At 58.9% G+C, this 138,810-nt stretch overlaps 4 protein-coding genes across 5 annotated transcripts in view; 1 reads left to right on the top strand and 3 right to left on the bottom strand.

Moving 5' to 3' along the window:
- Positions 1-9,742: 9,742 nt before the first annotated feature.
- On the bottom strand, positions 9,743-18,644 carry DUSP7 (dual specificity phosphatase 7). The gene is made up of 3 exons (XM_066351443.1): positions 17,346-18,644; positions 15,425-15,859; positions 9,743-11,768 (listed from the first exon to the last, which is right to left on the bottom strand). The coding sequence occupies exons 1-3, from the start codon at positions 17,854-17,856 to the stop codon at positions 11,461-11,463; spliced, it is 1,254 nt and encodes a 417-aa protein (XP_066207540.1). The 5' UTR covers positions 17,857-18,644; the 3' UTR covers positions 9,743-11,460.
- Positions 18,645-30,500: 11,856 nt separating this feature from the next.
- Positions 30,501-94,036, bottom strand: POC1A (POC1 centriolar protein A). Its single transcript, XM_066351328.1, has 11 exons — positions 93,807-94,036; positions 90,009-90,093; positions 88,948-89,119; positions 88,395-88,574; positions 86,168-86,275; positions 84,708-84,823; positions 76,953-77,086; positions 67,443-67,511; positions 65,082-65,180; positions 48,829-48,972; positions 30,501-33,388 (listed from the first exon to the last, which is right to left on the bottom strand). Exons 1-11 carry the CDS (start codon positions 93,822-93,824, stop codon positions 33,290-33,292), a joined length of 1,224 nt encoding a protein of 407 aa, XP_066207425.1. The 5' UTR covers positions 93,825-94,036; the 3' UTR covers positions 30,501-33,289.
- An 18,189-nt stretch (positions 94,037-112,225) lies between these two features.
- ALAS1 (5'-aminolevulinate synthase 1) lies at positions 112,226-127,294 on the top strand. Its single transcript, XM_066350805.1, has 11 exons — positions 112,226-112,380; positions 113,236-113,454; positions 117,618-117,839; positions 118,793-118,939; positions 119,323-119,545; positions 120,404-120,588; positions 121,655-121,834; positions 122,385-122,549; positions 124,676-124,944; positions 125,612-125,774; positions 127,008-127,294. The coding sequence occupies exons 2-11, from the start codon at positions 113,256-113,258 to the stop codon at positions 127,166-127,168; spliced, it is 1,914 nt and encodes a 637-aa protein (XP_066206902.1). The 5' UTR covers positions 112,226-112,380; positions 113,236-113,255; the 3' UTR covers positions 127,169-127,294.
- A 6,973-nt stretch (positions 127,295-134,267) lies between these two features.
- The window catches only part of LOC136382194 (twinfilin-2), an 18,231-nt gene continuing 13,688 nt past the window's right edge, over positions 134,268-138,810 (bottom strand). The window contains exon 2 of one of the 2 annotated variants that reach the window (XM_066351218.1): positions 134,268-137,461. In XM_066351218.1, coding sequence (XP_066207315.1) covers positions 134,366-137,461 — 3,096 coding nt within the window. In that variant the 3' untranslated portion in view covers positions 134,268-134,365. The remainder of the gene's footprint in view (positions 137,462-138,810) is intronic. The other variant, XM_066351220.1, reaches the window with a different exon arrangement.

Below are 138,810 nucleotides of genomic sequence, written 5' to 3'. Positions count from 1 at the left end.
TTCGCACCCGGGCACCTGAGAGAGCCTCACCTCTCCGCTTCTGGCAGGGCCATGCTTCAGGGGCTGCCTCGGGCTGGAAGGAGGTGGGCACCATGCCCAGAGCTCAGGGCTCGGCTAGCTGCAGCTAGAGGTATAGCAGGGACTCAGCTCTGAACCCGTCCCGGGGGCGCTGGGCTTAAGCGGGCTGGGGGAGGCTTTAGGGACCAGGGATTTTGAGGCCAGGGGTCAGCAAGACAGGCAGCCAGGACAGAAGGGGCCTGTGGCCATGTTTGGGTGGGAGAGTGCCCACCTCTGCTCCTGGCTGCCGGATGTTGCTCAGGCTGAGCCCAGCACCCTTCAGTGGGACAGCAGACCCAACCTCAACCCTACCCCATGCTCCTGGGAGCCCAGACGGGGACGGGGTGCAGAGCAGGCAGGCTCCGGGGAGGGCTGGGCTGGGTATTTCCTGCTGACAGTGCCAGGCTCTTGTCCCCTGAAGGGGTGATTCTTTAGTCTTAGTCAGAGGAAGTGAGGCCAGGCGAACGGGCAATGCGTGTCCAGTGCTGCTGGGCCTGGCGCCCGGGGTCAGGAAGACGGCGGCTGCAGGAACCAGGGACAGGTCCCCTGAGCCATACATGACAGCCAGCCTGTGGCTCAGCACCAGGTGGGTCACCCTCAGACCAGGTCCCACTGGTGATCAGCCCTGCGTCTGGCTGAGTCTCTCCAGTCACTCATCGGCTGCGTGGCTTAGACCGGCCACCTGACCCCGTGAGCGTGACGCGGGAACACTGTGGAACCCGCATGTGCCTGGCCCCCCGTCCCCACCATCAGGAGCCTGGCTTCCCAGTTTGGCCACTCTTGGGGCCAGAGGAACGAGCCCACCAGGGTAGGGTTTATGCTCTTCTTGAGCAGAAGGGGTCACTCAGGCCCCGAGGGCAGGTCTCTAGAGCTGGCTCTGGGAACGGCTGATCCTGCAGATATCCCCAGTGGTCAATCCCAGCTCCTTGGCCTTGGCTGAGCTCCCTGGGGGACCCAGGAGACCGAGCTGCCCACCTGCCCTCCGCTGGGCAGTGATTTATCAACCCTATGGCGGCCTACAGGCCCCGGCTGTGGGGTACCCCCCTCCATGAGGCCCTACCCTGCCCCCTAGCCCCGGCCTCTTGGGTCCTGACATCCAGGTTCCCAGGCTTTTTCCCTGACCCAGCTCTGACCAAGCAGATAGGAGGTACAGTTTCTGTCTAGGCCCCCAGACTGGGACCTCTTCCCTAAGGTCCCACCCTCTCCCTCTTGGGAAACCCTAGCAAACCCTGGCTGAGTGGAGAAGTAGGGAAGCGCGAGGCTCAGGACCCCCGGCCCCTGACGAAAGGAGGCAGGCGGCAGGGCTGCGTGTAGGAAGAGCACCCCCCCGGGTCAGGTCCTGGCCCCCTGGACCTCGGCACAGTCAGACACTCAGGGAGGGCTGAGTCTGGCCCAAGGACAAGCGAAGGTGGCCCTGTGCTCGCTCACAGCATGGACAGCCGCTGGGAGCCGAGGCAAGGAGGGGCCTGGGGAGCACGGACCGAGAAGCCTCCTCGGCTTCCCCCGCCCCTGGGGCCCGATCCCTCTCTGCTCTGCTCCCAGGGGGCCAGCCCTGGCCAGGAGCAGGCACTGGAGCAGAAAGTCTGAGTCCTCAGGGTCGTGAACAGCAATGGAGCCTGGGAGGCCGTCTCACCTGGGCCCTCCCTACACAGACAGGGAGACGGAGGCTACGATGGGGAAGGACCAGGGGCGGAGCCCAGCATCCTCATCCTGGGCCACCTGACCCGGCCCCAGCTGAGCCCGGCGGGCAGGGTGAGGAAGGAGAGGGGGGTCGCGGGGATGCATGTGGCCGGGTCAGATGGGGAGAGGCTGCCGGGCTCCGGCCGGGCTGGGCAGGTGGCCTCTGTGCCCAGGCGGGGCTGGGTGGGGGCTGCTGGGCCCAGGCAGGCGGGCTGTTGATCCAGCCCAACAATGATGAAACGGCCCCTTTGTCCTGCGGCGCCAAAGTTGCTGTGACTGGAGGAGGCGTGACGTGAAAGGGTCATTGTTCCCACTTAGGCAGCCACTCGGGGAGTTGGAGGACCGGCCCAGGGTGGGCTTCGTGCCAGGGCTGCCCGCTGCCTGGGGTGGCCAGAGCGTCCTGGGTTCTTGGCTCCGACCCAGGGCCAATCCCACGCTTCCGGGGCCAGCCTGAGTGCAGGTCCCCACCGCCGGGGCGGCCCCTCCCTCCTGAGCGCTCCAGCCCGGCCCCCTGACATTGCAGAGCATGCACAGGGAGCCCCCAGTGCTGGGCCGGGCTCTGCTCTCGACACACAGGTAAACCACGGAGGCAGGGTGCCTACAAGCATCACAGAGAACCTGGGGGGTAAAGAAGGCGCTTTGTCCTGGGGCAAAGGAATCTGTGGAGGGTGACATGCCCATCCCGAGTCTCCCACCCCGGGAAACTTCCCCCCGCCTCGCAGACTAGGGGACAGAGGCCCAGGGAAGGGAACTGGGTGGCCCCCGGCCACAACCAGGGCCACTAGCCGGTCTGCTGGTACCCAAGCTAGACCTCCGTCCCACAAGTCCACACATCTGCTGGGCCTCCACTCCCTCTGGACACCCGAAGCCCACTCCTTGGCAGCGCCCTCTGCAGCCCCCCCCCCCCCGATCTATTCTCCACTGAGCAGCGCCCCCGAGACCTTTTCCAAACCCAAACCCGATTAGGTCCCCTCCTCGGCTTCCAGCCTGCCATGTCCTCCCATGTCTGGAGAAAGTCCAAGCCACTCAAGAGTCTCCCTCGGCCCTGTGTGGGGACACTGACCACGGAGAAGAGGGTTTTATCTTCCCGGGTCCAGCCTCCACTCCTCTGCTCCATCCAACACGTCCTGCCCGCCCCAGGCTCAGGGCAAGAGTCAGGGGATTGGGCGAAGGTCATCAGCAGTAGTCCATACAGGCCGGAGCTGGAGCCCCTGTCCCCACCCTGGTGGCCTGTATGGTCCCAGTGCTATGGCTGTTCCCCCCTCCCCCAGCCTCTCCACTGCCCCCCCCCCCCCCGGCACCTGGCATCGGGCTCCGCCTGACCCAGGCTAATTACACCCTCCTTCACCCAAAAGGAGGCTCTGGCTCCAGCTCAAGACCTTTTTCCCTGGAGGGATGGAGCTAATTAACCGAGAGGTTTAATTAATCAATTAGCCTGGCCTCCAGACCCCTCCACTTAGCTGTGGCAGTGCAGATATTTATAAACAAGAACTGCCAGACCCTTCTCTGGAACTAGAGGGAGAGGCAGGCGGTCATGGTGGGCACGCAGGCGGTGAGAACGGGCAGCAGAGGCATCAGACCCAGTCAGTGGGCAGCGATGGCAGCCCCCCTGGGCACCACCAAGGCCTGAGCAGGTGCAGAGACAGCAGCACCTGGACATGTGAGAGTATACACAGCGAGGCACGTGCTCCAGGACACACACAACACCTCCACGTGCACAGGGCACAGGTCTGACATCCAGAGCTGGGCAAGTGCCCAGAGGGGGCCTAGACAGAGGCCAGAGGGCGGATGATGCCCAGCTGGGCCCAGCAGCCTAGCCAGCAAGGTCTCCAGGGGATGGGTCTGTACAGAGAGCTACGTGAGTCAGAGAAGGCACCAGAGCCCCAGCTGGGGGAGGAGGATGGGAAGGCTTCTTGGAGGAAGAAGCATTTGTGCTAGACAGAGATAGCCACTTGAAGGAGATGGTAGATGATGCGGAGAATTCCAGGGGAAGGAAGTATCTTGTGCAAAGGCCTGGTGGCAGGAACAGCAGGAGGTTCTTCACTGAAAGATACCCCCTTTCTCTGCGAAGCCTCCCAGACCCCCTTACCTGTTAGAATGGGGGTCCCGGAGTCCCTGCCCCTCTAGCCTGCATACTCCAGGAGAGCGCTGACTCAACACTCCCTCCCAAATACCCCCGTCCCGCAAGCAAGCTGCTGCCAGACCTCTGCCTCCTTGTTCAGCCTAGAGACCGCTCAGGCACAGCCGTATCCCTTCAGAAAAGGGGCTGTAACTCCCCCCCTCAAGGAGCCCAGGTGGTGTCAGGATTGGGAGGAGTCAAAGGCTCGGAGTCCCCAAACCGTCCTCCGCCCCCAGGCGCCCAGGCTGCGGCAGTGAGCAGAGAGCATAGGCCTGCCGGCTGGCGGCAGTGAGCTGAGAATGCAGGCTGTCCGGCCGGTGGCAGCCAGACCCGAGCCAGGTCCCAGTCCTGCGCCTTCCTATCTTCCCTGCCCTCCCCGTCTGCTCATCAGGGATAACCCAGCACCTTCCTCCCAGGCTGCTGGGAGGGTTAAATGGGTTTCTCACTTCAAGCCAGCAGGACACGCTGGCCCGGAGCTAGAGCCCTGTTGATGTGTTATTATGGTTACTCTTACTGCAATTCGTGTTGCCAGAGGGCCAGATAGGTCAGCACAACTCCCAGGCAGGGCAGCCAGGAGGGGCGTCTCCGTATGGGCTCCAATAACAGCCACGTGTGAAGACCAAGGACCCTGCTTCTCTGACAGAAACCAAGGGGCAAGAGGGAGCCCTGGTGTTCGCCCTGGAAACACCACCTCTGGGCATGAGGCCCCTGGAAAGAGCCTGAAACACAAAAAGCACTACGCCCAGAGTCCCCGACCAGGGGCAGCAGTGGGTCGGTGAAGAACCCGGACAACCTGCCTGCCGGCGACCAGGGAGGGACCGTGCTGTCCAGGGGCCTGGCTCGAGGATCTGAGGAGTGTGACGGGGCCTCGGCTGCCACCGGCTCCCACCAGGAGCACCCTCCCCCGCCCCTGGGCAAGCCTCCGTTTGGGGCTCACCTCAGGGCACTCTGCAAGATGGGCAGGTCTCATGGCGGCTGAGGGGCCTGTGTGGAAGGCTGAGCAAAGGCACGGGGAGGGAGCCCACGGAGCCAGGCCCCCTCAGGCAGCCCCGGGAGGACACCTAGGATCCCCCCTCAGAGCACCTCCAGACAGCCAGCAGCAGGGAGGCGGGACCATGCCATTGTGACCAGGGCTCACCCGGGGGCCCCCTGGTTTGTCAGCATTCTGAATGTCTCAGGACCAAGGAACCTTGTAGGGGAGCTCCCTGGGCAGGGGGGAAGGGCAGGGGGATGCCAGGGTCCAGTGTTCTCAAGGGGCTGCAGCCAGGGGGTCTGCTGGGGCAGAGAGGGGCCGGGCCCACCCTCCCCAGCCAGGACTCTAGCTCCCTCCCTGCAAGCTGGCACTGCCTCCTGGGTGATTCCTGATGGCAGGCTGTCCGTCCAGCCCTTGGGACAGAATCAAACCCCGATTCTGGCCCTGGCCGGTTGGCTCAGTGGTAGAGCGTTGGCCTGGCGTGCAGAAGTCCCGGGTTCGATTCCCAGCCAGGGCACACAGGAGAAGCGCCCATCTGCTTCTCCACCCCTCCCCCTCTCCTTCCTCTCTGTCTCTCTCTTCCCCTCCCGCAGCGAGGTCCATTGGAGCAAAGATGGCCCGGGCGCTGGGGATGGCTCCTTGGCCTCTGCCCCAGGCGCTAGAGTGGCTCTGGTCGCCGCAGAGCGACACCCCGGAGGGGCAGAGCATCGCCTCCTGGTGGGCGTGCCGGGTGGATCCCGGTCGGGCGCATGCGGGAGTCTGTCTGACTGTCTCTCCCCGTTTCTAGCTTCAGAAAAATACAAAAAAATATAAAAAATAAAAAAATTTTAAAATCCCGATTCTGAGGGCCGAGTCCCTCAGGGTCATTTCTGTCATTTCTTGCCTGTGCAAATGCACCAGTGGTGCCCTCAGCAGGGGCAGATCACCAGGACTGACCTGCCTGAGGCCTCTCTCTGCTGGAAGGAAGGCACTTCGTCCTGCTCTCCCCTCTCGGAGCCAGGCGTCGTATCCCCACCGTACAGACGAGAAAACAGGCCCGGAGAGCACACGCCAGGGCTGGGCTGTCCTGGGAGTGAGTCTCCAGGACCAGGGAAGACCACGGTGGCCCCTGCTTCTCGGTGGGTGTCCGGCGTGTGGGTGCACAGTGCTGGGAAGGCAGAGGAGTGGGGACACCCTCTGCAGTGGCTGGGGCTCCACCGTGGACCCACGCATATCCTGGCTAAGACTCACCCTTCTACTCAACACGGTGGCTGGCACTCGCGCTGTGGAGATGGAGTCAGACAAGTTGGGCCCCTCTGCTCACACCAGCAGGCTCTGGTCCCGCTGGTCCTCCTCTCGCCCTTTCCTGCCGTGCCGCAGAGGCCCAGCGCCCATCGTCCAACCTGAACGACCACCGTCCCAGCCTCCTCACTGTCCCCTGTCCTGCACACAGACCCCTCAGGCTATTCTCCACGTAGCAGCAGGGGACCTTTCCTGGCAGGCCTGGGCTTAAAGCTCTGGCAGGGCCCTGCTGCCCCCTGGGCTACCGCCTGGTTCTCCCTGGTACGTCCAGCCCCAGAGCAGGGGCTGCAGCTGCTCCTCTGCCTGCCGCAGGGGTGGAAGGAGCCAGGTCAGAGGAGGAGGCGTGGGTGTAGAGGGGCCGGTGGAGAGTCTTCGGGAAGCTGCAGGGTGGGTACCGGCCCCTGCAGGTGTGCGGTGGGCAGCCCTGGGGAAGGGGCTGGCTGCCTAGGTAAAGGGGCTTCTGCCAGGGGCTGGAGCCCCTGTACCCATTGGGGCTCATCTCAGCCAGCCAGAGACAACGGGCGGCCGCGGAGGCCTTATCTTACCCCTGGAGAGTTGCTAATGATGGTCTTTAATGGCCATGCCCGGGAAGAGATGACCTCACTCAGGCCGCGCCCCAGTGACAGGAGGCCGGAGTCAGAGGCAGGCGGCTCTTCCATCACTGTGAGGCCTGCGCGGGCTTGTGCTGAGAAACGAGGGGCTGCGTGTGTGTGTGTGTGTGTGTGTGTGTGTCCGTGTGTGTGTGTGTCCGTGTGTGTGTGTGTGTGTCCGTGTGTGTGTGTGTGTCCGTGTGTGTGTGCGTGCGTGTCCGTGTGTGTGTGTGTGTCCGTGTGTGTGTGTGTGTGTGTCCGTGTGTGTGTGTGTGTCCGTGTGTGTGTGCGTGCGTGTCCGTGTGTGTGTGTGTGTGTGTGCATGTCCGTGTGTGTGTGTGTCCGTGTGTGCGTGTGTGTGTCTGTGTGTGTGTGTCCGTGTGTGTGTGCGTGTGTGTGTGTGTCCGTGTGTGTGTCTGTGTGTGTGTGTGTGTGTGTGTGTCCGTGTGTGTGTCGGGTCCGTCACAGGGAGAAGGCTCCCAGCCCGACGGAGGAGGCGGGATCTGGACGGAAGGGCCAGGCAGCACTGTGGGGAGGCCTCCCCTGCACCCCTGCTCTCTCTGTGACACCCCATCTGAGCCTCGTTCTCCCATTGGCTGGGGGCTGGGGGAACAGGAGGCTGCAGCAGCCTCCCCGGGCCCTCAGGTCTGCTGGGTACCAGGAGTCAGAGGGGACTAACCCCGAGAGGCCTCTGGGAGGAGGGGAGAGGGCTGTGTGCCCGGACGACGTCCAGAACAAGCAGGGGAAACGTGTCCAAGGTCCGACTAGACACCCTCCTGCCACCCAGGCTCCTGCGGTGCCCAGAAGTGGACATGTCAGCATCCTCCCTCCAGACATACCTGGTTCCTCATCTGGCTCTCTGGCTTCTGTTAAGGGTTTGGGTTGGGGGGGGGTGGGGGCTGGTGCTGCCAGCCACGTCCACACTGACACAGAGGGCAGCCCAGTGCCAACGGGGTTGGGGGCAGGCCGGGGTGTGCCAGACAGCGATGGCAGCAGGGGAGCGGCTGGTGGCGTCGTGGGCTTGCGGCCCCCCCCCCCCCCCGCCCCATTCATGAGAGATGACTATGTGTGCGCTCCGGGGAGGGGCCGCAGCGGGGTGGCTCTCCTGAGGACTGCCTCCCTCCACCAGGCTCCGAGCGGACCCACCCTGAGGAAACGTCCACATCTTTGTGGTTTCCCTGCCCGACCGCCGGCCAGGTGACTGACTGCTCCACAGGGCTACATACAAGTCCTTTCTTGTGTCTGGCCTTAGTCACGGCTGCTGGAGCACCTGATCCATTTATCAGAGGACAAGTGAGGGCCCTATTATCCCGCCACTCAGCCTGACATCACCGAACTTCCCTCGGGCATGTTCCCACTCCCGCCGCCGACCGCCCAGCCGGCACCGGAAACGGCTGCGGGAGGACCGTGAGAGCCGGAGAGCAGCTCAGTCCTCCTCCTGCGAGGGTGCTAAGAGGCGGCTGAGAAACGGACGACAAGGTGTCTGGGAACTGGGCTGAGATGGAGACAGAAACAAGGACCCAGACGGAGGCAAAGGGTCAGGAAGGCCAGGAGGAGAGAAACGGGACTCAAGCCCCCGGGACAGCCAGTTCCGCCCCAGGAAGCTGGTGTCCCCGGGAGCTCAGGGGGTGCAGGCACAGAGGGCCTCAGGCGAAGGAGGCCTGGCCCACGGGGACACAGCTGAACAGGGACAGGCAGAGTCACCAGCTCTGAGTGGACCGTGAGCCGGTCGGAGGGCCACGAATGAAGAACCTGGGACCCAGGGTGGAAACAGCAGTCCAGAGGAAGCACGGCCTAGCCCACGGTCACAGAGAGGACCTAAGGTCGCAGAAGGAGCCACCAGCCATGACCTGACCCCGTTTCCCCCCGAAGGGAATCCCAGCCAGGCCCAGGGCTAAGGTGCAAATTTCCACAGAGGAGGACACAGAGGGGCAGAGGCCATCCGGCCTGGAGAGGACCCGGTGGGGGTAGCCTCTCTCCTGAGGGCTGCCTCCCTCCGTCCTGTGCTCGGGCATGCTGGCACTGCCAGGCACTTACTCAGCCTGTCGAGGGCCCGGCCCCCAGCCAGGCACCCGCCCGCGGGCTTCCCCAGCCCCGGCGGAGGGCAGCAAGAGGGAACAAAAGCCCAGTCTCTGCCCGCTCGCGCTCCCGCCCGCTCGCCCGCCCTGGCACAGAAGGGCCAGGGCCCTGAGAAAGCCCAAGAGCCCAAGTAGCACCCACCCCTTTGCCAGGGCCTGTGTTCCCCCATTCTAAGCGGGAGCGGTGAGGAGCCGACAGCCGTTCAGCTGGGACTCTTTGCTTACAGAACCCGCCCTTGACCCCTCACATGCTTGAAGGTGTGACAGTTCTGGTCAGGGGTCACTCCAGGCAGACACGGAGCAGGGACAGAGAAGGGAGAGCCTGGGCAGCTCAAGTGGGAGAGTCCTTGGGAAGGGGCTGGGTTGCCCTCACTCTTCCGACTCTGCCTCCCTCCCTCCCTCCCCGCTTATCAGGGGCCGGTCCACTGCTGGCCACGGGGAAGGGGTCCAGTGAGACGAGAGGCAGAGCCGGGAAAACCGAGTCATCACCTGGACTCTGACGGGCCCCTCAGTCAGCTGGAGATGGAGACATAGCTCCTCTGAAACCTCCACCTCCACATCTGTGAAACGGGCTGTCACCCACTGGGGGCCTCACCCCCCCCCCCCCGGGCCATGGCCACCATCCTCCAGGGCCCTGCCCTGCTCCCTGCTCCCTGCCAGGGCCTGGCCTCAAGCCCTCAGAGGGCCCGGCACACACGGCCAATCCTCCCTGGGCCCAAGCCCAGACCAGGAACTGAACAAAAAGGGCCCTTGGGAGCTGGGTGTGACCGGCCCACTCGACAGGTGGAAACAGACTCATGGAGGCTTAGAGTGGCGGCTCCTCTCGGCTGTGGGCACCCCTGATCAGTCAAAGCCAGTGCTCAGGGGGCCCCAGCCACCACCTCACCCAGAACAGGTGCTGGGATGCCAGCTACAGCACCCCCGGGGCCCCCTGCCCTTCTCAGACACCACGACTTATTTTAAAGAAAAAATAATATTTATTTGCAATATAAACAAAGTCCCGTTGCTGGTTCGGGATATATATATGTATGTGTGTATATATACGCAGGGTCACAAATTTTCCTTCATAAGGTCATAAAGCAAAACTGGCCACCCTCTTGGCATACTCTCATTTACACAAATCTGATGCATCTTCCTGGGTTTTTCTTTTTAAAAGTAAAAAAGAGAGAGAAAGAGAACCATGTACAGCACGGAAGCTTTGTGTCAATTTCTCAACTGTGGCAAGATTTGAATCCGCTGCCTTGAAGAATCCCTGAAAACCACCCGTGAGGTAAGATGCGGCCGGGCGCGGGCCGTGGGCTTGCTGGCCGGCTGGCAGGTTTGCTCAGGGGCCCTCCCGGCCGCGGCCCCGCCGGCCCCCGCGCCATCCTGACGCCAGGTAGAGCGGAGGCTGGAGGAGGAACAGAAACGGAGGAGGCTAACGGAATCCGTGGCTTTGTTCTGTGGGTGCTGGGGGTTGGGTGCGGGGGACCGAGCCTGGCGCCCTTTCCGCTTGTCCATCCTCGTCTCCTCTGTACCTTCCCGGGACTGAGACGGGGCAGGGGCGAGGTTCCCGGTGGTTGAAGGCATGGGCAAGACGGGCGCTGGGCAGGCTCCCCCAGGACAAGGGGGCTGGGAGCAGCTGCGAAAGGAAAGCGACCCCCAGGGCGAGGGACAGGAACGTGGCCGGCAGGGCTGGGCCCCACCACAGAAGCTTCCCCCGGCCTCGGGGCCGCCACTCAGTTACAAACAGAGAGAGACACACACACACAAAGTAGTGGGTATGTATAACATAGGGCCCAGGGCCCAGGCCCTCCTCGGGGCTGAGCCCAGAGGGCTAATGCTACTGCTTGATAGTCCCCTGGCCCCTGCCAGCAGGACAGCCGCGGGGCCTCCAGTCTCCTGGCTCGGGGAGCCTGCAGGGGCTAATGGAGGGGTGGTCGAGAGGGCAGAGATGCACAAACGACCCACCCAGCCCGCCCACCACCACCCGCACCTGTCGTCACAGACCCTGGCAGGGCCGCGCCAGGCCGGGCCGGGCCGGGAGCTGTGGGCACGACTGGGGTCCAATGCCGACAGCAACACACCACCCTTTCGAGAAGGGCCTGCGGCAGAAACAGACGCTTCACGTATTTGCAAAATGCATTTGGTCAAGATCAACGTGGGGTTTGTCTCTTCCATTAAAAAATAAAAGAAGAAAATTAAAAAAACCCAATCATTGCTTTTTGAAATAGAGAAACAAAATGGAGAACACTTCTCTCTCTCTCTCGCAGGATGAAATACTGGTTTGTACAATCCACCGTGGTGTGTCGCCGGGAAGTAACACTTTTCCTTAAGAAAAGGGAAACTCGAGAAGACGGTGCACACTCTGCGCTCCGCTCCGCTCCGGGGAGCTTGGATTTACCTAGCGGAAGTAAAAAGTAAACGCGGGTCTGTGGATGTCTTTAAAAAAAATAATGCCAGGCCGGCTGGGCCATCAGCAGGAAGAGGTGTTCTGGGGGCAGGATGAGGCCTCGGTTGGCTCCCGAAGCCCCGGGTCCACGCGCCGGGGCCCCTGGGAAGCCGTGCCCAGGGAGGCCGTGCCGCAGGCTCCCCGCCCCAGGACGGTGGGGGAGCCCAGCGCGCGTCTGGCTGTGCCTCCAGGCGCAGGCACCGTCTGGATGCCTCAGGCTCCCGGCACCCTGCCCGCCTGTGCCCCCGGCCTCACGTGGACTCCAGCGTGTTGAGTGGGAACAGGTTGTGGTTGGTGGGGGTGGAGAAGTAGAGCTGCTCGCCGGGGGTGCGGTTGTCGCACGGGCTGCTCAGCCCCAGCGTCCGCTCGAAGTCCAGCAGCTGCCCCATGAAGTTGAAGTTGGGTGAGATGTTGGACTTTTTCCTCTTGACAAAGTCATAGGCATCGTTGAGTGACAGGTTCATCTTCTGCATCAGGTAGGCCACCGTGACCGTCACCGAGCGGCTGATGCCTGCCAGGCAGTGCACCAGGACCCCACACTTCTTGGAGCGGGCCTCGTCTGAAACACACGGGCATGGGTCAGGGCGGCGTCTCCTCCGAGAAGCCACAGGGAGGACTGGGACCGCGAGGGTGGCACGGTCGCTGGCTGGTGCTGCCTCACTCTTGAGACCGCATAAAATCCCACAGGGGTGGGCCAGCCACGTGGGGACGAGGTCAAGAGCATGACTACGGAGAGGGCTCTGCCACGCGTTAGTGCCGAGTCGCCGGACATCTCTGTGCCTCGACTTGCTCATCTATAGAATGGGGCCCCTTAGTAACAGTGCTAGCAGTTATAAGGATCTGAGCGACCGTGACGACTGTAAGCATGGCTAGTCCCACGGCTGCTCCAGGGGTGTGTACAGGTGAGCGAGGGCGTCACCTACACCCTCTCAGGCTGTCTGTACCATGGCTAGTAAGCTAGTCTTTTTTTTTTTTTTTTTTTTTTTTACAGAGACACAGAGAGAGAGAGAGAGAGAGAGAGAGAGAGAGAGAGAGAGAGAGAGAGACGAATAGACAGGGACAGACAGATAGGAAGAGAGAGATGAGAAGCATCAATCATTAGTTTTTTTGTTGCGACACCTTAGTTGTTCATTGATTGCTTTCTCATATGTGCCTTGACTGCGGGCCTTCAGCAGACCGAGTAACCCCTTGCTCGAGCCAGCGACCTTGGGTCAAGCTGGTAAGCTTTTGCTCAAACCAGATGAGCCCGCGCTCAAGCTGGTGACCTCGGGGTCTCGAACCTGGGACCTCTGCATCCCAGTCCTACGCTCTATCCACTGCGCCACCACCTGGTCAGGCTAAGCTAGTCTTTTCAAACATTTATTTAATGATTTTAGAGAGGGAGGAAGGGGGAGGGGGAGACACACACACACACACACACACACACACACACACAGAAACATCGATCTGCCCCTGTATGTGCCCTGACTGGGAATTGAACCGGCAACCTCTGCATTGGGAGGACGTTCCAACCAACCAAGTTATCTGGTCAGGGCTAGTCAACCAGTGGTCCCCAACCCCCGGCCGCGGACCAGTACCGGTCCGTGGGCCATTTGGTACCGGTCCGCAGAGAAAGAATAAATAACTTACATTATTTCCATTTTATTTATATTTAAGTCTGAACGATGTTTTATTTTTAAAAAATGACCAGATTCCCTCTGTTACATCCGTCTAAGACTCACTCTTGACGCTTGTCTTATAAGTTCGACAATTATATTTAAAAATACCACAGTTTTTACGCCGGTCTCATAATTTTATTTTGTGCATTTATCCATCCCACCCTAAAGGCCAGTCCGTGAAAATATTTTCTGAGATTAAACTGGTCCATGGGCCAAAAAAGGTTGAGGACCACTGTAGTAAATCAATTTTATAAATGAAGAGACAGACCCAGAGACAAAGTGACAAGCCCAAGGCCACACAGAGGATCTTCCTAAGTCATAGCAGCCGCCACGGCCTGCTCATGACCTGGGGCGGTGCTGAGCTTGTCCTGGTGCACCCCACCATGGGCGCCTCCCTCCGCAAGGGAATCGGGGCCCTGACCCCACGCTTGGCTCTGCCCGGCCCAGCCAGGTAGGGCTACCTAACAACCCCACTTACTAGACTCCCCGCAGCGGGCCCACAGGCCAGTGACACCTCCTTTCACAGCCAGCCAGGTTCTGTCACCCCTTCCCTGCCCCCATCATCCCTGTGCCACTCTCAGGCTCTCTGCCTCACACACAGTAGGAGCTCGATCAATGCTGGTCAGCTCGGTCCTACAATCTTTCCTCCCCTGGATCCGAGGGCAGCTGCCCCTCTCTGTGTCATAGCTGCATCAGGCACATAGATGAACAACAAGAGGCAGCCACGGGCCCTTAAGGTCCCCGCCTCTGCCTGTGAGCCACCGGGAACCAGGCACACAGTTGGCGCTCGATCAGTGCACTTCTACATGACGACCCACGGGTTCCCAGACTTGTTCCTCACCTGGTGCTCACTGCCTGCATCCTGCCAGGCTTCCCCACCCCACCCCCACTGGACAGGACCCAGGGCTAAGCACGCAGTAGGTGCCTAATCCAGACTCAGGGACGAACTGGGGGTGAGACTGGCAGGAAGAGAGACAGAGGCTGCGATGTGGGGCCTAAGGGGGTGGTGAAGATGAGCCTCCGAGGGGGACGCACTAGGATATGGGCGGCGCCCGGCCCCCAGGCCCCCTCCTCTGTGACCCTAAGTGAAACTGCTTCTGCTGGCTTTCCGTTCAGCCCTCTCAGGGGTGTGGCTGTGCTGGGGGGTGGGGAGTGGGGGGGAAAGGCCGGTGCTGGATCCTGTCCCACTGTGTCCTGTGATGCTTGGGCCTCAATTCCTACACTTGTCAAATGGGGGGAAAATGTCTCCCCCACCAACCCTTACACCCTGTTCTGCCCCTCTCCCCGGATGCAGATGTGCCTTCAAGAAGGATCAAGGTACCCACAAGCCAGGCTCAGCCCTGGGGAAGCCGTGGTGCGCCTCCAGCCCTGTCCCTCCCTGGGGGAGAGCGGAACGAGGAGCTGAGGCAGCGGCAGCCCAGTGGGCCGGGTCCTCCCTGCCAGAGCAGAGGAGCTCCCCTCCCGGCAGCCCCGGCCCCTCCCCCAGGCCTCTGCTTCCTTCCTTCCTCCCTCCCAGCCAGGCACCTAGTTTTGGTTCCCAGTAAGCGGATGAGGCGGGGAAGCCTCCCACTTCCTGTTATTAAAGTGAGCCCAGCCCAGCTGACACAGAACGCCCTCCACCGGACACAGCCGCGGGCAGGAGAAGCTGGTTCTGGCCACCTCCTCCCTTCCACAGGAGTGGGGCAGAGACACTGGGTCCCCAGGCTCAGGGAATGCAGGGTTTCCACTCATCCTGTGTCCCTTCCCCACACCCTTGGGGACAGGGGAGGCCAGGGAAGATGGCCTGTGGTCCAGCAGCCTCCAGCTGGCCAAGGAGGAAGCAGGATGGGGGGTCAGCGATCAGGTGACTCATGGAGCCCAAGTCAGCTGAGGCTGGAATATAGGGGCTCAGAGAGCTCTGGGCCTGACAGCAAGAACACACTGCTCTGGGGGAGGCCTCCCTTGGTCTCCCCCACATGCTCTCGACACCCTCTATGCTCCAAACGAGCACCACCAGCTATGGGGAGCACCTGGGCCCCACCAAGGAACTCTGGGTCCCCACGTTTTAACAGCTGCCTGTCCTGGAAACACCTCTGGCTCCAGACCACTCTTCAGCCCCCGTGGGTACAAAGTAAAACCCAAAGAGGCACCGCGACAGCCCCATCCTGGAGGGACACGCGTGCCGAGGCACCGCGACAGCCCCATCCTGGAGGGACACGCGTGCCGAGGCACCGCGACGGCCCCATCCTGGAGGGACACGCGTGCCGAGGCGTGACGCAGAGCCCGCGAGACCCGAGGGCGGCCCGAGAGCTGAGATGTTTCAGTCTGCTCAGCCTGAGACAGCAGACGCCATGAGGTGCCCAGGACTCAGGGGGCTGCTCAGACCTTGAGAGCCTCAGTGACTCACAGCAGGCATGGGTACACCCATGAGCACACGCTGGCACATGCAGGCCACACGCAGGCCTCAACAGGCCCAGAGGTACCCAGTCAGGCGCGGGCGACACCCAGAGTCCCTTACACACCTTGACGCGCCCGCCCGCCCGCCCACCCACCCTGCCCAGAACGTGGCCACACCTACCGATGAAGCTGATGGCCTCGGGGAAGAACTGGGAGAGGTTCTGGCTCCAGTGGTCGGAGATGGGGATCTGCTTGTAGGTGAACTCGCCGCCATGCTCGAAGGCGTTGGGCAGGTTGGGCGTGACGTTGAGGATGTACTTGATGCCGTACTTGCCAAGCACGTCCAGGTTGGTGGAGTCCTTGGCGCAGCCGAGGTAGAGGTAGGGCAGGATCTGGACGGGGAAGGCCGGCTGGCTAGATGGCACAGGGCTGCCCTCTGACTCGGTGGCACTGCTGGGCAGCTCTCGGTCTGACTCGCCGTCCGAGCAGTCAGAGCTGATGCGCAGGCCCCCCAGGCCCAGCACTGAGGTGGGCGGCGAGCTACTAGGTGAGGACGAACTGTCCACGTTGGTCTCGCAGTGCTCCGAGTACTCTGTCTGGAACTTGTTGAAACCACCTGTGACCGGGGCAAGACAGGGCCCGGGTGAGAGGCCGTGGATGCCCTGGCCAAGGCCCCCAGCCCCAGTGGGCTGCACAAGACCCACGGTGGCCACGGTTCCCCATGCCAGGCACCATGACAATAGCCAACACAGGCTGTGCAACTACATTACGTATGTACCTTCTCCTGTTTTCTCCACATCTATCCTACAACCCAGTTCACAGATGAGGAAACCGAGGCCCCAGAAGGTGAAGCAACAGGCCTGAGCACCATACCCTCACTTGTAAGGCTCCAGGGTCCCAGCCATACCGCCAGCTTTAGGGCACTTGAGGACAGGCCCTAGCTCAGCCCTCTCCTGCAGCTCCCATGCACACCTGGCACCCACAGGGGCCCAATACTGGCTAAGTGATAAAGGAAAGCAGACCCTGTCTCAGGCCAGCACCTGTGGATTTGCAACCCTCTCTTACAGAAGAGACTGCAGAAGCCATAGCTGTGTCTGGGTCAGAGGCAGCGAGGACCTGATCTCCCAGATTAGGAGCCCAGAGCTTGTCCCCCAACCCCAACCACAGCCAGGGAGGGCAGCGTGACAATATCCGCTGGTCCTTCCCCAAACAGGAGCTGGTTCAGAAAAGAGGTCCCAGCGCCACAGCTCCATGGCCTCCGCATTAGAAAACGAGACATCCCCCCAGCCTTGGACCCACAGAGAGGGAGGACCACTGGGGGCGTTACAGTGACAAGAAATGGGGAGTGCCTTGCAGCTAGACATGGGCCCTGCGCCCGAGGGTGCCGCAGGCCTCCCCTCCCCATCCCGCCTGCCCGCCCCGCTGCCAGCGAGAGGCCATTTTGGAATGTTAATTGGAAACACCGGCTGCAGCCACTAGCGCCCCCCCCCCCCACCCGGCTACTTCCCCCTTCTGCAAACTCCGGGGCAGCAGGCTGGGGACCCTGGAAAACTGGGCCAGGACAAGGGACACTACTCAAAGCCCCACCCGAAATGCCTCCAAGAGGCAGTGATCCCCAAGCGTGAGACACAAGCAGCGACACTCAAGAGTCCCCCAACCCAAACGATCCTTATGCCCTGAGTGTGGGGATGGTGCTCCTGTCTTGACCCTGGCCTCCCAGGGACAAGCATTCCAGGCTAAAGGACCTGTATTTGGGGACCCTGTCGCCTTTGGGGGTCCCAGGAGGGACTCCTCCCTCCTTGGAGGGGCTCAGCTGGAAGTTGGGCGCTGCCGTGACGCCAACAACAGTTATAAAGGAAAGCACAGGAGGGGTAAAGTTTGTTCTCCCCTCTCGAATCATACCCAGAAAGGGGTGTAGAGGAGGCCCCCCACCAGGTTAGACCGCGGGGGCCGGGCTCCCGGGAGGGGCGGATGCGGGCCGGGGGCGACGTGGCGCCCGCTAGGCAAGCTGAGCGCGTGGAGAAAAAGCAGCCTCCGGCGGGGGCGTCAGGGAGCCGCGGGAGAGCTCTAACCCCGGACGGGGGTCTCCGTGCTGCCCTCACCTTGGAGGTAGTAGGCCTGGCAGCCGTCGTCGCGCAGCTTTTGCAGGAGCAGGCCAAGCACCGAGGCGGGAGCACCGGGCTCCGGTTGCCACTCGGCCGTGGCCTCGTCGTAGAGCAGCACGGTGGCCGCCTTGCAGCGCGTGGCGAAGCGCTCCTTGTCGGCATGGTTAGGGATGATGGAGCGAATGGGCAGGTTGCCCTTGCGCAGGCGGCGCAGCATGAGGCCCGGGATCGCCAGGTTGATGGCCGTCTCGATATGCGACGACTCGAAGAGCTCGTGCGGCCGGCAGTCAAGCAGCAGTAGCGACGCGCCGCCGCGCGCCTCCAGCTCCTCCTGCAGCCACTCGGCGCTCTTGCATGGCATGGCCCCCGCACCCGTCGCCGCGCCCGCTCCGGTGCCCGCGACAGACCCCGCACCGGGCTCCGACCCCGCCCCGGTGCCCCCAGCCGCCGACGTCCCCGAGGCCGACATGTGCGCCCGCGCTGGGGGGCCGCGGAGCTGGTTTTTCATGGGGAGAGCGGGTGGCCCGGGGCCGGGGCCGGGCAGCCCTGCCCAGGGACGGCGCCCCGGCCGCGCGGGCCCCAGCCGCGTCTCCGGGCGCCCGCCTCCCGCCGAGCTGCGCGCCCTCCGCCCCGGCCTCCCGGCCTCCGTCCCGCCCGGCCCTCCGCGCGCGCCGCGGCCTGACAGCCCCAATTAAACCGCGGCTCCGGCGGCCGCGCGCCGAGGCGTCCTCCGGAGGGCGGGGCCGCGGGGCTGGCGCACGGGCTTAAAGGCACCGCACCTCTGCCACCCCTCCCCACGGGGAACGCGGGCGCACTCTCGTCCCCGTGTCCCCGGGCCCGCCCCGGGCCAGCGCTGCCGCTGTTTTGCCTTGCCCGGAACTGGCTATGACCCGCCTAGAGGGCGCGGCCAAGACGCCCTTCTGGGTCCCCTTACACCCGTGCTCCCAACTCTACAGAGCCCTACCGGGAAGGGTTGCCTTGGGGGCGTTCTGCGCCTGGCATCTTCTTCCACATTAAGGAAGCAGAGTTCCCCGGGGATGGGGCAGTCAGGCTGAGCGCACCTCCCGCCTCCCCATCCATTCATCCTCTCAGCGAGTTCATTCAACAAAAGGAAACGGATCGCCTACTGTGTGCCAGGCACTGTACTTAGGCGGTCACCGTTGTACTTGATGGCCACAATCTCGGAGACCTGAGAGAGGCCTCATTCCAGCAAGCCTGATCGAGAATCAGCATCTAGGCAACTGGCCCAAGGCCGCGCCACCCTCCGTGGGCCGGGGCGGGGAAACTCTGGAAAGGACCAGCCTTAGCAAAAGGTAGAAAGCGAGCCCTTTAAGAAAGCTTTCCAAGTGGGGTGGAGACAAGGGGTCCGAGTAAAGCGCCACGTGACTTTTCCACCGGGGCGGGTGGACCAGGGAATCCTCCTTTATAATCCGCTCCCCTCCTCCCTCCTTCCCAATGCACCAATCAACTTTTGCGGTAAGCGGGAGTGCGCCGCACAGATGGCCAATCGCCGCCAGAGGAGAGTGTGAGGATCGGGGAGGAAGGCGGGGTTCGCCGCCGGCTCCGCCCAGCGCGGGAAAGTGGGTGGGGCCTCCGCGAGCACGCCGCACCCGTTCGCCGGCGGGCGGGGCGGAGGAGGTGAATGGAGCCGCAGGTAGCGCTGGAACAAAGCGGCTCCACTCGGGCGGCGCGCGTGCGCAGGGCTCGCCGCTCTTCTACAGAGTTAGGGTTGTCTGCCCGCGGAGGGAGCTCGTGGTTGGATCCCGTGATCCGCCTAGTCCGTCCCCAGCCTTCCAGAAATTGCCCCCTCCTCCTTCGGGCTGACCCCTGCCATTCTGCCCGAGGCTAGTCGGTTTAGGGCTACCTTGCCTCCACCCCCAGTTGGAGGGAGTCGGGGTCAGAGGTGGGGGGCGGTAGCGCTGAGATTTGTCGGAGGAAGGCCTCTGTAACGCAGAGGATTTGAGCTTTCCGCTGACCCGAAGGCACGAAGAGGGACGGCCCTGGATCAGTCCCGCTCCCCCAAGACTTGCCTGAGAAGGATCGTCTCCCTGAAGGGTTTCATCCCGGGTCACTGGCTGTACCGCGAAGAAGGAAGGGGTTGGTCTCTCCCACAGTCACAGCCCCAGAAAGGCCACAGCACTGCAGTCAGAGATGGTTGGTCAGGGTTGTCCTTGGGTTGCTGCTGGGCAGAGCCCTGGGTCCCTGCAGTCCTCCTACTTCCCTGGGGTCCTGGGATCTGTGGAAAGAGCCTCCAGGGCCTGAGAGCCTAGACACAGCTTCTGCCCTGCCACTTGCTGCCCTGTTGTGTGGTTCTCACCTCCCTGGGCCTGTTCTCCAGATGTAGGAGGGCGCTGGCCTGGACAGCACCCTCCCAGTCTGTCACAAAACGATCCGTTTGGAGGCTACACTGAGCAGACCGCGAAGGGGACCTGCTGGCCAGTGAATCGTTCCTCAGGAGCTGGGTGGGAGCTTCTGCTGCAGCAGAAGAGGAGGAACTGGCTGGCCTCTGCTGTCACGAGTGGGGGCACAACTGAAGTGGGAACCTTCCCTGCACCCCCACAGTCCCAGTCCCCCATGCACGAGGAAGAGCCCCTCCGTAGAGAGGGAAGGAGCCCCTGCTTCCCTCGCATTAGCTGGTGACGGCTCCCTGGTTTCCACCTCTGCACTCCTCCAGTGGGGACGTACACCTGGAGAGCCCTGAGGATGTGTGCAGTTGGGAGAACTCCCCAGAGGGTGGGTCATCCTCCAGCAGGGATGTAAAAAGAGGCAGGATTTGGAGAGGTATAGGAGGGGAGCATATAGGGAGGGGGTGACAGTGGGAGCAAAGGGGTGCAGAAGAATTAGCCAGGCCACATGTGGTGCCAGCCCAGAGCCCACATCACCTGGTTCCAGAGTGGAAGCTCTGCCTCTAGCCTTGAACAGCTAGACACAATGTATAAAACGGGTCACAGAGGATTGTCCTTGTGTGTGGGGGGGGAGGGGCAGGGGGGGGGGAGGGGGACACAGAACCCCCTGACTTACAAGGCCTAGAGCACAGCAGGAACTTGACTATGGCCTGACAGCAAGAGGGTACAGGTGTCCCCACCTAGGGCCTCGCCCTTATGTGTGAGCGTGAGCCTTCAAGGATGCTGGGAGAGAGAACCAGGGGCCCTGGCCCTGAATGAGGCTTTGGAATCAAAGACATTCCTTCTTTGCAAGAATGTGGACTTTCCTGCCCTCGGGGTTCAGGCCCTCTTACCTGCAGCCCTCAAGAGAGGTGCCTGCTCATCAGACCCCTTCATACTCCCGCCACCTCTCTCGCCCCTGTTCGGCCAGGGCCAGGCCCAAACCCGGGAGGCGTGTTAGGAGCTGCCCTCCTGTGTGCACATTCCCAGGCCCTACCCCCCACAGTGAAGAGGCATCCCAGCAGGGCAAGGCGTGGCTGTGATGCTGGGATGTCTGATGCGAGCCGAGCGTGTGTGAACGGGTGTGCACCCCCCATACACATGACCCAGAGGCTGTGTCACCAAGAATAGTTTAAGCATCTTAGGAACAGACTTTCCTTTGCCCACTGGTGTCCATGGATTTCTCAGAGATGGGCTGCCATGTTTTATTTATTTATTTGTTTATTTTCAGAGACAGAGACAGAGTCAGAGAGAGGGCTAGCCAGGGACAGACAGACAGGAACAGAGAGATGAGAAGCATCAATCATTAGTTGTTGTTGTGTTGTTGTTTTTTTACAGGGACTGAGTGAGAGTCAGAGAGAGGGATAGATAGGGACAGACAGGAACGGAGAGAGATGAGAAGCATCATTCATCAGTTTTTCATTGCAACACCTTAGTTGTTCATTGATTGCTTTCTCATATGTGCCTTGACCGCGGGCCTTCAGCAGACCGAGTAACCCCTTGCTCGAGCCAGTGACTTTGAGTCCAACCAAGCTGGTGAGCTTTTTGTTTTGCTCAAGCCAGATGAGCCTGCGTTCAACCTGGCGACGTCGGGGTCTCAAACCTGGGTCCTCCGCATCCCAGTCCAATGCTCTATCCATTGCGCCACCGCCTGGTAAAGCAGCTGCCATGTTTTTAATGGCATACAGTACCGGAGAGGGAGGAAGGGAGGTGGGCGGTCAGTTCCTCGCTCTCCTATCGAAGAGGTTAGCACGAAGTTAAGGTAAGCTCCTGTTTGCTTCAAGGAGGGCAGCTTTCCAAAAGGGTTTTATTTCACATCCCGCTGTGAGGGCAGAGCAGGGGCTGGGCCCTTCAGCCTGTGATGCCAGCCTCTGTCCAGGGCAGCTCCACCATGCAGGAGGAGGTGTGCTATCGGAGCCTAGCCTGAGACCCAGACTGGGGGTCACTCTGCTTGCCCCTGAACCTTGGGACACCTTCTTCCTTGTCTCCTGGAGAGGTGCCTGCCTGGGTGGCAGTCAGAACTGGTAGTCTAAGCGAGGCCAGGAGTGGGCTGTGGAAGGCCTGGCAAGTCGCCTGCCCTGAGCAGAACTCCTGGCGGCACACATCCATGCATGTGCACGTGCGCACACACAGAAGGACACACAATACAGGAACACACACACAGACCAAGCTATCTGTCCATATATGCTCACGGGCACATATGTGGGTATACAGAAACACACAGATGCAGACCTGTGTATGAGTGCAGAAATATACAATACATACGTGTACACACATACACTGTTCTGTGCACACACACTAACAGACCCTGTATATCTGGGCACTTGCCACTCTTGCTGAAGGGGTGCCCAGAGAGGGGTTGTCACAAGCAGGTGGAATCCATGCTTCTGTCCCCGAGCCCTCCAGGCCATTGTTGGGATCTAAAGGTGACAAGTTCTGGATGGAATGATGGGAGGCTGCCAGGCCTGGGGTGATGGCGGAATGGCACAGGACAGCTGTTGTCTGGGACACCTCTGGTGCTGGGAGCCCTGTGTCTGTCCATCCTCCCTATGCCCTGCCCAGGTATATGGGGCAGAGAGGGAGGAAGATGGAGCAGGTGGGAGAGGGTCACGCCCAGGAAAATCAGAGAAGACCTGGCAGGTGGCAATCAGGGCTGGGGAGACGGAGGAACTCCCTCCGGCTGCCTGGAGAAGGCAAAGGGGAAGAAGGAAGACAGCTTCCCTTCCGTTTGTATTTGAACCCTTTCTGAGCACCTGCCCCGGGTTAGGGAGTGGACAGGGCAGCAGTGGGACCTCAGAGGGGAATTAGACCGATGTAATTCCCCCCTCTCCCAGCTCCCCACCCAGCAGTGACTGCAGGCCTTTGGCCAACCTCCCCACATGGGTTCCCTGTGGCCACTCTCCCAGCCACGTCCCCAGCCCACTGGGACCAGCCTGAGGGTGGAAAATAGAGAACTAACGTCCACCACTCTGTAATGCGTTGTCCCTGGCAGACATTACTATTCAATCATCGAACTTTGTCTCTTGCTGAGCCATCTGCTGGCTTCAAAACCCTTCTAAGCAGGCAAGACCAGTTGATCGACTATGGTAGACACGGAGATAAAACCTATTTGCTAAAGCCTCAATTCACAGCCAGACAACTATGGCCTCTCTGTCCTCACCCCAGCTTGCTTCCACTCCAACCTCCCCTGCCCCCACATACTTCCTTATTCCCTGCCCCCACCCTCTGAAGTCAGCTTCATCTTCTGAGGGGCCACCACCTCAGGAAGACTGTCCTGCCTGAGCCCCCCCAGAGTTCCCCACCCCTCCTCCTCCCCTCTGGGGCCCCCGTGTGTCACTCTCTACCCACAGAAAGGTAGTTTGGCCTGCAGGGGTCCGGGGTGGGGCAGCAGGCCCTCCTCACGGCCCCACCCACCCTCCCACCCTTCCCCACTCTTGCCAGTGCAGGTTCCCCTGGGAGGGTGGGGGTCAGCTGGCCCGGGCAAGTAAGCCTTTTGAGCTCTGCTCAGAGCCGCCTTGGGGCTGAGGCCAAGCGGGCGGGGCCTGTCCTGGTACGAAGGCCGCTCCCTCTGTGGCAGTGCTCACATCCTCAGCCCTGCCTTCACCCCAGTTTCCCATGTGAGGTGAGGGGAGCCGGCTCGTCTGTTCTACAGATGAGAAAACTGAGGCTGAGGAAGGGAAATGTCTAGCCCAGGGGCCTGGCTCCAGCCCAGACCGGTTACTCACTTACCCACTGGGCCTGGGCTGAGTCATGGTGGCCCAGGTGATGGGAAGGAAACATATAAACACAGGCAAGTGGGAGGAGGGGTCCGGGGGAGGGAGGATGTGCCTGCCTGGGGCACCCAGCTCGGAACTCCCCACCACAGGCTTCGGGCTGCCTAAGCAGGCGCACACCTGACAGTCTCAAATTATGCCCCAGGCTCTGTCTGCATCAGCCCTGGGAGGGCTGTCAACCCACTTGACAGGTGGGGAAACTGAGGTCCATGGTTACAAATCAAGCTGTGGCGGGCCTGGCTGGTTTGCTCAGTGGTAGAGCAAACTGGCCCAGCGTATGGAGGTCCTGGGTTTGATTTCCGGTCAGGGTACACAGGAAAAGCGACCATCTGCTTCTTCACTCCCCCCCTTCTCTCTCTCTCTCTCTCTCTCTCTCTCTTTCTCTCTCTCTTTTCCTCTTCCTCTCCCACAGCCATGGCTCAATTGGTTTGAGCGAATTGGCCTCAGTCACTGAGGATGGCTCCACGGCTTCTGCCTCAGGTGCTAAAAAAAAAAAATGGCTTAATTGCTGAGCAACAGAGCAGCAGCCCCAGATGAGCAGAGCAACACCCAAGAGGGGCTTGCCAGGTGGATCCCGGCGGGGCGTTTGCAGGAGTCTGTCTGTCTGCCTCCCCTCCTCTCACTTAATAAGAACCCACGTCAAGCTGTGGCAGGGGCTGGGCCCCAGACTGAGAGCTGGAGCTCCTCCCCCAGCCCGGAGTTCCCGGCCGCCTCTCTCCAGGCTCCTTCAGGGGGAGGCCCAAGCACGGTCCACAGGGAGGAGCCCCTTGCTCTGCCAGCTGCTCCCCTGTCTGGGGCGGCGGAGCCCACACCTTGGAGGCACGGGCAGCCCCTCACCCCATCCCGAGAGGGGCTACTCAGGCACCGCTCAGGTGCTGTCACGTGCCTGCCCCACACCATGCAGCTGGTCCTTCCCAGGACCCGGTCTCAGTCCATCCTCTCTACCAACACTGCCCAGCCTAGGCCCTCTCCCCTCCCCTGGACCAGCTCTCCAACCTCCTTCCAGCTCACCGCTCCATCCTCACAGCAACCACAGGGATCCCTGCGAAGGAGAAGAGCTGCACCTGGCCCTCCCCTGCTCCTACACCTCCCAGGGTTCCCAGCACAGTCCCCCTCTGTGGCCAGCGTGGCCTTTGGCGATCTGGCCCCGTCCCTCCCCCCCCCCTCCCGGCCTCCCTCCATTGCTCCCCTCCCCCCCCACCTCCCTCCATTGCTCCCCTCCCCCCCTCCCAGCCTCCCTCCATTGCTCCCCTCCCCCCTCCCAGCCTCCCTCCATTGCTCCCCTCCCCCCCTCCCAGCCTCCCTCCATTGCTCCCCTCCCCCCCTCCCAGCCTCCCTCCATTGCTCCCCTCCCCCCCTCCCGGCCTCCCTCCATTGCTCCCCTCCCCCCTCCCGGCCTCCCTCCATTGCTCCCCTCCCCCCCTCCCGGCCTCCCTCCATTGCTCCCCTCCCCCCCCACCTCCCTCCATTGCTCCCCTCCCCCCCCCTCCCGGCCTCCCTCCATTGCTCCCCTCCCCCCACCTCCCTCCATTACTCCCCTCCCCCCCTCCCGGCCTCCCTCCATTGCTCCCCTCCCCTCTCCCCCATTGTCCTGCCTGCTCTCTCTTCAAGGCCTTTGCACTGTTGGTCCCTCTTCTGAAACCTTCCTCGGCCAGCCCTCTCCTTTGACCACCTCTCACTCCTTCCCCCAGATCCACCCGACTTCCGGAGCCCGGAGCCCGAGTGGGCACCTGGGAAGTGGCTGAGCGGGAATGACAGCCCCGGCCTCCTTCTGGACTCCTGTCATCAGCACGTGGTCTTGGGACTGAAAATGCCACTGGCTCTCCCTGACATTTGGGATGCTTCTGGAAGCCTCTCACTCGCATTCCCTCCTTGGGCCTCAGCCTGTCCCGCACGACCTGCCCAGATCCGGCAATGAGATTCCCTGTTGCCAGAGGCCCCCGTCATACCTCTGTGGAGGGAACCCCATTGGCTGGCACCGAGGCTGTGAAGGGCCAGGAGAAGCTGTTCAACAGCCCCTGGAAGCCAGGCAGGCTGGGCCCAATTTCCTTGGGGTTCTGAGGACTGCAGAGAGGGAGAGGACTCAGATAAGCCCAGCAGGGGCCAGTTCCCTGACAACAAGCCACAGGTGGAGGCCAGAGCTCTTCTGACATCCCTGCCCCAGAATGTTTACCTGGGCTATGTCCCCTCCCTTTGGTGACACTGCAGACCTCCTGGGCAGCACCCCACGGACCCAGGCGAGGCTCTGAGGGATGGAAGCCAGGGCTTTGGGGTGCAGAGGTCTTTAGCTGCCTGCCCATCTGGCCGCCAGGTCACCCTGGGCCTCCTGCTCCAAGCCTCCGACCCTGCTGAGGCTGCCTGCATCAGGGAGGGCTGGACCCCTGGTGGCTGGAGCAGTGGGGGGGAGGCAGGAGAGCAACTCCAGCTGTGACCAGCCAGGGGCAAGGAAGGAGCAGTGGTGAGGTCCTGGGAGGGGGCCCTGGCTCTGTCTCTGCCTAACAAGCGTATGGATTTCTGGATCTGGAGGGCCAGCAGTGGCAAGCTCCTGACAGTAAAGCCAGTCCAACCTGTGAGGCGGGGAGTTCCCTGGGCACTTGGCGAGCGGATGTGCCCCGGGCCTGGGCTGGGTCTGCTCTGGGTGGGCCAAGAGGTGGGAGCTGCTAGGTCTCTGTAGCTGCCAGGCCTAATTGCCTCATTAGCATCTGCCTGCTGCCCCGGCCTGTCCCATCCTCTCCCCACTGCCCACACAGCCCTGTTTTTCAGGAATACCTCCTACAAGAAGACAGAGGCATTGATAGTGACCATGCTGAGGCTGGGGACATGTCCTGGGAGCCAGCTGGCCTGGTCCAGGCATGAGATGGCACCCAGCCCCCCTCCCAGGTTTCCTGCTCGGTCTCAGCCCACACGAAGTCCTCTGTCCAGCACCTGCCCGGAGCCGGAGGCATGGCCTTTCCAGTACCAGGGAGCAGTCTGAGGGACTCTCCTTCCTGGGCTGGCCCCACCCAGCCTTATCCTGCCACAGGGGCACGTGCTTCCCCAGACAAGGGTCTGCTGGGGGAGCGGAGGGGTCCAGTGAACTGTGACTCTCAGGGCTCCTGCCAGTAGGGACAGCGTGGACGAGGCAGGGGTCAGCTCTGCCTGAGGACCCCGCCCACTTCCCCGGCTCATGCGGTTTCCCATCAGAAGGTAGCACTGCCCTGTCCCCGCTCTCCAGAGGGGACAGCCTCTGGCCTGAGCCTTAGGCAGTCAGAACCCAGGGCTGCTGGGAGCGAGCTGCTGAAAGGACAGTTTGGCCGGAGCTGGAGCCGCCCCTAGAAATCTTCCCAGGACCCCCGTCAGCTTCCCCAGAACCAGCAGGCCTGGCCCACGGACTCAGGCTGGTGAGCTGTCCGGATTCCCAGGCCGTGGCACTACCAGACTGGGAGCCCCAACCGAGCTGGGGACAGTCTGCTGCCTGCTACAGAATTAGGGGGCACCTGGAGGTGCCTCAGCCTCTCCATCTACAAAGTGGGGCGATGACTTCTGTCTACCTAACGCCCAGAGGTGCAGGGCAGCCAGGCAGGTTCTACATTGGGACTGTGGGGGGGGGGGGTCGTTGGCCTGAGGTACTGGGCACAGGGCCCCAGCCACCCCCAGCCACGGCAGAGAGGAGTGGCCTTGGCCTGGTACACCTGCACCAGACAGGGTCGAGTGCTGACCACCTGCCGGGCCCTGTACTGGACAGAGTGGGACAGTCCTACGCGGCCCTCAGATGGCCAAGGTGTGAGTGTGCCCTGTGTTTTGGGACAGGGCCTGGGTGAGATGTAGGGACATGGGGGTGGAGATTGGGGAGCTGGACCTAGAAACCCGGTTCTAATACTGACTCGACTACTAGTCTCCCCTCTCTGGGCCTCGGTTTCCTCCTCTGTAAAGTGGGTTCAGTACATCATGCAAGACTTCTGTGAGGCAGGAGGAAGCACACTGTGTGAGGGGTGTGTCCCCTGGCTCAACCCTCCTGTGCCTGGACAGTGGGGAGAAGACCTGGGGAGCAGGCAGGGACTCCCCCACCATGGGGCGGCCAGGCAGTGTGGGCAGAGCGGGCTCTGAGTGGAGAGACTGGCCCATCAGGGAGGGAGGTGGAGACAGGTCGAGGCGGCTCTTCTATCCGGTGGCTGCCCCGTCCTGAGGCTGTCGTGGTGGGGGCGGTGGCACGGGCCCTCCCAACATCTGGGGCCTGCTCCTGCAGGTCCCGTCCCGTCCCGTGGGGCCAGGCTCTGCCCAGCAGCCTCCCGCCTCTGTCTGTGCCCACACCTGCCTGCCCCCCATGAGGACGGCAGCGAGGACACTGGAGTCGCCTTAGCCGAGCGTGGTTCCACCTCCCAGCCGTGGCCTTGCCAGCCCCTGCTGCCTCCCGCCTGCCCTTCCTCAGCTGCCTCCCCATCCAGTCCGACCTGTGCTCAGACTCAGCAGGAAACAGCCCTGCTGACCTCAGGGGGCCTGCCCCATCAGGGGCTCTGACCCGGGCCTCCTGCCTCCTCAGGGCTCCCTCTTCAGCACTGTGCGAAGAGGCATCCTCGGAGCAGCACGCCTGCCAGGGACACTCGATAAGAAGACACACGCGGTCAGACGTCCTGGAAACGCTGTGCCCTCTGCGGCCGGGCCGCACGGCACAGGAGGGCGGTCAAGGCCCTGACAAGGCACCGGCTTTCTTGTGTTCGTCTGGCACGTCCCACCCTCTGCTGCCCGACCACAGCACCAGGTGTTTGCACAACTTCCACTACCAGCTAAGGGGACTGCACCCTCAGCGAGTCCTTCAGGGAAAAAAGCAGCCTTATGTTGCCCAGGAGCTGTTGACGCTGCCCTCTCTGCTTTGGACACCCCCTTCGCATCTTCAGACGGGAAGCCGGGGGCATCGGGCAGCTGCTCGGAGCCCCGCAGCCACCCTGCCCTGCTCTAGGGGCCCTCGGGTCTGCTCTTCACAAGTGGGCCCAGCGGCCCAGTGGGGCAGTAGCTCTCCAGTCCCGGCCCCGGCTTCGGTCCCCGGAGAGGCTGGGATTCAAGGGCACCAGAGAGCAGCGAGCTGAGCCACACGCCCAGCCACGAGGCCCCCGGCCCACCTCAACCGGCTCTCGGCCGGCCCTGCCCAGCTGCTGTGGTCTCCAGCTTGAGGCTACACAGGGACACACGGGGGCCAGACAGGGTGTCCCCGCTACCCTGCCTGCTCTCCTGTGGGGGCCGTGGAGAGGCCCCTCCCCACAGCCAGGCCCAAACGAGTTGGGTTACAAGCCCTGAGGGTCTCCTAATGAATTCCACATGCAGCGGATGCCTCCAAGAGGAAATGGGAAGGGGCTGGGAGGGGGAGAGGGGCCTGGACGGGGATTGGAAAAACGTGTTTTGGAAGAGGGAGACCCGGAGGAGGAAGGGGGGGAGGGAAACCAGGAGGAGGAAGGAGGGGAGGGAAACCAGGAGGAGGAAGGAGGGGAGGGAGACCAGGAGGAGGGAGACCAGGAGGAGGAAGGGGGAGGGAAACTGGGAGGAAGGAGACCAGGAGGAGGAAGGGGGAGGGAAACCGGGAAGAGGGAGATCAGAGGAGGAAGGGGGAGGAAGGAGACCGGGAGGAGGGAGATCAGAGGAGGAAGGAGGAGGAAGGAGACTGGGAGGAGGGAGATCAGAGGAGGAAGGAGACTGGGAGGAGGGAGATCAGGAGGAGGAAGGAGACGGGAAGAGGGAGATCAGAGGAGGAAGGGGGAGGAAGGAGACCGGGAGGAGGGAGATCAGAGGAGGAAGGGGGCAAAGGCAGAGGAGGCGAGAGCTGGGGAAGACTATTCCTCGACTCCGGACACCCCCGCCCCCAAGGTTAACTGCAGTCTCCCGGGCCCCTGCAGAAGGCCCCAGGCCAGAGGTCTGCTGGGGGCAGTGGGAGAGACCCCTCAGAAGGCCCCATCCTCTTCTTCAGGCAGAGAAGCCCAATACCCTGGCCCCGCTGGGTAATGGATGGAGCCACTAGGGGCCAGGCTGAACCAGGCGGCTGGGAGGGTCCCGGACACAAGGAAGCCCTACAGCAGCGTCAGCCCCCAGCCAGCACACTCATTCAGCCCAGGCCTGACTGCCCCCACCCCGCCCCTACCACCAGCCCTAGGTACAGCAAGGCCACTGACCCCACCAGCCCTAGACCCCATCTTTGCACCCCTTGGCTAGCTGGTGGGCAAGGAGTCCTGGCATGTGGGTTGGCTGCGCCCCTTCCCCCTGCCCCGTGGGGGCTATGCATGGGCACCCAGATGGGCCTGGCACCTGGAAGCCTCGTTAGGACAAAGCTGTGTGGGAGCCATGCTGACATGGATGGGGGTGTTCAGTGAAAGACCTGTGGCGGTCAGGGAGCGGAGACTGAGGGCCTTCCTGGGTACCACAGGGCCCCCTCGCGGGAGCACTAGCTGACCCTCAGGTTACCAGCTGGCCAGTGAAGGCTGAGCCTGGAGTGGGCCTGGTTCCAGCAGGACTCTAGTTCTGGGGGCCAGCCCTTTAGCCCCCCACCTCCAGCAAGCTCCCAGGTTATGGGGTCAGAGCCCAACAGGGACAAAGCCTGCACTTCGAACTTGGTGTGAATTGTACGAGCAAATCTTCTACGCAGCCCTGTGAAGCCAACCCTGCTCTTACGCCATGTTATGGATCAGGGGGCCATGGTGCAAACTGATGAAGTCAGAGCAATCCTGGCAGTGGGAATAGCAGGTGCAAAGGCCCTGGGGCTGGAATTTGCCTGGTATGTCCAAGTAACAGCGAGGAGGCTGGTGTGGCTGGAGGGACACGAGGGGCGAGTGGCAGGTGGTAGGAGATGGGGGTGGGGCAGGCAGGACCCAGACGGGGTCACGGCTGTGGCAGGTGCTGTGGCCTGTACTGGGAGGCGGGGAACTGCTTGAAGGCGTTGAACAGGGATCGCATGAGCTGTCTTACAAGGTTTGTTTTTTTTTATTATTTTAATCTTACAGACTTAGGCTGCTATGTGAGCATGTTGGGGAGGGCCAAGGGCAGAGCAGGAGACCAAGCAGGAAATGAGCAGGCTGCATCGCAACAGGTGCTGGCTCCATGGGGGGGCGAGGGGTCAGGGATACCACTCCTGGACGGCCTGAGTGGGGGTAGGCCAGAGATTCTGGGGGTTGGTGGAAGGGCCCGCACCTGATCTGCCCCAGTCCGAGGCTCCCTTCTCTCACCAGAAGGGCCCACAGGACTAAAGATCCCCAAACTGGAAGTGTTTGTCCCCAACAGATATCAGGACCTCTCAAAGGGCCCTGTTTCCTCGCGGGCGGGGGGGGGGCCAGGGCTCCTGCCACAAGAGGCAATCCAGGTGGCCACGCTGCAGGGGGCGTCCCCTAAAGGGAAAGCACTCTCTAGCCTTCCTCTGGGAAAGGTTCCCAGGAGAGCTTCCGGAAGGCTGGCTGCTGGAGGGACCTGCACAGCAAGACCCCTCCCGCTCTGCCCCGGCTCCCTGGCCAGGCCGCCCCTCCTCACTAGGAAGGCCTGTCCTGGGCCTTCATGGGCTGGGAGGCAGGGAGGAGGGGGAAGCCTCTAGGGAAAGCCTTCCCCAGAGCGGCCAAGCGAGCGAGCCCCCAGGGCCAGGCCAGCGGGCTCGGGTGAGGACAGGGGCCGCAGGACAAGGCCGGGTGCCTGAGGCTCACGGGCAGTGCAGTGATGTCCTGGGGTACTGGGCCGCCGCCAGCCTGGGGCGGGGTGCTTCGTGGGAACCCAGGGGCGGTTTTCTATCCCCTTGAATGGCTGCAGGCCAATTAAGGCTGAAGCCATCAGAGGCCTGTCTTTATCAAGTCATTGAGGAAGGTGACGTTAATGACAGGAAACTGGGACAATAGGGCCAGAGCGACTCACCTGCCCTTGCAGGCTCAGCAGGCTGGGCTTCTGGGCAATCACAGACACACCGCAAGCCTGTAGTGGCCTCGGGAACAGCAGACGCGGTGTTAGTGCTTCTCCCGCAGGTGGGGAGGGGCTGCCCTGAGCCCCCCCCCCCCACTGGACCAACTCCCTCCTCACCCCGGGCTATGCCCGTGGATCCAACGGCTACAACTCTGGCCACCTGGTATCTCAGAGGGAGCCTGGGACCACCAAACAAGGTGTGGTGTGTGTGCGTGCCCCTCCAGACATGACTGTGGTGGGGCTTCCAGGACACATGCCTGCAGATCCTAAACCCACACGTCGGTGTCTCTGGAGAGGATCTCGCCCTAGCCCTGCCGCTCAGACCACCAGAGCCCCCACCCTGGGGAGCGCAGCTCTGGGACTGGAGCCCCCACAGCACAGTTCCCGTTGGTGTCAGGGCAGCCAGCACAGAGGACATGACAAGGCTGGCCCCACAGGTTGCGTCCCCGCTGAGCAGACTCAGAGTTGCCCAGATTCCCCCTAAAAGCCGCTAGGGATGGGGCGCCCAGGACCTGGCACACAGCTTAAGGCCTCACCTGCCAATCAGACCCAAGACCTGCCAGCTCACCTGCACGATGGCGGGGACACGTGAGGACTGCGGCGGCCCTGGGGGCCTCTGCCCCACCTACAGCTTGTGGGAGCATGTTACCAACAGCGGCGAGCCTGGCATGGCTGGGGGCCACGGTGAACGGGGAGCACCTGCTGGTCACCACCCCTCCCAGAGGGCTTGTTGCCACCCACTACCACAGAACCTGAGGCTCAGAGAGGAAGGTCACCATGCCAAGGCCACAGAGTGGGACAAGGCAGAGCCGGAAGCCCGACATGGTCTGGGGCTCCCTCCTGTCCAGAGGGAGGATGCAGATGCCCCAAGCTCGCCAGCCCAGGCCTCGGGCTGCCGGCTCTGCTCCCCGCCGGGGGCCACAGAGGCTGGGAGCCTCATTAGCCAAGTGGTACTGACAGCTCCCGGGGAGCTCTATTTGTCCCACCGGCCCCCAGGACAGGTGCGCGGGAGGACAAAACCCTCCCCGGCTGGCTGGGCCCCGTGCCGAGTGCTGAAGGCACAGACACCCAGACATCTGGGAAACACTTGCCCGGCTTTCCCGCACGGGCGCGGAGGGCGGAGCCTCTGGAACTCCCCCCGAGCCTGTGGGATTTCCGCAGGTGCCTCAGGTCTCAACAGCAGCAGGCTATGCCCGCGGGACAGCATGCGGGGGCTCTGCTCCCCCAACACCCCGAACAGCTGCAAACAAGGCTGTCCTGGACTGCAGGCAGTCCTGGCAGGAGCCCTCCAAGTGGCTGTTTTCAGTTTGACTGCATGCGCCCTAGGGGTAGGAGCTGATCAGGCCTCGCTCAGAACGAGCCACTTCCAGTTTCAATTAAGTCCGTTTTAATTTTCAGATTTGCCTTCATGCACACAAGGAAGCCACCAAGCTCTGTGTAGAGCAGAAATGAAGGCCACCGCATAGTCAGGGAGCCTGTTCCTGGACAAACTCAAGTCAGATGGGCCCATGCTGGGGCTTCTGTCCAAGTCAGAGAACTGGCCCATCCACCCAGGAGCAGCAGTCCACATCTAAGCTGTGCTGGCGGGGAGAGAGCCACGCAGCAGAGAGACAGGCCCCAGTAAGGCGAGGATGACATGGGGGCTCGGGCCACCTCCTCAGGACTCTGAGGGAGCCAACGTGTCCAAGTGGTTCCATCACATTAAACCAGACGTGGTCCACTGTGCACATGTGAGCCGCGCCCACTGGCCTCCAGGGCTGGGTGCAGTGCCTCAGGGACAGGGTTCCCACTGCGCTGAGTCCCTTTATTCCCCCGAGTCCCCCAGTACAGATCCCCAGCCTGCCACCCCCCGAATCGACCGAGCTCCTGATTGCTGCGCCCCTGATCACGGTGTTGCTCTCTGCATGATTAGCTGCTGGTTCTCCAGACACTCCTTCAGCTTGTCCTCTGTCAGGGTCAACCGCTGCTCCAGGATGGACACTGTCTGCAAAACACCAGGGAGCAGACTCAGCGGGCACAAGGGCGCCTGGCTGCCCGGGGGTCCCCGCCAGTCCTGCTCCACAGCCTCCACCCCGTCCACAGGCCAGCTGTTGGCTCCCCCACCAGGGTCCTGCCGGGTCCCTCTGAGGGCTGCTGGGACAGCTCCTGCCTTGTCCACCCTCCCAGCACTGGATGATGGCTGTGGGCAATGGAGGGTACAATACACAGTGAGGGTGAGGAGGCGGCAGGTCCCACAGCCCTGGTCATTCCTGACACAGCCACGGTCAGGAACCCTGGGCCCTGCCGGTCTGGCATTTAGGCTGGGGCGCCGGAGCAGAACCACCTCCTCGCTGGGGCCAGGCTGTCCGTAAACACCTGGACACCATCAGCCATCTTCATTCCAAAGGTGAGCACTCTGCATCACAAATGGAGGTACCCCACTTGGGTCCTGCCCATGCCTTGGGCCCTGCACCCCACTCCTGAGGGGGCTCCCCAAGCTGGGAGGTGAGTCCCACTGCAGGGCTGTGCCCTAGCTCCCCACCTCGAAGCCCACTTTCTCCTCAATAACGGGAAGGGTGACAGTGAGCTCATAGCAGTCCTGGAGACTGGAAGGTGACTCAGCATGGGGCCCCGCTTGTTAGCTGGACCCCCGTTGGCCACTGTGACAACGCCTGCCATCATGTTGGCTTCCGGAGGCTGAGCCCTCGCTCCCTGACCTTTTCCATACACCCAGCATGATGGCTGGTCTGCCACATGCCCACAGCTGCTAGGGCTGCGTGTCCTTCGTGAGCCAGGGCCAGTCTTGCAGGCAGGGCTCCCAGACAAGGCTTCGGACACTGTCAGCAGAGGGGCAGTGGGATCTGGATGCCTGTGTGCTCCTCAGGGGAGGGCTGGTCCACAGCCCTCACGTCCTCTGCGCTCCGGCCACGCCCACCCCATCCCCACTCAGCTGAGCCAGGCTGTGCTCACCACCCACTCCCCACGCCAAGCCCACACCAGGCACTGAGCGAGTTCGCTGCAGACAAGCATCAGAAAGGGTCAGAGGAGACAAAACTTTCTATTCACTTTCCCTATTTGTCTGCGGGCTTTCCCAGGAGGTTCTACCATCTTCCCCAAGGGTTCCATGGCGGCTTGGGGACCTGGTCCCGAGGAAAGGAAAGCTTCCTTGCCGACATTTAAAGAAACTGAAATCTCTGGGAGGGAGCTCCCCGGTAAGGCTGCTATAAATTCTCCCAGCATCCCACATGATGCCAGCCGCTCACGCAGGCTGCTCCTGGCGCTGGCCCCGGCCCTGCCCCGAGCCTCAGGACAGGCCTGAGCAGTGGCTGCCCGCAGGACACGCACTGCACCCTGAGAGGCAGAGTGGAGCTGAGAAAGTCGCACTCGCTGCCCGCTGGCCACAGAGGGGTCTGCACCTCATAACAGCGGTGGTGGAAACAGCCCCAGCGGGCCCAGAGCAGCGTTCCTGGAAGTCTCCACTGGCTGCTGGGAAACTCCCACCACGCTAAGCCCCCAAATCACTCTTCATCCAGACTTTTTCCGACAGCCCTAGACTCCGGGACACGGAGGGGGGGGGAGCCAGCCTGCTTATTCTGAAATCATGGGCTCTCCATGTGCCATCCCTCCACCACAGAGAGGGTGTCCCCAGAGAAGAACAGGCTCAGGGCTGCTGGTGCCCAGGCCACCCTGACGCCACGCTCCCCAGCTGCTGGGGCTGATGGAGGAGGGAACAGAGTATCCAGGACAGAGTGTGTGCTGTTGGGGTGTCCCCAGCAAGAACTGCATCCCAGCACGCTGTGCGGCTTTGTTTGCAGTGTGACCTTGACCAGCTGGTTCAGAGCACACCCCCCACCAGGTCGCTGGGGAGCAGCCTCAGCAACTGGCTTCAGCCCTGCCGTTCTGCCGCCCAGGGCCGCGCAGGCCTCTGTCTCCTGCCCCAGGTGCCTGGAGACAGGGCAGGCGAGGGGCACGGCCAAGCACCACTCCGCAGTCCCGAGCTGGAGACAGGGCAGGCGAGGGGCACGGCCGAGCACCACTCCGCAGTCCCGAGCTGGAGACAGGGCAGGCGAGGGGCACGGCCAGGCACCACTCCGCAGTCCCGAGCTGGAGACAGGGCAGGCGAGGGGCACGGCCGAGCACCACTCCGCAGTCCCGAGCCCACACTGCCCACCCCTCGGCTCGCCATCCTTCTATTCAAGGGCAGATGAGAACCGACCCTCCCAGCTGCCCCCTGACCGACACACCCTCTCACCTGGCTCTGTCCAGAGAAATGGGCCAGAGGCCTGAGCCTCTCAGAAAGGCCAAGGAGGGAAATGACCTCGTGTGACACAGAAGAAGGGAAGCTGGAGAACAGGCCAACAGGCCAGGGCCCAGCCGCCAGGCAGACCTGTCTGGGCCGGGAGCCCAGGAGAGAAGGCCCACCTCCCAGGCTCCTCCACAGACTGACCCCGCCCGTCTGTTGGCCTGGGAGACAACGGACCGCTTACTAGGCCCCATGCCATCTGGCAGCTCATGCCTGAGTCCCCTCAGTAATGGGGGTGGGGCCCAGACTCGAGGACAGCCCAGTGGGAGGACTAGGACCGGGCCGAGGGCCGTCCTGCTGGTCCTTACACTCTGCCCCAGGGGCTGCCCACCATGTCCAGTATCCCTCAGCTCCTGCTGGTCCTTACACTCTGCCCCAGGGGCTGCCCACCATGTGTCGAGTATCCCTCAGGTGCTGCTGGTCCTTACACTCTGCCCCAGGGGCTGCCCACCATGTCCAGTATCCCTCAGGTCCTGCTGGTCCTTACACTCTGCCCCAGGGGCTGCCCACCATGTCCAGTATCCCTCAGCTCCTGCTGGTCCTTACACTCTGCCCCAGGGGCTGCCCACCGTGTGTCGAGTATCCCTCAGCCCCTGCTGGTCCTTACACTCTGCCCCAGGGGCTGCCCACCGTGTGTCCAGTATCCCTCAGCCCCTGCTGGTCCTTACACTCTGCCCCAGGGGCTGCCCACCGTGTGTCCAGTATCCCTCAGCCCCTGCTGGTCCTTACACTCTGCCCCAGGGGCTGCCCACCATGTCCAGTATCCCTCAGCCCCTGCTGGTCCTTACACTCTGCCCCAGGGGCTGCCCACCATGTCGAGTATCCCTCAGCCCCTGCTGGTCCTTACACTCTGCCCCAGGGGCTGCCCACCAGGTGTCGAGTATCCCTCAGCAACCCTTGGGCCCAGGTCTTTATCTTCCCCATTTCAAAAGGAAACTAAGGCACAAGGAGATTAAGCAGCCTGCCTAAAACCACACAGCTTACACCTGACACGCAAGGGCTGTGAGCCCCAGTGGCCTGGCTTCAGAGAGCAGGGACTGTGTGCCTTACTGTCCCCATCAAGCGCAGGTGAGGACAGGCCTGGACTTCCTTTCCTCCACTCACTCTGGCCATGGGACCCCAGGAAACTGGCTGCCCTCCCACCCCAGGACTGGACAGGCTCTAGACAGGACAGGCTGAGTGAGGCCCTTCTGAGGGTCAGGCGTGGAGTGGCCAGGGAGGAAGCAGGACCAGCAGCAGGGTTCCTGGCATTTCTGAGGCCATCCTCGGCCTGAGGGAGGGAAGGGGAAAGGGAGGGCAGTGAACCCACAGCCCCTGCGCACTGGGGGCGAGCGAGGGCCAGGCTGGCTGGGGCTCAGGATGATGTTGGGGATGCCCCTGAGACCCAGGGGAAAGCACCCTGGCCCTCGGCAGGGCTGCCCAGCCCAGGGACCCAACATGAGGAAGTGTTGACAGAACCATTGGGGACCAAAAGCAAGGTCACGAGCCAAGGGTTTCCAGCATGACCCAACCCGAGCTCTCCAGGGAACTCCTCCTGGGAGAGGCTGCCAAGGGCGTCTTATTCCAGCCCTGATGTTCCAGCTCAGGGGAGAGAGACACTGACATCCACCCCCACCGGGGCAGCAGCAATGGGGCTCTCTCCTGGCGCCAGGTGTGCAAGACGTTTCGTGTATCACCCCGCGGGTCTTCTGAGTGTAAGACGCCAGGTGTGCAAGACGTTTCATGTAACACCCCGCAGGTCTTCTGAGTAAGACGCCAGGTGTGCAAGACGTTTCATGTAACACCTCGCAGGTCTTCTGAGTAAGATGCCAGGTGTGCAAGACGTTTCGTGTAACACCCCGCAGGTCTTCTGAGTAAGATGCCAGGTGTGCAAGACGTTTCGTGTAACACCCCGCAGGTCTTCTGAGTGTAAGATGCCAGGTGTGCAAGACGTTTCGTGTAACACCCCGCAGGTCTTCTGAGTGTAAGACGCCGGGTGTGCAAGACGTTTCGTGTAACACCCCGCAGGTCTTCTGAGTAAGATGCCAGGTGTGCAAGACGTTTCGTGTAACACCCCGCAGGTCTTCTGAGTAAGATGCCAGGTGTGTAAGACGTTTCATGTTCACCCCGCAAGTCTTCTGAGTGTGAGACGCCAGGTGTGCAAGACGTTTCGTGTAACACCCCGCGGGTCTTCTGAGTGTAAGACCCCAGGTGTGCAAGACGTTTCATGTATCACCCCGCGGGTCTTCTGAGTGTAAGACGCCAGGTGTGTAAGACGTTTCATGTTCACCCCGCGGGTCTTCTGAGTGTAAGACGCCAGGTGTGCAAGACGTTTCGTGTAACACCCCGCAGGTCTTCTGAGTGTAAGACGCCAGGTGTGCAAGACGTTTCATGTAACACCCCGCAGGTCTTCTGAGTGTAAGACCCCAGGTGTGCAAGACGTTTCATGTAACACCCCGCAGGTCTTCTGAGTGTAAGACCCCAGGTGTGCAAGACGTTTCATGTAACACCCCGCGGGTCTTCTGAGTGTAAGACCCCAGGTGTGCAAGACGTTTCATGTTCACCCCGCAGGTCTTCTGAGTGTAAGATGCCAGGTGTGTAAGACGTTTCATGTTCACCCCGCGGGTCTTCTGAGTGTAAGACGCCAGGTGTGCAAGACGTTTCATGTTCACCCCGCGGGTCTTCTGAGTGTAAGACGCCAGGTGTGCAAGACGTTTCATGTTCACCCCATGTAACACCCCGCAGGTCTTCTGAGTGTAAGACGCCAGGTGTGCAAGACGTTTCATGTTCACCCCGCGGGTCTTCTGAGTGTAAGACGCCAGGTGTGCAAGGCGTTTCATGTAACACCCCGCGGGTCTTCTGAGTGTGGCCCAAGAATAACTCAGTTTATTTTTGGTCCCAGCAGGGCTGTAGTGATGCCCAAAGAAGCTGCCCAGCCCCCAGGCCCCGATGGCAGTGGAGAGCGCACCTGCAGGCCGGGCGGGTCCTGCTCCGAGCCCCACTGTCCCGGGGCCTCCTGTCTCATGAGCACAGCCTTCCCAGGGAGCTCCGATCCCACATCGTTTCCCCCGCCCACCAATGGCCCGAACTGGCCGGCCCGGGTGCCCTGTGAGGGCAGAGCCTGGGTCTGTGTGTGTCTGTTGGCCCCGATGTGTATGAGAGGGACTCAGGTGCACGGGGACTGCAGTGTGGCAGCCACAGGAAGGTGGAAGGGGGCTCCAGGGCCCTGAGCCAAACGGACAGAAAGAGGGAAGCCCCTGCTGCCTGGCCCTGCCCCCCAAGACTCCCAGGTCTGCGCAGGGACAGAGGGAAGGTGGTGCCCCTGCAGGCTGGCGGCCGTTTTCAGAGCATGGGCTCCAGAGTGAGCTCTGGGAGCGGAGGTGTGGCCTGGGAGGGTCCCAAACAGGCAGTGAAAGGAAGCACATAACCCGCACTGCCCAGAAGACTCGGGGTGCACCCTCTCAGTCAGGCCCCTTGGAGCGGCAGCTCCCCTCCCATAGGCACAGCCATAGACGCAGCCGCGCCACCACCTTCGCTGAGGCTTCCTGTGCGTGCCCCATGAGCAGATGCAGCGGGAACACTGCTGCCATAGTCTCCATGGAGCCCGAGGGGTCCACGGGACACCCAGGGCCCTCCCGACATCATCTACTCCCACACGGCTCTTAGGTGCCTGCCATGTGCAGCGAACATGGGGCTTCTGGGTACTGACGTGGCCACAGGACCAGTCCTGTCAGGACCAGCTTTGGGCCAAGCTGCTCTGCTGGGACTGACAGCAGGTAACATTTTTGGAGGAGGGAGAAAAGAGTAAGGCTGATCAGCCAGCCAGCCACCTCTGCATGTCTCAGCTCTCTGCCCGGCCAGCCCCTTACAGATGCTTCGGCAGCTGCAGGCCCCACCTGGCCTCCTGGTGCCCTCTCTGGTCTCGCCCAGCTCCATGCCCATGCCCTGCTCCAAGCAGGTGGGGACGGGGGCCCCTCAGGTGAGCAGTACTGGTTCTATGCATGAGACTCCCTCCTGGGCCTCTTTGGGACACGAAAGACAGGTAGGTGGCACAGGGTGAAGAGGGTGGCTGGGCCGGGGACAGACTGACGGCAGAGGCCGAGGGCCTCCATCTCGCCACGCGCCACCCCAAGCACTCCGCCCAGGCTGCGGCATAGCAGCACGGGCAACCAAAGCTGGCCTGGACGGCAGCCCAGCAGGAAGCCAGGGACTGGGGTATCGTCGTCCAAATGGGGCGAGGCGGGGAGTGGAACAAGAGGGCCACAACGCTCGGGGGAGGGGCTGCCAAGGCCAGGCACGGGCGGAAACCCCATGGAGAGGAGGTGTGTGTCCAGCAGAGGCCAGGAGCGGGCAGGGGAATGGGGGTGTAGCACGGGTTGACGGGGCACAGAAAACAAACCACAGTCGGACTGTGTCCAAGACCCCTGGCGGGTGTGTCGGCCAGCAGGGCAGTGGGGTCAAGGTGCTGCCACTGCCCCGTTGGAGGAGTCCCCGCCCCAACTCTGGGCAGGCCACCCCGCCCGCGGGGCTCCCCCAGGCCGGGCGCTTCCCTCTCGGGCCCCTCCACACCGCTCCTGCCGTGTCTCTGTCCTGTCCGAAAGCTGATGCTCTCCTGGCAGGGCGCTCACACGGCACTCAAGGCCTGTGTTGTCTGTGCTCTTCCTGCCCAAAGCCCGCCTGCCCGAGGCCCTCCTCCAGCCCTCCTCACCCAGGAAGTCCTCCTGGTCCCTGACCCCAGCTCCCAGCACATCATGGCTGTAGCACAGGTGTGGATCCTTGGAAAAGGCTGTCAGGAGTGTCTCCTCACCCCCACCTTCGTCATGTATGGTAAGATGATAGGTCCCAGAGCTGCACAGCCTGGGTTTGAATCTGCACCTGACCACTACCCTGCTGAGTGGACTTGGGCAAGTCACCTGACGCAGGGCTTCACAGACCTTGTCATACACTGCACCCCACACTGTGACACTGTCAGGGACCCATGTTTACGTGGCGCTTGCCCTGTGCCAGGCTGGGCACAGGGGTGCCCTGTGGGCAGCATGACTCTCACAGCTCTTGCCCTTGTGGGGAAAGCCCTGGACACCGATGGGGCTTGACAAGGCCCCAAACGAGCCAGCCTGCGGTCAGGCCTGGGAAGGTCTGAGCCACTGTGGCACGCGGTGGTCTGGCTGCTTCTCCCGTGAAGGAAAGCTCCTTCTAGTCATTTCTAGGCTTGTGGTTGCCTTGGGCTCCACCAGGCAGAGTCCCCAGAGCGGTTGAGGGGCCAGGCCCTGTGGCCCCCAACATAGGAGCCAGACTATGGGGGGACAGAGAGTCCCAGCTGCTCTGGGCCTCAAGGGGAGGGCACAGTCACCGAGCCATATCGCAGGCACTTGTGCCAGGCCGCGGGAAACACCCTGGGGCTCGCCCCTGGCTCACTGCCCACTCGACTGCACTACACGGAATGCCAAACTTTCCTCTGGTTTCATTGCAAAGATGGAAAAATGTGGAATTAATCTCCCCTGTAGCATGGTTTTGACTTCACTCAAATTCTAGAGATCAAAAACAGATGTCAGCAAAGGGACTCTCTGCTGTGGGGTCTTGTGAGCTATGAGAACAAAGTGGGGCTGCCGGCCCGCGCCCGCCGCTCTGCCTCCCTCCAGCCGGCTCCCGCGCTGTCCCTCCTGTGCGGCTGTGTGTGCCTGTGTGTGCCTGTGTGCCTGTGTGTGCCTGTGTGCGGCTGTGTGTGCCTGTGTGCGGCTGTGTGCCTGTGTGTGCATGTGTGCAGCTGTGTGCCTGTGTGTGCGCCTGCGTGCGGCTGTGTGCCTGTGTTTGCATGTGTGTGCCTGTGTGCGGCTGTGTGCCTGTGTGTGCATGTGTGCAGCTGTGTGTGCCTGTGTGCCTGTGTGTGCATGTGTGCGGCTGTGTGTGCCTGTGTGCGGCTGTGTGCCTGTGTGTGCCTGTGTGTGCATGTGTGCGGCTGTGTGTGCCTGCGTGCGGCTGTGTGCCTGTGTGCGCCTGTGTGTGCATGTGTGCAGCTGTGTGTGCGCCTGCGTGCGGCTGTGTGCCTGTGTGTGCCTGTGTGCGGCTGTGTGTGCCTGCGTGCGGCTGTGTGCCTGTGTGTGCCTGTGTGTGCAGCTGTGTGTGCGCCTGCGTGCGGCTGTGTGCCTGTGTGTGCCTGTGTGTGCATGTGTGCCTGTGTGTGCATGTGTGCACATGTGTGCAGCTGTGTGTGCATGTGTACGGCTGTGTGCCTGTGTGCCTGTGTGCCTGTGTGTGCATGTGTGCACATGTGTGCAGCTGTGTGTGCCTGCGTGCAGCTGTGTGCATGTGTGCGGCTGTATGTGCCTCCGTGCGGCTGTGTGCCTGTGTGCGCATGTGTGCGGCTGTGTGCGCATGTGTGTGGCTGTGTGTGCATGTGTGCGGCTGTGTGTGCCTGCGTGCGGCTGTGTGCCTGTGTGTGCATGTGTGTGGCTGCGTGCAGCTGTGTGCCTGTGTGTGCATGTGTACGGCTGTGTGTGCCTGTGTGTGCATGTGTGCGGCTGTGTGTGCATGTGTGCGCATGTGTGCAGCTGTGTGTGCCTGCGTGCGGCTGTGTGCCTGTGTGTGCATGTGTGCGTGTGCCTGCGTGCGGGGCCGCCCCATGCCACATGTCAGGGGTGACCAGGGCTGGAGGAGCCAGCCCGCGCCCCGGACACAGGGGCTGCTGGTCCAAGCCCACCCTTCCCACACCAGGGCTCTGCCTCTCCGGCAGGCACAGGCCCCAAAGGCGGCCTCGTCATGGGGAGCCAGCCTAGGGGGGAGTGCTCCCAGCTTGGGCCTGGACCTGGCGGGCCTGGGGGACAGCTGGGAGGGAGACCAGGAGGGGCTGGCAGGAGGGGCCCGCCAGCTGGCCCAGGAAGAAGAAACCCTGCTGGCCTCAGCAGAAAGTGGGGGTGCGCCCCGTGGGGCCGGAGTCCAGGAAGCAGCCGGCTCCTCCCCCTCCCATCTTAGGACTAATCTGAAGAGGACCAGAAGCTCCAGGCCTCGCTTCTGAGGGGAAGGAGCGGAGGTTCCCTCCCACACTGACGTCTGACACGTGACCTCGCCCAGGATCACACACACGGACGCACAGAAGAACTGAGTTTCTACAGCAAGTCCTCCCGGCCTCCCTGGGCTCGGCGACTATCTCTTTAACTACCCCCTTCACCTCACAGTCTGGTGCGAGCAACACAAAACGAGCTTTTGTCCCCCGAGCCCACAGGCCTCTGTCTCTGCTTCACATTATCTCAGGGATATAGGGTTTCTGCACCCCCAGCCCCGCCTCTACTGAGATCAGCTCTCCGCAGGAAGTACACGAGACACAATTTTCTATTGCTGGATTAGCCACGGGATTAAGAAATCTTGGCTAATTTACCTTCCACATAACTTTATAGCAACTCCTTTTAAATAAACACAGGTTCTTCCATATTACCGCCAAAGGAGAAACTTTGAAAAGTGGGTTCACTTACCACCACCCAGAAAACCAGACGCGCTACAGGACCCGCGGGGTGTTACCCGCACCTGGAGGGGACCTGAGCCGCACACCCTGCTGACACCGGCCTCCGCTCACGCTCATCTCTGCCAGCCACGGGCAGGCCACCAAGGAAGCCAAGTGCTGGAAAGGGACAGACCCCACGGTGCAGGACACGGGTCACTGCTCAGCCCCCGCTCAACTGTACTGACTCCCAGGTGAGTCTGAGCAGGAGGGAGCCTTGGTCACCTCTGCATCCCATTTCTTCAGACTGTCCTCCCACAATCCATATAAAGGAACTAGCTGACCAAGAGCTGATGAGACACAAGTGTCCCAAGTCAGAGATGCCCGGTAGCTCGTGGGAGGCCTGGGAGACAAGTTGGGCTGGGCCCAGCCGATAGGACTGCCTCAGGGCCGACGCTGGGCCCCCAGGGCCCTGGCCTGGCGAGAGGGCCTGTGGACCCATGGCGGGACGCCTGGGCTCCCATCATGGCAAGCTTTCCGACTCCCCGGCTGGGCCTAGACCGCTCCCCAGCGCTCTGCCCCGCTGAGCTCGAGGCTCCATTCCGCTCTTCCCCTCCGCCGAGCTATGGCCACCGCGGCCAGTCTGGGCCTAAACAGCCCTTCCACAGAGTGGGCAGAGGGAAGTGGCGGGCCCAGCTGTTGCTGTCCCCACTTCCCCTGGTGGTGCTTCATTTGGAAGGGCACCAAGGGGCCACAGGGTCAGCTGTGGCACGGTCAGTCTCAGGGCCAGGCAGGCCCAGTTGGGGGCTGCCTGTCACAACCACAGCATTCATTTAACTCCTTCTCGTGGCCGGGGCTGGACCCTTCCCTGGAGGGCTCTGGGTCCCCAGATGAGCTAGAACAAGCCTCGCGGAGTCCCTGACTTCCTCCTCTCAGAGTGAGCCCCTGCTCCCACCCCACCCCCAGCTGCAGGCCTGCTGGGGCCTCACAGGAGGAATCTCAGACAGCCGTGACCATTCCCCGGCCCCAGCGGTAACCACAGCCATCCCAAGCCCATCTGGCAGATGGGGGCCCTCAATCTGCAGCTTCTTGGGGGGGGGTGCTCTGTCACAGCCGCAGACGGATGGAGGACGGGCTACCATCCAGCCCCCATGCCATAACAAACAAACACAAGCTGGCCCGCCAGGACTACTGCCCGCTGCCCACAGCCCAGCCCCAGCCCGGTCCTGGGGGGAAGCAGCCCTCTCCTTGTGCCTCTGCATCTGCAAAGCCGGAGAGCCTGCGGGGAAACTGCCAAAAGGAGTGACAGGGCTGGGGAGGGCCAGGGCCCGGCCCCCTGCAACCACTGGAGTCAGACCCCAAGGTTGGTGGTCGAGACCAGACAGTGTCTGAGTCCCTTGTCTCCAAACCAAAGGGCAGGAGCTCAGGCTGTTCTGAACTCGACTTTGGCCCAAGGGCGGCCCTTAATCATCCATGAAGAGGGGACAGCCACACCCACCCTGGACCATGCAGGCCAGGCGGCTGGCTGAGCTGATGAGCAGAGAGGGCCGCTTCTGTGGAAACCAGCACACACCACCCGTGGCACTGCCTGGTGTGCGGGACATCCGGGCTGCACACACTGCACGGGACGGCGGCCGTGCAGGTGACTTGCCCCTTCCCAGCAAGTCTGGTCTGGGCACACCTGGGAGGACTGCCCCAGGGAAGGTGGCCTCACTGTGGAGTCTGTTTCCACAAACGAGAGCTGGTCCGCCCAGGAGAGTGACACCAAGGGCAGCTCAGTCCACCTTCCCCACCCATGCAGCACTAGACGCTTCCCCTGAGTGCCCATCAGACACGGGGACCTGCCAGGACCACGGGGGGAGGGGGGAGCGGGGTGTCTCAAAGTGAAGGGGCTGTTCTCGCCACCTCCCCAGAGCGAGCAGGCACGACTCCTTCGCCTGGTGGAGAGGTCAGCAGCTACAGCCACCAGGACACGCAACAAATGACAACACTAGAGGCCCAAACAGGCAGGACTGGGGGCTGCCCCTGGCCGCCCCCGCTCCGCACACGTCCCAGTCCCAGAGCCCAGCGGCCCCAGTGCGTCCCAGGAACCTGCTGTGACACCACAGCAGTGCTGTGGCCAGCCCGAACCGCGGTGCATACAAACAGCTGGAGCAGGAACCCCGGGGCTCGATGTTTTTAAGAAGCAGCAAGACGTGACACGGGGGCCAAAAGTAATTCTGCTGGGGCTTCTGAGCAAAACCACCCAGCCGCTCACCGCCGGGCCCTCCGAACAGCCTCCCCAGCTCCTGGGTCCTGCGCTGGGCTCTGCACAACGGTCCCTGGCCTTGAGGAAGACCCAGCGCCTCTGTGACTTCCAGACCCAGCTGGAACCTGTCACTCAGGGGTCGGGAGCGAGCGGCAGGAGCCAGTGCGGAGGCGAGCTCAGGCAGGGAGGGGTCTAGCCGAGGTTCAAGTTCCAGCATCTGGGAAACGAACCTGTATTATTCAGGGACACCCCCAAAAGAACACGACGGGGAAAGTCAGGGCCTCCATCCGGACACCCACGGAACGCTCATCACCAAGCAGGCAGGCCTGGCAGCCACGGGTGGTATCAGAGAAAAGTCACGGGAAAGAGGCCCTAAGGGACAGCTCAGAACCACCTGAGACGCTGACCTCTCTGCTGCCCCCTCTATGGGACAGACGGATGGGCTATCCTTACGTGTCTCCTCTGTAGAGGGGGAAACCACACTGTCCCCAGGTCCACACAGGAAGAGGCAGAGCTGGGCCAGAGCAGCTGAGGACCCCGTGAGCCTCGGTCAGGCCCACCAGGTCAGGGACCCAGGGTAGCCACAGGATGGGTGGGGAGGGGATGGGGGGTTAGCATAGGCTCATCAGAGGAAGGGAGGCATGCACATGGTACACAGCACCCACACTCATGACCTCAGTCCCAGTAGGTCCTGAGAAGTCCCACGAGGGTTCTGAGGAACAATATGCCTCCCCAAGAAAAACCCAAGTTCCACTGTTAGGAAACACTTTGCCCCAACAACTGTTACGATAACTCAAATAAAAGAATTGCTGTCACAGAAGTAATATATCTTGGAGCCTGACCTGTGGTGGTGCAGTGGGTAAAGCATCGACCTGGAACGCTGAAGTTGCCAGTCCGAAACCGTGGGCTTGCCCAGGTCAAGGCACATATGAGAAGCAACTACTATGAGTTGATGCTTTCCGCTCCTCCCCTCCTTTTCTCTCTCTCTCTTATCTCTAAAAATCAATAACAAAGCCTTAAAACAAACAAAAAAACTAGGACAGTAAAATCTATCTATGCCTGGCCTGTGGTGACATAGGGGATAGAATGTTGACTTGGAACACTGAGGTCGTTGGTTTAAAACCCCGGGCTGGCCCAGTCAAGGCACATACAACAAGTAACAAGCAAGCAGAGAACAACTAAAGCGAATCAACTACATATAAGTTGATACTTCTGCCTGCCTACAACCCCCCCCCTCCACAAAGTCAATAAATAAAATCTTAAAAAAATATATTTAAGAAACAACCAAACAAGGATACATCTTGGAAGAGCTTCTATCTTGGCCCAATGCTGGGTCTGGGTTCAGGACTCCCCTCTAATGAGCCCATGACCCATCCCTCATTTTCAACCATCTCCAGTGTCCCCCAGTCACCCCCATCACCTCCCGGGCCTCCCCTTCCTGGGCCTGTGGAGAGACCCCTTTCTCTCCCTCTCATCTGCTGCCCCCCCCCCCCCCCCGACCACTAGAGCTCCACGGGCAGCTCAAAAGCCTCCTTGGGCCTGGAGTCCGGCAGTTAGAGAGGCCTATGGAGTGTCCACTCCGGCCACACCTGGGCCCCCTGGAGAACACCCACTCACTGCTGTGCTTCGCAAAGCAGCCCAAACTAGTCCAACAATCCCGTTAACCAGACAGGCTGGATGGTCCTCACTGCACAAGGAGGAAGAAGGCTCTGGGGACGGACGTCACTTGTCCCAGCTCACCCAGGTGACGGATGGCAGACTTGGCCCTCCAACCCAGGAGGGCAGGTGTGCCCAGGCTCTCTCCTGAACCCCAAGGGGCACCTCTGCTTCCCACAGCTGCCAGGGACATGTAAGGCCAACCTCCCCCGCCCCCCCGGCGGCTCAGAACACAGTGTCTAACGGGGATCAGGACCCCGAGGAGCTCAGGGGAGGCGGCCCCAAACAGCAAGCTCATGGGGTACAAAGGGCCAGGGTGCATTCTTTGGACACCACCCAGGGGCCTGACTCACCGGCTCTGTGATCACAGAGCGAGGACTTGTAGCTGTGACTCTCAGGAAGGGAGGCTCTCGAAGATGAGGTTCTCGAAGAAGCCACCTGGGGTGGCTGGAGTGTCGTTCGGGTCTGTGAAGGGGCTGCCGTGTGAGGTGAGACAAAGTGCTACCCAGGCATCAGACCCCGGCCACAGGCCCCGGCCGCAGGAGAGCCTTCCCGTGTTCTGTGATGTCAGTTTCTCTCCACGTCACTAGCAGAGCCCCCAGGGCTAACACAGAACAGACCCTGCATGTGCACCAGGAACACGGTGACAGGAAATGTTCTCGGTGTTCCACTCCTCTGGATCCAAAGGAGCTATCTTTACCCATCTTCTCAGACTCGATTTCCAGTTTTACCCTATCAGGCTCTCGTGGCCTCCACCGCCCTGGCGCCCTGGTCCCTCCCGGACGAGGCGGCTCCTCGCGGGCCCGGGGGACAGAGCCTGGGCAGCTGCTCAGCCCTTGCTCAGCACAGGTCTTCTGGGTGAAAAGGACTCCAGAAACGTCTGCGTGGCGCACCCACAGCCCGCCACCCCAGTCACTGACACAGACCTTTCCCTCCACGTGTCCTTCGCCCGAGGGTCCAGGTGTGCAGCCCCAGCTGGGACGCTGTCACGCGGCTGACCACATGACACGAGTGGGGGGCTCCTCTCACTCAGCCCCAGACCCAGAGATATGGAAAGGACGCCACGCCCCAGCGTCCATTTCTGTTGCAGACTCAGGGGTCCTCTATGTCCTCTGAGCTGGACTAGGAAGGGGTTCGCACCTGAAGCCAAGGAGGGAAGGGCCCGAGGCCTTTGAATCTTGCCTTGTCCGCCCCCTACCCACCTACAGGCCCCATGCCAGCCACGCTGGGCTTGGCCTATGGCCTGGATGTGCCCAGGACCCCCGTAGGCCGGCAGGCAGGCTGCACCCTCGGCCAGGATGAGACCCCCCGCCGTCACACCCACAGTGCCTGCCACCTCGTCTGGGCCAGGCCCAGGCGACACTTGCCCCGAGTCACCCCCCTAACATTCACCATGGACGTGGGAGCCACACCCACAGCCACAGCCCTCAGACAGACGTGCCAGGCGCTCCAAGGGTAAGCAGTGGTGCCAGCTCGAACCCGGAGCCTGGGCTCGCGGGTCCCTGACTCACACCTCCACAACGCCCGCCCACAAGACTGGGATGAATAGTGTTTCTCTCAAAGCTCTGTTGTGGCGTGGGCCAGCTCTGGGTGGGCACGCCCTGGCAGGACCTGGCTCTGGTGGCTCTGGTGGGGGGGTCTGGTTTGGCCAGGGCTCGACGTCTCTGAGAGCCAGGACCCCAGGACAGGCACTGCCATGTCATTACCTCGGACTGGAAACGGGCCCATCAGAATTATGATTTTGAAAATCCCAGCACCTGCTGGCCAACTTCACACGGTCCGGCTGCCGGCCAGGTGCGGACAGCAGGAACGCCGCGCGTGACCTACCTGGGTGAGCACGTCCAGCTGGCCCACGATGTGCTCCAGAGTGCTGGTCAGCGTCTGGGGCACGCTGCTGGGCTCCTGCGGGTGGCTCTGCACCGACTCCAGGCTCCTGTCTCCGCCTGCTGGGACCGGGAAGTCCACTTCTGGCTGAAGAAAGCACAAGGAAAGGCGCCCTCAGTCCTGGTGGAGTGCCTGAGGAGCCGCCGCGCAAGGGACAGCCCCTGAGGGCCGAGTGGAAAACCACCAGCAAATGCGGGAAAACAACCTTCAGACACTGGTGAGACCGGCCACCGTCCAGGACTCCCCATCTGGCCCGCACACCCTCTTCCAGGCCTCCCCGTCTGAGCAGAGGCCGTGAGTGTGGGGGAACCAGAGCCAGCCCCGGGGCAGGAGAGCACCGTCCCCCGGCCATACAAGGCCCCAGGCAACTTCTGACGGGACTCGGGGTTTCTGCCCAAGGTCCCCAGGCCCCAAGGGCAACAGCCTTTCCCCCCAAGCCCCCACCACAGGGGAAAAGTGACTGCATCAGGGGCTCATTCCAGTCCAACGTGTTCCCCAAGGCTGGCACCGCTCTGTGCAGACAGAGGCTCTGGGAAGCACTGGCCTGCCCAGAGCCACCCGGTCCCTGAGGACATGGCTGGCAGATGTCCCAGTGTGGTCTGGGAACCTCCGGTTCCCGTGGACTGGTCCCCTGTGGGAGCAACACGCTCAGCGAGGCTACCACTCTCGGCCGGCCCTCGAGTCCCAGCAACCCACCAGGGCACCCACACCGGCCTCGGGGTTCTAAACCACGGCCTCGCTAAGCGGTGTTCCGAGGCCACCGTGCCACAGCCGGCTTCGCCGGGCCTCCTGGGCTCCCCACCGCCTCCGGAAGCAAACTCGAGCCCCTGATGATGGTAGCGGCGGGGAGGTGACCTGTGGGAACTACTGTGCCTTCTCATCTACTCTGAGCTTCTCATGGGCTGTGCCCACTTCACAACAGAGAACACTGAGGCTCAGACGGGAAGCGACTGGGGGGTGACAGACACTTGTCCAAGCCTCACTCACAAGTCAAGGGAGTCCCGCCGCTGGGCTGCCCTCTGGCCACGGCATCAGGTCCCCGTCTTCCCTTCACCGGGACACGGCCCTCTCTGCTTCCTGCTGTCCCCTCAGCAGACATCACAGCCCTGAACACCCTGCCCGCCCAGCACATAAAGATGGCATGCGCGCCTGTGGTGGCGCAGTGGGTACGGCATCGACCTAGGTCAGGGGTCGGGAACCTTTTTGGCTGAGAGAGCCAGGAACACCACATATTTTAAAATGTAATCCCATAAAAATTTGGTGTTGTCCAGAGGACATCTGTGACTGGCTCCAGCCACCCACAACCATGAACATGAGCGGTAGGAAATAAATGGATTGTAATACATGAGAATGTTTTATATTTTTAATGTTATTATTTTTTTTTATTAAAGATTTGTCTGCGAGCCAGATGCAGCCATCCAAAGAGCCACATCTGGCTCGCAAGCCATAGGTTCCCGACCCCTGACCTAGATGCTGAGGCCGCCCACCCGAAGCCCGGCTTGCTGGGTCAGGGCACATGCAAGAAACAGCTATGACAAGTCCGTGCTCCCCACTCCTCCCCCGCCTCCAGTCGCTAAGATCAATACAATAAAATCTAAAATAAGTAAGGAAATCGAGATGGCACTCACTGCAACCATCCCCTATGCACCAGCGGCTCCTGACCTTTCACGTGGGGAGGCCGCGTGGGGAGGTTGAACAACGTGCTCTAAGTCACCCAGCAGGGGCAGGGCCGGGATCTGAACTCCAAGCACAGGCGGCTCCCAGGCACTGGCTCCCCACAGCTGACAGCGCCTGCAGTTTTGCTCCCACAAGCCCAGCTGCTCTTACCCCCCGGAGGCCCCGACCCCTGGGTCTGACACGTTCTGAGTCCCTCCCCCACGCCGCCCGCCCTGCATTCCCTGCCTGGCACAGAGCCGAACACAGACAGAGCAGGCCCTCTGCAAACACCTGACACCTCACAGGGCCGAGCCCACCAGGGTGACGTTCCTGTGGAATGACACCTTCCCGAGGCCACGGGCCAGCACCCCAACCTACGCACCCCGTGTCGCGGCCCCTCACCAGCACCCCAGCACTCTAGAGATCGGCACCTCCCGGGAGTGCGGCAAACGAGGGATACGGTAGGAACAGGACTAGGAACAGGACGACGGCTGAGAGTGGGAAGACACACACGAGGGCTGTGAGGATGACGGCGGAATGGCCAGAGCAGCGCTGCGGGGAAACTGCATCAGCACTCTGTTGAAGGTCAAAGGGGCGTAGGGGTGCGCCTGGCGGCTCTCAGGTACATGACAACTAAGCTCACCCAGCTTACACACACCCGCAAGGCTGCACCAAGTCAACTTTTCTTTTTTAAGATTTTATTTATTCACTTTAGAGAGAAAAGAGAGAAGGGGAGGAGCAGGAAGCATCAACTCTCATATGTGCCTTGACCAGGGAAGCCCGGTTTTCGAACCGGTGACCTCAGCGTTCCAGGTCGACACTTTATCCACTGTGCCACCACAGGTCACACCTATTTTTTTGTTTTGATCTGTTTTTTTAATAATTTCAAAATCATATTTCCAGGGCCAGTCACACAGCTGGGGCCTAGTAAACACTGTTGAATGAATGGCTGTGTGTACTATGTTTGTGCATATAAATGCTTGTGTACACACACAGACATGCACACAAATACATATGCTTTTGGACTTTCTAAGATATTAATGGAGTCATACTATGCATACTTTCTAACTGATCACTTTGGAATGTTTCCCTTCCAAGTCGACAACTTTTATTTATTTTACTTTTTTTAAGTGACAGGAAGGGAGATAGTGAGACAGATTTCCACAAGCGCCCTGACCAGGATCCACCCTTTCACACGAGTCTAGTGACAGATTAGCAGTTGCCAGAGGCTGGAGATGGGGGTAGTGAGCTGACTACAAAGAGTGTGAGGAAACTTCCTGGGATGGAGTCGCTCTATACCTTGATCACTGCGGTGATGACACGACTGTATTTGTCAAAACTCAGAGAAGGGGCCCTGGCCGGTTGGCTCAGTGGTAGAGCGTCAGCCTGGAGTGCAGGAGTCCCGGGTTTGATTCCCGGCCAGGGCACACAGGAGAGGCGCCCATCTGCTTCTCCACCCCTCCCCCTCTCCTTCCTCTCTGTCTCTCTCTTCCCCTCCCGCAGCCAAGGCTCCATTGGAGCAAAGTTTGCCTGGGTGCTGAGGATGGCTCCATGGTCTCTGCCTCAGGCGCTAGAATGGCTCTGGTTGCAACAGAATGATGCCCCAGATGGGCAGAGCATCGCCCCCTGGTGGGCATGCCGGGTGGATCCCAGTCGGGCACATGTGGGAGTCTGTCTGACTGCCTCCCCGTTTCCAACTTCAGAAAAATACAAAAAAAAAAAAAAAAAAACCAACAAAAAAAAAAACTCAGAGAAGGGTTCACCTTTTTAAACAGTGAATGTTACTATTTATATATTATTAAGCTTGTCTTTTAAAAAATGCAGTTACAACTAAAACGCCCCTGGGAGCTCCACGTGCCCATCACATGACACCACACTTGACAATGCCCATCACTGCCATGAGCGCTCAGGGCGCAAATTATCACCTCTCCGCAGGTATCACTAACGGGCAAGAGCTGAGGCTGAAGCGTCCAGGGAAGGCTGTGCGGCCCACCCCGGGTCTGAGCTGCCAGTTTCCAAAGGCTGGAAGCCAGCATCACACTCCAGTGCTCCCGGTCCCCGAAGCCGCAGTCTCCCCTGGCGTCAGCAGGCACCCCAGGCAGGGTTTCCCCAGCGGCGGCTGTCCAGTCTGTGGATGTCGGGCCTCTGCCGCTCAGGGGTCCACACACAGCTGGACAGTCATGAGCCAGCGAGGGCTGCACACAGCTGGCAGCAGCCAGGAGTGGCTGGAGTTTTCCCATAAAGACGCCGTGAGCTGACTTGACAGAATGCCCCCTCCAGTGGGCGGGGTGGTCAATTATCAACACCTACTCAAGGCAGAAATCACTTTTCCTTTTCATCTCTTAACACTGGACCTTGCCCCTGTCTGGCCTGCTCCAGAAACAAACTCTGTAACAGATAAAAAGCATCCAGGAACTGGCCCACGGCTTGTGTCTGGGACAGAGAGGACAGGGAGGTGACCCAGGCCCAAGACCTGGGCTGTCTACTGGCACCACCTCCTTGTAGAGATCCAGGCGGAGAACACGTCTGGCCACTGCTTACTTAAAACACCAAAGCATGTCACTGTTTCCAGAGTAGGGCTGAGGGCAGAGCAGGAAAATGTAGACACACACACACGCACGCACACACACACACACACACGCACACGCGCACACACACACACACACGCACACGCGCACACGCACACACGCACGCGCACACGCACACACACGCACACGCGCACACACACACACGCACACACACACGAGCACACGCACACACACACACGCGCACACACACACACGCACGCGCACACACACACACACACGCACACACGCACACACACACACACACACGCGCGCGCGCACGCACACCCCACAATGAAATCTTCTCAGAGACTCTTTCACTGAGTTGTCCAGGGCAGTCAGCTCAGTGAGGGTGCAGAGCTTCACGGCCACAGGCCATCCTCAGTCCGCACCACAGGCCTCTGGCTGTGACAACCTGGCCTCGGGAGAGTTAGCTGACAACCGTCTGCTAAAGCGGGCCCTGGCACGGAGAGCAGGGCGCACAGCTCACTGGGCTCACCCTCAGCTCCAGCGCCTCAAATGGGAAAAGGTACGGCTGTCTCCTCAACTCCAAGCCCCGGAGAAAACTGTCGCCGTGTCTCCCACACACAGTTGTGGGCTAGATCTACGACAGCCTGGTCCACCCTACAGTTTGGGGTTCCGGCCTGGAGTACAACGAGAGAGGAAACTTCTAGTCTAAACACAGCCCTGAACCCAAGAGGAATTCTAGTTTCTTAAAACCATATAATTGTTTGGAAATCGCGCCATGTCCTTCCAGACCAGCCAAGTACGAGCACGGGGCTTGGTGCCGGTTGGTGTGTGGACGTGCAGGGTGCCCTTAGTGTGACCGCGGCCTGCATTGCAGCTCCCCCTGAACCCCGCTGCTTCCCCGAGGGCCGGTCCTCGCTCAGTTCAGCTCCACAGACACAAGCGAGGGCCCCCTCCCCACCGGCCCTAAGCACCTGAGGGTGACGTACATCTCACTGTAAGGAGACACACCTACCCCACCAAGACTGAAGCCGCCAAGGAAGCGAGAGCAAGGCTTCTGACAGAACTCCCATGTTAACTGGAGATGGAAAAAAAAGACTTTTAAAATTGACTTTAGAGAGAGGAGAGAGAAAGGCGAGGGGGGGAAGCATCAACTTCTGCTTCTCGTATGTGCCTTGACCGGGCAAAGCCAGGGATTCGAACCGGCAACCCCAGGATTCCAGGTTGATGCCTTACCCACTGAGCCACCACAGGTCAGGCTTAACTGTAGACTCTTTAAAAAGTTAAACTGCTTTGAACTAATTTTAGACTTAGAAAAACATTGCAAGAAATAGAAGAGAATGTCCATCTCTCCTTCTCCCGGGTTCACATCTCACACCACCACTAGGACAACGCTCGCCCCAGGAGACCCACACTGGGACAGCACCGGCCAAACAAAGGGCCCCACTGGACTGCCGCCATTCTTTCCACTAATGCCGTGGATTCCGACGGTCCAGACTCCCAACCCAGGACCTCGCGCTGCACGAGCTGTTCCCCGTCCTGGCCTGCAGTCTGTATCGCTCCTAGTTTTCCCTGGCCGTCCATGGCCTTCCCACTCCCAAGGAATGCGGACCTGTTACACGGTCAAATGTCCCTCGACCTGGCTCTGTCTGATATCTCATGACTGGAGTGAGTTTACACACTTTCTGACAGGAACACCACGGAAGCCACGTGCACGACACCGCAGGGCTTGTGCAAACAGGACTGGTTACTAGTGCCGCTAACCTTGATCAGTGACGCTGACCTCTCTGCCAGGTTCCCCCAGCGCTAAGTTACATATCTCCCGTGTAGTTCATCTGAGTGGGGGGCTTTTAAAGGGGAACGTATTGCTGTCATTACACACACTGCGTGTCCGCCCAGTGTGCTGGCGGCTGCAGCTGCCCCACAGATGAGGCAGCTCACGAGGATGAGCAGCAGAGCGACGTCTCTGGAAGATGCCACGGCTCTGGTGACAAAGAGGAACAGTAGCAGTTTATTTATAGATCCACTTGAAGACAGCTCATTGTAACTACTGGGGTTGAATTTTTAAGACCTTGGGAACAAAGGCTATTATAAACTCTCCTTGCACTTGGTTCAGTGGAGAGTGCTGGGCACCGACCGCACCCGGGCATGCGATTCACACTCTGTGCATCATCTCAGGACACGAGCACAGCCTGCAGACAGATAACCAATGCCTTTGCTCCCCTGCAGAGGCGGTGGGCCTCAGAGGAGCCAAAGCTGCCACCCCCGCTGCCCCGAGCCTCCCCGGGCTCTCTCTTGCAGCCTCCTGTCCTAGAAAATAAAGTTGCATGCTGCTGTGTGAACCCAGGTGACAGCACTCCCTCCCGCCCTCCCCTGTGAAGAGAAACAGTGCCCCCAGGGGGTGCCTGCCCTAGCACAGCTGGCAGGAGCTGGCCCACCTGTGGGACACATCTCTGGGCTGGAACAAGGGTGTCCTGGGGCTCAGAGTCACAACTCTCCCTGAGGACAGAGGAGGGTGGCGCCCCGAAGCTCCTCCTGCCCCCAGCTCAACTTGGGCTCTAAGCCAAGACTGCACAATCTCTGCACCACCAGAACCGTGGGGGGGAGGGGCAGGGGGAGCCGTGGGTTTTCTCAAACTCGCCCACATCCTTATTTGAACAGAAAGCACCAAACACATTCTTGACTCGATGTGGGAAAATGTGAATGTGGACTAGGCGTTTGATACTAAGGGATTATTAATTTAGTTGGATGCAATAAGAGCGTTGCAGTTATGTAAGCAAGAAATGTCTTTACTTAGGGTAAAATAATATACCTGGAATCAAAAATACCCCTACTCTTCTAAAAAAATGTTGCGGGGGGTAAGACTAGCAAAGTGCTGACGTGTCCTGGCTGGGTGGCTCAGCAGACAGAGCATCGTGGGTTCGATCCCTAGTCAGGGCACATACGAGAAGCATCCAATGAATGTGTAACTAAACGGAACCAACTGAAACGACGAGTTGATGTTCCTCTCTCTCTTTCTCTTTTTCTCCACCTTCCCCCTCCCCAAATCAATGGCAAAAATTTTTTTTAATCAAATCAATAAACACAAAGTATTTTTTAAGTGCTGAAGCTAGGTGATGGGTACATGAGAGTTTGTTAGATTATTCCCTCTACTTTTTGTGCTAGCTCAAAAATTTCCACAACACAAAAGATTTTTTTTGTCATTATAATAATAATAAACAACTCTGGGGCAACTGTGAGGAGCTGCAGAGCGGAGGTCAGGTACCTGGGGCCGGAAGAGAAGGCAGGCTCAGCGCCACCCCCACCCAGAGCCCGGGCCGTCTCGGGCACAGGAGGCAGGTGTCAACCACAGATGGCAGTGCCGCAGAGAAAGCCCGATGGCACCTAGAGCACCCAGCGAACCTGCAGCAATGTCCAGACCTTCAAAGAAACTAATTTAAGGTAATCTCCATGGAAACAGTCTATTCTGATATTTCCCATGGTAACCAATGAGAACAGAAACACAAGCATTATCCACACCCTCCCACCACACAGGCAAGGCTGCCATCCAATCTGGAAAATACATGCTGCAAAGGGCTTTTTCCCTCTGAAAATGAAAGAGGCGCTGACATTTCTAGTCCATGCATTGCCCAGTCACACCCAGACCACTCTGTGCCACCCCCAAAGTGACAAACCAAGCCACAAAGTGCAAATGCCAAAGAGCCAGAACCTGCCTCCAGCCTCACACGCGCACCTCGAACGTCCCGATCCGTCTGTCTGCCAGCCCCAGCCCGGCACCAGGGGAGACCCAGCCCCAGTCTCCTGGACACACGAGGCCTGAGAATGACTGACTCCAGCTCGAACGTCCCGATCCGTCTGTCTGCCAGCCCCAGCTCGGCACCAGGGGAGACCCAGCCCCAGTCTCCTGGACACACGAGGCCTGAGAATGACTGACCCCAGCTCGGCACCAGGGGAGACCCAGCCCCAGTCTCCTGGACACACGAGGCCTGAGAATGACTGACCCCAGCTCGGCACCAGGGGAGACCCAGCCCCAGTCTCCTGGACACACGAGGCCTGAGAATGACTGACTCCAGCAGAGGGGGCTGCCCCAGCGCACAGGACGCTCTGGGTGGACGGGGTGGGCAGAAGTCACAGCCTGGTGGCTGTCCTGGGAAGCCTGCATGGCGGAGGTGTCATCTGGAGAGGATGAGTGCAGCTCTGCTGGGGAACAGGGAGTGTGGCCCAGAGAATCACAGTCAGATTTAAGCAACTGGGTCTACTTCCACTTACGGGTCATTTCTTCCATTTTAAGGTTTCTGGGTTCAAAAAATTAACATGGAGAAGGAAGGAAAGAAGGGAGGAAGGGAAGGCGGGAAGGCAGGAGGGAGGGAGGGAGACAGACTCAGGTGCAGGGCCTCAGCTCCTGCCCACCCGTCTGCTCTGCGGCAAGCCCATGACCTGTTAGCACGGCAGTGTCACAGTGGTGGCCCCAGGGCTGGAACGAAAGGTGCTCCGAGGCAGGAGCTCAGGGTCCAGGGTTCTGTGATTTGGACTCATTTATGTGCAACTGTGGAATCCCCATGGGCCTTGAACCCACCTTTGGGCTGCCAGGGGAAAGGCAAATCCTAGACAGTTCTGAGACCCTTGGAAGAGATAACAGAGCTCTCCAAGGTGTGTCTGTGCCCAGGGTTATGTACCAGGTGTGTCACGACGCACACAGAGATGCACACAAGGGCCATCAGGACTCCCCGATCAGGTTCGTCCGTCGTCATGACACTGGCTGCGTTAATGTGCCTGCCCTGGACTTCTGGACTGTGTCCTGGTGGTTTAAGTCACTAACTGGGCCTCCCTTCCTAAGAATTAGGCCACTGTCCTCTGGAAAGGGACCTGCTTGCCTATAGAACAAAGGGAGACTTTCCAGCAGCAGGAAGCTGCCATCAGCCCCTCAATGGGGCAGTTCACAGAAGGGATGTCAGCTTCTGTCCCACCCCATGGCCCAGCCTGTCCTCGCTGTGGTCACCGCTGTTCCAGGCCTTGTTTCCGCTCTCACTACCTGGAACTGGTCCCCCAAAGCTCCCCAGAGAGGACCTTCCCCCGGGGACTTAAACGTGGGGCCACAGCACCCAGGCCCCACCGCCTCAGCTGTCTGACGCTCTCACCTGCCACCGCCCTCGTGGCCACAGGCTCTGAGGCAGTGTGACTGCAGGGCAAAGGGCAGGAGGCAGGTGACCCGTGGGTTCAGGAACAGGCACTGACAGTCGCAGCAGCACTGACAGACAGGATGGCAGGTCCGGCAGAGGCCCACAGAGGGGAGCACTGGGTCCCATCCTCCCTCTAACCGAGCGCCCCTGGCTGGAGATAAAATCACCTCTGCCTGCCCCGCTGTAAACAGAGCCAAGCAGGTGCCTCTGGGGTTAAAGAGCCCTCGGGCTGCACTGGAGTTTCTTTAACACTGCAGTGAGATTAGAACCCAGGACACACCCCTTTTCCTCGATGGAAAGAGGCAGACCGCAGTTCCCCAAGTGCCTCCCCTCGGCTGCAGCCCCACGAGCCACCTCTCCACCCAGGATGCCATGGTCACACTGGGCCAGCAGCATCAGCGTCACCTAGAAATGTTTCCAGTGCAGATCCCTTACTGCCCCTGACATTCTAGGGGGTGCAAGCTGTGCTCCAACAAGCCCTCGGCGTGACTCTGGTGCACACTGACGTCTGGGAGCCACTGCAAGCAACTTCCTGCAGAAACGACCCAGGTTAAAAGGCCTGTCTCCTCTCCACACTGCCTGGAGGCTCAGCTAACTCCTGATGCAGTTCTGCAAACGCCCACTTCGTGCTGTCAAAGGCAGCCCCGCACTGGTAAGCACAGGAGTTACCCAACACAGGCTGGGTAGCAGCCCTAACTCTCCCCCCCAGAGAGCTGTAGCCTCTGGAAGGAAAGGGAGAGGCCTTGTGTCCACACCTGCTTCCCAGGAGTGGACACAGCGGGGTGGGCCCTGAGGGCAACGCCCAGACCCCCTCCTCCCTGGGCCCATGGGCCCCTCTGCCAGGGGGGCTGGGTTACTGGTGCTCCTAGACTTTGCACAACCACACTATCCACCAGCCTCTGTCTGAGGATGTGCTCTTTCAAGCAGTAAACTTTCTTTAAAAACTGCAGTTTGGTAACAAATACTGAATCGCCTCTAATTCGAGTCTCCTCCATCTTCCCACTGAACCAAGAAACCTGGAGCACTTTCCGTGCCCTCTGTCCAGGTAAGGGGGACAGTGCAGCCTGGTGTGAAGAGGCATCCTGTCTCAGGGCTGCCAACCAGAGGGCACCTGGAGCACTTTCCGTGCCCTCCGTCCAGGTGAGGGGGACAGTGCAGCCTGGTGTGAAGAGGCATCCTGTCTCAGGGCTGCCAACCCGACGGCACCTGGAGCACTTTCCGTGCCCTCCGTCCAGGTAAGGGGGACAGTGCAGCCTGGTGTGAAGAGGCATCCTGTCTCAGGGCTGCCAACCCGACGGCACCTGGAGCACTTTCCGTGCCCTCCGTCCAGGTGAGGGGGACAGTGCAGCCTGGTGTGAAGAGGCATCCTGTCTCAGGGCTGCCAACCCGACGGCACCTGGAGCACTTTCCGTGCCCTCCGTCCAGGTAAGGGGGACAGTGCAGCCTGGTGTGAAGAGGCATCCTGTCTCAGGGCTGCCAACCAGAGGGCACCTGGAGCACTTTCCGTGCCCTCCGTCCAGGTGAGGGGGACAGTGCAGCCTGGTGTGAAGAGGCATCCTGTCTCAGGGCTGCCAACCAGAGGGCACCTGGAGCACTTTCCGTGCCCTCCGTCCAGGTAAGGGGGACAGTGCAGCCTGGTGTGAAGAGGCATCCTGTCTCAGGGCTGCCAACCAGAGGGCACCTGGAGCACTTTCCGTGCCCTCCGTCCAGGTGAGGGGGACAGTGCAGCCTGGTGTGAAGAGGCATCCTGTCTCAGGGCTGCCAACCAGAGGGCACCTGGAGCACTTTCCGTGCCCTCCGTCCAGGTAAGGGGGACAGTGCAGCCTGGTGTGAAGAGGCATCCTGTCTCAGGGCTGCTGCCAACCAGAGGGCACCTGGAGCACTTTCCGTGCCCTCCGTCCAGGTAAGGGGGACAGTGCAGCCTGGTGTGAAGAGGCATCCTGTCTCAGGGCTGCCAACCCGACGGCACCTGGAGCACTTTCCGTGCCCTCCGTCCAGGTAAGGGGGACAGTGCAGCCTGGTGTGAAGAGGCATCCTGTCTCAGGGCTGCCAACCCGACGGCACCTGGAGCACTTTCCGTGCCCTCCGTCCAGGTGAGGGGGACAGTGCAGCCTGGTGTGAAGAGGCATCCTGTCTCAGGGCTGCCAACCAGAGGGCACCTGGAGCACTTTCCGTGCCCTCTGTCCAGGTAAGGGGGACAGTGCAGCCTGGTGTGAAGAGGCATCCTGTCTCAGGGCTGCCAACCCGACGGCCCAGGCTCCCCAGCCCGGCCTGGCCTGCGGCACGGCCCTGCCCAGTGAGCCCATGAAGTCGAAAACGCCCCAGGGCTGCGATTCAGGCCGTTGGGGCCTGCAGGCCCGCGGTGCTCCCCGCCTCCACGTCCCTGGAGCAACCACCTCCCAAGAAGGCTGCCGGGGAACGCTGTCCAGCACACGGTCCTGGGAGACACTGTCCCTCCCCACACAGTGCCTGGCCGCCCGCTCCGCACAGGTGACAAGCTGATTCTGAGTCATCAGTGTCTGTCCACGCTGGGTTTGGGCATCTCTCCCACGCTGAGGGTGCTGGGCTCCCTTTTCCCACTGAGAAGTGGGGGATCCTTTTTGCTCTCTTCTGGTCAAGGGCCTCTGAGTTTTGCTAGCAGAGGGGCTGAGACCGTCCCCTCGACCCCAGGGGCATGGGCCTGACGGGGCCTGAGCCGCTCACCGGCAGTGACATCTGGGCTTAGGTGCCTCCTCTGCGCAGCAGAGTGGGCAGAGACGAGTTATTCCACGGAGTCACACAGCGCTGTGCCACCAGGTAAGTCCCAGTCAACGTGAAAACAAAGCCACCCCCACTGTTCCTGAGTCGGCTCACAAAGCCCCAGCCCACCAGGCCCCACACGGCCAAACCAGGGGACAGGGGCCTCAGGGACGCTTGCCTTCCTGGCCTCTCACCGGCTGGCGTTCACACGAGGAGACGTGGGAGAGGCCGGCCATTCAGCAGGAGCTGTGGGCAGGCCAGAGCCCCCGCACTGACATTACCTCACCCTCAGAGATGCCCTGAGCCCCAGCGCGGGGCAGGTGATGTGCTGGGAGCCTGGGTCCCACGAAGCCAACACTTGCCCAGGACGCCTGAGTCCCGGGGCATCTGCTGACTCACCTGCTACCAAGAGCCCCTTTAAACAGCCTGGAAAATCTGGAGCCAGAACTGGGATTAGGGAAGAGGAGAGAAGTTCTTTTTCTTTTTTTAATTTTTCCATTGATTTGAGAGAGAGAGAGAGAGAGAAGGGAGGGAGGGAGAGAGAGAGAAGGGAGGGAGGGAGAGAGGCATCAGTTCACTGTTCCACTTAGTTGTCCCATCCGGCTGTGCTCTCTCACTGGCTGCTTCTCCCTTGTGCTCTGATCAGGGATCAGACCTGTGACCCTGGTGCACCAGATGACACTATTCACTGAGCAACCCAGCCAGGGTGAGGCTCCTCTCAGACATGTAAATCTGAAGCTCACTCACAACACCCCATCTGCCAAGCAGCCCCCCAAACCCATACTTCTCCTCACTACAGAAAGCAAATGCCCGCCGGAAACGTGTGCTCCCAGTATGACAGCCGCGTCCTCCGTGCTCTCAGCCGAGAAGGCGTGCCCTGAGGCAGGCGGAGGCGGCCCTCAGCCTTAGCTCCTGGGCGAGGGCCCAGGCCTTCTGCAGCGTCCTTCCAGGACGCCCAGAACCTCGGCCCGGGCGAGACCCAGGGCCAAGACCCTCTGGGCCGGAATCAGGCCCAAGGACCCCTAAGTCAGGCCCGGCCCCGTGCAGCACCCCAAAATAAGACATGGGGACTGAAGGGAGGTGCAGGAGTGGCTGGGACCTGGAAGAAGAGGCTGAGGCCTCCAGTCAGAAGCCCTAGGTGGCCCCGGCCTCCTCTTCCAGGGCGCTCCAGCTCAGAAGCTCGGAGGTCCTATGCACCATGCCCGGGAGTCCTGGGCAGGGGAGGAGAAGAGGCCTGTCTCCACCCACCTCACAGATGGCTTCTGCATCTGGGAGCACAGGACTTGGGGCTCCCATCAGGAAGCGTGAGGACAGCGCGCAGAGCAGCCCACGTGGAAAGTGACCCCAGTCTGAATGGCCCACTCCTGCCCGCCGGTCCTGAAGGTTTTGAATACAGTCACCCTGACTGGGGAGAGGGGGTCATCCAGCTCTCTATGGGGCAGAGGAAGGAAAAGGAACAGTTTAAAAATAGCTAAAGCTTGGGGAGCCCTTGCCAGGTGCCAGGCACAAATCCAAGTGCTGGCTGGCATGTGTCCTTGTGAAATTTCAGCGAGGAGCTGGCATCTCCCCATCTGAGGTGAGCGGACAATGGCCTTGGCCTTAGAAGTCAAGGTTCCAGTCTGCACTGGGGGGCGGCCAGCCCTCAGAACTCAGGAAGTGGGTCTCACTTTTACTGACCACCTAGAATTCTGAATTCCGCCCCACCTCCCCGCACAACCTTCATTCTCAATTATGTAATGAGCTAGAGATGTTTGGAGGGAAAGGATAAATCAGAATAAATGAGTCCTTGCTATTCAAAGTGGCTTTAAAATGCCTCCACGGTTGGGGCAGAATCAGCCCTATGGCAGCTGAGACTTGAGGGACAGGTGCCAAATCCAAGCTCAGCCCATACTGTGGTCCTTTTGCCTCAGGGACAGGCCTCAAACACAGGCAGCAGGAGTGAGGCCATGAGGAGGAGCACGGAGAGGGGCCAGGGCAGGGCGGGCGGGGAGCAGAGCTGCGCAGGTGGCTCGCGGGGCCCCCACACCAGCCCCTCGGGGGGCGACCCCACGCTCGGAACCGCCGGCCCTGGCCCTGCCTCGCAGCCTCCTGCCACCCAGCCCCTCCTCAACGGCCCCCCGTGCCGGCAGCTCCCAGGCCGCTGCCCGAACACCCCTCGTCACAACCCAGCCAAGAACAGAGAGGAAATGGAACCCGTTATTCTCACACCAAAGGGCTGGGAAATGGCTTTTGCTTTTCAACATGAAATGCACCTAGAAATAAGCTGTGGGTTTCAGCTGGAGGTTGGAAATAGCTCCCGCAGTGAACACAGCTCTGCTGAGAGGGGCTCAAGCGTGGCCTTCCCTCCCAGAGCGAGAGCTGAACGCCACCGAGCCCGGGTCCTGGGCAGGAATTTCCGGGGCAGAGGGACTGTCACAGGCCTGTGGGGCTGCCCCTGCCCTGGTCTGCCCCTCTGGCTTTTAAGGAACACACCCTAACAAGCACACGGTCAGGAACCCAAGACCAGCACCTGCCCCGATCGGCTCCCTATAGTCCCCTAATGCCCAGGCGTGACCCGTGAGGCTTTAGGGCTAAGGCCCAGTGTGTCACAGAGCCAGGAGTCCAGGTCACAGGTCAGAGAGCTTGTGGGGCACTGTAGTGGCAGCTGTGGGCTCCCCGAGAAGCCACACCCCTGGCCAGCCGCCAAACCACTCACTAGGTATGATCCCAGTGCCAGGCAAGCCCACAGGTGGGAAGAACAAGCATACTTTCCAATATAAGTGAAAAAATCAAGTTACTAAAGGTTTTCTTTGTTGTTATTTACCATTACTTCTGGAAGATTACGAAGTTTTACAAGCCAAACATTCCTACAAAACGGACTGTGTTAGAACCCCAGGCTTTGGAAGTGGGGGTGCTCGGCCTGGAGCCAGAGCCAGGATTCATACCCCACTTGAGCCCACGTGGGGATGCCCGCTGGAGAGAGCTGTGGCCTGGAGGCCGTATGGAAACACACGGCTGTCCTGAGCCTGCTGGGTGTCTGCCCACCATGCCCACCCTGCCTGTCCCGCTAGTTCCCCACCCACAGGCCTGCTCCTAGGTGATCAGGCCCCACAGCCCTGGGAAGCAAGGCTGCCCCACCCCCGCCTCAGAGCCGGGACGGAAGGAACGAGAGGCAACTTGGACAAGTAACTTTCCAAGTAACTCCAAGAAAAGGAGCGTGGGGGTCTCCCCTTGCCGGTGGTTTCCAACCTTCCGAGAGACAGCTGGCACCCTCCCCTGGTATGGGGAAGGGTGGGTGGACGCTTGGGGGCAAGGGGGCCCCCCTCAGGCTCCCTGGTTCTATCCTGGGCCAGCGTGGCTCACGGGGCCTTGGGCAAGCCGCTTCCTGTTGTTCAGGCCCGTTTCTGGGTGTGGGAGAGGCCATGCTGCCTCCAGGGCCGGGGAGAGTGACAGGCCTGCTGCCACTGCAGCCTGAGACCTCTGGGGCTCCCTGACCTTGGCTTTGCTGTTCACTTCAGCCAGAGCTGAACGCACACTTACTCAGTGAGCCCTCCTCAGTTACCAACTTTTCCCCAGAAACATTTGTGAAAAAATATCACTATTTAAATTCAGGAACCCTGAATGCCCTTTCACCAACAAAGGTACCAGAAATGGTTTGTGGCTGAGGAACTTCCTTTCCATGGCTTCAAAAAACAGAAAAGAAAAGGAAAAAAAGGGAAGTGAGAGTACCTGGCCCAGCGCCTGGGCAGCCAGACCCAGCTGCGGTTCTGCACTGCGCCCTCTAGGTACCAGGGCCCGGCCCGAGACAGGCCCTCCGCACCTCGGGCCTCAGCTGGCAGGAGCATGTGCCATGGCAACACCCCGCCACGTGGTACGGGCAGGGCCCAGGAACCAGCAGTCGGCCTGCCCCAACGGCCTTCTCCCGGCTTCTCTGTTCATGCTAGACTTCAAACAAGGCAGAACCACAAGGGGCAAAGCAGTATTTGCTAAATGACAAGATCACCCTCAGGTCCCTTCCCTGCGACCAGCCTATGCTTCTCGCCCCCCACTGTTCACCATGACCCAGGCCCCCAGGGTCACAGGGTGCAGACACGCCTGCCAGGCCACTTACCAGAGTCCCAGAGGAGCTGGCCAGCCTGGCCGGGGGCCTCTGCGCTTTTAGGACGTCTCCATAATCCACAGCATCCAAGCTGCTCTTCCAGACCATCACCTGCCGAGACCAAGCGCAGACTTAGGGGAGAACACCCCCTCGCCAGCCCTGCACGGAGAAAGTGGGCCCAGAGGCTGGGAAGCTCTGGGCCAAAGGCCGGACAGTGGGCCCCACTTGACCCCCAATTCAACTCCAGGACCTGGCCCACCCCCCAGGGAGCAGGCTGCTCCGACAGCCTCCGCCCTCCCCGCCCAGCAGCTGGCTCCTCAGGCTGTCAGCTTCAACACCACCTTCTCAAGCGGGTCTTCCCTGGCCCCTGCTAATTGTTTCTAAGTGTCCTATTATTATTATTATTATTATTAATTTGAGAGAGAGGAAGAAAAAAAGAGGGGCAGGGTGCTAACTCCTATCACAGCCCTGTTTCCTCCAGAACACCAGTGGCTAGTTCACCTTTGCCCCTTTCCCTCGTTCCTCAGTCTCCCCACTAAGTCAGGGCCTCCTGGGGGCAGCACCCTGGCCTGCTGCACTGAGAGAGTAGATAACATAGGGCTTACAGCAAAAACTCAGCTCCGTGCCTCAGTTTCCTCAGCTGGGAAGCAATGACCCTAGCTCCTACTTCACAGGGCTGTGGTGAGGGTCACAGCCTGGCACGGACACTGAGCCCAGGGAGAAGCTGGTAATGCCCCCTGCACCCCACATCCCACTCGGAGGATCTTCACACCCTGAGGCTCCTGGGCAGCAGGGGCGCTCCCTGCTGGGGGTGCCAGCGCCACCCGGCTGCCCTCGCCCAGGGCAGCGTCTAGGTGGCGACCACGGCATCCACGCGAGAAGAAAAGGCAGTGCGCCCGGGAGCTCTCCCTGCAGGGACACGGCCACAAGCCTGTTCCTGGGGAGGCTCCTGCATTTCCAAAGCACGCCCACTGGGCTCTGCTCCCCAGGGGACGGTGCCCCAGGGCTCCCACCCAGCCCCACTACAAGCAGAGGGTGGCACACATTCTGATTTAGGGGTCCTCATGTGACCAGCCAAGTCCTGCTGCCGTGTCTGTTCCCGGCAGGGAAAGGGCCACCCCAAACACACAGAGATGTGTCAGACATCGCCCCGAGGGCTCAGAGCAGCCCGCAGGAAGGCTGCAGGAGCTGGCAGCAGCCGCTGGGGACGGCAGCCTGACTTCCTACCAGCCTGCCTCCTGGACCATGTGGCATCTTCACCACCACCTTCTTACAATGTCAATTTACTGTTCTGGTTTCCCGCATCCCCATAAGCAATGAGCGAGGCCTCCACGCCCAGGGAAGACCCAGGGGTTCCTTTTCCTTTCCTCCTCCTTTGTTAGTGCAGGTGCTGGTGCAGGTATGGAGACACCTGCTGTCTCTTATCCAAGCTGTGCGAAAAGCCCCCTGACCCGATTTCCTGGCAGAGACACAACTCAAATCAGCCCATTGGGCTGAAGCTGGGCTCACTAGGAGGCAGATGGGCCCTTCCTGGGCTAAGTGGTCAGAGCTATGCAGCCCAGTATAACAGGGAGAGACAGTCTACACGACAATCAGATCAGGAGTGGCTCAGAAAAGCCACCCTTCCTACCTGGACAAACAGCGCTACATGGGCACCTGCAGAGAGAGTTCTGAGAGGTGGAGTCTTCAAGGCCCGAGGCCTCCCAGAGGCCAGGCTCTTGGCCAGACTCAAGGCCAGGGTGCCCACCAGGAGATAGGTCACCGGTGCTTAGCAGTCTGGGCAGGAGACACAGGGTGACAAAGTGGGACAGGACCTCCTCACACATGTCCTTTCTGCAGCCACGGAGTCTGCAAACCCTCACCCCCCAAGAGCACCCAGCAGGCAGGGGACAGAGGGCGGCAGGGGCAGCGTGGAGGCTGCAGGGCCGCCCCCAGCCCTGTCATCTCCTGAAACGCAGCGTCCTCAGCACAGAACGGTGAGGAGGGGCCTGCCCCACAGGCCTACATGCAGATTGAATGAGTACGGAGCTCTGGCCACATCACCCACACCACCAGGCCCACAGTAAATAGCCAATGACTGACTAGTCATTTATAATCAGGAGAAATTATTGAAAATCTGTTTCAGCTCTTTGGCGCCAACCACACTCCAGACTTCTGCTCCACGCTGGCTCGAGTGGCGAGGGTTCCAGGGGGCCAGCTTGAGCAAGGGCTCAGGGGACAAGGGCTCTGGTATGAGCACCCCGCCCCAAGCTGCGGCCTTCGTGCTCACTGAAGGCCACCAGAAGGGGGGGAAGCCTGGCCCGTCCCCAAGACGCCTCCGCCTCCCGTTGCCCCAACCGGTGCCGGCTGGTCCTCTGACCACGCTTCCCTCACCTGCTCGTCGGCGCCTCCTGAGGCAAAGTACTCCCCCGTCCTTGAGAAGGCGACAGTGGTGGCTGGGCCCTGTTGGAACAGAAAAGAACAAACAGCAACGTCACTCTGGGTGCAAGATGCACGGGAAAAAGCTGCAGCCGAGTGACGCAGCCACAGGACGAAGGCCGAGGGCCTCAGGGGCCATGGTCCTCGCCAGCCTCGGGCAGAGCAGCTGGCGGGTGCCTGGCATGAGTGCCACCCTGAGATCTCGGACAGATCCCCGAGGCGTCTCCACACCTGGAAGGAAACCAGTGCACCGAGTATCCCGAGCTGGCTCAGGAAGTCACAGACACCTTCCTGTCACCACTCAACCACCAGATGCCAAACTGGGGACGAGACGCTGGAGACCAAGCCAGGGCCGGAGCAGCACCAGAGAATGCAGCCGGCAGCTGGCTCAGGAGAGAAAGCAGGGGCCGGAGCAGCACCAGAGAATGCAGCCGGCAGCTGGCTCAGGAGAGAAAGCAGGGGCCGGAGCAGCACCAGAGAATGCAGCCGGCAGCTGGCTCAGGAGAGAAAGCAGGTGCTGGGAGCCCTGCAGCAAGATGTGCTAGAACGTTCCCCGGACCTCCTGCCCGGAGACCGGCAGCGAGCTGTGAGGGAACACTGAGGACTGAGGTCCGCAGGCCTCCTGAGGGGTCCTGTTTGCCGGAGGCCCGCGCAGGCACCGCGGCGACCCTGAAAAGAGAGGCCTTCCGCGAAGGCTCCTGCCGGCCCATCGGTGTGTCTGCAGGGGCCCAAACCAGCGGCCCGGCATGCGGGGCACAGTGCAGAGGCCGGCCGGCCCGGGGCTCCACTGTGGGCCAAGCCAGCGTGGGCTGGCCAGCAGACGGACCCCACGACTGACAGCCACGGGCCAGCCATTCCGCTGGCCTTCGGGCCGACCACCTGCCAGGCCCCCCAGGCTCGCCGGCGCCCTGCCACCCAGACGCCGCCACCGCTCAGGCCTCCTGCCCCATGCTCCTCTTCAGCTTCCCTCACGCAGCTCTGACCGGTTCTTCTGTCTTTCTTGGTTTTAAGTAAATTCATTTAGTTTATAAATTTGGCTCTAATTCCCACTTTTCCATCCACAACATTCCCACAGCTGCTCCCCTGCAGGTGCTGAGCCCCGCTGTGATTTCTCTCCGGCCAGCAGTCACTCTGGAGGACCATGCCGGCTGGGAGACGTGCTCTCTGAGGCCATTCTGCCAGCATGGCTGCTTGCTTCTTCACGTCAGCCCCCCTGACGTGCTAGCCCACAGGCCTCAGAGCGCCCTGAGGCCAGTGGGGCTCTTAGCCCAGCCTTTAGCAGTGTAGAGTCCACCCTGCACCAACCGCAGGCACTCACCTACTTGGGGTTCTGGCCCCACGTGGCTCCAGGCCAGCCCAAGGCAGGGACGCCCCCAGGGCCCCTCCCTCTCTGAAGGGAGAGGGTCCCACGTGATCATCAGGAGCACCGGACGAAGCCCGGCCTCCATCTCCCCACCTCCTGACCCAGCCACACAGGCCCTCCAGCTTGGCTGGGCCGACATCCAGGCATCTCAGCAGACATCGCCTCTGCCGTGCCAACCTCCAGACCACAGGCCCGTTCTGTCTGCTTTCTTCACTCTCACATGGTAACCCATCAATAGAAAAGGGGGGGGGGGAGAAGGGCAAACCAAAAGGCCCGTGCTGTGCAAGTCCACAGCTCCCAGGGACCCTCACTCCCAGGTCCTGCAGCTTGTCCAGCCTCTACCCTCCTCACCCTCCACCCGACTCCCTGCACGCCTGAACTTGGACCCTTGTGCCCACAAGCTAACCAGGCAAAGCCCAGCCAGTTACCTCACCCCCACCACCCAGCAAGGGTTTGGAAGTTTTTCGGTGGCCACCATCGAGCGACAGGCATGCCCTGCAGGTGTCACATCAGAGGAAAAAGAGGGCTCTACCACAGACATGGAGGTCAAGGACCCCACGGGCCTCCAGGGTGCATGCTCTGGCCCTGTTCTTGCGCTCAGGCCCCGGCTCCCGCACTCCGTCCCCTGCACTCCGGCTCCCGCACTCCGTCCCCTGCACTCCGGCTCCCGCACTCCGGCTCCCGCACTCTGGCAGGCTCCCGCGCTCTGCCCCTGCCCCCCCGCCCCCCCCAACCACTCTCATGCTCAGGCTCCATTCCGGCGCTCAGGCTCTGGTTCCTGCGCTCCGGTTTCCGCACTCCAGACCCTGCACTCCGGTTCCCGCACTCCGGCACGCTCCCGCGCTCTGCCCCTGCCCCCTGCCCCCTGCCCCCCCCCAACCGCTCTCATGCTCAGGCTCCACTCCAGCGCTCAGGCCCCAGCTCCCGCACTCCGGCCCCTGCACTCCGGCTCCCGCGCTCAGGCCACCTCTCCCACAACCTTGCAGCAAGGCCCCTGCACTCACTCAGCAGTGCCTGCTACAGGCCGGCTCCTGTGTCCACAGGCAGCCCGGGACAAGAGGACCTCTGGAAAAAGCTGCTGCCCAGGAATGCCTCTCCCAACCATGGCCAAGGACACCTGCTCCCAGCCCTCAATCCCGGACTGCAGGTAGGGGACGGAGGGCCACACTGACCTCTTCATTACTGGGCTGGAGCAAATGTGCTGTCCTCCTCACCTCTCAGAAGGAGCCCAACCATCCAAGCCAGAAAGTCTGCACTTCCTGTCCCCTGGCGTACCCTGAGTATGAGCCCACATGCCCAGGCCACTCTGGCCTCCAGGGCAAGGTCCCCTAGTGGCCACTGTCCCAGCCCCAGCCAAGACCACAGCACGACATAAGCTCCAGTAGCATCAGGTGATCCATACTCTGAGCCTGTGACTTCACAACAGCCAAGCCTCCGCACGCAGACAGCAGCCCTGGGCTGGGGTTCCGAGTGCCTCAGCGATGGCTGCCTGCCCGTCTTGTGGGCCAGCTGAGGTACGTGGACCCATATGCCACTGGTCCCTGTGCCGCTCAGTCACTCCACAGCGACACGAGCACCAACTGCACAGCCACAAACACCAGGTTTAACTCCCCACCCACGTCCCGCCCACCCTCCTCTCCCAAATAGCTCTGGGACTTAAACCAAATGAGCACGGCTTGAGATGTCTCAGAAAATATATAGAAAAATAAGTCTCTATTACTTGCACATTAGCCCCCATGCTTGCCACATAGTTATGGGGGCCTTGTTCGGGACACAGGGCTTTGAACGACAGCTGTACATGGTGGGAAAGCCCCTTGCTCTGCGGGGCCTCCCGCCGCAGCGAGTAGCGCGGCCGAGGCGCTCTGCGCAGCGACAGAAACCCCCACGTCCGTCCCGGACTCAGCAACAGCAGGGACTCCCTCCGTCCTGCTTCCCTGGCACCGCCAACAGCCCGCTGCCTCCAGACACCTGGCTAGGCCACCAGGACTCAGGCCCTGGAGAAGGTGACCCAAAGGGCGGGACTACTAAGGACACACAAACAGACCTGCAGGCCACACCCACTCCGGGTCGCTGGGGGAACAAGTGCGTTTGGGCCAGGGAGTCACCGCAGCCCACCCAGCAGGGATGGATTCAGGGAGGATGTTTTGGGGGAATGACAACCCTAAACAAAGTAAAAAGCCAGCTAACCCCTGAGGAACCCTGGATGGGTGTGGGGCAGAGGGGGGCCATCCCCATGCCAGAGGGAGCCCCGCGCTCACCAACAGCGGCTAAGTCATCAGCGACCCGTCACACTCATTTTCCTAACAGTGACTGCTTACCACATGTGCAAGGACTGTACCCACAACAGAAACTCTGATGGCCTTTTAAGGAGCTGTCACTAGAGCAGCAGGGGATCGTGTCCCAGGGCTGAAGTGCAAAGAGGCTAACATCTGCGGCCATGCAGACACATCCTCTCCTTGAAGGAGGCAAACACGACACTCGTTTACAGATGAGAAGAGACTCAGCCAAGTCAAGGTCTTGTCCCCGTCCCAGAGGAAGAGGCAGCTGGAGCAGTCTGACCCCGACGCCCACGCTCGGCCCCCCACCTGCAGGGCCCCGCCCACACCCAGGCCCAGGCTTCCTCGGCTGAACAAGAAGGGACAGCCTCGGCTTTCCAACCCAGAAACGAGGGGTACAAGCGCTTTCTCCTGGAAGCACTGGGCGCTTCCGTACAGAGCTAGACACCGTCACCCACCAGACACAGTGGTGTGTGACCCTCCCCAGCTGAACACACTCTGGCACTTGGCCTCGGTCCAAGGTGATGGGTGCGGGCTGTCTACCAGCCCCAGCCACCGAGAGAGGTCGCTGGGGGGTTCCAGCGGCAAAGGTGGAGAAGAGGGCCATGCACCACACCCAGGCTGCAGGGCCGGACTGCTCACCTTTCCACCGGGGTGGGCAGGTGGGCAGATGTGGCTGGAGGGAGAGAGGCAGGTAGAGGCACCTGCCTATCAGCCCCAACGGGCTCCTCAGCCTGTTGCATTCCCAACGCCCACCGACAAAGCCATCCATGTCTACTCGCACCAGGTCTGGAAACCTGCCGCACCCACAGCCTGGTCATCGTGGAGCCCTGAGCAGCAGGAGCGGCGGGGCTCTTGAATGGCCAAGGTTCACCCACGTCAGTGCCAGCCAAGGGCCTGCCCAGCTCTCTGGCCCGCCATCCAGACCATTGAGTGACACAGCCCGCGGGAGCCTCTGAGGAGCCACGGGGACCCCAGCAGCAGCCTGGGCACAGCACGCATGGCGGAGAGTTCCCTGGGCAGGACCTCTCTTGGTCCCCAGATGTACCCCCTGAATGGCCCTTGCAGCTGAGTCCCAAAGCCAGGACCGCAGGACAGCAGTGCCAGAATCGCTCGGGCCCGCAGTAAACTTACAGCTGTCTTCCAGCCCCACACGGCGGAGGGGAAGCGTGGCCAGCTGTGTGCCAGGACCCCCCAACTGCCTCCTGGACACACTTCTGGGCTGATGAGCTGCCCTCTGAACAGGGGACCCCGCTGTGCTGGGTGACCCTGACCTCGCCAGTGCCCCTGTCCTCGTGCCCGTGCCTTAGGAGACACAGGGATGGTACCTGAGGCCTCAAGCCAGACCAGTGTCGCCCACAGCACTGCCTGCCCTGAGCCTCTTTCTCCAGCCTGACCTCCCTCACCGCTGCGGCAGCCTCAGCCTGGCCCTCGAGCAAGGCACTGCCCTGGCTCTCGGAGCGCCCCATCCTGGTCAAGGGCTCACCCTGCACCGCCTCCCTGTCGCAGTCTTCTCTGCTTGAGACCAAGTGCTGGGGCCCCTGAACCGCCCCTTCCCCTCTGCACTGTTCCTTCTCGCAGGCAGGGACCTGGAAGCCCCAGAGGGCTGCCGCTCCACTGGCAGAAAAATGCACCAGCCCCTCCCACGGCTCTCTCGGGGCCAGACCTAGGGACTGTCACAAGGAGAACCAGACCCAAGTGTCACGGGGTTCACTCCTGCGGGACCAGCACGGAGTGGCGTAGCCGCAAGGCCGGGACACATGCAGCCACTGGCCTCCTGGCCTTCTACACAGACTGGTGACCCAGAACGAGGTGAAACACAAGTCGACTTCCAGAAGTCACACTGAAGCCAGTGAGTGCGGTGGCAGCTGACTCGGCCCCCATCACAGCTCCGCCCCACCCGTGAGACCCCTGCGAGGCCACCCCGTCTTCAGGCTCAGCCTCCCCACCTGGAGTCAGAGCTCCCCGAGCTGCCGTCCCCGTCTGCCCAGTCTCTGGGCAGCCGGACCTCCCGGGGCCAGTGTCAGGGAGTGGCTGGTGGCGGCTGCCCTGGATGAGGTGGCAGCCACTGCCAGCACAGACTGAAAGCCCGCGTCACCAAACAGCCCAGCTGTGCGCCTTCCTAGAAGGACCCGCGGGACCCAATGCCACAGTGGGGAGCCTCAGAGGACCTTACAGCTGCACAGAGCTCCGGGGCCAAGCTCCAGCCGACTCCTCCACGGCCCCTCGCGGGACCCCTGCCAGGCTCTATCCCTGGGCCTCAGAGGAGGTGGCACATGACCCAGCAGGTGTCACAGAACTAGTTCCAGGAGCCAAGCCACTCCAGTCGACAGCATCTCACAAACCCTCGAGTCAGGAATGTTCTCGGAGCACGGCAGCTCCCAGACGACACCACAGGCTCAGCCGTCGTGGGCTCCTCCCCCACCCAAGCCGAGCGGGCAGCCCCGGCTCCTGGCCGGTCTCCACAAGCACTAGCTCACAAGGTCTGGCTGGCGGGCTCTGTGCTAGCCACCTGCCCGAATCCAGGCTGCTCACCCACACTGCCCCCTGCCCTCCCTCAAAGCACTACTAGCTGACTCGGGATCAGCCCACACCCAGGGGCAGAGTCAGGCTCAACAAGGGGCCAGCGCAGACCCTGGGCTGCAGAGGGCAAGCGGGACTTTGCTCAGGGCGAGCAGGCTATCGAGTCCCCCTGCCCCCACCACTGCACACTACGTCCCGACACCAGCTCAGAGACACGACACTTCGATCGTGCTGTGGCTTCTGTATCATTAGGAAGCACCCAAGAAAACATCCTCTCATGGCACTAGGCAAAGGAAGCAGGCCAGGTCCACCTGGGCGGCCAGTCATATAGCACAGAGCACCACGCTGCTGCCTCCAGTCGGGAGGGCCTGGCAGTCTCTCCACAGGTCTGGACGGGTTAGGGGCAGGGTGGGGGGAGGGCAGCAGAGTCATTTCTCTCAGAAGAGGCCAGGGTTAAAGCAAGTGCAAGAAGTCTGATCAGGCCCTGGCCGGTTGGCTCAGTGGTGGAGCATCGGCCTGGCGTGCAGAAGTCCCGGGTTCGATTCCCGGCCAGGGCACACAGGAGAAGCGCCCATCTGCTTCTCCACCCCTCCCCCTCTCCTTCCTCTCTGTCTCTCTCTTCCCCTCCCGCAGCCGAGGCTCCACTGGAGCAAAGATGGCCCAGGCGCTGGGGATGGCTCCTCGGCCTCTGCCCCAGGCGCTAGAGTGGCTCTGGTCGCAACAGAGCGACGCCCTGGAGGGGCAGAGCGTCGCCCCCTGGTGGGCGTACTGAGTGGATCCCGGTCGGGCGCATGCGGGAGTCTGTCTGACTGTCTCTCCCCGTTTCCGGCTTCAGGAAAATACAGAAAAAAAAAAAAAAAAAGAAAGAAAGAAGCCTGATCAGGTGGTGGTGCAGTGGATAGAGTGTCGGACTAGGATGCTGAGGACCCAGGTTCGAAACCCCAAAGTCACTGGCTTGAGCATAGCGTCACCAGTTGGAGCGTGGGACCACTGACATGACCCCATGGTTGCTGGCTTGAGCCCAAAGGTCGCTGGCTTGAAACCCAAGATCACTGGCTTGAGCAAGGGGTCACTGGCTCTGCTTGAGCGCCCCTCCATCAAGGCACATATGAGAAAGCAACCAATGAACAACTAAGGTGCCACTACGAAGAATTGATGCTTCTCATCTCTCTCCCTTGTAGCCTGTCTGTCCCTCCCCCTCTCCCTCTCTCTCTCTAAAAAAATAAAAAGCAAGTGCAGGGATGAAGCAGAGCTGGGCAAGCCTACCTCAGAGCCCTGAGCAAGCCAGGCCCCTGAGGCTCCCAGCCCGGCATCCCACAGCGCGCTGGTGTCACGGCGCCCCAGGAGGAAAAGTCCCTAAGACCACGGCAAAGCGATCCTAAGTTTCTGTGTCTGTCAGGGTTGGAACAGAACAGGCTGGAGCCTCACACTGACGTCCACGTCCATCTGAGCTGCGTGCCGGAGGAGAAAGCCCAGTTCCCCGGCCACTAGCCCTAGGGCTGGGCCATGCCACCCAGTTTGCAGCCCTGGTGCCCGGCCCAGGCGGGCAGTGGGTGGACACAGATGGCAAAGAGCAGAGGTGAGCTCACTTCCCCTTCCCCTGGGCACTGTGAGCGGGTGACTGGAGCCATTTCCCGCCCTCCACACCCCCAAACCGCCAGCTGCCCTTCAGCCTAGTCCCCACACTCCCAGGTTCACCAGCAGACGAATGACCACGCAGTCTGACTTCTCAGGAAAACGGCCCCAGGTTTCCTTGCCGTGCCGATGCAGAGCCTGACACAGGACGGCGTTCAGACCCCGAGCGCAAGTGTTCCCCGGCTGCAGGGCCGCTGTTCAGAGCCTTCACAGGACAGAAGAGGCCAGACCCCGAGCGCAAGTGTTCCCCGGCTGCCGCTGTTCAGAGCCCTCACAGGACAGAAGAGGCCAGACCCCGAGCGCAAGCGTTCCCCGGCTGCGGGCCCGCTGTTCAGAGCCCTCACAGGACAGAAGAGGCCAGACCCCGAGCGCAAGTGTTCCCCGGCTGCCGCTGTTCAGAGCCCTCACAGGACAGAAGAGGCCAGACCCCGAGCGCAAGTGTTCCCCGGCTGCCGCTGTTCAGAGCCCTCACAGGACAGAAGAGGCCAGACCCCGAGCGCAAGTGTTCCCCGGCTGCCGCTGTTCAGAGCCTTCACAGGACAGAAGAGGCCCTGGGGACCACTTCCACGCACGTCTGCACGCTGTGTCTGTGTACAGCTTTTTCTTTCTTTTCGTGGGAAGCAGGAAAGGCAGCAGTCATGTGGTTTTCAAATGCCCTCCTGGCTGTGAGACCCAAAACTGGTTACACGAGACTAAATCACTGAGACCTGCCAAAGAGCCAACCGAGAGGGCTCCCAGCAAGCTCACCACAGAAGCAGCCACCCAGAGCAGCGCAGTATCTGCACCTACACGTGCCGGCCACTGGGGAGCAGGCCCACGGTCCTGCACACGGGCGTGTCTGACAGGGAGGACAAGGGGTCCCCACAGCCGAGGGCAGCAAGTGGTCTCCAGGTCCCAAGAAAGCAGAAAAAAGGGCCCATGCCTCACCCCAAGCCATAGCCGATGGCCCCCTGTGTCCTGAGTCTGATGGCAGTGGCTTCAGAGAGCCCTGGGCTAGATACCTCACACCTGGCTGTTGGCCCAAGCTACATGAGCCCCCAGGGCCTCTCAGCCCTCAAGAATCCCCCCATCCTGCCTGCCTCCTGCTAGCCGGAGGGGAAGGGGCCAGCTGAAAGGCCCCAGGTGGGTGTGGCGACCCTAAGAGGAACCACTGGGCCGCACGCCCTAGAGGGGACAGGCCACGCCCAGGCCAGCTGCTGGGCAGAACAGCGGCTGCCCCCACAGAGCCCCGACCTGGTGGAGGACCACACACGTGAAGAACTGCCCTCCCGCTGCTGTCTGAGTCCCCGAGGGCAGCAGTGTCTGCAGAGCCCCAGGACACACCCAGGCCACTCAGGGCATGGGTCCAGGCCTCCACTCCAGCGGGCCCCTGGGACAGGCAGCACTTAGCCCGGGGGTTCCAACATCTGCCCCCTCGCATCTGCCCTCCTACTCGAATGAACTTGTGGAGGCCCTTCTGAGCTGCAGGGCTAGGCCCAGCACTGATAAAGGTCACGGGTCTGGTTCGGGGTACAAACCTGTTTCTGCATGTCACCCCACTGTCCAGGCACAGGGGACACAGAGCACCCCAGTGGGCTCTGAGGGCAGGGCTGCCTTAGGGGAACCTAGCCCTGCCAGGGCCTTGATCCACCCCCCCACCTCCTGTGCCACACATGCTGCCATCCTCACCTGGTGCCCATGGAGTGTGTAGAGCAGCCGGCCCTCCATGAGATCCAGGATCTTCAGGGTTGAGTCACTGGACGCCGTGACCAGATAGTTTCCCGATGGGTGGAAGGAGAGGGCGTTCACCGCCGCGCTGTGCACTGGAGAAGAGACGGCACTCAGGCGCTGGAGGGAGGCCCCAGGGGCCACCCCTCAGAGGAACTGTGCGGAGCCCCACAAGAATGTCCCAGGACAGCAGAACGATTCTAGGGCAAGAGGGCATCCGGGCAGCGGGAGCCCGTGTGGCTGGCCAGGGGGCGGGGGCTCCACCCTCACCACCACCACAGAGGGAGCAGAGTGCTCCAACATGATGCTGGCTCCCACTGGCTGCCTTAGGGCACCCAGTTGGGAAGCAGACCCTAGAAATGCCACCTGATGCCCCTGCCCACAGGAGCAGGTGTAGGGCAGCGAGTGAAGAGCTGAGACATGCTCTGGGAGCCAGCTGGGCGGCCAGGCCCCTCAGTGGCCACCTGTGGCCTTGACCCAGCACCCTCACGCTGTGAGCCTGTGTCCTGCACCACAGCACTCACAAGTTAGGGGCACTGCGGGCATGCGACCAGGTCAAGCCTGGGAGGCTTTAAGGAGTGGCCCTCCGATGTCCTTCTCCACTGTCCCCAATGTTCCCCTCCAGGTCCACTCGATCCACTCAGCAGCTCCAGCCCATCCGTGACTGCCTCCTCCCCGTCCCCAGCACAGTCCCCACCGTCCATCCTGGCCTCCCTCGCTTCCCAGCCTGTGGGCTCCCCAGCGGGAGGACCTTTCACCCCTGGTTCCCCACGGGCCCGGGAGACTCGCCCACCCCTCCCGACCTTGAAGCTCACTGCTCAGTCACCTCCTCAAGGATGACTCCCCAACCTCTCCGTGCGGGCCGCCCACATGCTCATCTCTGCTCAACGCCCTGTCCACAGCACGGGGTTTTCCATTTCAGTGCAGCCCTTTGATTCAAGACTGGGTCCCCACGAGACCATGTGTTCCATCAGGCAGGGGCTGTGTTGGGTCCTTGGCTCCCGGCTCAGTGCCTGACACTCACTGGGACTCAGGAAGCGGTTGGTGAGTGGGAGAGTTGGGCCCAGGCCGGCCACAAGGAGACAGTAACATGTGGACCAGCTTTTTAGGAAAACCCTGGTGCCTTTGCACCATTACCAGAGGCCTGGTGAGGGAAACCAGCTGAACTAAGATGACCACGACCCTTCCAAGTCAGAACTGCCACAAAGGAACAGCCAATTCAAAAACCCACCCTCCTGCGGGCAGAGCCATCTGCAGGGCCCCTGCTGGAGCAGTAAGCACACAGCACGCCAGGCCCTCAGCAGAGCTCTGGGGCCACTGCGTCTCAGACACCAGCGGGCTGTTATGCTGATGTCCCTGCAGCCGGCAGGGTGCAAAAACAGGTGCCTAAGCACACTTGGGAAGGCAGCCAGGGCTTTGTAAGACGATCCTCACATCTGGACACTAACTCAAGGTCGTGGGGGCAGGGAGAGCAGAGGAATAAAGCTACCCCAACTCCCGCAGGAACTGACAGGCACCAGCCACAAGCTGTAGCAGAATGTGACCATCACTAACCACACGAGGGGGGACGTCCACGTGTGTGGGCCCAGAGAGGGAGCTGGGGTTATCTCCATGGAGGACAGCAATAGAGGGACTTTTCATTTTCACTCGGCACACTTCCGGAGTATATATTTTAAACATCAGGACAGTCACTAGGATGGCACACCTGGTCAAATGATAAGTGAGCCCCTCACGTCCGGGAGGCAGGAGACCCAGGTCCAGCCCAGCGTGGTCCTGCAGGCACTGCAGGCATTGCATCTGCAGGCTGAGAGCCAGGGCCCCGCACGTGCACCTGAGGGCCGCTATGCTCCCCAGACAGTGCCATGCAGTGGGCGGCAGGGGGCAGAAGCACTGAGATCCCCCCAGGAGTCCTGTCCACCCTCGACCTCTCGGCCCCACTGCAGGACCACCCTGAGAGGCAGCCTGCCCTGTGTCTACCTCCCCGTGTCCCAACCCCTTTAGATGCCACTCCCAGGACATCTGCTCAGGCCTGGAGAAGGGCACAGGTCTTGTCCGGCAGCCCCTGGAGCCTGCAACAGGATGAATGCTCCCCGCCCCACCTGAGACCGTGCTGGCAAAGGAGCAGCGGGACAGGTGACTGGATCCGGGAGCCCAGGGCGCCCCAGCACCTCCATGACAGTGGGGTCAGGGCATGGACACCATGCCAGGGCCTCCCACCTGGTTCAGCTACCCCGGAAAGGAACATCCCCTAGGAAGGGCACCACTAGCCCCTTCCACTATAAATGGCAGGAATATCAGAAACCTCTTGGCCAGGAGTGGGGGAGGACATCTGGAATTGTTACTCTAGAAGAGAGCTCAGCCTGTCACGCCAGGATTGGGAACGACGCCCCAGACAAGAGGACCCGCCGGCCTCTCCCGCCTGCTCTTCTGCCTGGGACAGCCTCTCCTGGTCTGGACCTGGTCTGGAGAGGTGGTACGGCCATCAGAGGAGGCCTCACTGGAAGAACCACTCCTGCACAGCAACCCGCCGCAGAGGCTTAGCCAGCCCCAGGGGTGAGTCTCTCAGCATGAAGCCTAAGTAGTGATGCCCACAAACAATCCATTTCTCATTCTCATCAAGCCCAGAGCTGCAGGCCCTCTTGGCTCCATGGCAGGTGTCAGCAGAAGTGGATGGCAGGCTGCTATTTGGGGACAGCTCTGGACTACTGGCTGTTATCCCCTGGCCTTCATCTCTACCCCAGACAGGACTCCCTACTCAGGATCAAAGATACACCAACGTCAGGATTCTCCAGGTTACCGGGGCCGAGAGAGGGCAGAAGCGAGGCCACTGCAGACCCTGCCCCAAGCACCAGGAACTGGTACCCACACCCACTCTGCCCACCCAGCTCTGCATATAGGAGCCTTCCGCAAACCCAGCCCGCTGCCCACTGGCTCCAAACTGGCCAAGGGGCCCAGAGAAACCTCAGGGCCTGGCAGGAGGTGCTTTCTGGTGCAGGCCACACCCCACTACCAGCACCACGGGCACGGCAGCCTTCACCCAAGGCGGCTTCTCATGGTGAGCAAATGGCACTGCCCGTGCCCCACAGCTCTGGTCCCAGCAGCAAAGGACACTCCGGACATTCCTCTCCGTGAATATCACACCAACACCATGCAGGCCTGGTGGGAAAGGGCCAGCAAGCTGGCCAAATCAGGTGGACAGTGACTGCCTTCTGGTCAACCCCTCTGGTCTCAAAATGTCACAGAGTGCAGGCCTGCCCTGCTGGCTGCACAGCTATGTTAGAACCCTCTGTGACTACGGCTGGGCAGGTGGGGCCCGGGGTCTGCTGAGGCCCAGTGGACAGAGAACCTGGGACTGAGCTCTAGCTGGAGCTTCTGGTGAGCGCCAAGCCCTCTGGGACTGAGCAAGTCAATGAGAAAGCAACATGGTGCAAGGAGCACAGTGTGGGATGGTGGACAGACGCCAGAACTGGGGGCCCGGAGTCGGAGACCCAGATTCGCAGCTTCCTGCTGCAGGACTGTGGGCAGCCTCACACTACCCCTCTGTGAAATGGGCAGCAGCCCTTTCTTGCTGATCATCCTGACCTGTTGCTGGATGACAGAGCCGCATGCCTGGAAACCAAAGGCACGCCGCGGCTCTGGGATGGGACCACTGCGCAGACGTCTGAACAGCTTGGTGTGGGCTCAGAGCACATGGAGCCAAGCTCACCCCGCGGGACGGGAGGGTGCTTCCCGGGCTCGGGCAGCTCCGCCTACTCGCCCTACTGAGCTGGGAAATCAGAGCTGCTCCCTCCTGTGATCAGCCAGAGTGTGACTCCCTGGGGGAGACAATGGCACCAGCTGCCTGCTGTGGCCCAGTGACTCCAACCACCCACCACGGACCAGGCGGTGCCCTCCACAGAGGACGGCCACGGGCAGCTGGCGGCACACCACAGTATCATGCACCAGTTCTCTCAGCAGAGCCCAACAACCTCATGTACCCAAAGCCCACTCAGAGTGCCTGGTGTCTACCCAAAGTCACAGGGGAAACACTAGATGCCAGCCCTCAGGGATCAGCCTCCAAACAGACGCCCTGCCCCTCCGCAGGTGGGGGAGCCTGCAGGGAGAAGGTTCTCTCTCGGAGCTCTCTAGGGGGCTGGTGGGCCAGAGCAGACCTGACTGGGTCCCCCCAACTGGCAGGCTCTCCTGGAGCCCCAAAGGGGGGCCTCAGGCGGTGGGATGGGCCTGCTGCCTCGTGAACACCCACCACGTGCCCTGCTTTGGGCAGGGAGCGCTGCGGGAAGGCGGTTGTCTATGGGACACTCCAAGCCCCCTGACGCCTCTGGTCTGCAGTAAGGGTGGCTTAGAACAAGACACTGCAGGCTCACTGAGGAGCTGTCACAAGAAGGAAGGACAGCAGCTAAAACAGACTGGAATCTCTCCCTGAAGGCTCAGGTCCCCTGAGGACTCGGTCCCCGGTGCCATCTGAGTCCCGACCCACCGCAAGCCTGCTCCCTCAGGGACCCCAGGGACCTTCCGCAGCACCCTCCACTCTACGGCTGTGTCACCCCCTCCTGACAGCCCTGCTCCAGATCCCCTCTCCTTCACCCCCTGGCTTTGCCCTCCTCAACCCTCTCTTGCCGGGAGAGGGACTCGCACCCTCCTTCTGGTGGCTTTGTGGGCCTTTCCTTCCAGGGCCCCTCCATCTCAGCGACCCAGGATTGGTCTCGGCCCCTCTCACGCCCTAGACCCCTGGCCCAGCGGGTCCCGCCCACAGCATCAGCGCTGCCTGCGCTCCGGGCTCCGGACTCAGGCCCTGGTCTCCCCCACCGGAGGCTGAGGCTCGGCCCTCCCGCGAACACCTGCAAGGCAGGGCAGCCCACCCACCTCGGCACTCGTCACTGTCACTTGGGTTTGCTGCTCCTCACACAAGTGGCTCTCGGCCCTGCTGTCCCCATATGCCCCCATCCCTCTGCTCCTCAAGTGACCAGGCCGTCTCAGCACTGCCAGCCAGCCTGCATTTTTGGAAACTGGGCCAGAGCATGGCATTCACGGCCCCTCCAACAGGTACCCGCTGCTGCACCTCACCAATGCCAGGGCAGGCTCCGACACCTCCAAGGTGGGCCTGGCCCCTCCAACCAACCTCCAGCTCTGTGCTGTAGTCCTCAGGAACCCCATGAGGACGGACTGTTACCACCCCCTCCACAGACAGGAAACAGCCTATGCGCCCCCCACCTTTCCCCATCCTGACCCATGTGCTTCTCCCCCCACCCCCACCCTGGCCCATGTACCCCCCACCTCCCTGTCCTGACCCATACGCTCCTCCCCCACCTCCCTGTCCTGACCCATAAGCTCCTCCCCCCACCTTTCCCCATCCTGACCCATGCGCCCCCACCTCCCTGTCCTGACCCATACACTCCTCCCCCCACCTTTCCCCATCCTGACCCATGCGCCCCCCACCTCCCTCTCCTGACCCATACACTCCTCCCCCCACCTTTCCCCATCCTGACCCATGCGCTCCTCCCCCCACCCCCGCCCTGACCCCATGCACCCCCCACCTATCCCAGTCCACCTTCCCCAATCTCCAATTCAGGGCTGGAGCAGAAAGGCCTCTAAGCCTGGAGGAGGGGAGAGAGAGGCATGGTCTTCAAGTAGAGGGTAGACCCCACTGCAGCTGTTCTAGAAGCCTCTGAAGCAAACACCATCAGTGACAAACCCCGTGGCTGGCCCCTGCCACCTGGTGGCGGCGTAGGGTACTGCAGGAACTGACACACTGCCTGGCCTTGCACACCGGGACTGCACCATGGCACCCTCTTTATTGTCACTAGCCCTGCACCTGGTTCCCGCTGTGTCCAGGCACTCTAAGAGCTTTCACATGAACCAGTACCCTCCCAACACCAGCCATGAGACAGGCCTACCACTGTCCCGGGAAGCCCAGAGCGGGTAAGTGACCCACCCAACGTCACCCAGCTAGGGAACTGACGCTGGCCGCAGGGTCCACCCTCCACTATGTGCTTTTCCTTTCTTTTCTACTTTTCCACTTGGAAATGGAATTTAATGGGGCGATGCTGGTGCGCAGGAACACAGAGGTTTCCGGTACATATCTCCACGGCACACGAACTGCTCACTACACTCTGTGCCCATCACCTAAAGTCAACTACTTTCACTGTATAATTGGGCCCTTTCTACTGCCCTCCCAACCTCCCCATAACCACTCCACTGTTGTTTATACCCACGGATCTGTTTCATAGCACACCAAGTGCGAAGTCATATAGCTCTTAGTGTCTTCTGGTTTACCTATTGAGCTCAGCACAATGCTGTCACAGCCCACCCGTGCTGTCACCCACGGCCGTGTTCCACCGTGTCTCATGGCTGACTACTTTCCACCGGACACGTGCACCATGTCCCACCACAAGCTGTTCACGACCACCCGCTCCTCCTTCTCGGGAGGCTGGGCACTTGGGTTCCCGCAAGGAAATGCGGTCTTCACGCATCTAAGAGGGGCTGGGGAGGGCTTGTGGGCCTGGGGAGAGCTCTGAGCACTGGGCCCGCACCTTTGTCCAGACATGTCCTGCCGTCAGTCCCAGGGCAGCAGGCACAGTTCTCCCAGAGACCCCAGCTCTGCCCCTGCCCTGCCCTGCCCTGCCTCAACCCCGGGCCCACAGGCCTGCCGACCCGTTCTGCCCCCCGCCCAACTCCCAGCCCCACAGCTGGTGACTCAGGGCTCTGCCCAGTCACACCTGCTCTCAGGTCGGCTCCACACCCAGCACCTTCAGCTGTCTCATCCTGATCACACCCAAGTCTGCCCCACCACCCACCTGGACCTGACTCCAGCCGTGTAAATTACCCGCCGCCCAGCCCTGCAAGGGCTACAATTAAATAAGAGGACACAGCCTGACCAGGCGGTGGTACAGTGGATAGAGCGTTGGACTGGGATGCGGAGGACTCAGGTTCAAGACCCCAAGGTCGCCAGCTTGGAGCGCGAGCTCATCGGGTTTGAACAAGGCTCACCATATTGAGCCCAAGGTCGCTGGCTCCAGCAAGGGGTCACTCGGTCTGCTATAGCCACCTGGTCAAGGCACATATGAGAAATCAACCAATGAACTAAGGAACCACAACAAAGAATGGATGCTTCTCGTCTCTCTCCCTTCCTGTCTGTCTGTCCCTATCTGTCCTTCTGACTCTCTGTCTCTGCCACAAATAAATAAATGAACACAGACCCAGGGCTGGATCCTGAGCCTAGACCCAAGCTCAACGACCCTCCACATATGGCTCATGGCTCCTCATCTGTGGAAGAAACCATGGCACCAGAGGTAGCCAATGTCTCTCCAAGACTGAACTCTTTGGACAGACCTAAGGTCAACAGTTGTTGCCTTGGCCCTGGAAGGCAGGGACTCCGTTACAAGGGAAGGTAAGTGGCACAGGCAGTCCCTGAGAGGTGCCCCTTAAAAGGAGCCCTGACCATCAAGGGCCCCCCACCTGGCCCTGCAGGATACATGTGACTCTGCCACTCATAAGTGGACACAAAAAGCTTAGTGGACACCAGGCTGCACCATGCTCCATCCCCTGGCTAAGGATCCCAGCAGGACAGCCACCACAGACGAACTGCCCCTGGAGATCCCAAAAGACCCGGGGTTCCTCCCCACCGACCAGGGCTCTGCTCAGGCCCCTCTGAGCCCCGCAGCGACGTGCCAGACGCCAGGTGCCCCAGGGCCAGCGTGGCTGCTCGTGGACACTCACGCTGGTAGTGCTGCAGGAGCCGGTGAGTCCGCACGTCCCACACCTTCACCGTGTTGTCCATGCCGGCGGCGGCGATGCATGTGCCGCTGGGGTGGAAGTCCACGTAGTTGACAAAGCTGGAGAGACAGGGCCACCACATGCTGCGGGAGAGCTGCACTGGCTCAGCACAGACCCGACACCCAGCACCGTCCCGGGAGACCTGCACTGACTCAGCACAGACCCGACACCCAGCACCGTCCCGGGAGAGCTGCACTGGCTCAGCACAGACCCGACACCCAGCACCGTCCCGGGAGAGCTGCACTGGCTCAGCACAGACCCGACACCCAGCACCGTCCCGGGAGAGCTGCACTGGCTCAGCACAGACCCGACACCCAGCACCGTCCCGGGAGAGCTGCACTGGCTCAGCACAGACCCGACACCCAGCACCGTCCCGGGAGAGCTGCACTGGCTCAGCACAGACCCGACACCCAGCACCGTCCCGGGAGAGCTGCACTGACTCAGCACAGACCCGACACCCAGCACCGTCCCGGGAGAGCTGCACTGGCTCAGCACAGACCCGACACCCAGCACCGTCCCGGGAGAGCTGCACTGACTCAGCACAGACCCAACACCCAGCACCGTCCCGGGAGAGCTGCACTGGCTCAGCACAGACCCGACACCCAGCACCGTCCCATCTTGCATCTGCTCACGCTGTCCCAGAATGCTCCACCCCACCGTCTTTGGAGCAGCTGGCTGAGGGAGAGCAAGGAGGAGCAGGTGACAGCAGTGGCTGCAGTGACCCTAGCTGGACTTAGCAGCAAGGAAGGCCCAGCATCAACTTCTAAATACAAATAGAGAAAACAGTCTTCAGGCCCAAGGTCAGCCGCTGCTTGGGGCTGACTGAGTCCCAGTTGATGCCCTACCCCGGGCTCGAGGCAGGCAGGCCAGCCTCCAGAGGCCCAGACACGGAGGGCAGCAGCGCCCTGGGGCCCTGGACGCACCCATGCGGGGCAACCAGGCTGGCGCTGGCCAGCTCTCAGGAGGGGCCGTGACTGAGTGGGGCAGAAGCCAGGGTTCATCTAGAAACCCAGAACAGGCGAGTCCCTGCTCAGACGCAGGCCCCGCCCCTCCTGACGACACAGCACGGCGAACAGCCAGTCACTGCCCGCTACAAGGCCGTGATGCGCCTTTCACTCATAAAGCCACCCCCACAGATAGCACACCGACAATGCTTTTGGAATCTGGGTTCAAATGCTTTCAGACAGACATGTTACAATTCTGACAGCCAGAAAGTAAAGGGGAAAGAGAGGCTGCACAAATCACATGCCTTGAAGTCAAGCGCTCCCCTTATTTGTGGGAAGGGAGACAGAGCGGCAGAAACGTGGCCGACGGCCCCGCCGCCGCCGCCACTCGGGCCTCCACCAGCCCAGGTCCGTCATTTTCTTAGGCACCTGCAGGCAGAGGACCATGCAGGGACTCACCTGCCGTGCTCGCAGTACGAGTGGACACACTCCCGACTGGTCTTGTCCCACAGCTTGACAGTCTTGTCGTCACTGGCGGACACGATGAGCCGCCCGTCAGGGGAGAACCTAAATCAGGCAGGCACGAGTGACGCCACAGACGGCCGGTGTCACTGGTGCCACACACCACCTCCCGCAGCCACCCTCCTGCACTGCCCAGTATCTGTGCCCAGGGACCAGTGGGGCTACACGCACGCCCTGATCTGGCCCTGTGGGCAGGTGGCTTCCACTCCGTGGGGCGGGGCGGGCGCGGGAGGCCCCGGCACCTCTTGTGGGACAGGGCGATACTCATGGAGCCATCAGCATTCAGGGGGCCTAAAGCACCACCCGTCCCAGGTCCCAAGCATACACATGATGCTGAGCATGGCTCAGCAACACCACCTGCCAACAAGGAGAAGGTCCTGGGACCCCACCATGAAGCCAGTGCAGGCTCAACACGCGTCTGCTGGACCAGCCACTCCTGTTTTCAGGAGCCTGGTCCGGAGGCCTCTCAGAGCAATCAAGGACCTCCCAGGACCAAGGAACGGGTGCCCTGGTGTACACATAACATGCACGGGGTCCCCAGAAGAACACAGCCAGTCCCCGACCTCTGATTCCCATGGTTTCGTGTGCCCAGACACCCCCAACCTCTTCCACTGGAGCAGAGATTTGACAGGTGAGATCTCTGTAGAAAGGACAGAAAATGCCCTGATGAGCTGGCTCAGTGGTAGAGTGTGAGCCCGGCATGTGAATGTCTGGGGTTCGATTCCTGGTCAGGGCACACAGGAAAAGCAACCACCTGCTTCTCCACCCTTCCCCCTCGCCCTTCTCTCTCTCTTTGTCCCTCCTGCGGCCATGGCTTGATTGGTTCAAGCACATCAGTCCAGACACTAAGGATGGCTCTGTGGAGCCTCCACCTCAGGTGCTAAAAACAGCTCAGTTGCAAGCGTGGCCCCAGATGGGCAGAGCATCAGCCCCAGATGGAGGTTGCCTGGTGGATCCCAGCTGGGGTGCATGAGGGAATCAGACTAGCTCCTTCCTCTCACTTGGAAAAGAAGGGAAAAAAATTAAATTAAAAACTAAAAGGACAGAAAATGCTGGAAGTAGACACATCTGTCTGCAATTCCTGGACCATGAAAGGTTCTGTGGGCCACCCCACTCCCACAGCACTGCCCCCTACACCAGAGGGAGAGCCAGCCTCCAGACCAGCGCCCTCAGAAGCCTGGGCCCTACCTGGCAGTCCTGGAGCAAAGTCAAGCTGAGGAACAGAACACACCAGCAGAAAGTAGGCAAGCTTAGTGCCAGACTCAGGTCAACCCAGCTCTGCCACCTCCCACTGTGCCCTGGGGCAAGACACTGCCCTGTTCTGAGCCTCGGAGTCCTCACCCAGAGCGGGAGTGACACCACCCACTCGCAGGACTCCCAGGAGGAATCAGCAGGGAATGGAGGCAGGCAGCACGGACACTATTGTTGTTGTTGCTATAAGTGGCCCTGCTGTCCACCTCAGGCTGTGCGGGCACAGGTGAGGTCACTGTGGCTGGCATGGGATCACTTACTTGGCACGCATTAGCTCAGTGAGGCTTCTCAATAGTTTATCCTGGAGAAGCTCTTACTGTTCTCATTTCCCAGACGAAAAAGATTAAAGAGTGGCTACCCTGCTCAAGGTCCTGCCGCTGACCCCGGCAGCCCCTCTGCACCCGCCCCCAGGCCCCTCCGGGGGTTGCGGGCAGGACGCTCACCTGGCACAGCGGACCCAGCTGATGTGCTGGACCCCCGGCAGCCCCTCTGCGCCCGCCCCCAGGCCCCTCCGGGGGTTGCGGGCAGGACGCTCACCTGGCACAGCGGACCCAGCTGATGTGCTGGACCCCCGGCAGCCCCTCTGCGCCCGCCCCCAGGCCCCTCCGGGGGTTGCGGGCAGAGCACTGACCTGGCACAGCGGACCCAGCTGATGTGCTGGACCCCCGGCAGCCCCTCTGCGCCCGCCCCCAGGCCCCTCCGGGGGTTGCGGGCAGGACGCTCACCTGGCACAGCGGACCCAGCTGATGTGCTGGACCCCCGGCAGCCCCTCTGCGCCCGCCCCCAGGCCCCTCCGGGGGTTGCGGGCAGAGCACTGACCTGGCACAGCGGACCCAGCTGATGTGCTGGACCCCCGGCAGCCCCTCTGCGCCTGCCCCCAGGCCCCTCCGGGGGTTGCGGGCAGGACGCTCACCTGGCACAGCGGACCCAGTTGATGTGCTGGCTCAGGGAGAACAGGAATTTCTGGCGATGAGTCGACCACACCTTAACTGTCTTGTCATCAGAGGCTGTCACGAGGGACTGGCCATCGCTGCAGAAATGGACGCTCCTCACTGTGGCCGTGTGGGCACGAAACACCGTTGACTCGCCTTTGCTGTGGGGAGAGGCATCCAGAGTCAGTGACACAAGAGCCCACGAGCACGTGAAAGCTCTCCCCACCCCCGGAGCCCTTTCCCACGTCCATCCAGGCCTGAGTGTCCAGGGTCTCCTCCTTGGAGCAGAGCCCCGTCACCCACATGCGGGCAGCAGCGGGCACATCTCTTCCAGGAGGGCAGAGGTCAGCCCCGAATTCCTCTCCTGACTCTGATGGGAAGGCCCCAACTGAAGTCTTAGCTCCTGGTGGCACCTCCCGGGGGTGGGGGGATGTCCTACTGTGACCAGTCCAGAGACACGTGCGGACCCTGGTGGGAACAGCGCTGGTCCCAGGGCCCCAGAGTCAGACAAGCGCCTCGAAGTCTATAACTCACACATTGGGTACCCAGATGCGGACGGTTTTGTCACGGGAGCCTGAAGCCAGCAGGTGTCCAGAAGGGGAGAAGTTCACAGAGGTGACAGCGTCCTTGTGGCCCGCAAAGCGGTAGGCACGCGACTGGGGCTTCATGTGCCAGACCATGAGGCACGAGTCCATGGAGCCGCTGGCTGAGGAGAGTGGGCACTGTGACTTCGGCTGCAGCAGCCTCGAGTCCCCCCGGGACCTCGGGAGGACGGGGACAGGAGCAGCCGAACGGGCCACACTCCAGAGAATGCTGACCCGGAGTCTGAAGCAGGTCCACGTGGGAACCAGACCAAGAGATGCCCTTCGTGGCCAGGCCCCTGCGCTGGAACCCAGGGGGCCCCTGAGAAAACCCATCTCCCATCGGGCCCAGGTCTCCCAGACACACCCTCCCAACACCGGGGAGCCAGCCCAACCCAAACGGCTTGTACCACTCAGATGCCTAGAGGAGGTCCCCAAAACGGACCAAAAATCATTTGTTTCCGTTTAACCTAAAGTGCCACAGGGCCAACAGCCTCTGGCAGGGGACCGTGGCCGTAAGATGAAGGGGAAATCTCACCCATAGAAAGAAGGAAGCCACACCCATGACAGGTGTGTATGAAACCCGGGCGGCCAAGCGCGGGGACACAGGGCGGTGGGCCCTGCTCCACGCCCTTCTCTCAGGTAGGCACCTCCCACCAGGCATGCCCGTGCTACTGCGGACAACGGACAACGAGTCATGGCGGCCTGGGGAAAAGGAAGCCAGACCCAGGAACTGTCTGTCTGGGGAGCTCAGGAAAAACCCCAGAATCTGGTCTCACCCTCAAAGGCTGTGTGGACTTAGGAAGGCCCCAACCTCCCTGAACCTCACACTGTCCCTGCATGTAGAATGGAGCCCACAAAGCCCGTTGAGCCGGCTGCAGGAAGCAAGGTACAGGTCTAGAAAGAGCACATGGGTCCCCACAGCGTCCTGTTCTCCGACACACGACACCTCCGGGGGAAGCCTGGCCTTCTCCGCTCATGAACTAGTGCTTAACGCAAGAGGCCGCCTCTTACCCAAATGCTTCGTGTTGAGACTGAAGTCCACACAGGTAACTGCATCTCGGTGGCCCTTAAAATGCCTCTCCAGCGAGGGGTCCTCCTGGGGGAGACCAGGGTCAAATGTGTGAAAGCTGGATGAGGATGAGGATGAGGCTTTCGAGGCTTTCCCAGGGCCCAAACCCTTTAAAATGGTTGCAGCATGATCTCGCACCGAGAAAACCTTAAGAAACCCACTAAAAGATGGTTAAAACTAATAAATTCAGCAGAGTTGTAGAATATCAACTCAGTATACAAAAGTCAACTGTATTTTTGTACTCCAGCAATGAACAATCTGAAAAGAGTCAGGTAACAATCCCATTTGTGATATATATATATATATATATATATATATATATATATATATATATTTTTTTTTTTTTTTTTTTTGTATTTTTCTGAAGCTGGAAACGGGGAGAGACAGTCAGACAGACTCCCGCATGCGCCCGACCGGGATCCACCCGGCACGCCCACCAGGGGGCGACACTCTGCCCACCAGGGGGCGATGCTCTGCCCCCCCCCCCCCCGGGGCGTCGCTCTGTTGCGACCAGAGCCACTCCAGCGCCTGAGGCAGAGGCCAAGGAGCAATCCCCAGCGCCCGGGCCATCTTTGCTCCAATGGAGCCTTGGCTGCGGGTGGGGAAGAGAGAGACAGAGAGGAAGGAGGGGGGGGTGGAGAAGCAGATGGGCGCTTCTCCTGTGTGCCCTGGCCGGGAATCGAACCCGGGACTTCTGCACGCCAGGCCGACGCTCTACCACTGAGCCAACCGGCCAGGGCTCTTGATATATTTTTTAAAATATAAAATAGGAATTTTTTTTTTTTTTGTATTTTTCTGAAGCTGGAAACGGGGAGAGACCGTCAGACAGACTCCCGCATGCGCCCGACCAGGATCCACCCGGCACGCCCACCAGGGGCGACGCTCTGCCCACCAGGGGGCGATGCTCTATTGCGACCAGAGCCACTCTAGCGCCTGGGGCAGAGGCCAAGGAGCCATCCCCAGCACCAGCACCCGGGCCATCTTTGCTCCAATGGAGCCTCGCTGCGGGAGGGGAAGAGAGAGACAGAGAGGAAGGAGAGGGGGAGGGGTGGAGAAGCAGATGGGCGCTTCTCCTGTGTGCCCTGGCCAGGAATTGAACCCGGGACCCCTTGCACGCCAGGCCGACGCTCTACCACTGAGCCAACCGGCCAGGGCCTAAAATAGGAATATTTATTGAAAGCATAAAGCTACATCCAGTGAAAACAACAAACCACCACTGAAAGATATTTAGAAAGAACAAGAAAAATGGAAAGACAGCCCATGTGCATAGTTTGGAAAACCTGAAATTTTTATGGTGTGCTACACCCCAAATTGTTCTACAGATTCAAACTAATCCCTATGAATATCCCAGGGGCCTTTTTTTTTTCCCAGAAATTGACAAACTGATCCTAAAATTCATATTTAGAAGGTGAAACAGCCAGAATAGACAAAAATTTTTTTAATCTTTTAAAAAAGAAATGAAAAGATCAGTGCCACTATAGAAAAGTTTGGTTGTGCCTCAAAAAGTTGAAGTTACTTATCAAATGACCCAGCCACTCGAGGTAAACACTCAAAAGAGTTGGAAACATGTTCACACAACAACCTGTGCACCAATATTCATAGCAGGACTAGTCTTTTTTTTAATATGCAATTTAAAGTTTTTAACGTATTGTGTTGACATGGTTTCAAGTGTCCCACTCAATATAACGCCCTCCACAAACCACATTGTGCCCCTCCATGCAGTACTTGTCTAACAGATAGAGGACAAACCAAATGCCTTCAAAGGAAGAATGGAGCAACAAAAATATTCCACATGATGGAATATTACTCGTCCAGGAAGGTGTGAAGCACCAACATGGGTGAACCTTGGAAACACATTCCTAGTGAAAGAAGCCAGACACAACAGGCCACATTCTGTCCGATCCCGTTTATACAAAATGTCCCCCGGAGGCAAGGACAGAACAGAGAGGACTGTTTGCCAGGGGCTGGGGGAGGGAGGAAAACAGGAAGGAAGGGAAGTGAATGCTTAATAGGCACAGGGGTTTCTGAGTTGACAAAAATGTTCCAGGATTAGACAGTGACAATGGTTGCATGACACTGTGAGGTTACTAACAACCGTTGAATTTTACATCTTTTAAAATGTTGATTTTATTGATTTTAGAGAGAGGAAAGGAGAGCGGGAGGGAGAGAGACAGAAACATCAATGTGTTCCTGTATGCATCCTGACCGGGCATCGCACCAACCTCTGTGCTTCCAGATGATGCGCCAACCAACCAAGCCATCCGGCCAGGGCTGAATCTCACGTATGAAAAAGATGAACTCTAGGATACGTGAGTAATGTCTCAAGTTATTTTTTTTAAGACTGAAGGGGGAAAAAATGGGGGGTTTTGAGCACCCTCATCTCAGGAACCACATCCTGGATGCTCAATCCCAGTGTGAATGGCCAGTGAACCCAAAGGTCAGCCCTGGATAGGCCCCTGGTGGCATCACCGCCATCTCCACACCACCAAGAGTCAGAGAAGCCCTAGATCAAGACCCTGCTTAGGAAGACATGAAGCTCATACCCCAAAGACTACATCCAACAGCTACTCCTGTCTTAGCTTTTGAGGAGTTCAATCCCAGCATGCAAACATCTCCCCTGCCCCAACTACCAGAAACCTCAAAGAAGCATTTTGGGCCTGACCAGGCGGTGGCGCAGTGGATAGAGCGTTGGACTGGGATGTGGAGGCCCCAGGTTCGAAACCCAGAGGTCGCCAGCTTGAGCACGGACGGGCTCACCAGCTTGAGTGCAGGATTGCTGGCTTGAGCAAGGGGTCACTGGCTCAGCGGTAGCCTCCTGATCAAGGCATATATGAGAAATCAATCAATGAACAACTAAGGTGCCGCAACGAAGAATTGATGCTTCTCATCTCTCTCCCTTCCTGTCTGTCCCTCTCTCTGTTACAAAAAAAAAAAAGCATTCTGGGTGCACCAGGGAGCCCAGCAAGGCCACTGCCATCCTACAGAACTGTAACCATTAAAAGGTCTCCAAGGCCCAGTGCCCAGCTCCACCCCCAACACACCTGCCTGGGCTCCCCTTTCAACAGGAGAGGGCGTGGCAGCTGGGGGAGGTACCCCAGCGGAGCAGCAACTGCCTACCTGAGATTCTGGTGGTAACAAGAGTAAGATAACGCCTACCTCTAGGCTCGGTGGGCAGAGGCAAGTTCAGGTCCCACCCCTCACCAGGGACCCCTGAAACCTCCCAACACCCTCTCCCCCAACCCACAGTCTCTGTGGCTCATCTCCCCCAAAGGTGCTTTATATACTGGGGGCGCGGGTGTCTTGCGAGAAGAGCACTAGAATAAGGGGGTCAAAAATGCCCGGGTCCTAACTTGGGCCCCAGGATCAAGTCCACAGATGCCTGAAGGGACCAAAAGGCCACCACCTAGCCTCCTGGACACTCAACCCGCCCAAAAGGCCAGGCAAGTTCGAAACCGCCTCTCCCTCCCCCCCCCCACCAAAAAAAGGGCTGCGGCGTGCTCCCCTCTGGCCCCCGGAGGACCGTTCGTCTCGGTCGCCCGCACAGGGTCGAACACGCAGGGGGCGCTCACTGGGGGCTCCGACCCGGCGCCCCCGGCACAGGCGGTAAACTGAGGCCGCAGAGGACGGGCTCGGACCCGGACTCCCACCCGCGCCCTCGCGGCCAGCGCCCCTACCGGCGCCCAGAGTCGCCACGGGGAGATGGGAGACTAAGGCTCCCGCCGCTGCCCGCAGAGACCTACCGGACAGGGCGCGGCCATGGCGGGGCCGGGGCGCCCCAGGCGCCGGAGGAGTCCGAGGAGGCAGCCGCCGCCGTCGCGGCGCGTTTAGTTTCCGCGCCCCCAACCGCCGCCAATAGCAACGCCGGTCGCGTCCCCGCGACCCGCCCCCCGCGATTAAAGGGGACGCGGCGCCTCGGCTCCTTGCTCTCCGACCGGAAGCAGAGCTGTGGGGCCAGCTCCACGATCTCCGCCCCGACCTTTGCCGGGCCAGGCAGCCTACGGAGCGCGCGGCCAAAGGTCTCCGTCCACCGCCGCTCATCCTCCCTGAGAATTTAGACAGCACTGGGTGAGGGGGTTGCCCCACCCGCCCGAAACCCCGCAGCCAAGATGGTGGGCTTAGCCTTCTGGGAAATGCAGTTCCAAGACGGGCCGGCACCTTGCGTCTGGAGGAAGGTGGAACTACATTTCCCAAGATGCCTTGAGGGCGGGAGGGAGCCCAGGATTAACTACCCCGGCAAAAGCGTTAGGAATCCCGGAAGAGAGTCCTTGTATGTTGGTCCTCTTCAAGATCAGTACCTTATTAAGAGACGGTTCTTTCAGAAATTCTTTAAATAGTTCGCTCTTCCCAACGCCCTTAAAATGAGTGAAGACTTTAAAAGAAAACCCACTAGTGGGGCGCGCTCCCAGAAGGCAGAGCTTTCCCCTCCTCCTTCCCCTCTTCTTTCCCCGGGCGCGTTTTTCTAAACTGAGACACCACCAGATTTGCAACCAGGGGAGCATTGGACAGTGGCAGCTCAACCCGGGCCAACCCCATGAACCTGTCTCCAAGGCCTCCTCTTCTCTGCCTTTCTCCCTGCATGGCCAATAAAGTCTTCTTTGCTTGATGCATAAATAGATAGATGATGATGATGATAGATAGATAGATAGTTAGATAGATAGATAACTTGGAATCACATCTGTGGAGTGGAGAGACCTAGGTTCCCTTCTCAGTTCTTGTGCTTCGTGTGTGACCTGGAGGTGGGGGGAATTCCTCAGCTCTGTGGGCCTTGATTTCCCCATTTGTAATGTATATGAGGGAGTATGGTGCAGCCTGGCCCTCCCAGGACTCTTCAGCCCTGTTAAGACCTTGTAAATTAATTACATGTTTAACAGGGAAGGCCGGGCCTGGCCGATGCCCGCTTGGTTAGAGCATCTTCCCAAAGTGCAGGGGCGGTGGATTCGATCCAGGGTCCAGGCGCATGCAGGAACAGATCTGATGTTCCTGTCTCTTCCTCTCTCCCTAAAATCAATCAATTAAAAAAAAAATTTTTTAATAAAATAATAAAGGGAAAATGACAAAATAGAAATTTAAGTAAAAAATATTTTTAAGGAGAAGGCAGCAATCCAGGGGCCTGGCCACCAGGGGCCGTTGCGCTCACATTCTGCAGTGGGAGGGCCCAGGCCCAGTCTCTAGATCTTTCTCTACTCCTCCTCACTCCCAGCATCTTCCCAACCTGGAACTGAAGAGGGGCCATCTTGCCCCCTGGGGGGTGGGGGGGCAGGAGTGTTTTGGACCGGATGTTTTGCAGATTAAGGAAACTTCTGTGGAGGTAAGAACTTCCAGCCTATAGAAAAGTTTTTTGAGTTTATTTGAGTCAGTATTTTGAGGACGTGCCAGGAAGCAAAATCTCAACAGATTGAGAAAATGCTTGGAGAATGGCAGGACCACAGCTTACTTTATACATTGGAATCCAAGGAGAAGTGAGGAAGGTTACATGAAATCTACTGGTGCTGGATGAAAGAAGCAGGAGAAAGCAAAGTGGAGAGATCGCTAGGAAGAGAGAAAGATAAAACGGAGAGACCTTTCACACTGGTCGGTACAGAACAGGAAATCGACTTTCACAGGAAACAGAGATGGTCTCAGGCGACAAGATACCAGTGAGGGTGATCCTGTGCTCTGATACCTGCACTTGTGCCTTCCAGAGGTCCGAAAAAGAAAATTACTCTGATATTTCAAAGGTATGTTGTCATAAATGCATAAGAACAATGGACAGCCTCACTTAAGGTCAAGATTGACCTTTTGGCTCAGGAAACTATAGACCTGGGATGTGACTACCCACCATGGCCTGCCCAGTTGGGAATTTGGGATCAGACCATCCTGTGTGGTTACTTTTGGTCACTGAACTCGGCCATTTCCGCAACCCTCTGCCCTCCCCCCACGCCCCAGAGCTTGTCAGGTTTATTACTCAGCCCCTTTGTTGTTCACACTTCCATTGTCTCTCCTGGGAAGGCCGGCTTGGCCAGATCCCAACACTGCTTAGGACGTAGCCAGGCCTAAGGCTTCTGACTACATCTGAGACCTAAGATGGTGGTTACTAGACCTGCAAATCAGAGCCCGATTCAATAAGCTGAAAAACTGGCACATGCAGGAAGCTGGAATATGAGGAATGAGTCTCTCCTTTCGACCTGGAAGGTCTAGGGCCAGATACAAAAAACAGAGCTAGTCTGACCTGTGGTGACACAGTGGTTAGAGCATCAACCTGGAATGCTGGGGTCGCTGGTTTGAAACCTGAGCTTACTGGCTCAAGGTACATATGAGAAGCAATCATGGACAACTAAAGTGACACAACTATGAGTTGATGCTTCTCATCCTCCCTTCCTGTCTCTCTCTCTCAGTCACTAGAAAATATATATATATATATATATATATATATGGTATCACTGACAGCCTGGAATTGTTCAACACTGTTTAAAGGATGCTTTTTCAAGCCATGGGACACCCCTGGTCTACAGGAGCTTGTAATCTACAAAACTGAACATAGAGAAACCCTGTCTTCTCTCCTTACCTGTCAGAGAGGAGGAGCAGGGGCTGCCCTACCCTCTCTTGCTCACTTATTCTCCATAAAATGCAACATCACACAGACAACTCGGTATCTACCACCGGCAAAACCTGCCTAAGCCAAGATTGGTGCCTCCACTTTCTTTTTCTTTTCTTTTTTTTTCCTTTTTTTTTTTTTTTTTTTTTTTTTGTATTTTTCTGAAGCTGGAAACGGGGAGAGACAGTCAGACAGACTCCCGCATGCGCCCGACCGGGATCCACCTGGCACGCCCACCAGGGGTGACGCTCTGCCCACCAGGGGGCAATGCTCTGCCCCTCCGGAGCGTCGCTCTGCCGCTACCAGAGCCACTCTAGCGCCTGGGGCAGAGGCCAAGGAGCCATCCCCAGCGCCCGGGCCATCCTTGCTCCAATGGAGCCTTGGCTGCGGGAGGGGAAGAGAGAGACAGAGAGGAAGGAGGGGGGTGGGGATGGAGAAGCAAATGGGCGCTTCTCCTATGTGCCCTGGCCGGGAATCGATCCCGGTTCCCCCACACGCCAGGCCGACGCTCTACCGCTGAGCCAACCGGCCAGGGCCGGTGCCTCCACTTTCTGACCAAGCAGCCCCCACCCCATGTCCTCTCCACCAGATTGGACTCCATATCTGACTAGGGCCTCCATGTTGGTTGGACAGGGCTTACTGTGGAAGGAACCTCAGTGTTGGGGGGTCTTCTATGTTGAGGGGGGGCTGGAAGATAGCTTCTTTTTCAGGTTCCCTTGTGGCAGGGATGTCTCTGTCCTGATACAAAGCCCACTTAACAGTCCCCACTATGAGAGCCTCCTTCTCCGGCATCACTCCCAGACCCCACCACCACCACACCACCACCACCCCGCCCCAGGGCCAGGCTCCTGTGCCTGGGAAGCCCGGCGGTGCCATGCGTCTGCACTGCACTGGCGGGGGGCAGGGCAGCCCAGGTTTGTCCTAGGGTCCGGCGGATCCAGAGGTAAGTCCAGGCCCTTCCTCCTCCAAGCTGGGTGATCTAGCAGAAGTCACACCAGCTCTTTGAGCCTCTGTGTCTTCGAATGTAAAGCGGTCGTAATAACCCTGCCACAGTGGGGGAGGGAGAATTCCACGAGCTATTACTTCATGTCAGAGCCTGATGGTGAGCAGCCACTGAATACATGTGACTTCTCACTTGACCTCAGTCACATCACGTTCCCCCTCTGCTCTGACAACCGGGCCCACACCTCTCCGCCTCCACTCCCACCACCCCCTGGCGCTCTCTGCTCCAGCCACGCTGGTCTTCTCGCCGTCTGTTCTTTGAACAGGAATGTGCCGAACACACTCATCTCAGGACTCTTGCGCTGGCTCTTGTCGGGGTGTCCGTTCAGCTCAGCCCATCACTGCCATCGGGATGCTGTTCAAACTCACCTTCCCAGTGCAGCCGTCCCTGAAAACTCCCTTTTCCCTGCTTTATTGTCCACCAGCGACTCGTCACCATCTGACACGCTGGGCTGGTGGGCTCATTGTCTTCTCCCCTGGGAATGTCGGCTCTGGGGAACAGATGTGGCCATGCTGATGCACCCAGTACAGGGCCTGCACAGAGTTGGGGCACAATAAACAAATCATGACACGATTGCTCATAGATCGTAATGGGATCTGGGATGGGGAGGACTTGTTCTCTGCAGGAGACGGGGAAGGGAGTAAGGTAACCAGGAATAGCTTCTCAGGGGGTGGGGGTGGGGGCAGGAAGATCAGGACTCTGGGACACCAGGAGGGTGTAGGGTTGACAGGAGAGAAGACGAAGGACAGTTCCAGTGCAGGGAGCAGCCTAGGCAAAGGTCTAGTGACAGGACTGAACATGTAGTTTCTGGGGAGCGGGGGCAAAGCTGGGGGCTCAGGAGTAAGGCTTGATGGCAAGGCCAAATGTAGATGAGTCTCATGAGGACACTCCCCTCCTAGGACTGGGTGAGCCCAAAGAGACCCCTTACAGATGGAGCTTCGGACCAGGCCTGCTTATTTTGGGAATCACCTGGATAAACAAAATGAAGGCCAAAAATCATATGATATATCAAGAGATGCAGAAAAAAGTATTTGACAAGTCCATCAGCTATTTACGATAAAAATTCTCAGCAAGGTGGTGATAGAGGGGACATACTTCAACATAAGACTAGCAGACTCTTCCTACAGGTCCCCACATGCATGTGCACACAAGCGTAGTTATGAGTGCATGGGAAGCAAATCCCTCTCAAGGAGTTACACCCAGGAGGGCTGGAACAGGTGACCATGAGGCCTCAGCCTGCAGCCCGCCTGCGAAGAGCCATTGAGAGCAAGGCTCAGGGCTTTATGTCAGCTCCCTGGGCAAGAGGACCCCGAAGTCAAAGCCTTTCTTGTCAGAAAATTCCTTGGAAATCCTAAGCAAGGTCATCACTGACATCACATGCACATTCACGGACAGTCCTACCGCCCAAGGCTACTCACACCCATAGCCTTGGCATGATGGGGGGTACAGCCAGCACAGCCAGTGTAGGGGGAGGCAGGACACAGAATCAGACAGGCCCCAGTGATCCCAGTAAAAATTCTGAGCAGCCACCCCCGACCCCACAGAGGGGTCTGCCAGGGTTCCGCCCCAGGGGGAGTCCAGGGGTCCCACAGGAATGGACGGCGTTGGCACGAAACGAGTGAGAGAGCCGAATTGTTTAACTCATCTGCCAGGCATCTCTGCCGATGGCTAGTACAGCTTTATTTTTATACACTAAGTCACAATCACATGGTATGCGGAATACATTGATTAATAGTTATTTTTGCTTCAATATGGGTAAACATTCCAGGCAACAGTTAGTACATTTTTTTAAGCTATGAATCAGGTGGTAAGCCATTGTAAGTACAGTTATACAATAACTTGATGAGCAGCAACAACAATATTGACGTAGGCTTCTAAAAGGTCAGTACTGATTAATAATAACTCTACCTTACCTAATGGGCTATTGTCTAGTAAAATTATATTTGTCTACTCTTTTCATATACTAGTTAGGTTCTAACTTTCTTTTTCTCAGAGTGTTCCACGACCTGAAGGTCAGGTATGTAAGAGGAACGGAAAGTTTTTCTATTCTTCCATAATATGAAAAGTCTAGGGATGTGAAGTGATGGATTAGGTGAAGGCTGAAAGGTGCTTTTGTGTATCGTTACTGTTTCCTACCTATTCATAAGTCACAATCTATTTTTCCCTAACATGATTTATAGGAGGGAGTTTTCCCACAGACTTAGCCCCTTTCAGGGGATATCATAGCCAGCCTCCTACGTCTATGGGCCTAGGCAAGGGAGTTTATAGGCTTTTCTGTGGAATTCACACCCTCTGTCTCATTTCCAGAGAAATTACTATGAATCTGCAGGGAAAGCATGGCGCAACCGTTAACCCTGTGCCATAAGTGATAGCACACACACCCAGAAAAGGGGAGGATGAAAAACCAAATTATTTCAAGAAGTTAAAGGGGGAAGTGTTGTTGCACCTTTTCTTTGCTGTGACTATCAACCAACAGCTGTTGATCGGCTTCCGACAGGGGTCTGCCACTCTTCCACCCTTCCCCATAACTTCTATGCCCCTGGCAGTCAGACAGGGTGGGCTAACCCTCCTCTCCCCAGCTGCCCAGTGGGGTCACCCCTAGGCCAGGCCCTGCCACAGGACAACCTCTGAGCTCACCCACGTCACTGTGGGCAGCTAGTCGAGCTGAGCTCATCCGCACTGCCATGACCTCTGGGGTTTGCGTCAGCAACGTCAACTGCTCCAAGGATAGGATGCAGTTCAGCACTGATAAGGTTCATGGAACCCGTGCCAGAGCCTGGCTGCTCACAGGGCTACGCCCCCCGCACCAGCCTGGGTACCTCTCCCCTCCTCTCCATCCTCACCCCGACCACTAGACCTGGCATCAGCCTGGAGAGCCCCATCCCATACTCTCCTGTGGGAGAGGCCCCGGCCGCTCAGCCCTGTGGGCGGCCTCTGGGCTGCTTCAGGGTCCATTCATTTAGGAGCACCCCTACACCGCCCTCTCCCCACCTTGGCGAAGCACTGTGGACTTTGCTGGGCACTGGGAACGGAGCCATGCACACGATGGCACGGCCCTGGACTGGCAGGGCTGGTGCACAGGGCTGTGGACGTGGTGGTGTTGTGGAGGGCGTCCTGGAAGAGGAGGGCTACAGGGGGGGGTGTAGGGGGGCGAGCCTGTGCACCAAGCCTGGGGGGCGAGCCTGTGCACTAAGCCTGAGGACGGGGCATCGTAGGGCCCAGGGGACAGCCACCACAGAGGCTGAGGTGATTGATGGTCTGCTGGCTGGGCCTAAGGGATGGGACAAACAAGGTGTCGAGGTACCTAGATCGCAGGCCCTGCAGACACACATCGCTTCTACGGAGTGAGAGGGAGCACAGGACCCCTGTGAGCAGAGGAGGTGGTTTTTGGTTTAGAAAGTTCTCTCGGGCCCTGGCCAGACAGCGCAGGTGGTACGAGCGTCATCCCGATGGGCAAAGGTGGCAGGTTCAGTCCCCGATCAGGGCACACACAGGAACAGGTAGATGTTTGTCTCTCTCTGTCTCCCCCAGCCTCTCTTTCTTCCTCTCTCTGTCTCTCAAATCAATTAAAAAAAAAAAAAGGCCTTAAATAATAAAATACAAAGTTCCCTCTGGTGCTTGAGATAAGCAGAGCGGTTTGCCAAGTGTAGTCCTGGCAGCGGCCCAGGGAACTCGGAGACGGAGACGCAGAGGTTCTGGGGCGCGCTGCTGAATCTGGAACCCAGGCTGGGCGGGCGTGGGGCGCAGAGCCCGCGGGGAACCCTAGGGCCCCTCCAGCAGCGTGGCGCAGGCGCCCCCCCCCCACCAGCGGCCCTGAGAGGGCGCGTGGGGACTCCCGCTCCTGGCCCGCCCCTCGGCCTGCACCCTGACCACCCGCCCATCCACCGGGCAGCTCGGCCCTGAAAGGCTCGGCCAGACCCGCAAACAAGAAACCTGTTCACCTTTGCTCAGCCCAGCGGAGTTACATAACGTGCCTTCCGTACTCGACCTCAGGGCACCTTCCTTTCAGAGAACACCTGCTGAACACCCTGTAACGGGCAAACAAGCCCTACTCCAGTTGCCCTTAGGCTTACCTCCTCTTACACCCCACCCCCTCCAACCACACCAGGCCTGAAGTGAAGAGCGGTGGCCCCTTGGAAAGTGCATGAATCTCTGGGTGCACAGAATGGTGTCCCTGGGTGGCTGGGGTGATTTACAAACCCATGAACCTTTTCCAATGTCTAGGGGGGACGGACAAGCTCACTCCCGGGCTGCCCTGGGACCCCAGGGGCCTGGGAGGATCAGGAACGAGAAGGGAAGGAAGGGGCAGCTTTGCTCTTCCTGAAATACCATCTCTGGTGCCCACGGCCCCCCTGCCTGAGCTTGGGGCTGTCACAGGCAGCTTCTCCAGAAGGCTCCCTTTGCCAAAGTGTTGCCTGGAGGCATAGGTGGGTCCCCGGAGGTCAGCCTGCCAGCCCCGTCTCCAAACCTCCAAGTGGGGCAGCCCCTCCTCTGACCCTGCAGAAAACTAGGCATCAGGTCTGGCTCAGGGGCCCCTTTGAGGCCTCATGCATAGCTGGGCTGTCCTTTGCTCTAACCTTTTTGGGGCCTCGTCATTAGCAAGGGGCATTAAGCCATGAGGTGGAGTAGAGACGCAGGGGTCAAATGGCTGTGCTCTAAGGAGCCCAGGGCCCAGGAAGTGCCAGAGAGGCCACAAGATTGTAGCTGTCCCCATCATGAGTGCCAAAAAGAACTGGAGCCACCAGGTCCATTCCCTTATTAAACAAGCAGAGAGGCCCTGGCCGGTTGGCTCAGTGGTAGAGCGTTGGCCTGGCGTGCAGGAGTCCCGGGTTTGATTCCCCGCCAGGGCACACAGGAGAAGAGCCCATCTGCTTCTCCACCCCTCCCCCTCTCCTTCCTCTCTGTCTCTTTTCCCCTCCCGCAGCCAAGGCTCCATTGGAGCAAAGATGGCCCGGGCGCTGGGGATGGCTCGGTGGCCTCTACCTCAGGTGCTAGAATGGCTCTGGTCGCTGCAGAGCGACGCCCCAGATGGGCAGAGCATCGCCCCCTGGTGGGCGTGCCGGGTGGATCCCGGTCGGGCACATGCGGGAGTCTGTCTGACTGCCTCCCCGTTTCCAGCTTTGGAAAAATGCAAAAAACAAACAAACAAACAAACAAAAAAAACAGTTATAGCCACACAGCTTGACTCTAACGCCCCAGGGAGCATCCTGGGTCCATATTGGTCAGTTGGGTAGTTTTTGGGGTTTTTAAATTTTTTTTTCCCTTTTCTGCATTTTTCTGAAGTTGGAAACAGGGAGGCAGTCAGACTCCCACATCTGCCCGACTGGGATCCACCCGGCACACCCACCAGGGGGCGATGCTCTGCCCATCTGGGGCATCGCTCTGTTGCAATCAGAGCCATTCTAGCGCCTAAGGCAGAGGCCACAGAGCCATCCTCAGTGCCTGGGCCAACTTTGCTCCAGTGGAGCCTTGGCTGCAGGAGGGGAAGAGAGAGACAGAGAGGAAGGAGAGGGGGAGGGGTGGAGAAGCAGATGGGCGCTTCTCCTGTGTGCCCTGGCCGGGAATCGAACCCGGGACTCCTTCACACCAGGCCGACGCTCTACCACTGAGCCAACCGGCCAGGGCCCAGGTGGGTAGTTTTCAGAGGAACACAGGGACATCAGAGCACCCCTGAGCAGGATGGGCACCTATGAGCTTGAACATGGGTGAAAGGAGGCCCGGTGGCAGGTGCCAGGACGCGGGCACTCACGGATTTCCCTGGGGTAGGCTCCCACAGACGCCTAAGCACCTGGGTGCCTGGTAAGTGACCTCGCTCGGACTCCCTGCCCATCTTTGGGCTGTGTGCTGACCAGCCATCTGCTTCCTGCTTTCCACACCTGCCTCTTTGCTGACACAACCTGCCCACAACTGGCCTCACAACTGAGAAACCCCCTCACACACAGCATTCAGTGCAGAGGGAACCTGCGTGTCTTACGCACTGCACGCATTCATTCATGCACGCACGCACCTGCTCGCTTGCTCCTTTCTTCCTTCTGCAAATGCCCACTGAACACCTCCTGTGAGCCCAGCTCTGTTGACCCCTCCTGCCCTCCCCAGGTCAGAGCAACTGAGGCAGAGCCCAACGGACCTCAGTGTGGGTGGCTCAGAAAAGAGGAACCTAGGGGCTGGATGGGATGGTGGCCGTTAGATGGAGGGAAGCCCTGAGCTCATGTCACAACCAGGCCGTTTGTTGCATGGAGCCAGATGGGCTTGGGAGGCTGGGTAAATGTCATGGCCGCCCTCCTCTCACCCTGAGCGCCCTGGCCTGAAGCCCAGGGTCTGCCTCAGCGGGGGTGGAGCCCAAGGCTTCAGAGCTGTCCCCCAGTCCCAAACCCGCAGGAGAGTCACTGTCTCCGCTGGCTCTCAGGGCTCCCTCAGCTGGGCCCAGACAGCTTTCTGCCCCTCACGGCCCTTCCCACCGGCGACACCGGCCTCCCCCTGACCTCAGTGAGGGCATGGGGGGCTCCCTGGTCCTCCCTGCTCCCCCTCTTCAGGGTTCTCTGAGGCCTAGAGGGCCCGGAGCCCATGTGTCCCATGTGCTGCCCACTTCCTCCACCTGGTCACCAGGCCACCTTGCTCGTGTGTCAGCATGGTGCCACAGTATTAACTGCAGAGAACAAGGGGTATGTTTTACAGGAGCAGCACTGGACGCGTGGTCGGTGAGCAACATAAATCCCGAGGGACTCTTTCTGGAGGAGCCCTTGAGAACTGTGAGCGGCAGTGTCCGGGGAAAGACCTCAGGGAGGGGAACTTCTCTGGGTATCCCGTCGGAGGTACACTCACATTTTTACCAGAGACAAAGTTTATCTATTCAAATAAGTAAGTTTTTCTTGTTTAAATAACAGTAAGAATTTGCCCTGGCTGGGCAGCTCAGTTGGTTGGAGCATCGTCCCTATGTGTAAAGATTGTGGGTTCAATCCGGTCAGGGCACATACAGGAACAGATCAATGTTTCTATCTTTCTTTCCCTTCCTCTCTCTCTAAAATCAATAAATACATTTTAAAATATAGATTAAAAAAAACCAGCCTGACCAGGCGGTGGCACAGTGGATAGAGCATTGGACTGGGATGCGGAAGACCCAGGTTCGAGACCCCAAGGTCGCCAGCTTGAGCGCGGGCTCATCTGGTTTGAGCAAAAGCTCACCAGCTTGAGCCCAAGGTCGCTGGCTCAAGCAAGGGGTTACTTGGTCTGCTGAAGGCCCGCAGTCAAGGCACATATGAGAAAGCAATCAATGAATAACTAAGGTGTCGCAACAAGAAACTGATGATTGATGCTTCTCATCTCTCTCTGTTCCTGTCTGTCTGTCCCTATCTATCCCTCTCTCTGACTCTCTCTCTCTGTCTCTGTAAAAAAAAAAAAAACACACAGTAAGAATTCATAGTGCTTACATAAAAATCTGGAGGTGAGCCTTTTCTCGAAAAATAGAAAGGCCTGGCCACATGGGACTGTGTTCCCGAGGGCGGCAATGGCCCGGGGGTGGCTGCCCCTCAGCCCAGGTGGCCCGAGGCACCCACTGCCCTCTGCCCTCTGGCCCCCGCGGGCCTCTGTGCTGCGGGTTAGCCGGCTGGGTGTGAGGCGTGGGGTTGGGGTGGAGAGAGCTTCCCCAGGTCAAGGGGTGGCTCTTCAGCCTTCACTCCTCGCTGCTCCCCACATGACTTTGAAGACCACAGCAGGACCACACAGTTCCCGGGCTGGTGAATGTTGGCGTGTCACAAGGCTGCCGGTCTTGCCCAAGAACCAGTTAACTCAATACCAGCAGGGGCCCAGCAGAGTTTCTGGCCTCCCCTCCCCCACCAGGGCTTGAGTGCTTTAGCCCCAAAGGGAACCCCTGGAGAGAAGGAGCCACAGCGGCCCCTTGGGTACCTAGGCCCGAGGGTCCTGGCAAGGGGGTTGGTCACAGGGCAAGGGCACATTGAGAGAGGAGGGAAGGCAGGCCCACTCAAATCCTGACTCCAGCTCTGAAACCTGGGACAAGTCACTTCCAAGCCTCGGTTCCGTCATCTGAAGTCACGGGCTAACACTACCCGCCCGCTTTTTCTGGGTGTTGGTCCCTGCCCCAAGCTCAGGTACGGCTCAGTGAGTCCCTATGCCAACCTTGTACACAGAAAGTATATCACTCAGGCCTGACCAGGCGGTGGCGCAGTGGATAGAGCATCGGACTGGGACACATAGGACAAGGTTCGAGACCCCGAGGTCGCCAGCTTGAGTGTGGGCTCATCTGCTTTGAGCAAGGCTCACCAGCTTGAGCCCAAGGTCACTGGCTTGAGCAAAGGGTCACTTGCTCTGCTGGATCCCCCTCCCCGCCACCTTCCCTCCCCAGTCAAGGCACATATGAGAAAGCAACCAATGAGCAACTAAGGTGCTGCAACGAAGGATTGATGCTTCTCATCTCTCCCCCTTCCTGTCTGTCCCTGTCTGTCCCTCTCTCTGACTCTGTCTCTGACACAAAAAAAAAAGAAAAAAAGAAAGTGGGCCCTGGCCGGTTGGCTCAGTGGTAGAGCATTGGCCTGGCGTGCAGGAGTCCCGGGTTCAATTCCCGGCCAGGGCACACAGGAGAAGCGCCCATCTGCTTCTCCACCCTTCCCCTTCTCCTTTCTCTCTGTCTCTCTCTTCCCCTCCCGCAGTCGAGGCTCCATTGGAGCAAAGATGGCCCGGCCGCTGAGGATGGTTCTGTGGCCTCTGCCTCAGATGCTAGAATGGCTCTGGTTGCAGCAGAGCGACACCCCAGATGGGCAGAGCATCGCCCCCTGGTGGGCGTGCTGGGTGGATCCCGGTCGGGCGCATGCGGGAGTCTGTCTGCCTCCCCGTTTCTGGCTTCGGAAAAATACAAAAAAAAAAAGAAAAAAAAGAAAGTGTATCAGTCAGGAGTTTGCAGAGAAACAGAAACAATTTTTCAGTATTACTTTAGGAACTGGCTCATGTGACTCTGGAGGCTGATAACTCTGAAACTCATGGGGTGGCCGGGAACCTCTGGAAGAATTTCCTCACAGTGTCCAGTGTCCAGGAGTCCTTCCCTGGAAACTGTCTTTGTTCTGATGCCGGCAGCTGACTGTGTGAGGTCCACACACATTATCAAGGAAAATCTTTACTGACTGTAGGTGTTGATCATGTACAAATTCCTGCATGACAACATCTAGTGTTTAAGCAAACGGGACATCATGTCCTAACTAAGTTGCCACATAACAGTTGAGCATCACAGAAAGTATTACTCCCTTAAATCTTAATTTATTATTTTTTATTTATTCATTTTAGAGAAGAGAGACAGAGAGGGGTGGGGGGAGCAGGAAGCATCAACTCCCATAGGTGCCTTGACCAGGCAAGCCCGGGGTTTCAAACCGGCGACCTCAGCATTCCAGGTCAACACTCCCTTAAATCTTTTTTTTTTTTAAAGATTTTATTTATTCATTTTAGAGAGGATAGAGAGAGAGAGAGAGAGAGAGAGAGAGAGAGAGAGACGGGGGGTGGGGGAGAGCAGGAAGCATCAATTCCCATATGTGCCTTGACCAGGCAAGCCCAGGGTTCCGAACCAGTGACCCTAGCGTTCCAGGTCGATGCTTTAGCCACTGTGCCACCACAGGTCAGGCTCCCTTAAATCTTAAAAAGAAAAAAATTAATAGAAAAAGCCTGACCTGTGGTGGTGCAGTGGATGGAGCGTTAATTGAAACCCTGGGTGTGTGCGGTCAAGGCACATACAAGAAGCAACCATGAGCTGATGCTTCCCGCTACACCCCCTGCCTTTTTCTTTCTCTCTTTCTCTCTCTCTCTCCCCCGCCTCCTGTCTCTAAAATCAATAAGTAAAATCTTTTTTTTTTTTTTTTTTTTTTTTCAGGGACAGAGAGAAGGAGAGAGAGGGATAGATAGGGACAGACAGGAACGGAAAGAGATGAGAAGCATCAATCATTAGTTTTTCGTTGTAACACCTTAGTTGTTCATTGATTGCTCTCTCATATGTGCCTTGACCGCAGGCCTTCAGCAGACCGAGCAACCCCTTGCTTGAGCCAGCAACCTTGGGTCCAAGCTGGTGAGCTTTTTTGCTCAAGCCAGATGAGCCCGCACTCAAGCTGGCAACCTCGGAGTCTCGAACCTGGGTCCTCTGCATCCCAGTTCGACGCTCTATCCACTGCGCCACCACCTGGTCAGGCAATAAATAAAATTCTAAAAAGAAAAAATAGAAAGTATTACTCCCTTTTTTTTTTTTTTTTTGTATTTTTCTGAAGCTGGAAACAGGGAGAGACAGTCAGACAGACTCCCGCATGCGCCCGACCGGGATCCACCTGGCATGCCCACCAGGGGGCGAAGCTCTGCCCATCCTGGGCGTCGCTATGTTGTGACCAGAGCCACTCCAGCGCCTGAGGCAGAGGCCAAGGAGCCATCCCCAGCGCCCGGGCCATCTTTGCTCCAATGGAGCCTTGGCTGCGGGAGGGGAAGAGAAAGACAGAGAGGAAGGAGAGGGGGAGGGGTGGAGAAGCAGATGGGCGCTTCTCCTGTGTGCCCTGGCCGGGAATCGAACCCGGGACTTCTGCACGCCAGGCTGACGCTCTACCACTGAGCCTACCGACCAGGGCAGCTCCCTTTTTGTCTATGAGGATACAGAAGCTCAGAGAAGCTGTCCAACTGATAAGGGCGCATAGCACAGAGAGGCCGGAGCTGGGACCTGTGCACAGACACGGTCTGCCCCCACTCTGAGAGCAGCTGGCCGGGGGCTACGTCATAGGGCAGCGAGCACCAGGTGAGAAAGTGCGTGCCAGTGTCTGGGCCGTGCGCGCTGGAGACAGAGTGTCAGGTGGTGGCTGTGATTACGGAATTGCTATTTCTGCTGGAGATGGGTGGCAGGGCTGTGGGACCTGAAGGAAGAGGCAGAGAGGAGCTGCTCCCCACCACTAGGGACAAGTCAGGAGTGCAGGGCAGAAATCCAGTCCCCAGGGCCCCTCTCTTCCTTCCAGGGACCCCAAGGAGAGAGAAGAAGGTAGGAGGAGGCCTCCGCTGACCCAAGTGCAGGGGACAGAGAGGAGCCGTGTCTGCCAGGGTGTGGGGTCTGGGAGGACTCTAGCCTCCTGAGGCCTTGGCTGGCTGCCCAGGGGTTCCTGGAAGCAGTGACTTCCACAAAGCCGGACTGGCTGGCTCATGAGTGGGGCATTCCCACTTGCCTACCCAGGCAGGACCCATCACCCAGAAGTAAAGGACCGCTTCCACTGGGAGCTGAAACCCCTGATGCGGCCCCAGCCTCCCCTCTCCTGGCCTCCTCCCCCGCCCTGGGGCGGCGGCGCACTGGTCTGGGGGGTGGGTGAGCAGGTCAGCCATGCTCTCCACTCGCTGGCTGTGTGACCTTGGCCGACTAACTTAACGATTCTGAACCTTTGTCCCATGTATAGGGTGAATCATGACACTGACCTGCTGCTTGGAGAGAGCTGAGGTTAGGTATATAAATCACAGTGCCAGGCAAAACATCTGAACCGAGCTGCTACTGCTGCTGAACTGTACTGGCCTTCTCCCTACTGCCCCATCCGCCCAGAACCACGTCCCTGAGCCTCGCCCACTCTTCCCTTCTGTGCCAGCTCCCCCACATCTGGGCAGAAGGGGTGCTGGGCAGGCCTTCAAACGCCTCCAGGAGCACAGAGAAATGAAGGTCCTTGCCTTGGTTGATAATCACGTTGTTGGTAACAATTGGGGACTCTGCACTAGCCTGAGGCCAAAGCCAAAGTCACACCAAGCATCAGCGGCACGGGCTGGAGGGTCTGTCCATCTTCAGAATCGTCCCACGTCCCCCAAGGTCTCCTTGAGGTGACAGCTGCAGGGTTTCTAACCTGGCTGACAGATATGGAAACTGAGGCCCAGAGGAAAGACCCCAGCTGGAACCCAGTGTTTCCCCTTCGATCTCTGCCCAAGCCTCCAAGCAGTATGTTTGCCCAAGGTCGCTCGGCTACTTGACCCCCACAGAAGGGCACTGCTGAAAACCACTCCTGGGTCCCAGAGTGGGAAAGGATGGAATTCTGGGGCTGGGGTTGACATTTTCCTTCAGCCTTGACCGCTGGGCAGGTGCTGTGCGCGGGGTGGGGGCCCTGACAGTGAAGATGACGCAGACTAGGGGAGGAGGGAGAGGGAGGGGGAGGCCAGGACCCAGTGCCACCCCCAGAATGGCGCCTGGCCTTGCCTGCCCAGGACCAGGGTGAGAATGTGACCTTGTACTGCAGCTCTGAGGAGGAAGGCAAGACAGGGGTAAGGGGGAAAAAAGGGAGGAAGGAAGGGAGGGATGGAGAGAGGGAAGGAAAAAGAAGGGAGGAGGGAGAGGCGAGAAAGAAGCCTGAATGAAGTCAGCAGAGGGATCACAGCTCTGCCAGAATAGGTCCCACCCAGACTCAACCAGGCAGATCTAACACTGAGGCTTAGGGCACGGGCAAGTCACCTGAGTCAGAAAGTAGCAGAGCCAGGATTACAACTCATGGCGTGAGCCCTTGGCTCTCATGGTCTCAAGGTGGAAACCACTTTCCCAAAATGTGACTCTAAGACACCCCACCACACATGACCAGGAGAGAGACCTGGTTAAAGTGTACATTCCTAGGTCAGAACCAAAGGGGTGTGACCCCCCAAGTCAACCCTCTGACCAGTGCCCTGGTGATGGTCTGGAGCCCTGACACTAGGAAGCTCTGTAGCTCTTTTTTGGCCTTTCTCATCTGACTTCCTGGCTCCAAGGCCCCGCTGCAGCCCGACTGTGGGGGCTGACTCACACTGGCCCAGGACAGGCCCGGGGCTTTCCCACTGCCCCACTCCCAGCCTCACCCACCCACCTCCCAGTCCCATTTAGATCCACCCTTCCAGCAGCACCCTCCCTCTGGAAAGGCTTTCTGGCTGGTTGGAGTAATAGCCTCCTCCTCAATCTGGAATTGTTTACAACATCCTATTTCATTTGCCCTATGAGTCTACTTTGTTTCCCAACCTTTCTATTAAACAGGAAATTCTCAGAGGGCTGGAGACTTGTTGGTTCAAACAATAAGCCTCTGAAATCCATGACTTCACCTGACCCTTCTGCCAACCACAAGTGCCAGGGCTAAGAACCTGGCAATGAGGAAACCCAGCCTCAGAGAGGTCATGGCCTGCCTGAGGCTAAGCAAGAGTCAGAGTCAGAATAGAACCCATTCCTGGCTCCAATGTTCTTTATAGTTCTTTTTGCACCACTCTGCCTTTGATCACTCAAATAGCCCTGTGAGGCAGGCAAAACAGGGATCACAAACCCATTGCTCACATAAGGAAAGTGAAGCTCAGAGATGGGCAAAGAACTCAACACCATCTTGATCCTGTTTCCACCTCTAGCTGTACGTGAGTCTGAGTCCAAGGCTGACCTCTTCTCTTGACTCCCTCCAACTGACGGCACTGCCTAGGGCCCCTCAGCAGGATGGGGCAGAGCTGAGCTTGGACTCCCAGGCCAAAGCCTTTATCCTGGGTCCTGGACGGCCCCAGTGGCCAATCCAGACCCAGATACCTTCTCTGAAAGTGAAGAAGTTGCAGTGGGCTGGTGACTCAGAGAGAGAGAAAGCACCTGGACACAACTCGGTCACTATCACCCTGGACTCTGTCCCTCTTATTAGTGCCCAGCTGGGGTAGGAGCCACCTAGACAGCCCTTCCCCCAAGAGTGGAGGAGGGTAGCCTGACATAGACCCAAACCAATCCAGTTAAGCTGGGGTGTGGAGCCAGGTGGCCAAGCTGGCATTCCTAGGAAGGGTTTGCCAAGCTCTACCCTGCAGGTGTGGTCTGGGGGACACAAAGGAGGCACTGCCAGGCTCTCAACTTTGGGATGGAGTCTGAGCCACCCAGCTGGTGCCCAGGGCAGCCAGCAGGGGGCCATTAAAAATAAGTAACTAATATGTGTCCAACCCTAACTATGTGTCAAGCCCTGTGCCCCACTTCCCCCTCTCCCCTAGCCACTCAGAGCTGTGGAGTGTGGGGGTTCCAGGCAGCCCTGATTCCTTCTCAGCATCAGGTTATGTCCCTTCCTCCCAGACCAGAAAGTTCCACAGCTGGGTCTCCTTCCACTTCGGCTCCTCTTCCTCACCGTGAGCTCCTACCCTCCCGCCAACAGCACCTCACCCCAAAGACCACTCTATCCCTGGGCAATCGAGCCCCGCCTCCTCCAGGAAGCCCTCGGTCACAGCCTTGAAAGCATGCCAGGCTGGGTGGATTCCGCTTAAGACCCCGGTCGGAACCCAGTGTTTCCCCTTCGATCTCTGCCCAAGTCTCCCGTTTTTTACAGCCCTGTAACCCCTAAGTAGGACCCAGTGGCACCTGCCCTCCGACTCGGCCCTTTTATGGTTCACAATGGGGGAGTAGGATTCTGAAACACGAAGCAGTGAAAGGGGAAGCGGCAAGGAGGTGCAGGATGAAGTCAGGATGAAGTCTTCAGCCCACTGATTTGCCCCTCCTCCTCCCGGCCCGCAATCCCGGGAATCCCGGGGTCAGCACGACCCACCGATTCCACGTAGGCCATCCAATTGCCCGGGCGCGACACACCGCGCGTGCGCGGAGGCAGCCGGTGCCCATGGCGCATGCGCAGCGGTCCTCCCCCCGCCCCCCTGCTGTATATTAGGGACGACAGCGCCCGCGGTCGGTGGCTGCTTGGGGACAAGGGCAACCGTTTGGTTGGACTCGTCTGCTTGGCTCCTTACCGCCGCCGCCGCCACCGCCTCCTTCGAGTTACCGGCGCAGGTAAGAGTCCGCGCTCTGGGGCCCCTCGTGTCCTACCAGCGCGCGCTGCCCGCTCCCCGGCCGCTGGGGCCCCATCCCCCACCGCCCCAGTCAACCGCTGCCCTGGGGGTCAGTGTCCTCCTCCGAGACCTTTGGCCTCTTCGGCCGCCTTTCGACTTTGCCCGTTGAACTGGCCTCTTCCCAATTCCCTTCTCGTGCTTCCCCCGTTATTCCCGAACCCTCGACCCCCCGGGTCACCTCTGAGCTGCCCCTCCCTGGGGTCACCGTCTCTCCGCAGTTAGCCCGACGGCGCTCCCCCTGCCCCCTGTCCTTTACGCGCCCTTCTCTCTCAGCTCTGCCGAGTCCCCGGGGAGATCCTGCCTCCGGGACCTCGCGCCCGGCCGGAGCCTCCTCGGGTTTGGGAGAGCGGGGACCAGGAGCGACTCTGGGTCCAGAAGAGCCCTTTCTGCCTGGATGGGTGACAGTGGCTTCTTCTCTAGCCTCACTTCTCTATCTGGGTGTGTGCGAAGGTGTCCGTCCTATCTGCTCTCGGCATCTTCCTCAATGAGCCTCTGACTTCCCAGACCTGTTCCCGACTTGTCCCTCGTCCCACCCTTTGGATATCAATCAGTATTTGCTTCATTTGGTAGAGTTCTTTGTGGGCGCTTGCATTTAGAGCTGGTGACCCAGGGAGAGCGTGGCCGTCCCTCCTTAGTCGAGTTCCATGTTAGTGCTGTGCTTAGACGTTTTTGAGTGAGACTTATTAGTATCCCAGAGTACACTTGCAGTGACTTACAGAGGCAACACCTGAACTCAGTGACCTTGCAGCGCTATTTGCCTGATTATCAACAAGTGTTGTCGCTCATCTTTCTATAGGATCAGTGCACCTCCCGGACATGGAGACTGTTGTTCGCCGCTGCCCTTTCCTATCCCGAGTGCCTCAGGCCTTTCTGCAGAAGGCAGGCAAATCCCTGTTGTTCTATGCCCAGAACTGCCCTAAGATGATGGAAGTGGGGGCCAAGTCAGCCCCGCGGACCCTGTCTACTTCAGCGGTACAGGGCCAGCAGGTCAAGGAAACCCCTCCGGCCAATGAGAGTAAGTGTCATTAGCAATGAAGCAGGGTTTGCATTCATTACTGGACAAGAAGCAGTCTAGTCCACAGCAGTGGTGGGGGGTCACGCCAGCCAAGGGGGTTACTTGGTGCCAGGCTCAGTTCTCGCATGGACCATCTCATGCATTTGTCACCATAACCCCGCAAGGTAGGCACTTGTAGTTTCCCATCCTTAAAGGTGAAACGGTGGCCAGTGTTCCACGTTACAGGTGTCTGGATTGCAGGTCCGCGTCTGCAGGAGTTTCAGGGCTCGGCAGTGCCTTGGTCATGAAAGTATGAAGTAGGCATGTTCTGTTCCAACTATTTTTCATTAAATATTTGGCTCTTTGGCTTTTTTTTTTTTTTTTTTAATGAATAGACTATTTTTAGAGTTGTTTTAGGTTCACAGGAAAATTGAGGGGAAGCTTTTCTTATTCCAAGTGCCTCAGGCCTTTCTGCAAAAGTTGTGTTTTTCTGTTTTGCTTTTTGAAATTATTTTGTGGTAAAATGTATATAACAAAACTTACCACCTAATCTTTTTTTGAGGGAGTTCTTTTTTTTCTTACTCTTTTCTTTAGTTTTTTTTTTTTTTTAATTGATTTTAGAGAGAGGAAGGGAGAGAGAGACAGGAACATTGATCTCCTGTATGTGCCCTGACTTGGGATCGGATTGGCAACCTCTGTGCCTCAGGGCCATGCTCTAACCAATGGCACTATTCAGCTAGGGCTTTAAGGTTCTTTTTTTAAAAAAAATTTTATTGTCATTAAAAAAAATTTTTTTCATTGATTTCTCAGAGAGGAAGGGAGAGAGAGAGAAAACATCCATGTGCTCCACTTATGAATTTGTTAGTTGATTCTTTTTTTGTTTTAAGTTAGATCCTCCAGCTTTATTGAGGAATATTGACAAATTGTATATAGTTAGGGTGTACAACATGATGATTTAATACACATATACATTATGAAATGATGACCACAATCATGTAATGTAGTGGTCCCCAACCCCCGGGTCACGGACTGGTACCGGTCCGTGGGCCATTTGGTACCAGTCCGCAGATAAAGAATAAATAACTTACATTATTTCCGTTTTATTTATATTTAAGTCTGAACGATGTTTTATTTTTTTTAAATGACCAGATTTCCTCTGCTACATCCGTCTAAGACTCACTCTTGACGCTTGTCTCAATTATATTTAAAAATACCACAGTTTTTACGTGGGTCGCATAATTTTATTTTGTGCATTTATCCGTCCCACCCTAAAGGCTGGTCCATGAAAATATTTTCTGACACTAAACCGGTCCGTGGCCCAAAAAAGGTTGGGGACCACTGATGTAATGCATCCATCACCTCAGATAGTTACTACGTTTTGTGTGTGGTAGGAACATTTAAGATCTACTCTCTTGCTTGACCAGGAGGTGGCGCAGTAGGCCTGGGATGCAGAGGACCCAGGTTCGAAACCCCGAGGTCGTTGGCTTGAGTGCAGGCTCATCTGGCTTGAGTGCGGGCTCACCAGCTGGAGCCACAGGGTCGCTGGCTTGAACATGGGATCATAGACATGACCCCATGGTCGCTGGCTTGAGCCCAAATGTCGCTGTAGCCCCCCGTCAAGGCACATATGAGAAATCAATGAACAACTAAGGTGCTGCAACAAAGAATTGATGCTTCTCATCGCCCTCCCTTCCTGTCTCTATCTTTTCCTGTCCCTCTCTCTCACTCTCTAAAAAACTCGACTCAGTAGATTTCAAGTATAGTGTAGTAGTGAGTATAGTCAGCATGCTGCGCACTAGATCCTTAGAACTTATGTATCTTGAAACTAAAAGTTTGTACCTTTTGCATTTGTTGATTCTTTTAAAAAATTTTTACTGTGCTAATTTTCAGAGAGAGAGAGGAAGGGGGAGAGAGGGAGAAATATCAATTTATTGTTCCTCTCATCCATGCACTTATTGGTTGACTCCCGTTCGTGCCCTGATCCGGGATCAAACCTGAAACCTTGGTGTATCGGGATGACGCTCTAGTTGACGGAGCCACCGGCCAGGGCACAATTATTATTAACTATGTAGTTCAGTGGCAGTAAGGACGGTCACACTGTTGCGCAACCACCCGTCTCCAGAACTGTGTTGATCTTGCGAAACGGAGACTGTCTGTATGAAACACGACCTCCATCCCCAGCCTCTGGCGAGGACCCTTCTGCTGTCTCTGTGAATCTGACTCCTCTAAGAACCTCATTTAGGTGCAATCATACAGAATTTGTTAAAGTAGGATTGTTTAACACATGTATCTTTAATTTGTATACGATTTTTAAAAGTTTTGTTTTTAAAGATATCAGTGTTGGATTCAGTTTTGGTCTGGCCCTGCCAGCGGAGGATGAGGCTCGGCATATTTCACTTAATCCTGGAGAATAATTTACCACACAGGCTTTGTTAGGTGAGCTCTCTGGGTGTGGATGTGCAAGAAAGGAATGTCTTTTTCTCTAAGTAGAAAGGATTTCATCCTTTGTAGGATTTCTTTTCCTCTTGACCTTTGTTCAGGAGTTGTTTTCTTACTGAGCAATCAAAACCCTCTGGTACCACTGTGTCCCTAGCAGTAGAGGACTAGTTGAGTAACATGTGACTTGTCCACTTGATAGGCTACTATGCAACCATCACAAACAATGCCCTCAAACTCTACCAGCCTAGGCAGATGTTTACAGTGAAAAGGGCAGGACTAACAAGCATGTACTGAAAAAGGAAAACATTTTTTAAACCTGTACATAGGGAAAAAATAATATAACCAAATGTCTACGATGGTTATGTTTTGAATGATAGAACTTTTTCTTTTTTTAGATTTTCTACATTGAATGTGTATAATGAATGAAGTGCATGTCAAAGCAGTTTTTTAAACCCTCCTTTATAGGAGACTTTATTTTTTATTTTTTTAAATTATTTATTCATTTTAGAGGAGAGAGAGAGAGAGAGAGAAGAGGGGAGGAGCAGAAAGTTTCAACTCCCATATGTGCCTTGACCGGGCAAGCCCAGGGTTTTGAACCGGCAACCTCAGCATTCCAGGTGGACGCTTGATCCATTGCGCCACCACAGGTCAGGCTATAGGAGACTTTAATAAAAAGTGTAGGCCTTGGCTGGTTGGCTCAGTGGTAGAGTGTTGGCCTGGCATGCAGGAGTCTTGGGTTCGATTCCCGGCCAGGGCACACAGGAGAAGCGCCCATCTGCTTCTCCACCCCTCCCCCTCTCCTTCTTCTCTGTCTCTCTCTTCCCCTCCCACAGCCAAGGCTCCATTGGAGCAAAGTTGGCCCGGGCGCTGAGGATGGCTCTGTGGCCTCTGCCTCAGGCGCTAGAATGGCTCTGGTTGCAACAGAACAACACCCCAGATGGGCAGAGCATCGCCCCCTGGTGGGCATGATGGGTGGATCCCGGTCGGGCACATGCGGGAGTCTGTCTGACTGCCAACTTCAGAAAAATACAAAAAAAAAAAAAAAATGTATGTGACACATTACCCAGCTTATAGGAGAGGCTAGCTGATGACTCACAGGAGTGTTCCAGAACAATGATGACTTTTCTAGAAGGAAGGTGAACGAGTTGCATAAGGGGAGAGGGAAGTCATTGTGCCTAGAAGCCCACTGTGTGGTGTAAGTGAACTTCTTTGATGCATTTAGACGAGAGGGTAGAGGATGTTGCCTGTGACGACAATGTGTTGCCTGAATTCTTTTAGACAACTAACGACCTTTTGTTAAGAAGAAAACCAATAGTGTATGTGTTAAGAAACAGCAAGCTTCTATGTCAAGAATCTGTTTAGAAAATATTAGCAGAAAAGAAATTGTATGAATACTTTGTTAGCTTCAAGAGTATGTTCTCATAAAACATGCTTGCTTGTATACTCAGGGCAGGTTTACTGTAAATAATCCAACTCAAGAACCCTGGGCTGTCTGAAACTAGAAAACACTGCTTTTCAGATAAACAAGTGAGAAAGAAATAGTAGTGTTTGCGAGGTAGCTGACGGGCCAGTTAATTCCTCATGGGAACACTGTTTCCAGTGAGGCAGAGCCTGAGAAAATAAATGTGTCTGGAAGGTGGGGTAGCTTGAGGATCAGGTTTGTCCCGGGGCCTTAAGACAAACAGGTGGTTTCCTGATGAGGTGTGCGACCAGGGCTGGTGCTTCAGTTTCCCGTTCCCCCACAGAGGACAAAACCGCCCAAGCCGAGGTTCAGCTGGCTCCAGGTGGATCCCAGCAGGCTGCAGGTGACGCTCAGCTTCCCTCTGGACACCCGGCCGGCAGCCAGGGCGCTGCCAGCAAGTGCCCTTTCCTGGCGGCCCAGCTGGGCCAGCAGGCCAGCAGCGTGTTCCGCAGGGCCAGCCTCGAGCTCCAGGAGGACGTGCAGGAGATGCAGTCCGTGAGGAAAGGTAAGGGACGGTGCGGCCACTGGGGGCAGGAAAGGGCCTCGTGGCTCTTTTGGACCCTCAGATTTATTTACAAGCTATTATTAGGGTAGTATTTGTGTAACCACCTTCCTCTTTCAAAGCCAAGGAGGAAGGTCATTGCAATAGACAGTCAGAGGACTGCATTGCACAATATGGGGACTTTCTTTCTGGTGTGTGTGGGATGCAGCCAGCTTTTACAGTAACTGCTACATTTGTGGAAATACCTTGCAGGCATAAGCCGTTCCCAGCAACTCTTTGTTTCTTTCCCATCTGGTGGGATAAAGATGAAAACTAGTGTTAACTGCAGCAAGTGATGGTCTCGGGACTCCCAAACTGTCTCACTTATGGTCAGAGTGGCAGCCTTAAACCTACTGTGGCCGTTGCCATGGAATACCTGCCTCCCTGAAAAAGGTCACTAGCAAAAGTGATGCTTTTGACTGGAATTCTTTTCTGTGAGGAACAGAGATTAGGGTCGGGGGTATGGTCGGGTGGGGAAGACATGCCAACCAGCTAGAGCAGCGGTTCTCAACCTGTGAGTCGCGACCCCGGCAGGGGTCGAACGACCAAAACACAGGGTCGCCTAAAGCCATCAGAAATATGTATTTTATTTAAAAATGTATTGTATAATAAATATGTATTTTCCGATGGCTTTAGGCGACCCCTGTGTTTTGGTTGTTCGACCCCCGCCGGGGTCGCGACCCACAGGTTGAGAACCACTGAGCTAGGAGAGAGTTCAACTTCAGTGTTCATTAAAGCTGGCTAGTGGCCCTGACCCTGGCCATACAGTGACTGAAAGGGAGGAAGGGAAGCTTCATACACTCAGTTACAGCTGTGATCTTGACTGGTCTCATCAGCCACTTGTGACATGTCTGGAAGGTGTTGTGAACTCCGAGTACACTGTTGGTCCCCTTTGTTTCTCGTTACTTTTGTTACAGAGGTTGCCCAAACCTCAGTGACCCCCAGTGTGATTAGTGTGAAGACCGATGGAGACCAGACTGGTTTGCTGAAGAATTTTCAGGATATCATGCGAAAGCAAAGACCAGAAAGGGTGTCCCATCTTCTTCAGGATAACTTGCCAAAATGTAAGTCTCATTGTGTTTGCCTGAGGCAGGAGAGAGTTTCTAACGTAAGCATACCTCCGGTTAAATATGAATTTGCATGGGGGATGTGGATTAAAAGCCATGTCCCTTACTTGGTGCCAGTAAGTGCTCCTGGCCATAGTGAATCCAAGCCCTACTGGCCCCCTGCCTTTTCCCTTAGCACCTGCCGTCTGCACTGGCTACTGTGGTCAAGACTAGACACACACAGTTTCAAGACGAGGACAAGCAGTAACTTGCCTCTGTGACTATGTCTTAATTTGCCCAGAATCCAAGTGACCGAGCTGGGATAGGAACCCAGGTCTTTCGCTAAAGCCCAGATGTGCTTCTTAACCATCAGACTGTACTGTCTTCTGCTTGGTTTTTAGCTGTTTCCACTTTTCAGTATGATCGTTTCTTTGAGAAGAAAATTGATGAGAAAAAAAACGACCACACTTACCGAGTTTTCAAAACTGTGAACCGGAGGGCACACCTCTTCCCCATGGCGGACGACTACTCGGACTCCCACATCACCAAGAAGCAGGTGTCGGTCTGGTGCAGCAACGACTACCTGGGCATGAGTCGCCACCCACGGGTGTGTGGGGCAGTCATGTAAGTAGCCCTCAGCTTTCGGATCCGCTGACAGTATTTGGCAGGGCACGGATGATTTAGAGGGACTGGAGCTTTTATGGAGGAACAGCCCACAGCTGATTATGGGCCATCGCACAGTATTGTTTTTAGCCTTTGAAGATATCTACAGGTGACTTTTAAAGAAATCTAATGTGCAAGTAGTTGGTAGGGCCCCTTTGTGTATGAGGTTCGAGATTATGGCTTCATCGCAAGCCTGTATGTCCACTTCCTGCCATCCCACACGTGAGTGTGCCTTTAACATCAGGCAGCCTTGCTTATGTAAGGCCGTAGATGGAGAAATACAAGTCCGGCAGCACTAGAGAAAAAGCAACTTCAGAAGGACATTGAAAAGGGTGGTAGACCCCCTCACTTGTGTCCTTCAGGGAGCTGCCATGATTAGGGACACTTGGGAGTTGCTTGCCAGACTCCCCAAGGACGCTTGATGAAGAGAGCACCATCTGAGGTTTAGTGATGGATCTAAGGCTCTGGGGCGGGTGTGCAGAGGGTTTGGGTCACCATCATCCTCTTCCCTCTGGAGCCTGCTGTCGTGTTATTGGAGGGAGATGTCTGTCAGAGGAGAGAAGCCTTAGGTAGCTCAGCTGATACTAGTCCTCCAGTGGCTGTTAGAGGGACGTTGATGATCTGTAGAGGCATCATCACCCATGTCGTGACCTCCTCTGTTCTCATCTAATGACAAAGGTGGTTGAAAGCTCTGGCCCCAGCCTTACTCAGTAAGTTCCTAGATCAGCAGATGTTTTAGTCGCCTAGGTCCTGGAGACGGGAATGGTTCTCATGGCATTCACACCATGAAGCTTACTCTCTCCCTGCCTCTTTTTTAAGGGACACTTTGAAACAGCATGGTGCTGGAGCAGGTGGGACTAGGAACATTTCTGGAACTAGTAAATTCCACGTGGACCTGGAGCAGGAGCTGGCCGACCTGCATGGGAAGGATGCAGCCCTCTTGTTCTCCTCGTGCTTTGTGGCCAACGACTCGACCCTCTTCACTCTGGCCAAGATGCTGCCAGGTAAGGGAGCTCCGCGGGGTCTCAGTGCAGTAGCCCCTGGTTTTGCTTTCTGCAGTTTCAGTTACCTGTGATCAGTTGCCGTCCAGAAATACTAAATGGAAAGTTCCAGAAATAAACAATTTATAAGTTTAAGTTGCACATCCTTCTGAGTTCTGTGATGAAATCTTGCAAGTTCTGTTGTCCCACCTGGGATGTGACACACCCCTTTGTGCAGCGTCTCCACGCTGTGTACCCGTCAGCCTCTCAGCAGCTGTCCTGGTCATCACCTGTTCAGACAGCACAGCGCTTGTGCTCAGGTCACTAGTGTACTTAAAAATGGCCCCAAAGTGCAAGAGTGGTAATGCTGACAGTTCGGATGTATCAAAGAGAAGCTGTACAGTATTTCTTTTAAGTGAAAAGGTGAAAGTTCATGAGTTAAGAAAAAAAAAATTATGCTGAGGTAGCTAAGATCTGCAATAAGAAGGCATCTTCTATCTGTGAAACTGCATAATTTATAAGTTAAGCTTTATCACAGATATGTGCAGGGTTTCGCACTGTCTGCGCTTGCTTTCAGGTGTCCACGGGGGTCTCGGCCATGTCTCCTGAGGGTAGCAGGGTTACTGTAGAGGAACACTGACGACAAGGAAGGCTTACCACACACACTCAGGAGGCATCGGGGCCACTTGTTGCGAGTTGAGTGAGTGCCGACTGCACCTTCCAGCTCCAGCCCAGCGGGCATAGCGAGGAGTCAGGTTGGAAGGGCTTGTCCTAAGGCTGACTGCTTCAGGTGTGCTTTGTCTTCTATAAAAACCCTGTGGAAAACTCTCCTAATCGTTTGTAGTTCTCTTCTGACCAAGTTTGGAGAGAGGCAGCCAGGCTGAAAAGCAGACTAATCCTGCTGCAGGTCCCCGGCACCGACAGGCCTCTCAGAGAGGCCCGAGTCAGTGATGCCCAGAGGAAACTGGCATGCAGTGGCTTCAACTAAGGGGCAAAGCATTTTCCGAGCAAAGTCTGTTGTCCCTGACTGTGTAGGAAATAATTTGTCTTTGGTGCAGATGGCAATAAATGAACATTTTTGTCATGTCAGGCTGTGAGATTTACTCTGATTCTGGGAACCATGCCTCCATGATCCAAGGGATTCGGAACAGCCGGGTGCCAAAGTACATCTTCCGCCACAATGACGTCAGCCACCTCAGGGAGCTGCTACAGAGATCCGACCCCGAGGTCCCCAAGATTGTAGCATTTGAAACTGTCCACTCAATGGATGGTGAGTCTAAATAGAGGCCCGTCTGAAACCTGAAATGGAAAACTGGGTTTGAACAGTTCTTCAGAAATGTGTTTATTTTGTTTTTGCGATTTCTTTTAACTCTGTGAAAGTTTTTAAATTGGTGAGTATTGTGTAGATTTCAGTAAATGTACATTTTCTCCTCTGGCTTTTACTTGGCTCTGAGGACCCAACATCACATGGAAACTGGGGGAAGTTCATTTTTTTCCCTCAGTATTTTTTTTTTTTTTTTAAGATTTTACTTCCTGATTTTAGAGAGAGAGGAGAGAGAGAGAAAGGTTGGGGGGAGGGAGCGGGAAGCATCAACTCATAGTAGTTGCTTCTCACATGTGCCTTAACCAGGCAAACCGGGGTTTTGAACCGGCAATCTCAGCATTCCAGCTCAGCGCTTTATCCACTGTGCCACCACAGGTCAGGCTCCCCAGTATTAAAAATAATACTTAGAATATAAGTCAATTTGTTCCGGCTGACTTGGACCAAAACAGAAATGTGTGACGTGTCAGGCCGTCCAGTGACCAGAGTTTCTCCTCAGGGGCAGTGTGCCCACTGGAAGAGCTGTGTGATGTGGCCCACGAGTTTGGCGCCATCACCTTTGTGGATGAGGTCCACGCGGTGGGGCTGTACGGGGCCCGAGGCGGAGGGATCGGCGATCGGGACGGAGTCATGCCAAAGATGGACATCATTTCTGGAACGCTCGGTATGTCCTCTGCACCTTCTGCAGTCTTCACTAGACCCCACCATCCCGCGTCTAACCGGGACCAGGTGAGGAGCGCAGGAAGCCTGGGCCACTCTTTAGGGGAAGCTTCTCCGTTCTGAGATGGGGTGGCACAGCCGAGCAGAATCCTTGGAACCTAGAGGCCCGGCTCCCAGAAGCAAAGTAAACCTCACGGCCTGACAGCAGAGATGCCATGTGGCCACCTGAACTCACTGCAGACAGAGCTGTGGCTCTCCGGGCCTCAGACCCGGAGGGGTCCCCAAACTACGGCCCATGGGCCGCATGCGGCCCCCTGAGGCCATTTATCCGGCCCTGCTGCACTTCCAGAAGGGGCACCTCTTTCATTGGTGGTCAGTGAGAGGAGCATAGTTCCCATTGAAATACTGGCCAGTTTGTTGATTTAAATTTATTTGTTATTTTAAATATTGTATTTGTTCTGTTTTGTTTTTTTACTTTAAAATAAGGTATGTGCAGTGTGCGTAGGGATTTGTTCATAGTTTTTTTATAGTCCGGCCCTCCAACGGTCTGAGGGACAGTGAACTGGCCCCCTATATAAAAAGTGTGGTCTCAGACTGCCTCAGACTGTCCTGTACAGAACAAGAACCAGAACTCGAGTGCTGGTCTCCAAGCAGTTCTTAGGACCTGCAGGCTCAGGCCTGATGTGCGAGCTCTGTGCCGTGTGCCTGCCACAAGGGGACCAGTCACCTCTCCCAGCCACGCTGTGTTCCACTGTTCCTCCTTGCTGAGGCAGGGCCTCCTGGGGCCAGACTGGGAGCCCAGCTGCCCACTGGTGTCAGTCCTGCCCAATCAGCTCCCCATCTGCGTGCCCTCGGGTGGTAGATAGCCCGTCTGCACCCGTTTCCTCCGTGATAGAAAGTGACCTGGCTCCTGCCTCATTTTCTGTGAAGGTAAATGAGTGTGTTGACATGTCCTTGCCCTTTTTTTTTAACAGAGACAGAGAGAGAGTCAGAGTGAGGGATAGACAGGGACAGACAGACAGGAACGAAGAGATGAGAAGCATCAATCATTAGTTTTTCGTTGTGCATTGCGACACCTTAGTTGTTCATTGATTGCTTTCTCATATGTGCCTTGACCGTGGGCCTTCAGCAGATCGAATAACCCCTCGCTCGAGCCAGCGACCTTGGGTCCAAGCTGGTGAGCTTTTTGCTCAAGCCAGATGAGCCCGTGCTCAAACTGGCAACCTCGGGGTCTCAAACCTGGGTCTTCCGCATCCCAGTCTGACGCTCTATCCACTGTGCCACCGCCTGGTCAGGCTGTCCTTGCCCTTTGAGACTCTAGAGATGAACATGTAAACTGTACGGGTTTGAGGATTGCAAGTTAGTAAGATAGCTGGAGGCCCGTGTAGCAGCTGGTGAAGGAAGGGCAGGCTGGAAAGAGCATCCCTCAGCACTGTCAAGGGCCGAGGACCTCGGGCGACCCGGAGCCGGGCTGCTCAGAGCCCGCCTGGCAGGAAGCCCAGCAGCTGTCTTCTCAACGAGCTCGTGAGGCAGCAGACACTGGGGGGAAATCTCCCACTGAGAGCTCACACCACCCAGAGCATGGGCCTCAAGCAGCAATGTTAATTACAAGACGTAAAGCTAAGATCTGAAAGGACTCAAGTCTTAATCGTGAATTCTGAGATGCAGATTATATAAAGGGATTTAAGGAGATTTGAAAACTGAGTCTGGCCCTATGTCAGTCTGAACAGGTTCTGAGTTTTCATATTTACCTGGCAAATGCTAATTGTCCAGTTTTGTGTTTACTTAAATAGGAAATAATACGTGTCCCACCAGCACAGTTAGATCTCAGTGGGGTTTCCTTCTGGCCTCCAGGGGGTGCTCACGGGGAGAGGCAGTCCCAGAGAGCCGGTGCCGGGCCCTGGTGGAGCTGGGGACAGGCACCCGGGGGCACAGGGACCCTGGGACCAGACACCAGCTTGGCCATGGACTTTGGGCAGGTCCCTTTCCCTAAGCACCCTCGGGTCTCCTTTCAGAGCGGGGTGGACATCCCTTCCCCGCAGTCTGTAGGCAGAGGAGTAAGTACCCTGGGGCTCAACAGCATAGTGCTGTGCACAGCAGGGCTACCCCTGACAGGCGCTCTCCCCTCAGGCAAAGCCTTCGGCTGTGTGGGAGGCTACGTGGCCAGCACCAGCTCTCTGATTGACACGGTGCGGTCCTACGCGGCCGGCTTCATCTTCACCACGTCCCTGCCGCCCATGCTGCTGGCCGGGGCCCTGGAGTCGGTACGCATCCTCAAGAGCGCCGAGGGCCGGGCACTACGCCGCCAGCACCAGCGCAACGTCAAGCTCCTGAGGCAGATGCTCATGGACGCTGGCCTCCCCGTCATCCACTGCCCCAGCCACATCATCCCTGTTCGGGTAACGGCCTGCTGGGGTCAGCCCTGCTGGGTGGGCGCTGTGCCGCACATGGCCAGGCCACGGTGTCTGGTTCTAGCCTTCCTGAAGCTGGGCTGGGGGTGGCTGCTGGGCAGGGGCTGCAGCGGGTCCCTGGCTGCGTCTCCACCTCCCTGTGCTGACCTCGCAGTGCGAGAGGAGCCTTGGAACCCAGTGGGCTGGGGCAGGGGTCTCCAGAGCACTGCCTTTACAGGGCAAACAGGACGCTGTATCTGGGCACTCTGGAAGCCAGAGCTTGCCTAGATTTGAAGTAAGGGTTCCTAGTCAGTTCATTTGGAACTGAGTGTTTCCTTTCCCTCTACAAACAACCCTACTGGTGTCACAGTTGAATGAGTCTAGTTATTACAGCTGGGGGACCCAGAGCTGCCTTCACCCCCAGGGTGTGCACAGCCCTGGCTTTGGGCCAGCTGGCGTCAGCCGGGTCACAGAGCCACTTTCCTCACGCGAGCCTGGGTGGCAGGTCGCTGAAATCCACTTCTCAGGGTTGGGTTCTCTGCTTGGCAGTGCGTTGTGTGGCCTTGCCCGACCTGCGTGTGCTGCCAGCCCTGACCCTTACGCATGGGCTACGTTAGAATCTCTGCTAGGAGCTGGTTTGTCCTGCCCTGACCTTACCTTCTGTCATCAAACTCAGGTGGCAGATGCTGCTAAAAACACACAAGTCTGTGACGAACTGATGAATAGACATAACATCTACGTGCAAGCCATCAATTACCCCACAGCGCCGCGGGGGGAGGAGCTGCTGAGGATTGCCCCTACCCCGCACCACACCCCCCAGATGATGGACTACTTCCTTGGTGAGTGTCTGAACAGCCTCCCTGCAGAGCTGCTGACAGTGGCCCTCGCGGCCCAAGAATGCTCTCAGATGGTACAGGACTTTAAAGGGAGGGCATCTAGGTGTCTGGTTCACTGTAGGAGACTGCAGGCATTGTGGAGCTCTAAGGGAGCCTGCTAATCCACCCAGTCTGTCCAGTGTCCCCTTGTCAGGTGACTTAGGATGAGCAGTGATGGCTGTGGCGGGGGAGGAGGAGGGGGCCTCTGAAGGCTTGCATCTGTGCTGGCCTCCAGGGTTTGCTTTGCTTCTTTCTTCCCTGCCACTGTGTGGTCCCTGAACCAACCCACACCTGGCCACCCCCACCCTTAATGCCTGCTGATCAAGAGTGGGATTTCTTTTTTTTTTTTTTTTTTTTTCCGAAGCTGGAAACGGGGAGAGACAGTCAGACAGACTCCCGCATGCGCCCGACCGGGATCCACCCGGCACGCCCACCAGGGGGCAACGCTCTGCCCACCAGGGGGCGATGCTCTGCCCCTCCGGGGCGTCGCTCTGCCGCGACCGGAGCCATCCCCAGCGCCGGGGCCATCCTTTGCTCCAATGGAGCCTCGGCCGCGGGAGGGGAAGAGAGAGACAGAGAGGAAGGAGAGGGGGAGGGGTGGAGAAGCAGATGGGCGCTTCTCCTGTGTGCCCTGGCTGGGAATCGAACCCAGGACTTCCACACGCCAGGCCGACGCTCTACCGCTGAGCCAAGCAGCCAGGGTCCGCCCCCTTTCTGTCTCTGGTTTACTGTACTTGACGTTGCTGGAAGTGGACTTGTACAACACGTGGTCTCTGTGCCTGGCTCCCCAGCAGTGCTGTCAGCGGTCGCCCATGTCCCTGCTGCAGCACGAGTCAGTGCTTCCTGTCTTTTTGTTATTAAGTGGTCTTCTCTGTTCCTGTAGACCAGTGGTGTGCAACCGCCTGTCCACAAAACAGCGAACCACCCTGATGTTGTGTGAACATGACAGTCTCTCTCATCACTGGGTCTGTAATCCTCACACAATATCAGGTGGTTAGCTCCTCCTCAGACCAGCGGTTGAAAAACAGTGGATCAACCACATTTGTCCTTCGACTGATGGACACTTACATTCCCACATTTTGACTGAGGAAAATAATGATGCTATGAACATTCATGTTCAAGTTATTTGGGTGGGCATATTTTCATTTCTCTTGGGTATAGATTCCTTTTAACTTTTAAAACCATTTGTCCTCACAGAGACTCTGCTGGCCACGTGGAAGCGCGTGGGGCTGGAGCTCAAGCCACATTCCTCAGCCGAGTGCAACTTCTGCAGGCGGCCGCTGCACTTTGAAGTGATGAGTGAAAGAGAGAGATCCTACTTCTCTGGCCTGAGCAAGCTGGTCTCCGCTCAGGCCTGATTATGTCGTCACCCCAGTCACCCACCCGCCCACCACATCACACCCAGTCTCCAGAATTGCCCCCCAATTAAGTTATGTTTCACTCTATGGTAAAAGTATAGTCCTGAAAATAAATTGTTTAAGCGATGGGTTCTCCTGGTTTTGGCTACCGGATCAATCATTTTCTTCATCCTCTAAGTCTGGTCTGTACTCCCAAGCTGTGTGAAATGTAGGAAGACACTCTGGTCCTCTGGAAACGGCTGTAGACCTGGCCTGGACAGCAGGGCCTGCGCTTTTCCCGAGCCGCCACCACTCAGTGCTCGCTGCGTCTGTGGCTCGCTCCCCGCCGGCCGCAGCCCATCGGCCTGGCACGTCACCACGATGCCAGCCGCTTTCCCTTCCAGCTGCTCGCCTGCAATCTTAAACACACCACAGCTCCTGCCGCGCCTGTTTCCCTTTTCCTCCCAGCTGCCGCCCCCACCTCCACTTCCCTGGGAAAGTTGGCCTGGCTGGCTGCCTGCCCCCTGACCCCATGGTGGCAGGCTGGCAGGCTGTGCTCCTCTGGCTCCGTCCCCCACGTCCTGGGCCCACTGCTCCTGGCACATCCTGCAACCAGCTGTGTCATGAAAGACTACCTTTTGCTACAAGACCTCGTGCTGAGTGATATAAATCAGAGAAGGATAGCTGTAGGATTTCATTCATGGGGGACATGAAGTGACAAAAACAAGACAACAATGGTGGTTAATGGGTGGGGGAGGGAGGAGGACACAGGGTAAAGAAGGAGGTCACATAGAGGGGTGGAAGGAGCCCAATTTCAAGTGCTGAGCACACTGGAGTGTACTGTAAAGTTGTACACTTGAAATTTATGTTACACCAATCAGTTTATTTTTTACAGAGACAGAGTCAGAGAGAGGGATAGACAGGGACAGACAGACAGGAACAGAGAGATGAGAAGCATCAATCATTAGTTTTTCGTTGCGACACCTTAGTTGTTCATTAATTGCTTTCTCATATGTGCCTTGACTGTGGGGCTACAGCAGACCGAATAACCCCTTGCTCGAGTTAGCAACCTTGGGTCCAAGCTGGTGGGCTTTTGCTCAAACCAGATGAGCTATGCTCAAGCTGGTGACCTCAGGGTCTCGAACCTGGGTCCTCAGCATCCCAGTCCGACGCTCTATCCACTGTGCCACCGCCTGGTCAGGCTACACCGATCAGTTTAAAAAGAAAACAGCCCAAGCTCTCCCTCAGCCCCCTTCTAGCTGCTGCTGTCCCTCTTCTGGTCATCCCCACGTGGTCCGGTCCCTGTCCCCTATGGAAATGCTCTTTTCCTGCCATTGTGCTGGCCAGCCAGCTCTGTTTGCCTGCCATGGGTTCTCCTGGTGGTGTTTGAGATGGCTGTCCTTGGCCTTTTTACAGCTTTCTCCACACGCTCCAGGCCACAATTCCTGATTATTTTCCTCCTCTAAGGGCACCTCCCCCTTCCCTCCTGCACGTGGTCTCCCTGGCCATAGGAGGTTTTCAGTCCAACTGTACAGTACTGAGCGCTGTCCCACACCACAAGCCACATGGGTCCAGAGGGCCCCTGGGTCTGCTGCCCCTCAATCTCATTATCACACACTCCTCGCTCTTGAGTGGACATCAGCGGCTGGTCTCTCACAGGAGACTGTCCGCCAGCCCTGAAAGTTCCACCTCTCAGAGAGATCTTAGGCCAGGCCACTTCCCATCACCTGTACGGCTGCCTTCACTCATACTGCCATCATCCTGGTATCTGCCCCAGCCTCAACCACACACGGCAGCATGAGAACATTATAAAAATGTAATTCTGCCCAGGCGGTTGGCTCAGTGGTAGAGTGCTGGCCTGGCATGTGTATGTCCCAGGTTTGATTCCCAGTCAGAGCACACAGGAGAGGAGAAGTGCCCATCTGCTTCTCCTCTCACTTCTCTCTCTTCTCCCCTCCTGCAGCCATGGCTCGATTGGAGTGAGTTGGCCCCAGGTGCTGAGGATGGCTCCATGATCTCCACCTCAGGTGCTAAGAAGAGCCCAGTTACTGAGCAATGGAGCAATGCTCCCTAATGGGCATGCCGGGTTGGGTCCTGGTTGGGCCCATGCAGGAGTCTGTCTCTCTGCCTCCCCGCTTCTCACTGAATTAAAAAAAAAAAAAAAGTGTAAATCCCATCCCATCCCTCCCCTGCAGAAAACAATCCTGGGTATCCCAAACACACTCATGTTAAATGATCGTCTCTGGGGTGGGGACCCCCTATCTCTTCCTTTCCGGCGGGCGTGCACCCCTGAGCCTCAAACCCCCAGGGGACCTCTCTGGCCCCCAGGCCTGGCTGGTAGCCGGTGTTCCTCCGCCTGGGTTCTGCTACCCTGGGCCACGGTGAGGCTGTCCCTCTTCACACCGGATGGGGCCCCGCGGAGCCTGACCCGAGGCCCCGGGCCGAGGCAGCCCTTCTGGGGTTCTCACCACCCCCTGACCTCCCCCATCCACGCCGCCCTTCCAAGCAGGGGGCACCACCACAGTGACTCCTTGCGTCCGTCTGTCCTGCCCTCCTCCTCACTTCCGCCGCCCCAGTGGCCAGCGGGGTGGCCAGCGCCGTACCCGATGCGCAGTAAGCACTGACCGAAGAGACCAGGGACCTTCTCGGCCTGGGCCATGTTAACGGAACACCACAGACGCACCAACAGACATAGACTTCTCACGGTTCCGGAGGCTGGGAGGTCCAACCAACACCCAGGGGCCGGCCGGCTCCCGGCGAGAGCGCCCTCCCACGCCGTGTGGACGGCTGCCTTGTCACGGTGGGTTCCGTTCTCGCGGTGCGTTCAGTTCTCGCGGTGCGTTCAGTTCTCGCGGCCTTTCCTCGGCACATGCGCAGGAAGGGAGAGTCTTTTCTTCTGGCCTCGCCAAGGTCTTGCTTTATGGCCTGATCTAAATCTACCTTCCGAAGGCCTCACCTCCAAATGCCATCGCGTTGGGGTAACGGCTTCAACATATATACTGAGGGGAGGAGGGGGAGACACCAACTTTGAGCCCAGAGCAGGAAGCTGTGATAGCGTCCAAGCCTGCTTTACCAGCAGGAGCAGGCAAGCTGGAGAAACAAACCCCGAGCAGCTGGAGGAGGAGAACCTCTCGGACCTGCCTTTCCGCTCTTAGCTCTAAAACGGGCCAAACAGGCTACTGTGCTCCGTCCTGTCTGGACAGGGCTGCACTGGTGCCGCTGCCTGGAGGGGCTGGGAGTGGGCGGGCGCACCCCATCAGCCCTGCCCTGCGTCCAGTGCCCACCAGATGGGCCAGCAGCATAATGGAAGTCCCTGCACATCTCTTTCTGCTCAGAACCACGCCTCACCCGCGTTCCCAGCTCTGTTTCCTCATGGAAGCTCTCAAACCGTTTCCAGTGTCCCGTAAGGTCCCATGCTTGGAAACTCCCTGGGGCTCTCTTTTCCTTCCAGTGGGACGTGTCCTCTCGCCTGGGCCCCTGCTTCTCTGAAGGCTTAGCAAGACCTACCTTCCCTCTCATGAGACTCAGAGCCAGAGGGTGGAGGGGGGTGTCCCAAGGTTGTTAGCTTGACTTTCCTCTTTGCTGCTTGGGGCTACAATGGGTGATAACGGATGGCCTGCAGGTAGTGAGTAGCAGTGTAGGGCCAGTGGCCATTGCCATGGCCATGCTGGTTAACACTGGATTGGGGCAGATGGTAAAGGAACAGTGGAGCTGAAGGATGGTGGGCTATTCCATTTGCTAAAGTCTTGTAATGGTGGAAGAGCAAACAGGAAGGCCAAGCACCAGCCAAACAGGCCAGGCGGAAATCAGGGCTCCCAAACCCTGATTCGGTCTCCAGTTCTACAACTGAGCCCCTCTCTCCTCTCTCTCTGTCTCTCTCTCTCTCTCTCTTCTCTCCAGCAAAACAGGCTGGGGGGGGGGAAACCCCTTCTTCAGCAAACAATCACCCCTCCCAAGCAGGAAGGCAGTCCTCAATTTGCAATCTGCCACCCTGAGGGCAAGCACCCCAGCCTTCCATAGACTCTGCATACATGGCGCTGCCCCAATACAAGCGAGCAAACTTAAAAAAAAAAAAATTTGTTTGTCCAACAGGTGGGATTTGTGAACTGCTTGAAAATGAGAAACTTGGCTTCTATTAAGAACTCATATGTGAAAATGTAGGATGTCACGCAAGTTTTTCCAAGAATGTTGAGAAGCCTAGGGCATTACATAGAGTGTCCTAGAGAGGAAAGGGTAAGGTGCAATTTCAATTCTCAGCAGGTAGCATTGCCTCTCAGGTTTTCCTAAGCCTCACACCCAGGCTCACTGCTCCTCAATAGCAAAGAGTAGGAGGCAACAGCAGCGTCGACAGGTGCCTGGTCCTGCTTCCAGCTTCCTGTGCCTCTTGAGGCAGCCGTGTCTGTCTCTGATCCCTGTTCAGTGCTCTGAACAGGGTCCCTGGCTCAGGAGAATCAATCTCTGGGTGGAGAAATAAAATAGCAAATCCACATCAGCTGGTTGTCCTCAACGTGAGCCCCTTACCTAATAGTGACAATCAAGGAGGACCTGCTAGGTTTATCAGACCTTCACACACGTCACTGTGACTCCTTGTAACAGCTGTGGCCAGCCCCATTTCGAGATGAGCAAATGGAGGCCCCAAATGGGAGTTCACCTGCACAAGGTAATGGCAGAGCTGGTAATTAACCCAGGTAATCCGAGTCCGTCTTTACCGGTCTTGCAGGCAATGTTAGTGGTTGAGCTGGTTGGCAGTGTGGAGAGGGCCTGGGGCCAACCGTGAGCGCCATGCTTGCCCATGCCCTGGTTCCCCAAGCCCAGATCCCCTCCTCTCTCCTCTTGGAGGACCTGGGAGAGGGGAGCTCTGGCCTTGCTCATCCAGTACACAGGAACCTCCAGCAGTCCTACCACAGCCCCCATCTTTATTCTCAAAATGTTCCTCTGAATCCGCAGCCCCCAGAGAACCTGGACTCTGAGCATGAGTGGGGTGAGGGTCCGGGGAGGTTCTCTCTGGGAACCCCGAGGGCAGACTCAGCTGTTCTGAGAGACAGGCAAATTGTGCTTCCCACATGCAGGGCCCTTATTCTTGCTTCTGAACATGGAAGTGGCCAGAAGCCTCTTAGAGCTAGCTGTTCAACAGGGATTTTCCCTGGACTCCAGCCTGGGACAAAATAGTCCTTGTTCTTTTTTCTCCCAAACGCAGGCCAAGGAAGTGCGCGGGGCCAACCCATGCCTCCAGTCTGCTCCTTCAGGAGCCAGGCAGGCCCTCTCAGGATAGGACAGAGCCCATGTGGGGCTTCTGGTGGGTGGGTCAGAGACCCTCCTTCTGTCTTCCTTCAAGCAAGCAGGTAACAGGACTGCCGATGCCCCTGTGTCCAAGTCAGAACGAGGAAAGTGGCCTCCTACACTTCGTTCCCAGCTATGTGGGCAGACTCCCCACCCCCCCACCCCCCCACCTCAGGGCTGCCCACAGTCAGGCTGCAAGCTTAGCAAATGCTGGTCCTGGCCAGCGAGCTCAGTTGGTTAGAGCATCGTCCTGAAACACCAAGGTTGCCAGTTTGATCCTGGGTCAGGACACATACGGTAAATGACTGATGGATGTACAACTAAGTGGAACAACACGTGAATGCTTCCCTCTCCTCTCGGTCTTTCTAAAACTCAATCAATTTTTTAAAAAATAGTCTATTTAAGATTAGCAAATGTTGAGCCCAGCTCCAACCTTTTACTCCAAGGGCCCTAAGCAGATGAACGGACCCCAAACTGGCCTGGGCCAGTCAAGCTGGTTCCAATCCTCCGCCCAGGCCCCAGCTCCCCATCAGGTGGGTGGGATGTGTCTCTTCCACTCCACCAGGGCAGGGCTAGTTGGGGTGGCAAGGCTGCTGACCCAGGGCAGAGCACCAAAATGGCTGCGGGCCTGACATGACCCATGACTTCCCACATGCTTGTGGAATACAGACCCTGAACAGGCTGCCTTTATTATTTATTTGGGACAGAGTCAGAGAGAGGGACAGACAGACAGGGAGAGGGAGAGATGAGAAGCATCAATTCTTCATTGCGGCATCTTAGTTGTTCATGGATTGCTTTCTTATACGTGCCTTGACCGGGAGGTTACAGCAAAGCAAGTGACCCCCTTGCTCAAACCAGAGACCTTGGGCTCAAGCCAGAGACCATGGGGTCATGTCAATGATCCCACGCTCAAGCCAGCGACCCCGCACTCAAACTGGTGAGCCCATGCTCAAGCCGGCGACCTGGGGTTTCGAACCTGGGTCCTCCACCTCCCATTCCAACGCTCTATCCGCTGCACCACTGCCTGGTCCGGTGAGACCCTAAACAGTCTGCTGCTAAACACTGGCTGTCGGGACCTCCAACAGTGTCCCAAAATTCAAAAACACACAAATACTCTATCCTGGCCCCATCTAGCTGCATCTCTCCAGTTGTGAGAGGGTAGGTAGAGTCAGGGTAGGGGATTCGGGTTTTGTCGCCGGGTAGAGGCTCACCTAGGTGTCCCTTTGACATCAGAACAGAGACCCAGCATGTCCTCGAGGTGAAGCGGAAAGGGATGGATTGCGAGCTCACTCTAGAATCTTCTGTGGCTCCCTGCTCCCTGCTGCAGGGATATCCCCTCAGGCCTTCCTTCCTCTCTCCAACCTGGGACGCCCACGGGGCACAGCACAGATACGGCCACCAGAGGGGAGCAGTCACCACTCTGAACTCACCACAACGCTTTACCCCTGCACTTGGGTGGGGCCGCAGCCTCTCAGGACAGTGCTGGGGGCCAGAAACGAAGCGGCCTGCAGCTTCTCCGCCCTGAAGACATTTTCTGTCTAGCAGGCGAGGGAGACAGCCCCTCAGACTGATAAACGACAGAAGGCAGCCTGGGACACGCAGGGCGGGGTGTGAGGGAGAGGCTGGAAGGACAGGACCCCCAGACAGCTCTCTGGGAAGATCAACAGCCCGTTCCATGGCCCATCCGCAGACCCTGCTGAGAACACAACTGCCCTGGGCAGCTCCACCCCACCCCCACCCCGGCAGACCCCCAAATGCCTCTCGTCCCTCTTTATTTTCAGAAGCCTGGAGAATGCTCCCGTCTTTCCTCCCACTCACACCTGACCTTGGGGGTAGCATTTATTGAGTGCCTGCTGTATACCAGGGGTGGGGTGGAAGGGCCCGGTGGGGTCTCTGCAGAGGGAGGCAGGTCGGAGCATCCCAGGCCGTCCCGCCGGGCTACTCGGCCGTGGTGGGGCCCCGACAGAAGTTCCGGTTATAGAAGTGGTGGTTGTCCCTGGTCAGGGCCACGCCCAGCTGGGCCCAGAAGCTGCCCTGGCCTCTGGGCTGGTGGGGCCAGTGGAGGACGCTGCGGCGGCACAGGCGCTGGCGGAGCCGCACGTAGCGGGAGCGCCGGGCGTCGGGGCTCAGGATCACCAGCACCACCACATCCTTGCGGTCCTCCAGCAGGCGCTGTTGCGCGAGCAGGAAGCTGGCTCGCAGGAAGCCGCTGACCCGGTCCGTGCGCGCCAGCACGAACAGCGTCTTGCGGCTGCTGTAGACGGAAGTCCACAGGTTCTCGAAGAGCGTCTTGCCGGGGAGCCAGTCCCGCTCCTCCAGACACAGGCGGAGCGCCCGGCGCCCGCGGCGCTCCTCCAGCCGCACCCGCAGCTCGTTGTACACCCAGTCGGCCACGGCGCCCTGAGACTTGTCGAAGACCACGAAGGCGTCATAGGACGGGGCGTCCGCACCCCGCCGGCGCCCCGGCCGGGGCAGCCAGGCCAGGCCCAGGTGGAAGCAGTACCAGAGGTCCCAGCCGCACAGCTGCTGCAGCAGGGGCACGGCCAGGCCCAGGGCCACCGCCAGCAGTGACAGGCCAAAGCAGCCCCAGGACAGCGCCTCGTCCAGACACAGACGCAGGTCCTGCGCAAAGATGCTGCGGCCCTGCAGCTGGCCCGGGCTGCCGCACTTGACGCGGCTGGACAGCCCCGGCACGGCCGCCTGCACCTCCAGCAGGAAGTCCACAAAGCTCGCCCCGCAGGCGCAGTGCAGAGGGTTGGCGCTCACGTCCAGGACGCTCAGGTTGGCCACCAGGGAGCCAAACCAAGAGGGCTCCACCGTCTTCAGGGCGTTGGCACTGAGGTTGAGCTCTCGTAGCCTCATGGCCGGAGCAAAGAAACCCCGGGCGACGAAGCTGATGATGTTGCGGCTGAAGTCCAGCCTCTGGAGCCCGGTGCCGGCAGGGAGGCTGCCGTTGGTCAGGGCCTTCAGCTGGTTCCCAGCCAGGTCCAATTCTTCCAGCTTGGGCAGGAGGGTCAGGCTGCTCCAGTTAAAGAAGGCCAGATAATTGTCCCGGAGACGCAGCACCCGCAAGCTCTTGGGGAAGTTGTCCAAGATGTGTGGCAGGACGGCGTGCAGGCGGTTCTGGGACAGGTCCAGCTCCGCCAGCTGTCTCAGGCCGCGGAAGAAGTGGAGGTACATGTCTCCCTCCTTCCACATGCTGTTCAGGACATTGCCACTGAAGTCCAGGGCCTGCAGCGAGGCGCTGCGGAGCTCCGGGGACACGCGGCTGTGGATGCCATTGTGCGCCAGGCTGAGGACGCGCAGGGCGGGCAGCTGGGCCACGAAGCTGAGGTTGTGGCCCACGCCCTGCATGCTGAAGGGCTGGCTGTTGTAGCTGAGGTCCAGGGCCCGCAGCCGCGGCAGCTCCGTGAACGAGCTCCCGTGGTACAAGTCCAGCTTGTTGTAGGACAGGTCCAGCACCTGCAGGCTGGTCAGCGGCACGAACTGGGAGCCGTTGACCGCCTGGGAGATGCTGTTGTGGCTCAACTGCAGGCACTGGAGGCGCGACAGCCCGGTGAACATCTCTGACTGGACTGTCATCAGGTTGTTCCGGGACAAGTCCAAGGAGAAGCTGAAGTTCTCGCAGCTTAGCTTGAAGTCCCCAGAGCTGGGGGCATCCTGGGGCCCCGGAGCGAGGCGCCCGGGCGGCTGCCAGACCTCCTCCCCAGCGTCTGCCCCCGCCGTGGAGGCCATCGGAGGCCCCGAGGCCCCGCTGATGCGGTTGTTGGACAGGTCCACGTGGCGCAGGCTGGGAAACTCCCGGAAGAGGCTGAGCTCGGCCTTGTTGATGAAGTTCATCTGGAGAGTCAGGTTCTGCAGTTCCGGCAGGTGGGTCAGCGGCCTGAGCGTGTCCTTGTCGAGCGAGCGGAAGAAGATGCCGGTCATGTCCAGCTGCCGCAAGGACAGCAGGCTCCCGAAGGAGGGCGACAGCCGCAGGTGGGCATAGGACACCCCCTTGTGGTAGTTGAAGGACAGGTTGAGTTTACGCAGCTTCCTCAGGCCCTGGAAAGCCCTGGTGTGGGTGATGCATTCGTACAGGAAGTTCTCACTCAGGTCCAGCACGGAGAGGTTGCCCAGGCCGCGGAACCAACTGGTGCTCAGGTTGTAGAGAGAACTGTCACTCAGCACCAGGCCTTCCAGGTGACTCAGGTGGCTGAAGGTGTCGGGGTGCAGGTTGGGGAAGCCCTTGGGGCACTCCACGCATGGGTTGCGGGCATGGTCACATCGGCGGCAGTTCCCGCCCACGTCCAGCACACGCAGGGCAGTGAGGTTGGCCAGGTCGTCGGGCCCCAGGGAGACAATGCGGTTGTAGGACAGCAGCAGGCTCTGCAGGCTGGGGGGCAGGTGGCGGGGCACCACCGTGAGGTTGTTGTACTTGAGCGACAGGTAGGTGAGGTTGGCCAGGCCGAGGAGGGCGCCCGGGGCCACCTGCACAGCCCGGCCGCAGGGGTTCTTGTAGTAGCAGTTGCCGTCCATGTACAGGTGGCTCAGGGCATGCAGGCCCTCGAAGGTGGTGGGCCCGATAGCCAGGATGTTGGTGCGGCTCAGGATCAGGTGTGTGAGGGTGCTGGGCAGGGCGGGCATGGTGGTGATGTTGTTGTAGCTCAGGTTCAGCACCTCCAGGGTGGGCACGGCCAGGAAGGTGCCGTGCTCGATGGTCATGTGGCAGCTCCACTGCATGATGCTGAGGCTGCTGGGCGGGCAGTTCCACTTGAGGTCAAGCTGCCGCAGGCTGGACAGATGTTCAAAGTCGCGGAGGTGCAGGTGGCGGATGCGGTTGCAGCGCAAGGAAAGGCTGGTGACGTTGCCAAGGGGCGCGGATGCCGGGAAGACGGGCACAGATGTCAGGAACAGCCATTCGCAGTTGACTTGGCCAGGGGCGTTTAACTCACAGGGCAGGAAGGCAGGCAAGGCGCCCTCTGCCAGGGCCACAGCCAGCACTGCGGCCTGAAGCAGGAGAGACAGAGGGAGCTGGGCGCCACAGCCGGGGCCCTGCGGGGTGGGGGTCGTGAGCGTGGAGCCCCAGCTCCACCCCCCCCCATGCCCACGTCATGGCGTCCCCTACCCGGCCCTCCCCAGGAGGTTCCTGCCTCTCTCTGCCCAGCCCCCACCCCACCTCCAGGGCTCGTGGGGAACCTGGATCTGGGTCTCAGATCCAGCCTTGATTCAGAACTGCTTCTGAAACCTGGAACCCAGACTCATGATCTAGAGCAGGGGTCCCCAAACTTTTTACACAGGGGGCTAGTTCACTGTCCCTCAGACCGTTGGAGGGCCGGACTATAAAAAACACTATGGCCTGACCTGTGGTGGCGCAGTGGATAAAGCATCGACCTGGAATGCTGAGGTCACCGGTTCAAAACCCTGGGCTTGCCTGGTCAAGGCACATATGGGAGTTGATGCTTCCTGCTCCTCCCTCCCTCTTCTCTCTCTCTCTTTCTCTCTCTCTCTCACTCTCTCTCCTCTCTAAAAATTAATAAAGAAAAAAAAAACAACGAAAAAAAAAACTATGAACAAATCCCTATGCACACTGCACATATCTTATTTTAAAGTAAAAAAAACAAAGCGGGAACAAATACAATATTTAAAATAAAGAACAAGTAAATTTAAATCAACAAACTGACCAATATTTCAATGGGAACTATGGGCCTGCTTTTGGCTAATGAGATGGTCACTGTCCGGTTCCATATTTGTCACTGCTAGCCCTAACAAGTGATATGACGCGCTTCCGGAGCTGTGACGCGTGCGTCCCGTGTCACTGGAAGTCGTACTGTACGTGAGTGATGCCGCGCTTTGCGGCGCCGCCATATACAGTGCTCCTCTCACTGACCACCAATGAAAAAGGTGCGCCCCTTCCAGAAGTGCGGCGGGGGCCGCATGCGGCCTGTGGGCCGTAGTTTGGGGACCCCTGACCTAGAGCTTTCACTCATAACCAAAGCCCAGCTGGACAAAGAGAGCCAGGCAGGTGGTCCACAGGCCCTCCCACTCTCCCTTCCCCTCCCTGCCTCCCCCCTCCCCCCTCCCCGCTCTCCCCCCTCCCCGCTCTCCCCCCTCTCTACCTCCCCCGTCCCCCCCTCCCCCCTCCCTACCTCCCCCTCCCCCCTCCCCGCTCTCCCCCCTCCCTACCTCCCCCTCCCCCCCTCCCCGCTCTCCCCCCTCCCTGCCTCTCCCCCCTCCCCGCCTCTCCCCTCCCTCCTCCCCGCTCTCCCCTCTCCCTGCCTCTCCCCTCCCCCCCTCTGTCCTCCACCACCAGCTGCTCCCCAACCCCTCCTTCTCCCTCTGGCCAAGACCCAGGCAGGAAGGAGGGTTTCCTGCTGGCCTGTAGGCTGGGTAGCACCCAGGAC

The sequence above is a fragment of the Saccopteryx leptura genome, chromosome 10 (genome assembly GCF_036850995.1).
Source record: "Saccopteryx leptura isolate mSacLep1 chromosome 10, mSacLep1_pri_phased_curated, whole genome shotgun sequence".
Lineage (NCBI taxonomy): Eukaryota > Metazoa > Chordata > Mammalia > Chiroptera > Emballonuridae > Saccopteryx > Saccopteryx leptura.
Note: the sequence above shows the minus strand (reverse complement) of the source record. Positions and strands in the feature narration are given on the sequence as shown.

Excerpts from the sequence above, each read along its gene's own strand:
- DUSP7 (XM_066351443.1), bottom strand. The coding sequence starts at position 17,856 with ATGAAAAACCAGCTCCGCGGCCCCCCAGCGCGGGCGCACATGTCGGCC. Across the intron at positions 15,860-17,345 it reads CCAGGCCTACTACCTCCAAG|GTGGTTTCAACAAGTTCCAG; the intron begins GTGAGGGCAGCA and ends CCCCGGTCACAG. Across the intron at positions 11,769-15,424 it reads CGAGGCCATCAGCTTCATCG|ACGAGGCCCGCTCCAAGAAG; the intron begins GTAGGTGTGGCC and ends CGTGTGTTTCAG.
- ALAS1 (XM_066350805.1), top strand. The coding sequence starts at position 113,256 with ATGGAGACTGTTGTTCGCCGCTGCCCTTTCCTATCCCGAGTGCCTCAG. Across the intron at positions 118,940-119,322 it reads TCAGGATAACTTGCCAAAAT|CTGTTTCCACTTTTCAGTAT; the intron begins GTAAGTCTCATT and ends CTTGGTTTTTAG. Across the intron at positions 124,945-125,611 it reads GCCACATCATCCCTGTTCGG|GTGGCAGATGCTGCTAAAAA; the intron begins GTAACGGCCTGC and ends CATCAAACTCAG.
- POC1A (XM_066351328.1), bottom strand. Across the intron at positions 89,120-90,008 it reads TCTCAACACGAAGCATTTGG|CCAGCGGCTCCATGGACTCG; the intron begins GTAAGAGGCGGC and ends CACTCTCCTCAG. Across the intron at positions 48,973-65,081 it reads CCAGCTCCTCTGGGACTCTG|CCAGAAGTGGACTTCCCGGT; the intron begins GTAAGTGGCCTG and ends TGCTTTCTTCAG.